Consider the following 144179-nt stretch of genomic DNA (forward strand, 5'->3'; position numbering starts at 1 on the left):
TCCCAGAGTTTACTCAAACTAGTGTCTATTGAGTTGGTGATGTCATCTAACCATTTCATCTTCTGTCGTCCCCTTCTTCTCCCACTTTCAATCTTTCTCGCATCAGGGTCTTTTTCAATGTGTCAGTTCATCGTATCCGGTGGCCAAAGTATTGGAATTTCAGCTTCAAGATCAGTCCTTTCAATTAATATTCAGGACTGATTTCCTTTATAATGGAATGGTTGGATCTCCTTGCAGTTCAAGGACTCTTAAGAGTCTCCTCCAACACCACAGTTCAAAAGCATCAGTTCTTTGGTGCTCAGCTTTCTTTATAGTCCAACTCTCACATCCATATAGGACTACTGGAAAAACCATAGCTTTGACTATATGAAACTTTGTTGGCAATGCAACCCCTCTGCTTTGAATATGCTATCTAGGTTGGTCATAACTTTTCTTCCAAGGAGCAAGTGTCTTTTAATTTCATGGCTGCAGTCACCATCTACAGTGACTTTGGAATCCCTCAAAATAAAGTCTGTCACTGTTTCCTCTGTTTCCCCATCAATTTGCCATGAAGTGATAGGACCAGATGCCATGATCTTAGTGTTCTCAATGTGAAGCTTTAAGCCAACTTTTTCACTCTCCTCTCTCACTTTCGTCAAGAGGCCCTGTAGTTCTTCACCTTCTGCCAAAAGGTTGGTGTTATCTACATATCTGAGGTTATTGATATTTTTCCCAGAAATCTTGATCCAGCTTGTGCTTCCTCCAGCCCAGCGTTTCTTTTGATGTACTCTGCATTTAAGTTAAAGAAGCAGAGTGATAATATACAAACGTGATGTACTCCTTTCACTATTTGGAGCCGGTCTGTTGTTCCATGTCCACTTCTAAGTGTTGCTTCCTGACCTGCTTACAGATTTCTCAAGAGGCAGGTCAGGTGGTCTGGCATTCCCATCACTTTAAGAATTTTCCACAGCTTCTTGTGATCCACACAGTTAAAGGCTTTGCATATTCAATAAAGCAGAAATAGATGTTTTTCTGGAACCTTCTTGGTTTTGCGATGATCCAATGGGTGTTGGCGATTTGATCTCCTTTGCCTTTTCTAAAACCAGCTTGAACATCTGGAAGTTCATGGTTCATGTACTGTTGATGCCTGGCTTGGAGAATTTTGAGCATTATTTTACTAGCATGTGAGATGAGTGCATTTGTGCAGTAGTTTGAGCATTCTTTGGCATTGCCTTTCTTTGGGATTGGAATGAAAATTGACCTTTTGCAGTTTTTCAGCCACTGCTGAGTTTTCCAAATTTACTGGCATATTGAGTGCAGCACTTTAACAGCATCATCTTTTAAGATTTGAAATAGCTCCACTGGAATTCCATCACCTCCACTAGCTTTGTTCATCGTGATGCTTTCTAAGGCCCACTTGACTTCACATTCCAGCATGTCTGGCTCTAGGTGAGTGAATATACCATCCTGGTTACCTGACCCACTCCCATAATATACATTCAAAGATATCAGAATTAGTCAGAAGGTTTCAAGAAGGAGAAACTGTCCTTAAGCAGGATACATTGTTGTTATATAATCCTTAGCACAGAATTTGGAGAAGGCAATGGCACCCCACTCCAGTACTCTTGCCTGGAACATCACATGGACAGAGGAGCCTGTTGGACTGCAATCCATGGGGTTGCTAAGAGTTGGACATGACTGAGCGACTGAACTGAACTGAACCCTTCCCAACATAAAGAAGCTTTTAAATTTAAATGCCCATAGCCTGGTGTCAACCATGTAGATCCACCCAATAATTGTGGAATTTTTCTGTTTAATAGATTTTTCCTTTTAATTTTTTTTTTTTAATTGAGATGTAGCTCATCACTCCAAGTGAATTTGAATGACCCTAAGATAAAACTTAAATCTCTGGCCAGCATCAGAGCAGGTATTATTAATTGGCCAGGTGAGAGGATCCCATCTAGTAATATCATGAAGATAGAACAGGAGTGAACACTCTTCTAAAATAAATTTCCTAGGGGGTATCCAATCAGAGCCCTAGAGAACAGAAATCCACCAAGGTAACCCAAAAGTTATAGACACAGGTAATTGGCCACAACTAAACAATTGGATTGAGTTTTAAACTAGCATAGAATTGTGTCCATGATAGAAAACATTTGATTGATAGGCATAGGTCCATGGAATCACGAACATAAATGATCATACAAGTCAAATAAGCATCTTGGGCAAGATGTCTTCTTCTTCTTTTTTTTTTTTAATTTAATTTTATTTTTTAAATTTACAATATTGTATTGGTTTTGCCATATATTTGTCATCTTCTTCTCATCCTGGTGTAGTTTCCTGTGTTTGAGCATTGTTTTCAGGTGAGTTTTAGGTCAGTAGGCCTCTCTATAAACCAGTCCAGCTTAGGGGCCTTTGGAAGTGTGAGTTAATCCAAGAGTCAATTTACCTTCAATTTCACTAGGCATGAGCTAGTTAAGAGTACCTGATAGAAAGGTCCTTCCACGCAGCTTGGAGACAGTTCATTAAATTATGTCTTCTTCCAGTTTTGGCTGTGTATGAGGCATCTGATCTTCAACCAAAGACAGATTACTGAGATAAGTTTCAGAAACAACCCTACAGTGTCCTTTAATAATTAAATTAAATTTTACCATAATATACCCTAACAGCACAGAGAAGTCAATGGCAACCCGGTCCAGTACTCTTGACTGGAAAATCCCGTGGATGGAGGAGTCTGGTAGGCTGAAATCCATGGGGTCGCTAAGAGTCAGTCATGACTGAGGGCCTTCACTTTCATGCATTGGAGAAGTAAATGTCAACCCACTCCAGTATTCTTGCCTGGAGAATACCAGGGATGGGGGAGCCTGGTGGGCTGCCATCTATGGGCTCACACAGAGTCAGACACAATGGAAGCGACTTAGCAGCAGCAGTAGCAATCCTAACAGCAAAGAACTATTCAGGAAATGAGTGTTAGTAGATACTGACCTCCTTTAACAAACAGGGATTTAACATTCATTGAAACATCTCTTTCTCCTTAAAATCACCGTCATTTTTACCAAATATAATCAAATTAAGATCTGCTTGTAATATACGTCTGGTTTCAATAAACTTGGCCTAATGATTTATATAACCATAATTGATCATAGACATTTTAGCTTTGCTGAGACTTTTATTGAGTCTTCAGACTGAACTTTTAAAATAAAAACTTTCAGGGCCAGGAAAGTCATGCCAAAGGCTTATCACAGATTTTACTAACATATCTAAAAAAAAATTCCTCCGTTCTCATTTCATTTCAGTTCATACACTCAGTCATGTCAAACTCTTTGTGACGCCATGAACTGCAGCACAACAGGCCTCCCTGTCTATCACCAACTCCCAGAGTTTACTCAAACTCATGTCTACTGAGTCAGTGATGCCATCCAACAATCTCATCCTCTGTCATCCCCTTCTCCTCCTGCCTTTAATCTTTCCCAGCATCAGAGTCTTTTCAAGTGAGTCAGTTCTTTGCATCAGGTGGCCAAAGTATTGGAGTTTCAGCTTCAGCATCAGTCCTTCCAATGAATATTCAAGACTGATTTCCTTTAGGATGGACTAGTTGGATCTCTTTGCAGTCGAAGGGACTCTCAAGAGTCTTCTCCAGCACCACAGTTCAAAAGTATCAATTCTTCAGTGCTCAGCTTATAGTCCAACTCTCACATCCATACATGACTACTGAAAAAACAATAGTTTGACTAGACAGACCTTTGTTGGCCAAATAATGTCTCTACTTTTTAATATGCTGTCTAGATTGATCGTAACTTTTCTTCCAAGGAGTAAGCATCTTAAATTTCATGGCTGCAGTCAGCATCTGCTGTTATTTTCGTGCCCCCTAAAGTAAAGTATGTCACTGTTTCCACTGTTTCCCCATCTATTTGCCATGAAGTGATGGGACCAGATGTCCATCAAGAAGCTTCCATAAGCCTCTTATCCTTCTCTACCAGAGGGCAGAAAGAATGAAAACCAGAATAACAGAAAACTAACCAATCTAATCACATGGAGCACAGCCTTGTTTAACTCAGTGAAAATATGAGCCATGTTGTGTAGGGCCACCCAAGACGAATGGATTGTTGTGGAGAGTTCTGACAAAATGTGGTCCACTGGAGAAGGGAATGGCAAACCACTTCAGTATTCTTGCCTTGAGAACCCCATGAACAGTATGAAAAGGCAAAAAGATAGGACACAGAAAGATGAACTCCCCAGGTCACTAGGTGCCCAATATGCTACTGGAGATTAGTGGAGATATAACTCCAGAAAGACTAAAGAGATAGAGCCAAAGCAAAAACAAAACCCAGTTATGGATATGACCGGTGATGGAAGTAAAGTCTGATGCTATAAAGAGCAATACTGTGTAGGAACCTGGAATGTTAGGTCCATCAATCATGGCAAATTGGAAGTGGTCAAACAGAAGATGCCAAGAGTGGATGGAGATCGACATTTTAGGAATCAGAATTAAAATGGACTGGAATGGATGAATTTAAACTCATATTATCATTATATCTACTACTGTGGGCAACAATCCCTTAGAAGAAATGGAGTAGCCATCATAGTCAACAAAAGAGTCCATGTAGTACTTGCATGGAATCTCAAAAACGACAGAATGGTCTCTGTTAGTTTCCAAGGCAAACCATTCAATATCACAGTAATCCAAGTCTATGCCCTGACCAGTAATGCAGAAGAAGCTGAAGTTGAACGGTTCTATGGAGACCTACAAGACCTTCTAGAACTAACACCCAAAAAGATGTCCTTTTCATTGTAGGGGTCTGGAATGCAAAAGTAGGAAGTCAAGAAACACCAGGAGTAACAGGCAAATTGGGCCTTGGAGTACAGAATAAAGCAGGACAAATGCTAATCGAGTTTTGCTAAGGGAACCCACTGGTCATAGCAAACACCTTCTTCCAACAACACAAGAGAAGACTCTACACATGGACATCACGAGATGGTCAATACCAATTTCACATTGATTATATTCTTTATAGCCAAAAATGGAGAAGCTCTGTACAGTCAGCAAAAACAAGACAGGGAGCTTACTGTGGCTCAGATCATGAACTCCTTATTGCCAAATTCAGACTTAAATTGAAGAAAGTATGGAAAACCACTAGACCATTCTGGTATGACCTAAATCAAATCCCTTAGGATTATACAGTGGAAGTAAAAAATAGATTCAAAGGATTAGATCTGAGAGACAGAGTGTCTGAAGAAATATGGACAGAGGTTTGCGACATTGTACAGGAGATAGGGATCAAGACCATCACCAAGAAAAAGAAATGCAAAAAAGCAACATGGCTGTATGAGGAGGCCTTATTAATAGCTGTGAAAAGAAGAGAAGCAAAAAGCAAAGGAGAAAATGAAAGATATTCCCATTTGAATGCAGAGTTCCAAGGAATAGCAAGGAGAGATAAGAAAGCCTTCCTCAATAATCAATGCAAAGAAATAGAGGAAAACAATAGAATGGGAAAGACTAGAGATCTCTTCAAGAAAATTAGAGATACTAAAGAGATGGGAATACCAGGCCACCTTACCTGCATCCTGAGAAATCTGTATGCAGATCAAGAAGCAACAGTCAGAACTGAACATGGAACAAGACTGGTTCCAAATCGGGAAAGGAGTACGTCAGGGCTGTATATTGTCATCCTATTTACTTAACATATGAAGAGTACATCATACAAAATGCCAGGCTGGATGAAGCACAAACTGGAATCAAGATTGCCTGGAGAAATATCAAAAACCTCAGAAATGGAGACGACACCACCCTTATGACAGAAAGCGAAGAACTAAAGAGCCTCTTGATGAAAGTGAAAGAGGAGAGTGAAAAAGTTAGCTTAAAACTCAACATTCAGAAAACTAAGATCATGGCATCTGGTCCCATCACTTCCTGGCAAATAGATGGGGAAACAATGGAAACAGAGACTTTATTTTCTTGGGCTCCAAAATCACTGCAGATGGTGACTGCAACCATGAAATTAAAAGACACTTGTTCCTTGGAAGAAAAGCTATGACTAACCTAGACAGCATACTAAAAAGCAGAGACATTCCTTTGCCAACAATGGTCCATCTAGTCAAGGCTATGGTTTTTCCAGTAGTCATGTATGGATGTGAGAGTTGGACTATAAAGAAGTCTGAGCACCAAAGAGCTGATGCTTTTGAACTATGGTGTTGGAGAAGACTCTTGAGAGTCCCTTGGACTGCAAGGAGATCCAACCAGTCCATCCTAAAGGAAATAAGTCCTGAATATTCACTGAAAGGTCTGATGCTGAAGCTGAAACTCCAATACTTTGGCCACCTGATATGACGAGCTGACTCATTTGAAAAGACCCTGATGTTGGGAAAGATTGAAGGCAGGAGGAGAAGGGGGCAACAGAGGATGAGATGGTTGGATGGCACCACCGACTCGATGGACATGAGTTTGAGAAAGCTCTGGGAGTTGGCAATAGTCAGGGAAGCCTGGCGTGCTGCAGTCCTTGGGGTTGCAAGGAGTTGGACACTACTGAGCAACTGAACTGAACTGTTGTCATTTCAGTGTTTATCCCATTAGCCTTTTTTGGTCTATGTACTATGTATCACTTTTGATGCTTTTGAACTGTGGTGTTGGAGAAGACTCTTGAGAGTCCCTTGGACTGCAAGGAGATGCAACCAGTCCATTTGAAGGCGATCAGCCCTGGGATTTCTTTGGAAGGAATGATGCTAAATCTGAAACTCCAGTACTTTGGCCACCTCATGCGAAGAGTTGACTCATTGGAAAAGACTCTAATGCTGGGAGGGATTGGGGGCAAGAGGAGAAGGAGACGACAGAGGATGAGATGGCTGGATGGCATCACTGACTCGATGGACATGAGTCTCAGTGAACTCCGGGAGTTGGTGATGGACAGGGAGGCCTGGCGTGCTGCGATTCATGGGGTCGCAAAGAGTCGGACACGACTGAGCGACTGATCTGATCTGATCTGCAAGTATGAGCTTCATACTTACTGTACACAAATCTGGCTAGAGTGTTAGTCAGAGGTTGGCTTTCTAACAACCCTTTGTTTCTGTTTTTGAGAGATTCTGTTTCCCATTTTAAGCTGAATTCGTCAGGGATAAAAATCACTAATGAACTTGTATAGTGGGCCCATGCACTGCTTGTGAGCTTAACTCTTCCAGGAGTCACCCCAGATTCATTTCAGCTCCTCTTACGTGTCTTGGGTTCTGCCTCTGGCAATCTAAGACCACCGTGGCTGCTCAGGTCGCTGAATGGCCAGTTCTTATGTGTGACCCCCAAACATGCAAGTATTTTAATTAATGAGTGGATTTCCCTACGGGACCACTGCACCGTATAAGGAACTAGACCTCCACCACTCCCATAAATTTCTCAGTCACCAGAAAAAATCAAAACCAGCCGAGAGGCGTCTTCTCCCTTTTCTTCAGAGCAAAGTTCTCATTTGTTTTCCTCACTTTTATCCTGACAAATTCTATAATGGCAATCAAATTGAGGAAAACTGTCAAATCAGCCTCTTACTTAACCACTCGGCCAAGACCACTCAGTCCCCTACAACGGAGCAACCTCAGCATTTTTCAGCTGAGCCCAGGGTTTTCCTTGATTTTTTTCCCAGTTGAGCCCTCCTACCCAGTACCTTTCCACTGGGTGGACAATTCTTCTGGCATCTTTCAGCCAGCCCCTCACCCTGTATCTTTTGACTGGGTGGGAATTTCTCCATATCTTTCAATCGAGCCCTACTCATTGTCTAGATCATGAGTGGGTATGCCCCGAATATTTAACCTGACCCCCCCCGCCCCCCACACACACACACAAGTATCCTGCCTACTGGGAGGGTGCAGGTAACCTGCTCCACCACCAAATAAAACTAAGAATCTCAACCAATATGGGAGATTTGAAAACCAGGAGAGACTTACCCAAATTCGTCTGCACTCCCCCAGAAGGAAGATGGGTGCAAGGAGCCACTGCTGGTACCAAAGCTCCAGTTCCTCATGGAGTCCAGTCAAAGGAAGGAAGTCTATTCCGGGTCCTTTTGTGGTCACCATAATTGTTGACTAAAAAAAGATGTACAACTTGAGAGTTGTGAGTTAAGTTTTATTTGAGGCAAAATGAGGACTGCAGCATGGGAGGCAGCATCTTGGGTAGCTCCAAGAGACTGCACTAAAGCAGCAGTGGGGGAAAAGTCAAATTATAAGGTTTTGGTGAAGGGGGAGTTCAGCGCCATAAAGCACTCATTTTACAAAAGCTTTTTGTTAGTCATGAGGATATGATATCACCATGAAGGGATTTAGTGCTTCTCTAGATATCAGGAAATGTAAGGATTGAGATCATAAAATCTGTTCCTAAAAACATCCAACTATCTAAAGACCTGTCCCACCAGATTCCCTGGAGCACAAAGTGCCTCACTCCACCCTGAACTCCCTCAGGGGTTGTTGAAGGTCAATAGCTATAGCAGCATGAGGTTCAATCTCTGTAGAGGCAGATGGTAAATGCTTTTGTTGTTCAATCATTGGCAATGCTCTTGGTAAGTGCCAATTTGTAGATGACACTTCAAAAGCACTAAGAGCAAAAAAGACATTGAGAAATTCTCTACAACCCTAATGTACACCTTATCTGGATGACTACAATAATTTTGACTGTGGTTAGGCTGAAGTCCATGGGGTTTTAAAGAGTTGGACATCACTGAGTGACTGACGGGAGGCAGTCACTGAGTTTCTGATGTTCATCATCACTGATGTTCAAGCTGGTTTTAGAAAAGGCAGAGGAACCAGAGATCAAATTGCCAACATCCACTGGATCATGGAAAAAGCAAGAGAGTTCTAGAAAAACATCTATTTCTGCTTTATTGACTATGCCAAAGCCTTTGACTGTGTGGATCACAATAAACTGTGGAAAATTCTGAAAGAGATGGGAATACCAGACCACCTGACCTGCCTCTTGAGAAATTTGTATGCAGGTCAGGAAGCAACAGTTAGAACTGGACACAGAACAACAGACTGGTTCCAAATAGGAAAAGGAGTTCATCAAGGCTGTATATTGTCACCCTGTTTATTTAACTTTTATACAGAGTACATCATGAAAAACGCTGGACGGGAAGAAACACAAGCTGGAATCAAGACTGCTGGGAGAAATATCAATAACCTCAAATATGCAGAGGACACCACCCTTATGGCAGAGAGTGAAGAGGAACTAAAAAGCCTCTTGATAAAGGTGAAACAGGAGAGTGAAAAAGTTGGCTTAAAGCTCAACATTCAGAAAACGAAGATCATGGCATCTGGTCACATCACTTCATAGGAAATAGATGGGGAAACAGTGGAAACAGTGTCAGACTTTATTTTTCTGGGCTCCAAAATCACTGCAGATGGTGACTGCAGCCATGAAATTAAAAGACGCTCACTCCTTGGAAGGAAAGTTATGACCAACCTATTTAGCATATTCAAAAGCAGAGACATTACTTTGTCAACAAAGGTCCATCTAGTCAAGGCTATGGTTTTTCCTGTGGTCATGTATGGATGTGAGAGTTGGACTGTGAAGAAGGCTGAACGCTGAAGAATTGATGCTTTTGAACTGTGGTGTTGGAGAAGACTCTTGAGAGTCCCTTGGACTGCAAGGAGATCCAACCAGTCCATTCTGAAGGAGATCAGCCCTGGGATTTCTTTGGAAGGAATGATGCTAAAGCTGAAACTCCAGTACTCTGGCCACCTCATGCGAAGAGTTGACTTATTGGAAAAGACTCTGATGCTGGGAGGGATTGGGGGCAGGAGGAGAAGGGGACGACAGAGGATGAGATGGCTGGATGGCATCACTGACTCGATGGATGTGAATCTGAGTGAACTCCAGGAGTTGGTGATGGACAGGGAGGCCTGGTGTGCTGCAATTCATGGGGTCGCAAAGAGTCAGACATGACTGAGCGACTGATCTGATCTGAGTGACCAGCACACACACTTAGGTTAAAGAGATATCCTTCCCAATAATATAAATTCTTTAGGATATTGGGATACAAATTTTTAAGAAGAATAGGTTTCCACTGATCACTGTTATGATTTTCCTTTGATGATGTTCTCCCTAAATAGATTATTATTCCAAAGAGAAGAAAGAAGCAAGTTTGAAAATTCAGGAAAGTTCTATAGAGCAGGTAGTTCTAATCAGGATGTTATTTGGGGAGAAAGGCTTATGATCATCCCAAATATCTACACATATGATAAATCATGTTGCATGTCTTTCTCTCTCCCTCCATTATTATCAAAGAGAGAACTAGTTTAAAACAAGAAAAAATAGTCTTAATTGAATTAACAAGGCCTTCAAAGGATACTCTGATAGACATACCCATTAAATTAAAGGGCAGCCCTGCCAACATTTTTTCGGAAATGGAAAAGGTGTAAAAAAAGATTTTAAGAAAGATTTTTTATATCCTTCTGGCATTGTCTTACCTAAGTAATTTTCTCCTCCAGTCCCTCAATTTCCTGAGCCACAAGTCCTGATGTAACAATCACAAGAACTGAACATTGTAAGGGCAAGAATTATGACAAAGGGTGTTGAATCAGAATAAGTCATACACTGAATAATAAATCAATTCTTGCATTTTCTTACTTTGTTATGTTAGCCAACTTTTCTACTGTTTTGGAAGAATTAAGAAGTAGAAAGTTGCTTTTCTGTGAAAATACAGAAAGATTTTATTCAATTCATTAAATACTTGTTGAATGTGCAAACCTAAAGAAACTGTAAAGAAAACTAATATAATATGGTTTGGGTATTATCAAAGACTAATCCTCAAAGACTAATCTCCTCCCAGGAATTCTAAGAATCAAAAAGTGATCTTCTCTCATTAAGAGATTTATGGTGGTCGTCTCTCCTAAATCCAATGTAGAGTTAGGATCTAATGGAAAAATGTCAAATAAATTCTAGATCTTTATTTTATATAAAGCTTCACTGAGAAAATCTATTGTTTGCAGATATAAACAATTTAAATGCACCTGTATCAGTTGGAAGGTGGTAAGAATTCATTATCATATACTCATACAGTCCAGTGCATTAATATGGAAATTCTTAAGGGGACCACAACTAAATAACTTAATATTTAAGTAGTTTGAAATCATAAAACCAAAAGGACAATACAACAAATCTATACAAGCCAAGGATTACTAAAAACTGTGTGAGCATAAATAAATATGGAAATTAATATAGAATTTTGGATGTTTTCAAAAGAAAACAGATGTTAAATGGTCTAAATTGAATTATTTAACTTTTAAATAATCTAATCTACATATTTGTCCACTTTGTTATTAATATATGAAATCATAAGTGCCCACTTACAACTGAAGGTGTGTGTGTTTGAGTGTATGGGGATATGAGTGGATAGACTAGGTAGATAGATAGATAGATAATCAACTTCTCTAGTAGTTAAAAGTATTTTTTAATAGAATATTTAAAAAGAGGTATGGAGAGAATAAGAAATTATTTTTAAAAACCCAATCAGAAATAATTTTCAAATCCAAAACACCATGCATCCCCAAAGACTAACCCTTCAGTTCCCTATAATCTCATCTTAAAAGCAGCATACCATCACTTCTGGCATGATCACACAGATCGACTTGATACACGGTAGGAGGGGATTATACAAGTTCATGGATAATGATCACTGGGAGCCATTTTAGGAGCCAGCTACCTCTGTCTGCTCTCTAGACAACAATTGTTCACGAATTGTATCACAAATTCCTAAAAACTCATCCCATTATAGCATCAGCTTTAAGTTCAGAATCTTGTGATTTAAATTAGGGGTAGCTACGTATGTGCTTTGAGCTGCATTCCTTAAACACAGCTACTTGAGTATAGTTTCCTCAATCTGAAAACTGGTGAAAGTAGATAAATGAGTTATCTGCCTCTCCCATATCCATAACAAATGATAAAATAGCATAGAATAATCTTCATAGGCACTCCTATTCAATAAGGGACAATGAGAGGCTAGTAGAAGTGAATATCTCATCAGAGTTCTGAAACCCAGTCAGGGGAATATTTCCTTGGATTAGGAATTTCCCTGATCAGGATTTAATCATATATGTCCTCAGAGATGGCATTCCACAGTTCTTGGTTCCACTCTCTGGACAATTCTTCTATTCTTTAAGTCATCCCTCTTTCTTTATAAAGGTTGTCACATGTTTGAGTCTGAGTTGTCTACTAAGCCTACTCCCTGTTTAAAGAATTTGGAGATCCATTTTGAACTGTCTCTGTCTCTTTCAGTCCAAATTGTCAGTATTTGTACATATGTGATTTTCTTTAAAACTTTATGAATTATTGTGAATCACTCTATTAAAGAAACACGAACCCTTTAACTGCTTCAAAATAAGCTCTACTTTACCTTGTGCATCTGTTGAGAAGGGACAGTATCCAGCACAGGCTCTATTGTTTGGTTGGCTGGATCAAGTATAGAATAACTATATATTTTAGAGGAACTTTTGTCTAACTGAATAGCACTTCAAAGCATTACCTTTGAACTTTCTGAAATCTAATCAAATAATTTTGTGGTTACATCTTTGGCTTCACCTTTGGGTCATAATTTCCTGGCAGTGCCTTGGACTTGACCAGTAGTCAAAAGCCATTTCTGAATTTTAGCATAATTTACCATCTATAGCGACAGAGGAGCTTTCCCAGCAGCTCAGATGGTAAAGAAACTGCCTGTAATGTAGGCGACCCAGTTTTGATCCCTGGGTTGGGAAGATCCTCTGGAGAAGGGCATAGCTACCCACTCCAGTATTCTTGCCTGGAGAATTCCATGAACAGAGGAGCCTGGAAAACTACAGTCTGTGGTGTCAAAAAGAGTCAGACACGACTGAGTGACTAACATGTTCACTTCACTTAAGGGCTTCCCTGGCTCAGATGGAAACAAATATGCCTGCAATGCAAGAGATTCAGAATTTTCAAAGTCATGGAGTCCATTATTCTTTCATGGAGTCCATTATTTTTTCATTTATTTTATTTTTATGTGTGTGTGAGCTGGCACATGGCAACCCACTCCAGTACTCTTGCCTGGAAAATCCTATGGATGGAGGAGCCTGGTAGGCTGCAGTCCATGGGGTCGCTAAGAGTCGGACACGACTGAGCGACTTCACTTTCACTTTTCACTTTCATGCATGGAGAAGAAAATGGCAACCCACTCCAGTGTTCTTGCCTGGAGAATCCCAGGGACGGGGGAGCCTGGTGGGCTGCCGTCTATGGGGTCGCACAGAGTCGGACACGACTGAAGTGACTTAGCAGCAGCGGCAGAGCTGGCACAACTGATAAACCTTTCGAGTCTACTGAATATCTTAGCCAAAACTTTTTCAAAGCTAATTCTTGAACACAGCTTTGTTAATACCATCTGCTGTCTGACGTGGAAAAAAAAAAAAAAAAAAGGCAAAATATCCACTCTCATAGTATTCACATTTTATTGGATATAGACAGATAATAAGCAAAGAAATACATGTCTTGAAAATTTTAGCAAGTACAAAAAAAGTATTGAATCAGAGAAATAAGATAGTAATAGGTAGTATTCATTATTTCAGCTAGGATAGTCAGGGAATGGATATTATGACTTAGAGTAATTAGGGAAGGCCTATTTTTGAAGAGGTATCTTTGAACTAAATGATAAAGAGAAGGCAGTCTTGTAATGGTTTATAATGTTTCAAATAAATAAAAGTATGTCCAAAAACACTGAAGTAGGAAGGAGACTGGCATATTTTTAAAAACAAAAAGGTTCATATATAGTTTTCCTGTATAGATGTGGCTTTGATGCAGGGTTTAAAAAGAAAAAAAAAAATAAGTCTTTCACCCAAGAGGACAAATTCAACTGATAATTTAATAAAATTTGCAATTTTAAGTTAATAGAAACTTTGATTTCCCTAGTATTCATCTCTGCTATAAAATCATTTAATTTTAGTTTATCTTAATATATTTTCCTTTGTTTCACTGAATCTCAAAGCATATGAGTTTGTTTATATATTGCCACAACTGGTATCACGAAGATTGCAGTCAACTGTCATTATATCATATTCTTTCCTAGTTTTTTCATTTTCCAGAATTTTATCTTCTAACAGCATAGAATCTGTATAGATTTGACAAGGCAAAGACTGAAAAACAGAAAGTAGAATTGTCATAATGATAATTTCTAGAGTGGCTGTTTTAACTTTTCTTTTGTGATAATTTGTAAACATATGTGCACTAGAAGTATCTTCCCCAGAGAAAAGACTGACCTTCTATGTTCAAACTTTAAAAGATATACATATATACATCTTTCATCATCTTAGATTTTATTACCCTCTTGCCTCCACTAGACAACATAATGATCATACTCACAAACAAAGACTCAAACCAACAATAATACTGTTTGTATTTGAAAGAGAGCACAGAGAACCACATAGTTGTGATGGGAAGATTTTCACAGGTGTCTAAAAGGAAATAATAGTATGGATTTACATTTTTCTCATTATTTCTTTCCAAATATTTGCTTCTGCTTGATCAATGTTAGCTTTCTCTTATTTCTGCACCAGACACATGCAAATACCTACACACATGAATATTAAAAAGCTCCTTAAATATGTGGGTTATTAAGGGTAAGCAGATGGTCTTTTTATAATGTTTAAATTCTATTTTGATTCATTAACATAACTATAAACTTCCCTATTAAAGCTAGATACTCCCCCCACCAAAGAAAATCCATTAGCTATACTTACTAAGTCCATAAAAATTAACACGCTAACGTTGAAAACATAATTGCTAAATTATTTATGGACCTCTCCTTAGCATAAATATTTTTAAGGTTGCCTATATATTTTCAGGTGAATTGGGCAGCAGATGAATCAATCCAATTAGAAAATATAAAAACCATTTACCAAGTCCCAGATCACTTATCAATAATATAGCAAGATGAGTGCAAAACAAGCTATTAATGTAGATTTGGACTTACTGGGAGTTGAAGCAGAAGACAAGCTTGTAGATATTGAAATTAAGAAAGAAGCAAAAGTTTAGAAATACTTGAATATAACCAAGGTTGAAGTTTATATAGTTACCACTTTCTGGAATAAAAACTTAAAATTCCAGATCAAGAAAAAAAAAGTAGCAGAAAATATTAGGCTTTTAAAAATGTTTTGATAATCTAGGGGGAAGATGTCATTCCTGGTACACTGCAAAAGTAAAATCAGACATTCAGGGAAGGATGGGAAACTTTGACTAGCTCAAAGTTCTTTTTGGGTACTGTTTACAAAGCTTGTAACTGGAGTCAGCATATAGAAACCTGAAAGTGTGAACCATAAAGTGAAAGCTATTTTTGCTGGTTGGGAGCCTGGAACACATTTTTTTTTTTTTTTTATAGTAGTAATATGACTAGAGAAAATTTTAGGAGAGAATAGGGTTGAATAATGGGTCTATGAACATCATTTTAGCAAAGAGCATCTGTGTCCAAAAGAGGAAAAATCCATATTATTTTCTATTTTGAGTTGACCAATGAAACAATCTCTAAAGTACAATTTAGTTATCCTTCATTCTATCTTTTGAAATTAAATAACACGAGATGCTGTTCAATTTATTATTTTCAAAGTATCCTTGATTTGGGAGCAATATTCAAAAAAGGCCAATTTTAGTTTCTATATTTGGGAGTACTTAAAGCCAGAGTATCAAATTTTAGGGCTAAAAAAAAATCATAGCTACTGGTGTAAAGTTATTAAGTTGTTTCTTAAATCATTATATATAATTAGAGTGGCAATATAAGTTATTGCCTAAATTGGGATTCTTTAAAAGCGAAAGGGTGAGTAATACATACTGAGCCAGAGTCAGGACACCTGGCATCCAGACAACACAGGTAAATAAAAACTGCCCACAGTAAATTACACATAAGGGTACCCTATACAGAATCAATTGCTTCCTCTTTGTGTATTTATTCTTCTGTCCTAATGCTTATGGCATGTCATTTTAAATGGCATCTCAATCTGAAATATATTTGTAACTCAGTAGCTTCTCTTATTGTCTGTGTTTTTCCCTTCAGGTAAGTGTATCAGTTCAGTTGCTCAGTTGTGTCCGACTCTTTGCGACCCCATGAACCACAGCATGCCAGGCTTCCCTGTCCATCACCAACTCCTGGAATCCACACAAACCTATATCCATTGAGTCGGTGATGCCATCCAACCATTTCATCCTCTGTCATCCCCTTCTCCTCCTGCCCTTAATCTTTCCCAGCATCAGGGTCTTTTCAAATGATTCAGCTCTTTGCATCAGGTGGCCAAAGTATTGGAGTTTCAGCTTCAACATCATTCCTACCAATGAACACCCAGGACTGATCTCCTTTAGGATGAACTGGTTGGATCTCCTTGCAAGTGCAAGGGACTCTCAAAAGTCTTATCCAATACCACAGTTCAAAAGCATCAATTCTTTGGTGCTCAGCTCTCTTTATAGTCCAACTCTCACATCCATACAGGACTATTAGAAGAAACAGCTTTTTCTAGACAGACCTTTGTTGGCAAAGCAACGTCTCAGTTTTTTAATATGCTGTCTAGGTTGGTCATAACTTTCCTTCCAATTAATTTCCTTTCCTTTAATTTCATGACTACAATCACCATCTGCAGTGATTTTGGAGCCCATAAAAATAAAGTCAGCCACTGTTTCCAGGTAAGCATATAATAGAACCATAATAACCATTCACAAGCACTTTCAACTTTCTCTCTGTCTTTGATTAGAAAACAGATGTATTTTCTATCAGACTAAGCTTGTTTGTTTTCACTTACTGGAAAAGAAAAGACACTGAGAAATACTTGGTTGCTTATTTCTTTCGTTTGCAAAGGGCTAGAAATAGAACCAGAGAAGGAAATGGCAACCCACTTCAGTGTCAACCCATTCTAGTGTTCTTGCCTGGAGAATCCCAGGGACAGAGGAGCCTAGTGGGCTGCCATCTATGGTGTTGGACAGGGTTGAACATGACTGAAGTGACTTAGCAGCAACAGCAGAAGAAACAGAACATTACTGGAGTCTCTATAAGAAGATAAAAGCAAATATTTCTATTTCTACATATCTGAAATTTTGTCACCATTCTCCTAGAAGCAATTCTCAAGAATGTATTTTTGCCCTTAAAAGTCAATAATATAAAAATGTAGTCTCAGCTTCGCCAGAGAGAGAAATAACTCATTCAAAAATTTACGTTGATCTCTCATTCAAATATACTCCCAATGATAAAATTGATTTCTCTTTCTTCTACAAAAATATTATTCAGTAAAAAGAAATTTCTTGACATGTTAATGGTGACTTCCTGCAGTCTGCTTGAATATGATTGTTAAAATAATAATTTGTTAATAACAAATATACTTATTTGTGTATTTCCTTTTGATGAGTACTCCACTATATCCCACTCCAGTACTCTGGCCTGGAAAATTCCATGGACGGAGGAGCCTGGTAGGCTGCAGTCCATGGGGTTGCTAAAAGTCGGACATGACTGAGCGACTTCACTTTCACTTTTCACTTTCCTGCATTGGAGAAGGAAATGGCAACCCACTCCAGTGTTCTTGCCTGGAGAAACCCAGGGACGGAGGAGCCTGGTGGGCTGCTGTCTATAGGGTCACACAGAGTTGGACACGACTGATGTGACTTGGCAGCCACTATGTTTGTTGTAGTTTTAAGAAGGAAATTTTAAAAGTTTTAACAATGAAAAAAAGAACTAAATAGCCTCTTGATGAAACTGATAGAGGAAAGTGAAAGACTTGGCTTAAAACAGCATTCAAAAAATGAAGATCATGGCATCTGGTCCCATCACTTCATGGCAAGTAGATGGAGAAACAATGGAAACAGTGACAGACTTTAGTTGTGTGGGCTCCAAAATCACCGCAGATGGTAACTGCAGCCATGAAATTAAAAGATGTTTGCTCTTTGGAAGAAAAATTATGACCAACCTAGACAGCATATTAAAAAGGAGAGACATTACTTTGCCAACAAAAGTCCATCTAGTCAAGCTATGGCTTTTCCAGTAGCCATGTATGGAGGTGAGAGTTGGACCATAAAGAAAGCTGAGCACCAAAGAACTGATGTATTTGAACTGTGGTGTTGGAGAACACTCTTGAGAGTCCCTTGTAAGTGAATATTACAATATTCTAACCCCTTTCCAAATTTAAGCAATGAAATATTTGGAAAAACTAGAGGCCAGTTAAACACATACATTTAATTTGTAGCTGTAAATAAATATATATAAAATAATTATATGAAATATGAATTTAAGTCAGAGTAATTACTTCCCAAAATATCTATCTCATTTTGAATTAGCAGTTAGTTCATTAGAAGAGATATGAATATAATAAAAATTCTTCATAGAAATCTGCATAGAAACTCTTTATAGAAATGAAATCAAATAGATGTATAGAACAAGGGAAGAGACACAATGGACAGTGAGAGAGGATTTGGACATGGATCCCTCTGAAAAAAGGAAGAAACGCCAGCTTTTACCCAAGTTGAAAAAAAAAAAAAAATCTCAGGGAGATATAGATTTAACACAAACTACTATTTTTTTGTACAGGTGTGTTATGGAAAGGAAATATGAAGAGTCTGAGTACTTTGTACATGGATGAGGAAATATAATTTCCATCTGGCATAGTCTCCAGAGACTATGCCAAATGTCCTTTGATTCAGAAAAACATTATTTAGAGGAATTACAAATCTAAACATTATTTTCTCTCTCCCCATTAATTCACTGTGTCACTCAGAATCAGGGTGATACTTGCTACTATTGAATCCAATCTATCTGATCATCATACCTAAGGATCTTCCTTACACCCTTCTCTGCAATTTTTAACCAAATCCCTTTTTCATATTACAGGTTAAAATTATTTCCTAAAATATATATCTGACCATGGCACTTCCTACTTAAAATCATTCAGTGGATCCTGATCATCTATGATTTTGAACTCATTATGATGAACTGCTGCATCTAAAAAACCTGCTAGGTCAAAATTCCTGCCATTCCCCTAATGTTCCGTTCCTTTTATATCCAATTTGTTAGTATTGGGTATATTCTAAGCACTAAGCATACTCTAGAAATCCACTTACATGTCATTTTGTTTATTCATTCATTCACTGAATATTTCTTAGTTACATTCAGTGTGTACAGAGAAATGGTGGGACAGGGTAAAAAAAAAAAAAAAAGAATAAGGTAGTCACAATCTTTGTCCTTAAGAAACTAGGTAATCAACCAGGTACTTTTCCCCACACTGGATTGATAATTCTCTTCTGGGTTCCCACAACATTCTTTTTTTGTTTGTTTGTTTGTTTCAATTTTTCCCACAACATTCTAAGTATGTCTCTACCTTGCTGCTGCTGCTGCTAAGTTACTTCAGTCGTGTCCGTCCGACTCTGTGCGACCCCATAGATGGCAGCCCGCCAGGCTCCGCCGTCCCTGGGATTCTCCAGGCAAGAACACTGGAGTGGGTCTCCATTTCCTTCTCCAATGCATGAAAGTGAAAAGGGAAAGTCGTGTCCGACTCTTTGCGACCCAATGGAGCCTACCAGGTTCCTCCATCCATAGGATTTTCCAGGCAAGAGTACTGGAGTGGGTTGCCATTGCCTTCTCCATTTCTCTACCTTAAGTCACATCAAAATACAGAGAAATAACCTATTTAATTTTGTATAATCCCAACAGACCATGAGTTCCTTGATGGAAGCATAAATGTTATTTGTATCTTCATCCCCAGCATATGACTTGGTTTTATAAAGTTTGTTAAATTTAGAAGTGCCTATATCATGGTTTGAAGGTATATACTATATTATGTATATGTATTACATGTAATATATAGTATAATAATTTCAGCCTGCATTAAAAATGTAGATTATAAAACAACAGATCATAGTTAGGATTTCACATTAAATACTAAAATTAAATATAAAATTCGAAAAATCTTAGAGAAGAATGAAAGCATAAATTATACTGGAGAAGAGAAAACTATACTAAGGATCTATACACACACACACAGAGAGTAAGATCAGAGAGAAATAACATGACACATAGATAACATTAAGGAACAGAGATAAAATAATTGGAATACAAACTACACTAAGAATCTAATTATCACATGGACCAACTTGAAGTATAGAATTGAAGTGTTATAGGATGGAAGAATGCTGATGAGAAAAAGTGTATCATCAGTCAGTTAGAGAAAAATAATGATAATTTAATATAGAAAATTAAGGCTAAGAAATGACTACATGAAAATATGGAGACTTGAATTTGCTTGAGGATACAGAAGACAAGGAGGATATTGAAAATAAAAATGGATTTTTGAATTAAATTAATAAATTATGGACAAAAGCTAATAAAAAAGATGTGTGATGACGAAACAGAATGGCTGGTAACTACACACCATTTGGATTCTGAAGGGATTGAAAGTTATTAAGAGTAAAGCTAGAGGGGAGCAGCATAAAGATCAGCATAAACAAGGAGTGGATTTTATGCAGGCAGAAGTGTTAGAGCATCTTGTGGATCAAAACTATTCAGGTAGTATGCAGAAGCAAGGATGTGTAGCATTCAGATGTCAGATACAAGGAGAGAGCCCTGAAGCCAGTGAGAGACAGAAGACAGAAGGCATTCACACAGGAGGCAGTCAGTCCAAGGTCAAGGAAAGACGCTGGGAAATGGCAGCTAATTCAGGTGACTTACAGAACTGAGGCAGGCTTCTAGGAGGATTCAATAGGGAGCATTTGGCTGCAGGGAGAATGAAAAATTGTATCATCTGCTCACCCTTGGTTGATGATTGGCTTTTGAGTTTTATAATTGCTACTGAGTATAAAAAAAAAAGAAAGAGCCTCTATGGGAATGGAAACATTTATTACTTTCAAGGCAGAATGCATCTGAGTAAGTAAGAAAGGGATTAAAAGAGTAACCAACAATATGGTTAGAAGAAACTCCCCATAAAATAACCACAGGCCTCCCAAATGGCAAGGTGGAACTTCTACTTGTGTCAAATGACTATACAGGGTTGGAACTAGTTTGAAGATGTAACTTTTCACTACCACCAGTAATTATGCAGAAGAAAGAATGGATAATAAATATTACTCAAAAAGTAATATATTGTCACCAACAGTACAAAATTATGCAAAGTGTTAAAAAACAAAATCTTTCACTCATATATGAGGATATCAATTAATTAATAAAACAACTGTTGAATATTACAAATTGGCTTTTGTCTATCTTCCTATTGTCATCAATTTGAAAATCTATAAGGAAAAGGTTAAGAAAAATACTGCATCTCAGCATGTAACCTCTAGTAGAGAGTTGGAGGGTACAGATAAAACTGTGAAAACAACAACTAGTAACATTTTAATGTGCAGATTAAATGATGCTGAATAGAAATAACAATGACAAGAAAACAGCCCTGAGCTCGTGTGACAATATATACAATAAAACTTTAAGAAAAAGTGACAACTGTGATAATAAATGTACTTCCCAAGAAGAATTAAACATATTTTCAAGTGACTAGACTTCAAAAAAATTAATCACTTCCTTAATATACTTACGTATTATTCTTAAAATATCTATGGGAACAACTATAATTGTTATGTATAGGCATTTAGAAAATACATGTTGTCATTTTTGTATGCAATTTGGGATCATTCTTCAATGAAAAACAATTTCTGACAATTAGCTTTTAGGCCTTTGTTCAGGGGAAGCCACATTATCACATTAAAATCCAAAGGTCAGACATCTGTGAAGTATTGTGTTCAAAGCCAAGAAGCTGAGGAAGAAAAATTCTCTCTGCTTCATCTCAATATAAATTGCAGATTAAACAGTGTTTTAGATTGACATTGGTCATCCAATTTGAAATGTATTGTATTATATTTAGCATCTAAAATATCATACTCAGCATTGCATATGGTTTTAATTTTCAACTGCCCACCCTTGTACTTGGTATTGTACTTTCCAAATGGACTTTTTGATCCTCAGATGATAGGATTTTATACCTAGAAAAAACAAGCAAAAGTTTTGCAAAATTCATTGCAGCCAGTGGTTACTTATTTGCTTATTCATTTATATTTTAAAATATAGCTCATTTTGTGAGTAAACAATAAGAAATGTAATTTTAACTAATTTATTTTTAGCAGATGGTAACTTACAAAGAAAAACACCTTTAGCATTTTGTGAGAACACTATTATTCAATGAGAACTATTTGAAAATGGAAACTTGAAAACCATTTCTTAGCAGAAGGGTCATATCAGAAAAGTTTCAGAGACCAATTTGAAGAGCCTTCCCTTGGATACAACTGAGACAATTAGACCATAATTAGCATGATAACTGCAATAACTGAAATTCATCAAATGTATTTAAATCTAGGTGTACATAATGATATCAAAACATAGCCAAAACCAACAAATTAAAGAAACAAACCAAAATGAAATGAAAGGTTCATTGGTCAGTATTAGAGAATGATAGTTAACTAACTTATTTTGTTTAAAACTGAGTAATAAAGGAAAAGAATTAAGAGTTTACCTTTCCTTAGTATAAAAACTATTCCTCACTGCAAACAAATAGTTGAAAGAAAAGTTATTTTTATAAATTTATGCCAATTACTTTTTAATTAAGAAATGATTGAAATTGAATATCATTATTATCCAACTTCTAGACTCCTAGAAACGTTCATCAATGACTGTCAATGCCATATAAACACAATCAGACACCATATACCTCCTGACAGACACATATGCCACCTAAGAAATATTCTTGCCAAAAAAAGTGGACCTGTTTACTTGAATTTTCTTCCTCAGAAATACAGGAGACAATGTAAAGCATTTTCAAGGACTATGATTTCTGTTTGCTCTGTCTTCCACTATGATTTATCAGAAGAACTTGGATTCATGGCATGTGGGATGAGTTTCTCCCTGTCATTTATTAAAAATAGAAAATTTTGAGCAGGTTGCAACTTCAATGAAGCACAATTTCCTTTAAGAAAGTAAATGAACACTTAGCCATTCCTTGTACTATGAAATGACAGGAAAATTAGAGGAGAAAAATATGAGTAGAGAGTGATCACACTTCCTCTGTGATTAATGCAAAGAAATAGAGGACAATAATATAATGGAAAAGACTAGAGATCTCTCTAAGAAAATTAGAGATTCCAAGGGAACACTTCATGCAAAGATGGGCTCAATAAAGGACAGAAATGGTATGGACCTAACAGAAATAGAAGATATTAAGAAGAGGTGGCAAGAATATACAGAAGAACTATACAAAAAAGATCTTCATGATCCAGATAACCACAATGAGTGATCACTCACCTAGAGCCAGACATCCTGGAATGTGAAGTTAAGTGGGCCTTAGGAAGCATCACTGCAAACAAAGCTAGTGGAAGTGATGGAATTCCAGTTAAGCTTTTTCAAATCCTAAAAGATGATGTTGTGAAAGTGCTGCACTCAATATGCCAGCAAATTTGGAAAATTCAAAAGTGGGCACAGGACTGAAAAGGTCAATTTTCATTCCAATCCCAAAGAAAGGCAATGCCAAAGAAGGCTCAAACTACTGCACAAATGCACTCGCCTCACACTCTAGCAAAGTAATGCTAAAAATTCACCAAGCCAGAGATCAACAATACATCAACAATGAACTTCCATATGTTCAAGCTGGACTTCAAAAAGGCAGAGGAACCAGAGATCAAATTGCCAACATCTGCTGGATCATTGAAAAAGCAAGAGTTCCAGAAAAACATCTGCTTCTGCTTTATTGACTATGCCAAGGCCTTTAACTGTGTGGATCACAACAAACTGGAAAATTCTTAAAAAGAAGGGAATACCAGATCACCTGACCTGCCTCTTGAGAAATCTGTATGCAGATCACGAAGCAACAGTTAGAATTGGACATGGAACAATAGACTGGTTCCAAATAGGGAAAGGAGTCCGTCAAGGCTGTATATTGTCACCCTGCTTATTTAATTTATATGCAGAGTATATCATGAGAAATGCTGGGCTGGATGAAGCAGAAGCTGGAATCCAGATTGCTGGGAGAAATATCAATAACCTCAAATATGCAGATGACACCACACTTATGTCAGAAAGCAAAGAACTAAAGAGCCTCTTGATGAAAGTGAAAGAAGAGAGTGAAAAAGTTGGCTTAAAACTCAACATTCAGAAAACTAAGATCATGGCATCTGATCCCATCACTTCAAGGCAAATAGATGGGGAAACAATGGAAACAGTGTCAGACTTTATTTTTCTGGGCTCCAAAATCACTGCAGATGGTGACTGCAGCCATGAAATTAAAAGACGCTTGCTCCTTGGAAGAACAGTTATGACCAACCTAGACAGCATATTAAAAAGCAGAGATATTTTGTCCAGAGATGGACAAAGGTCTGTCTTTGGTTTTTCCAGTAGTCATGTACGAATGTGAGAGTTGGACTATAAAGAAAGCTGGGCACTGAAGAATTGATGCTTTTGAACTGTGGTGTTGGAGAAGATGCTTAATAGTCCCTTCAACAAGGGTCCCTTCAACAGCGAGGAATTCCAACCAGTCCATCCTAAAGGAAATCAGTCCTGAATATTCACTAGAAGGACTGATGCTGAAGCTTAAACTCCAATACTCTGGCACCTGATGTGAAGAACTGACTCATCGGAAAAGACCCTGGTGCTGGGAAAGATTGAAGGCAGGAGAAGAAGGGGACGACAGAAGATGAAATGGTTGGATGGCATCACTGACTCTATGGACATGAGTTTGAGTAAGCTCTGGGAGTTGGTGAGACAGGGAAGCCTGGTGTGCTGTGGTCCAGGGAGTCTCTAAGAGTTGGACACGAGTGAATGACTGAATTGAACTTAACTTAAAGAGTGAAATTCTGTTAACTAAATTAGAGAAAATCAAAGATCAAAAATTGGAAGGAAAGTGATGTTTAGTTATTAAAACTGCACTGTTTAGAGTTTAGCTTTAATAACCTACTAGATGCAGCCAAATATTTCCATTGAGATTAGAAGTTTAAAGATACTTTCTCATACATTTCCCCAGCTGATCATCACAAACTCCATTAAATTTTAAAAAAAGTCATTTTTCCTTCTTCAAAAATAGATGAGGAAACTAAAACTCAAATGTTAAGTAATTAGTCCAATACTCACAAAACTACAGTTCACATTATTTCATTTAATTCATTTATGCATTCATTTAATTTGTGCAAATTTATTTAGTATTTTTCATATTCCAGGAAGTATACTAGATATTATATATAAGGTAGTGAGCAAAAAAAGTAATCTACTTTCATAGGATTTTATCTCACATTCTAGAGGGAGACATGGACAGGACACATGTAAACAGATAAATACACAAAAATTATTACTTGCAAATATAAATTCTTTTCAAATAAAAAATAAGTGCTATATGAATTAGCAAAGGAAATGCAACCCACTCCAGTATTCTTGCCTGAAGAATACCAATAGACAGAAGAGCCTGGTCGGCTACAATCCATGGAGTCGCAGGGAGTCAGACACGACAGAAACAACTTAGCACTCACTCATGCTATATGAATAGCTTATGAAAACTTTTATAAAGGTCTTCTTTCGAGACTGAAGAGATAAAGAAGAGCCAGAAGAAGAGTGCTCGAGGCAGGAAGAACATCATGTTTCAAAGCCTCTCACTTCCTAACCATGTCTGCCACATTTGGTGGGGTATTGCTCCAGTTACCTTGTTTCAGATGTGTTAAGATCCTCCTATCCATTAAACTATTGATGTCTCTGTTTCTGGGGAAAAAAAAGACTCTCATCTCCTATTTACTAGTCTAACCCAGCACTATTAGTGGCACTGTGTGTGTGTGTTTACAGGGGACAAGGTAAGTTGGGGAGTCATTCCTCTCTCTATCATAGGTGTCACTTTCTTGGACCATAACCTTTTAGTTAAGTTTACTGTGAAGTTTTGCATGAGACTATAACATGGGAAAGATTGAAAAGGAGAAAGGTGAAAATGGTCATGTCTAATACTTTTGGATACATGGTCAGGAAATCTAAGCTCCAGGAAACTTCCACTTGCACATGGATTTGCTGGACCAAACTGCCTAGACTGAAGGGACAGAGGCCACATCAATAACACTTTCCACATAAGGTGGCTCAATTCCATTTTGCAAAATGTGGCACTCAATAAGTTCTTTTAATTATGGCAACAAACCTCTGTGAGATTTCCTGATATATGGCATTACTGAAACCAGTTAGATGTTTCATAAAACTCACTGGAAACCTGTATAAGTTCTTTGAGATTTCTTTCTCTATATAACAGTTTCTTCCACCCCTGTCACAGGATAGATATTAAGGCATTTTGTATGAAAGTGGGAGAAATGGAAAAATGAGAGCAGCTGCTCAAAAAATGCTGCCTCCTTCTCATGGCACTCAAACAATATTTCCACAAGTGTTATATTTCAAAGGAATTTATATCTAAAGGAAATTTATTAAAATGTTTTATGTGTTTCCAGTAAGCCTCATCTTCATAAGCCTCCATAAGCCTCAACTGAAGCTAAATGTAGCTTGTCGGAATTATAAGCACAACAGTACTTTATATATTACTGAGACTGAGTTTGAAATTTGAAACTCCAGTGTGGCAAACCTTGGGGAAATGACTTAAGGCAATCATAGATGGGACAAGTATCTCTTATTTATTGCATATAAACAGTTTTGCATACAGACCCTCAAATCTAATGACTGAAAACAAATTTGGCTAATTCCAGAGTCTAGCCTCACAATGGTTATGTTGAACATTCCTAGAATAGAAAAATGTTAAATAGGAAAGTGTTATAGTCATGAACAAGCAGTTTGTGACACAAACCTAGAAGCTGGAAGGATCTGTGCTTTTGCCTCTGCCTACAAATTATTGCCTCTTGTCTAGGTATTCTCATGAGATGCCTTGTCTATGTAACAAATATTTACTCATCTTTCAAGAATCAGTTTTAGCATCACCCATATTTTGACACTAAAATATTTCTGCAATTATTTGAACAAAGGACTGGTGATGGTTAATTATGTGTTAAGTTGGAAAATGTTTTGGGATGGGAAAAATTTAAATCAGCTATATTTGAGTAATCAGATGACCCTCCATAATTTGGGTGGGCCTTATCTAGTCAGCAGAATGACTGAATAGAACAAAAAGACTAGCCTGCTAGATTGTTTGTGAATTGATCCTGAACTTGACTATTCTGGGTCTTCACCTGCTGGCCTTCAGATTAGAACTGCACCATCGACTCTCCTGAATCTGGAGCTTCTCAGCCCACCCTGCAGATTTTGTACTTCCTTGCCTCAATAATTTTGTAGCATGGAGACACACTAACAACAACAACAAAAAAATACTAATCATGCCCTTTGTAAACATGTGGAAAGTAAATGGGATGGACTGAGGAATCATCTCTCCTTCACTCTTACATTATTATCAGTAGCATTAGTATAGTACTGTATTGGAACTAACACTTTTATTATTATATTAAGGCAATTTTTATAATATTTTTAATATTTTTCTTCATATTTCTGTAACATTTTCAAATGACTATGTTTATGTTAATTTAAATTTGCAATTAAATAAAACTTGTAAAATGCTAACTCTAACATTTATTCCTATAGAAATTACTTCCCATATATGACAGGATATGATAGGCTATATATACACATATGCATATACACACACTACTTGGATACATTTATAACCCACAAAATAGGGGCCAACCATATGGTTTTATTAACATTCTTATTATGAACCTGACACTTTACAAGGTCCTACTGGTTAGGATTATGTTTGGTTGTGAGTAGCAAAGATTTGGAAAGTAGTGTTTTAGCCAAAATAGATATTCATTCTTTTATAAAAGAAAGGAACTAAGAATTTAGTTTAGAGTGAATATTGTCTGGTGGCTCAAACAGTAAAGAATTTGTCCGCAATGCAAGAGACATGGGTGTGATCCCTGGGTTGGGAAGTTCCTCTTGAGAAAGAAATGGCAACTCACTCCAGTATGTTTGACAGGAGAATTCCATAGACAGAGGAACCTGGCAGGCTCCAGTCTATGGAGTTGCAAGAGCCTGACACGACTGACACTTTCACTTTGTCAGGATAGCAGGCTTTTTTTCTCTTGTTCCCTGGAAAACTCTCCACATGATCAAAGATGGCTATTAGAGCTTTAGCCATCACATCAACATTCTAAGCAATAGGTAAAAGGGATGGTTCCTCTTCCCTTTTAAGGAAACTTTATGGAACTCTAAAAAATTTCTCTTTATACCTCAACAGCCAACCACTGAAAGAGATGCTATGAAATATATCCTTCTATTGTGGTGGCAGTGTCTCTAGTATTTGTTAAGTTAAAAAAGATAAAATACTTAGAAGAATTGAGTAGTTTCCGCCATACCATTGAAAGAATTCAAAGAAGTAAATTCCATACTATTATAGAGCAGTTAAAATCTGGTCAAGAACTCAAAACTATAATATATGACTCCACTTTAAAAGTTAAAGCATAAATCTTATAATATGCACTATGAAGGATGGATGACTTCAAGAAATAAAGAGCAAGCAGCCTGATATAAAACAGAAACTGCACAATTTAGGCCCTGAATAAACATTTGTTGAATAACTGAATTAGCAATCGAAGAGATAATTCTCAATATCCTGTTGAAAATAAGTGCAGCTCAATGTGATACAAATCTGCAAAAAAACAGAGATTGGCAATTCATCTTGATACACTGAATCACCTTTAGTATGAGAATCCTGGCTCTCAGAACTGTGAGAGGCCTCAAAAGAATATCTAGTATAACCTTTACCTTTAGTCTAATAAAGAATTACAATTCTCATTTTAGAGGTAAAACCCAAATATATTAAATGACTCAGATATGAGAATACAGTTAATAAATCATCACTTGAGATCTAGAATACTTGCTTGTTTTTTCCATTTTATTGTTTATTCAGTGAGCTATATTTTCTACTTTTTTATTCTGATGTGTTAATCCTATTTGGGAATTTTGGGGAACAATCATGTACTAAAAAGACACTTAGGAAAGTTGTATTAATCATCATTTTTGAAGTGTGTGTTCTATTCTTTCTAAACGATAATAATGGTAAGTTATTAATGAGTAAGAAATTTCCTAATGAACAAGATCCTTCCTTTTCCTATATACAACATTATTTCTATTTGACAAAGCTTATAGCATCTCCAGAGATAAGTCCAGCAACCCAACAAGTAGGAAAATAAATACACTTCATTAATCTTTATTACATATCTGTGAGGGAGGTTACTATTGGCATAAATTGCTTGTAGGGTAAAAACCAGAAAAAAAAAGATAAAGGTGAAATAATGACTAAAAAGCTTTTTTTTTTTTTTTTTTGGTCTCTGTTCTTCGTCTCAGGACTAGTAGGAGACAATGGAATGGAGAGCAAAAGAAAAGATAAACAAAATAACATGCACAGTGTTCATATTTTTGGAAATGTTCTAAGTTTACTTATGGTATCTTCAGCATAGTTAACTCATTATCCATGCTCTTTTGTGTTGATGGTTTTATTTTTTACAGATGACTAGTAATTACAGTGTTAGTTGAAGGACAAATCATTAGACTTCCCTGAGCTTTTCATTGATATAATGGGAATAATTTATTTTGAGCCCAAATAACAAAATTTCTTTAGCACAAAGGTGAAAATTAGAAGCACTATAAATTTTACTTGGCATTGTTTTTCTGGTAGACAAACTTTTCAGCAGACAATTCTGTATTGTCCTGTTCAAGTTCTATAGCAACTCCACTAAAGTTTCAGGATGTGTTTCTCATTGCACTCACTAGGTACCACTGTGAAATTTTAAAGAGGAAATACTAGCAGAAGATAAATGAAGAGTAATAACATTATCAGTTGTTAAGAGTCTAAAGTTATTTAAAGATCATAGAGCCTGTTTCCTTCCTTTCATACTTTAAGGCGTTTCAATCTGTGGAGGTGCAGTTCTTTCAAAATCATGAAGCTGAGTTAAAGTGGATCCAGGCCTAGATACTAGTCTCTTAATTAAGCATCCAGTTCTCCTTCTTGTTAAGGAAAAGATGTATATAATTTTAAAAATCACGAAGGTTATAAAAAATATCAGTAGAGGTATTATACTCTTGCTTTTCATTCCTTGCTACAAAGTGTTATTTGCCCCAAAGCAAAAGACCTTCTTCTCCTCTGTTATTTGAATTCTAACACATATTACCTGTGTTTTTTTTTTCTTTTTTCTTTACTCTGCTTATATTTTCATTGTGTTTCCATTAACCTCAGAACCTACAATTATGACACGTTAGAATGTAACCCACTCTCAAGAAAAAGAGATACAAGACAGCTATGGCAGGGATATAACTTCATTAGTGACAAGTAAAGAATTACATACTGAAGTTCTAGCTTGAAAGTACTAGCTTGAAAATTGTTCAAGTGAGAGAAATGCACACAAACACTCTTTGTCCTATTTCTTCATTAATTTGGGGATAATTACATTCATTTTTGCACACACATTTATTTTCATGAGAAACAGAATACTGTCTCATATGTATTAAATGTACCATTACATATTTTTTAAATTTAAATTAAAATATGTTCTGATATCTGCTTTTTCCATTTAAATAAATCCCTTACATGTAAAAACATACATCCAATTGTCCTTTCTTCTTCATTATTGAGGAACTGAATGTGTATGTATTTACTAAAAAGAAGTAGTGATTAAGTAGAGGAAAGTTTTAAATTCAAGTTAAATCCACAGTCTTAAAACACAAACTATTCTTTGTCTATATTACTGTTTACTTTTAATGTCCTTCCATAAACTATTTCTCTGTACAGGGCAGTAAGGTAAAAGCATTCCAATTATGCATACACACTGAGGAAACCAAAATTGAAAGAGACACGTGTACCCCAATGTTCATCGCAGCACTGTTTATAATAGCCAGGACATGGAAGCAACCTAGATGTCCATCATCAGATGAATGGATAAGAAAGCTGTGGTACAAATACACAATGGAGTATTACTCAGCCATTAAAAAGAATGCATTTCACTCAGTTCTAATGAGGTGGATGAAACTGGAGCCTATTATACAGAGTGAAGTAAGCCAGAAAGAAAAACACCAATACTGTATACTAACACATATATATGGAATTTAGAAAGATGGTAACAATAACCCTGTATACGAGACAGCAAAAGAGACACTGATGTATACAACAGTCTTTTGGACTCTGTGGGAGAGGGACAGGGTGGGATGGTTTGGGAGAATGTCATTGAAACATGTATAATATCATATATGAAACGAGTCGCCAGTCCAGGTTCGATGCACGATACTGGATGCTTGGGGCTGGTGCACTGGGACGACCCAGAGGGATGGTATGGGGAGGGAGGTGGGAGGAGGGTTCAGGATGGTTAACACATGTATACCTGTGGTGGATTCATTTTGATATATGGCAAAACCAATACAATATTGTAAAGTTAAAAAATTAAATTAAATTAAATTAAAAAAAAAGAAAATGCAATTTCATGCCCAAATAACAAATAAAGCATGATACTTAAAAGGCTATAGGAAGATTAAAACTGACCTACTACTACTACTACTAAGTCACTTCAGTTGTGTCCGACTCTGCGCGACCCCACAGATGGCAGCCCACTAGGCTCCCCCGTCCCCGGGACTGTCCAGGCAAGAACACTGGAGTGGGCTGCCATTTCCTTCTCCAATAAACTGACCTAATCAATTATTAAATAGTTAAAGAACTGTGGCCTTCAGAGCCATGGTTAGATAACTGTAGATGGTTAAAAGCCATGGAAACACATTCCATTTCAAATTGATAAAGTAATGTGTTGTTCGACTTGGGTTGCCATAATAAAGTACCACAGACTTGGGTGGCTTAAATAAAAGAAATTTATTCTCATAGTTCTGGAACCTGGAAATCTAAGATTAAGGTACCAGCAAGACCATTCTTTTGTGAGGCCTCTTTTCTGGGCTTGCAGAAAGTCACCTTCCTTCTGTATCCTCACATGTCCTTTTCTCTGTACGTGACACTCAAAGAAAAGGGTAAGGACAACAGTCCTATTAGATCAGGGCCTAACTTTATGATCTCATTTAAGCTTAATTGCCATATCTCCAAATAGTCACATTGACAGGTTAGGTCTTAACATACAAAATCTAGAGGAGACACAATGGAGTCCATAACAGAATAGACTTAAAAAACCATTATAAAATATAATAATGGATCCCATTAATCAGTAGCAGTGGTTACAATTTGCATTTGGAGCCAGTAATCTTGGACTATCCATATGTCATGTTATTGTCATTGTTCATCCTCCCACCTATTTTAATGGCTATATTTTTGTTCAGAATTGCCATGGCATCCTAGGTATACGAAGAGTATAATGTGAAGCAATCTGAACTGTTCTTATTGTACAATTGATATACAAATAATAATATTGGTATCTAAAATTAAGGATTAAGGGACTTCCCTGGTGGTCCAGTGGTTAAGAATCCACCTGCTAATGAAGGGGATGTGATATTGATCCCTGGTCACAGAATATCACATTTGCTACAAGTGGACCCACGTACCCATCCTAGATCCCACGCACTGCAACAAGAGAAGCCACTGCAATAAGAAGCCTGTGTACCACAGCTAGAGAAAGACTGGGCACAGCAGTAAAGATTAAGTGTAGCCATTAAATAATAAATACATAAATATGAAAAAAATTAAGAACTCAATATATATCAAATCAGATTAGATCAGTTGCTCAGTCATGTCCAACTCTTTGCGACCCCATGAATCCCAGCATGCCAGGCCTCCCTGTCTATCACCAACTCTCGGAGTTCACTGAGACTCATGTCCATCGAGTCAGTGATGCCATCCAGCCATCTCATCCTCTGTCGTCCCCTTCTCCTCCTGCCCCCAATCCCTCCCAGCATCAGAGTCTTTTCCAATGAGTCAACTCTTCGCATGAGGTGGTCAAAGTACTGGAGTTTCAGCTTTAGCATCATTCCTTCCAAAGAAATCCCAGGGCTGATCTCCTTCAGAATGGACTGGTTGGAGCCAGGCACTCCACTAATTTATTTTTCTTTATTATCTTATTTACTCTTCCTAACAAGTCTATTAACTCTAAGAAGTAGAATTATTTTCAGTAATTTACATAAGAAAACTTAATGCTTAGAGAAATTAGGTCCTTTGTCAAAAGTAGTACCTCTGCCTCCCTAAGGCCTAACTCTTCTTGTTACAGTTTGCCCAGACCCTAACACTTTGCTAAAGCCCTCAACCCCTATTTAACTGATGAAAACCCAAAATGTAAAGGTCAGTTTCTATAAAATTAGCTACTTATTTGTTGTTAAAGCCATCATAAGTTAAATCTAAGCTTTACAGTTTAAATTATCTTGGCCAGATTCAACCATTAAAAATCAAATACATATGGTGTGACATATTTCTCCACAAGCATTAATAGTGCCCTCCCCACTTACTAAAATTCAAAATCCAAGTCACAGACCCTGGACAAAAGGACTCCTCAATTCTATATGTGTTCTTCCCCAAATGTGAATATTTATCCCCTAAAACTATGAAAGTCGCTCAGTCGTATCCAAATCTTTGCAACCCCATGGACTATATAGTCCATGGGATTCTACAGGCCAGAATAGTGGAATGGGTAGCTATTTCCTTCTCCAGGGGATCTTTCCAACCCAGGGATCAAACTCATGTCTCCTGTATTGCAGGTGGATTCTTTACCAGCTGAGCCACCAGGACATCTCCCCTATTTTGTAGGGGTAGGGCCTTGGAATCATAAACCAAATGGCATGGAGGTCATTCCATGAGCAAGTTCATTCTTATTGTGAAGTGAGAGTGAGGGGCAGGGCCAAATCTTCTCTGTTCTTCCCTCCAAATTCACCAATCAGATATTACTCCTTTCTCCTCTAGAATGAAATATGTGAGAAACATAAAGAAAAACAGTAGTGTTCACATGAAAGGGAGCATCAGGGCATTTACTCTTCAAAATTCTGCCTCAGTAGTAAATATAATTTACAGAGACTTATTTACATAAATGCCAAAATTTTATTTAACCAGAATTATGAAGAAATTGCATTAGAGAAATGGGAAAGGGATATGTCCTGTCTGTGTGTGTTTTCAGATCAAGTCATACAAGAGAGTTGCATCCTCATCTGCCATAAATGGATAAAGGATGACATAGAAAAGAGAAAACTTAATTTTAAGCATATTTTATATATCTGAAGGGCTTCCTTTGTGGCTCAGATGGTAAAGAATCTGCCTGCAATGCAAGAGGCCCAGGTTCAGTCCTTGGGTTGGGAAGATTTCCTGGAGAAGGAAATGGAAACCCATTCCAGTATTCTTGCCTGCAGAATTCCACGGACAGAGGAGTCTGGTGGGCTACAGTCCATGGAATAACAGAGTCAGATATGACTAAGCAACTAACACTACTACCGTCATAAAGCTCTTTGAAAACCACTAGTTCCATGATTGTTTTATATATATGAAAGGAAATATCAGAAAAAATAGCTGAAGAGTTCAAAGTACTTTTTTCAAAGGAACTAAGTCAAGGATGGGGCAAAGTATTTACTAGGAAAATGTTTTTTTTTAAGTTTTGTAGTATTATTTGACCCAAGTATATATGTATATATATTTTTGGTTTGATATAAAATTAAATACCATGGAATAATAGCAATGGAAATATCAAAATTTGCCTGTTATTCTAATTATTGATTTAGCCAAGAAAAGGAAAGAATGAAGGAAACAAAAAGTAATTTAAAAATGACTGGTTCTGGTAGCAGATAGAAACTTATGTTCAAAATGAAGACAATGACATTGCATCTCTTTTTTATAAGGAACAAACAGGAAATTTTGCAGCATAAATATTTTCAAAATGCATTTTTAGAGACCCAGGCCAGCTCTTAAGTCCTCCAGAGCTGCACTGTCCAATACGGTAACCATTAGCTACACGTGGTTATTTAAAATAAGGTGTAAATAAGATTTTAAGTTCTATCCCTCACGTTAGCCACAGTTCATATGCTAAAAAGCCACATCTGGCTTATGGCAATCTTTTGGACAGCAGAAATAAACATTTTCATTACTGCATAAATTTCTATTGGAAAGCACTGCTCTAGGTCTTGCTGTTTACATGCTGAATTTGTACTAAGTCTTTCACGTTGTGGCTCAGATGGTGAAGAATCTTCTTGCAATGCAGGGGACCTGGGTTCAACCCCTGGGTCGCAAAGATCCCGTGGAGAAGCGAATGGCTATCCACTCCAGTATTCTTGCCTGGGGAATTCTATGGACAGAGAAGCCTGGCAAGCTACAGCCCATAGGGTCATAAAGAGTCAGACGTGACTAAGCAAGTGACCTTTCATACTCTGAAACCCATTGTCTTGAAGAGAAATGAACAAACCTGCCAAGATATCAATGCCTTTAGAAAACCAAATATTTTCATATCATTTAGAAACAAGTTTGATATTCTAGCCCTGAACTGGAACTACTTCATTCATATTCTACAGATATTTATTAATATCTGTATAATCGTGTGCCAGGCAGTTTGCTGGATATTGAGAAAACAATGTCACTCAAGATCCTCAATATCCATCAGCAAAATGATGGTACAGGAAGCCCCAGAACCTGGTGCACCACAGAAGCATCAACTTAACAACATACAGCCCCAGAAACTTCTATGAGAAATTCAGAAATCAGTTAGGAAGATGTAGCACTAAGGCAAGTTCAAATCCAAGAAGAGTTACAATGAAACAGATAAGAAAAGCTATTTAATTCCAGCCATGCTACTCAAAGCTAGCACAGTTTGTAATTGGGAAGAAAAGCCCAGCTGTGGCTTCTCCTTTGGGAAGGAAAGAGAATGGTAGAATGTGTATTTAAAGTTCCAGATTTTAGAGGGACTGCTTTCTGTTTAACCTGACTCAAGGCACTGACAGGTAACTGGCATACCTTGGATGCCAGAGGCTGCAGAGATTAAAAGAGAATTCAGCCGACTGTGGCAGCACTAGAGAGTTGTAAAACTGCAGACAGAAATAGCCTTACCATGATCAGGAGTAAGCATCCAGTTTGTGTCTTCTCCCTAGTGAGAGAAAGAAAAGAGTAGAGCATGGGTCCAACGTTCTCACTTTTGCAGGTATGTGCAGTCTGAGACTGGTTTCTGTTTCATCTGACATGAAGTGCTGACAGAATAGTTACACCTTGATACCTGGGGGATACAGAAAGCCTGGTGGCTTCAGGCAGAACCAGAGAAAAACAATAAACCTTTCAAACTGGAAAATGATATACACACGTCCAGAGAAGGTGCATCCTTAGAAAAAGCTGGAGAGACCCAAAAATCTGTAGCTGCATTGATTGGTGAAAGTCTTTCCCTGGATGAAGCCAGTAGATAAGATTGGAAGAGTTGTCTTTTTGTGTTCAAATGTGTGGATTCCAACACAGCATTATAAGGCACATGAAGAAACAGGAAAATATGACCCAATCAGAGGAATAAAAAACATCTCTGGAAACTGACCTTAAAGAAAGTAGCACAGTATTGTTAACTATATTCACCATTGTTGTAAAGCACATCTCTAGAACTTATTTATCTTCTTAAAATAAATCTTTATACCATTGATCATCTCCCAGTCTCCCCCTCTTCCCACTCCCTGGCAAACAACATTCTGCTTTTTGTTTCTAAGAGATTGGTTACTTCGTTGGTTTCATATAAGATATCTAAAGTTAGATTTCATATTATATGCTTTTTACCACAATAAAAAAGAGATGTAAAAAAAGATGATCAGAATCTATCCAGGCTTTGAACAATTAAATAAGACTATGCATTACTGTCCAAAACAATGTCATAAGAGCTATTACAGAACAGTATAGGGTGATAAGGGAGAAGAGAAGAGAGGCACTTAGCTAATGTCTAAGGCTAACAGGATCATCAAGAAAGGCCTTCCAGAAGAACTGGTATCAAAACTAAGGATGAGAAACTAGTGACACTTTCTACACAAACATGCAAGTTTAGAAGATGACCTAGTATTTATTTCAGTAAAAAGGAAGAGCATGAAAGAAAGGTTAAGAGCAACAGAAAGCATGCTTTAATTTGCAGTGGGGAGGTAAGGGGTGGGGGGAATGGTGAAGTGATAAGGAGAGAATAAAGAAAAAAAACAATAAGAAGTCATAATCAGGGACCGTATCATATAGGGACTAGTTAAATATTTAGAGTATGGTCTCCCAAGTGTTCATCCAATAGACTGTACTTTTCATATTTGTTTTATTCACACTTTGAACAATACTCTCCACATTATATACAGTGTGTTGAATGTATTAAATATTCATTCAGTATCCACCAAAAGACTTAATAATGTAAATATATGCTTGGATTTGCATTTTATGATGTTCTACTTACATTTCAGAAAAGTGATTATAAAAGGCTACTGTAATATTAATTATGAAGAGCATCTGTACTTGCATCTGAAAAGAACAATCATAATTCCGTATATATTATGAAACATATTATATACCCATTAAGACTAATTTATTTATATATAATTAGAGTTAAATGCCTGCATGTGTGTGTATAAATTTGTTTATGATGTGAGAATAATAATATTTTAATGATGCATTTATATATTTCTCCTTGGTTTACAGTTTTATTCTCACTTCCAAAATTTGTATAAGACCATTAGTGACTTGGGGTCAAGAGAGTAAACATATGCACCCTCAGCACATTCCTAGTTACTTCTTGCATTAAAAGTTTAGGTGCTAATTGTATATCAACAAGGCACAGTTATCAGTTAAATCAAATATCCACTAGATTGAGGACAGAAGTTCCAACAAAGGCACAGACTGCATTAACAGTTGGATGGGCATTATCCATGATATGTTTGTCCTTCATATTCAAAGATAATAGCCAATGGATGTTTTTCTCTCAATATGTGAACGTATTTGGAAAACCACAAGTATGTGACCACCTGCTCACAGGTGAAAGCACTATTGAGACCTTCAGTTTTGGCAGCTCAACTCCTTTGACTCATGTCCTACAAATGCCATTGATTGGGAAAATATACAGAATCTCCTATTGTTTTACATCAATTCAGTCAACTTGCTGCTGTTCCCCACTATTGCACAGCTGTATCAAAGGGTTTGCATGCTGCCTCAGGGGTTACAACTATAAGCTCTATAGCAGACAACTTTTAGGCTGTAATCAATTATGACTTTCAGAAAAAAAAAAAAATGTTTGAGAGTCACAGCATACATAACTGAAAGGGATGACAAATTTTAAGGAAAGCCTTTAATTTTATAAGTAAGAAAACATAATTTTATAGAATTTAAATTAATAGTCAATAATGCTACATTTTCTAGTTACACAGTTGAGGCTAGTGTTTTTTTCTAATATACAGTGCTGTTATTAAGGTAGTCCATTGAGAACAGCATTCTTCCTTTCCTTTTTTCTTCCTTTATTATTTTTTCTTTCTTTTCTTTTTCCTTCCCTTTCTCCTTTATCCCTCTCTCTTTCCTTCCTTCATTTTATTTAGGCAACCACTCACTTGGGCTTCCCAGGTGGCACTAGTGTTAAAGAACCTGCCTGCCAATGCAGGAGACACAAGAGATGCTGGTTCAACCCCTGGGTTGGGAAGATAGATCCCCTGGAGAAGGGCATGGCAATCCACTCCAATATTCTTGCCTGGAGAATCCCATGGACTGAGGAGCCTGCTGGGCTACAGTCCATAGGGTCACAGAGAGTCAGACACAACAAGCATCTTATGACTCATTTGCTAATTCACTTAATTACTTTTTTTTTTTTTTTGCCAAAAAAATAGTGTTTTTCAAGATCAATGCTAATTGCTAAGCATATAAAACTGTAAGTTAAAACCACAGCTAAAAATATTAGCTAAGACTTCAGGAATATGAGAAAGTATAGACTCACTTTTCCCTGTTTCTTCTAAGTATAATTATATAACTTTAAAAGTACTTTATAGACAACAGTAAGATAAATCTGAAAGCTGGAAAGAATGTGTACCAGCTAGAGGGTACAGGAGTTGAGAAATAACAACATGGTGAGTTACCTGTTGTTGTTGTTGTTTTTTTTTTTTTTTTCCTCTCCCATACACCTTGGACTGGCAATGGAGAGACCTGTCACAAGAAATGATTAGGCATAAAGAAAGAAAGAAAAAAAAAAAAAGAAAGAAAGAAAAAGAAAAAAGGGAGGAAGAAAGAAAGACCAATCTGTTCCTTCTCACCAAAGGACTGGGAAAGTAGAAACCCAACAGAGACCTAGTAGGGAACCTCAAGCAGATTTCCACCAACAGAGCCTCTGTTGATTATCCAACTTACCAACAGCAGTGGCAACAGCAAAGTCCCAGCCATCCCAGCCTCTGTTCCATACCTTATGGCAGGTGAGGGATGTGATCTCCCAGCAGGGAAGAAACAAACTCTTAACTTTCTTATTCCCCTGTCCAGAAGCAGGGCCCAGAGAGTGGTCCCACCAGCTCATTTCTACTGCAATAGTAAAGCTCTGTGACTCCCTGGCTTCCACCCAGTGGTATAAGGGAACTAGGGCCAGTGGTTTTTTGCCTCACACAGAATATTGCTCAGTACCCCACAGATGGCACCAATAGGGCTTACACAGGAGTCCTAGCAGCACCAGAAATCAAACAAGACAAAATATCACTGCAAGGGATCACAAACTAAACATTCAAGGGAATTAAAACTCAGAGAAGTAGACTATAACTTATATACTATATAACTTAAATAGAACAACTAACTGCCTGCTAAAATAGAATACTTGGATAGGAACAGGAATACACTAATAAAATAAATGTTCAGGATACAATAAAAAAAAATCATTATACCAAGAATTTGGAAAATCAGAATTTAATGACAAAAGATAACCAATATGGAGATTAAGCTGATATTGAAATTATCTGACAAGCATTTTAAAAGCAACTGCCATAAAAATTACAAATTGTCTCAAAACATATGACAACAGAAAATCTCAACACAGAAATAGAAATTATATAAAATAACTGAAAAGATTATAGAATCAAAAACTATAATTAAAAAAATTAACTGAAACTTAACTGAAATTAAAAAAAAAAAAACCTCAATTGTACACAACAGAGTGTAAATGGAAATGATAAAATCAACTGAAGATAAAGACAGATCAACAGAAGTTTCTGTAGAAAAATTTAAGAAGAGCAAAAATTTATTTTATCACAGTACAGAAGAGAAAGAGTGGGGTACTGGCAAAGTATTTGAGAAACAATGGCTGAAAACTTGCCAAAGTTGGCAAAAGACACAAATCTACAAATTTTAACATGCGAAAACCTCAAATAACTCCATAGAAATCCACACCAAGATATAACAACATTAAAATTTTAAGTGTGAAAAAAAAAAAGAAAAAATTTTAAAAATAAAATTTTTTCTTTTTTTTTTTCACACTTAAAATTTTAATGTTGTTATATCTTGGTGTAATAGCCAGAGGAAAAGAATACATTACCTATAAAAGAATAACAATTCATAGTGTAGTGGATTTACTATCTGAAATCACACAGGCCAGAAGGAAGAACAACTGTGTGTGTTTTTATTTTATTTTATTTTTTTTAAGGTGCTGAAAGAAAAGAGCTGTCAATTCTAAAAGGAACCAGAAATTCTATATCCATTGGTGAAACTATCCATCAGGAATAAAGAAGACATAAACATATTCTCAGTCAAAAGAATGTTAAAATAATTTGTGCTAGCAAATCTACACTTAAATAATTACTAACAAAAGCTCTCTAAACCTTCTAAAAAAGAAGGTGATAACAGAAGACAGTGATCTTAAGAAAGGAAAGAAAAACAATCAGATCAGATCAGAACAGTCACTCAGTCGTGTCCGGCTCCTTGAGACCCCATGAATCGCAGCACGCCAGGCCTCCCTGTCCATCACCAACTCCTGGAATTCACTCAGATTCACATCCATCGAGTCAGTGATGCCATCCAGCCATCTCATCGTCTGTCGTCCCCTTCTCCTCCTACCCCCAATCCCTCCCAGCATCAGAGTCTTTTTCAATGAGTCAACTCTTCGCATGAGGTGGCCAAAGTACTGGAGTTTCAGCTTTAGCATCATTCCTTCCAAAGAAATCCCAGGGCTGATCTCCTTCAGAATGGACTGGTTGGATCTCTTTGAACTCCAAAGGACTCTCAAGAGTCTTCACCAACATCACAGTTCAAAAGCATCATATCTTCGGCACTCAGCCTTCTTCACAGTCCAACTCTCACATCCATACATGACCACAGGAATAACCATAGCCTTGACTAGACGAAACTTTGTTGGCAAAGTACTGTCTCTGCTTTTGAATATGCTATCTAGGGTGGTCATAACTTTCCTTTCAAGGAGTAAGCATCTTTTATTTCATGGCTGCAGTCACCATCTGTAGTAATTTTGGAGCCCAGAAAAATAAAGTCTGACACTGTTTCCACTGTTTCCCCATCTATTTCGCATGAAGTGGTGGGACCGGATGCCATGATCTTTGTTTCTGAATGTTGAGCTTTAAGCCAACTTTTTCACTTTCCACTTTCATCAAGAGGCTTTTGAGTTCCTCTTCACTTTCTGCCATAAGGGTGGTGTCATCTGCATATCTGAGGTTATGATACTTCTCCCGGCAATCTTGATTCCAGCTTGTGTTTCTTCCAGTCCAGCATTTCTCATGATGTACTCTGCATATAAGTTAAATTAACAGGGTGACAATATACAGCCTTGACGAACTCCTTTTCCTATTTGGAACCAGTCTGTTGTTCCATGTCAAGTTCTAACTGTTGCTTCCTGATCTGCATACAAATTACTCAAGAGGCAGATCAGATGTTCTGGTATTCCAATCTCTTTCAGAATTTTCCACAGTTTATTGTGATCTACACAGTCAAAGGCTTTGGCATAGTCAATAAAGCAGAAATAGAGGTTTTTCTGGAACTCTCTGCTTTTTCCATGATCCAGCAGATGTTGGCAATTTGATCTCTGGTTCCTCTGCCTTTTCTAAAACCAGCTTGAAGATCAGGAAGTTCATGGTTCACATATTGCTGAAGCCTGGCTTGGAGAATTTTGAGCATTACTTTACTAGCGTGTGAGATGAGTGCAATTGTGCGATAGTTTGAGCATTCTTTGGCATTGCCTTTCTTTGGGATTGGAATGAAAACTGACCTTTTCCTGTCCTGTGGCCACTGCTGAGTTTTCCAAATTTGCTGGCATATTGAGTGCAGCACTTTCACGGCATCATCTTTCAGGATTTGAAATAGCTCCACTGGAATTCCATCACCTCCACTAGCTTTGTTCGTAGTGATGCTTTCTAAGGCCCACTTGACTTCACATTCCAGGATGTCTGGCTCTAGGTCAGTGATCACACCATCGTGATTATCTGGGTCATGAAGATCTTCTTTGTACAGTTCTTCTGTGTCTTCTTGCCATCTCTTCTTAGTATCTTCTGCTTCTGTTAGGTCCATACCATTTTTGTCCTTTATCAAGCTCATCTTTGCATGAAGTGTTCCCTTCGTATCTCTGATTTTCTTGAAGAGATCCCTAGTCTTTCCCATTCTGTTGTTTTCCTCTATTTCTTTGCATTGATCGCTGAAGAAGGCTTTCTTATCTCTTCAGGGGCGGTGGCCAGGAGGAGCAACGCCACGCCCAAGGCCAGGGGCTGTGACCGGGAGGACCAACCCCACGTCCAAGGAGCCGTGGCTGCGCGGGCGCAGGAGGGCCTAGAGGAGCTATCCCACTTTGAAGGTCAGGAAGGGCGGTGGTGAGGAGATACCCCTCGTCCAAGGTAAGGAGCAATGGCTGCACTTTGCTGGAGCAGCCGTGAAGAGATACCCCATGCCCAAGGTAAGAGAAACCCAAGTAAGACGGTAGGTGTTGCAAGAGGGCATCAGAGAGCAAATACACTGAAACCATACTAACAGAAAACTAGCCAATCTAATCACATTAGGACCACAGCCTTGTCTAACTCAATGAAAATAAGCCATGCCCATGGGGCGACCCAAGACAGGCGGGTCATGGTGGAGAGATTTGACAGAATGTGGTCCACTGGAGAAGGGAATGGCAAACCACTTCAGTATTCTTGCCTTGAGAACCCCATGAACAGTATGAAAAGGCAAAATGATAGGATACTGAAAGTGAAACTCGCCAGGTCAGTAGGTGCCCAATATGCTACTGGAGATCAGTGGAGAAATAACTCCAGAAAGAATGACAGGATGGAGCCAAAGCAAAAACAATACCCAGCTGTGGATGTGACTGGTGATAGAAGCAAGGTCCGATGCTGTAAAGAGCAATTGTGCACAGGAACCTGGAATGGCAGGTCCATGAATCAAGGCAAATTGGAAATGGTCAAACAAGAGATGGCAAGAGTGAATGTCGACATTCTAGGAATCAGCGAACTGAAATGGACTGGAATGGGTGAATTTAACTCAGATGACCATTATATCTACTACTGTGGGCAGGAATCCCTCAGAAGAAATGGAGTGGCCATCATGGTCAACAAAAGAGTCCGAAATGCAGTACTTGGATGCAATCTCAAAAACGATAGAATGATCTCTGTTCGTTTCCAAGGCAAACCATTCAATATCACAGTAATCCAAGTCTATGCCCCAACCAGTAACGTTGAAGAAGCTGAAGTTGAACGGTTCTATGAAGACCTCCAAGACCTTTTAGAACTAACACCCCAAAAAGATACCCTTTTCATTATAGGGGACTGGAATGCAAAAGTAGGAAGTCAAGAAACACCTGGAGTAATAGGCAAATTTGGCCTTGGAATACGGAATGAAGCAGGGCAAAGACTCATAGAGTTTTGCCAAGAAAATGAACTGATCATAACAAACACCCTCTTCCAACAACACAAGAGAAGACTATACACATGGACAACCAGATGGTCAACACCGAAATCAGACTGATTATATTCTTTGCAGCCAAAGATGGAGAAGCTCTATCCAGTCAGCAAAAACAAGACCAGGAGCTGACTGTGGCTCAGATCATGAACTCCTTATTGCCAAATTCAGACTTAAATTGAAGAAAGTAGGGAAAACCACTAGACCATTCAGGTATGACCTAAATCAAATCCCTTATGATTATACAGTGGAAGTGAGAAATAGATTTAAGGGCCTAGATCTGATAGATAGAGTGCCTGATGAACTATGGAATGAGGTTCATGACATTGTACAGGAGACAGGGATCAAGACCATTCCCATAGAAAAGAAAAGCGAAAAAGCAAAATGGCTGTCTGGGGAGGCCTTACAAATAGTTGTGAAAAGAAGAGAAGGGAAAAGCAAAGGAAAAAAGGAAAGATATAAACATCTGAATGCAGAGTTCCAAAGAAAAACAATAGACAATAGTAAATATAATAGGCTATTCTTCATCACATGAACTTCTTTTAGCAAATAGTTTGATTACAATACAAGTTATAACTGTGAAAATGTTAGTTTCTCAGTTGTGTCTAACTCTTTGTTACCCCATGGGCTATAGCCCGCCAGGCTCCTCTGTCCATGGAATTCTCCAGGTAAGAATAATGGAATGGGCAGCCATTCTCTTCTCCAGGGGATCCTCACACCCCAGAGATCAAACTTGGATTTCCTGCTTTTCAGACAGATTCTTTACCCTCTGAGCCACCAGGGAAGCCCAATAACTATCTGACATGATAAATGTATGTAGACAAGTATATTATTAAGATGGAGAGGGTAAAGGGACCTAAAGAGAAGCAAAAGTTCTATTTTTCACTCATAAAAATTTTTTCAAGCTGTTGTATTATTTTAATTATATATCCGAATGTATCTTATAAGATTAATCATCATAATTCTATTAATGATTTGTATACAGAGTATGGTTGAGACATGAGTTGAATCTATTCTGTTAATCTCTGTCTTTTAATTTGTGTATTTAGACATTTTAACATATAAAGTAACTATATGTATGTTGGGGTTTAATTTTGTCATTATTGTTTCTCTTTGTTTCTGTGTCTTTTGATGTAACTTCATTTGATATAAAATGTTAATACAGGCAATCAATATCTTTGTACATGTTAATTAAAATATTTATATTTGGATATTTAAGACTGTCATACTAACTGACAAAAATACTAGTAAATCATTACTTTTAAAATGGCATTGTACATTGTGACACCAAAATAATGAAAGCCTATATTATAGTCATACAATTAAAAAAAAAATTACTTGCTTGGACACTAAAGTAACTATGTAAATTATTGGTTTTGAACCTGTGTATCTATGTGATATAAAGGGACATGCTTACTAGGATTGAGTTGAGTGTTATTTTTTTTAATGCATTTCATTTAGTGGAAATATAAATTTACCTAAGGATTTATGACTTTTCCACTAATATTCAACAAAAGAGTCCAAAACTGCAGTACCTGGGTATAATCTCAAAAACAACAGAATGATCTTGGTTCATTTCCAAGGCAAACCATTCAATATCACCATAATCCAAGTCTGTGCCCCAACCACTAAATGCCAAAGAGGTTGAACGGTTCTATGAAGACCTGCAAGACTTTCTAGAACTAACACCAAAAACAGACGTCCTTTTCATCATAGAGGACTGGAATGCAAAAGTAGGTAGTCAAGAGATACCTGGAGTAACAGGCAAGTTTGGCCTTGGGGTACAAAATGAAGCAGGGGAAAGGCTAACAGTGTTGCCAAGAGAACGCACTGATCATAGCAAACACTCTCGTCCAACAACACAAGAGACAACTCTACACATGGACATCACAAGATGGTCAATACCAAAATCAGATTGATTATATTCTTTGCAGCCAAAGATGGAGAAGCTCTATAGTCAGCAAAAATAAGACCGGGAGTTGACTGCAGCTTATGTCATGAACTCTTTAGTGCTAAATTCAGACTTATATTGATGCTAAGTCACTTCAGTCGTGTCCGATTCTGTGTGACCCCATAGACAGCAGCTCACCAGGCTCCCCCGTCCCTGGGATTCTCGAGGCAAGAACACTGGAGTGGGTTGCCATTTCCTTCTCCAATGCATGAAAGTGAAAAGTGAAAGTGAAGTCGCTCAGTCGTGTCCGACCCTCAGCGACCACATGGACTGCAGCCCTCCAGGCTCCTCCATCCATGGGATTTTCCAGGCAAGAGTACTGGAGTGGGGTGCCATTGCCTTCTCCGAGACTTATATTGAAGAAAGTAGCAAAAACCATTTGACCATTCAGGTATGATCTAAATCAAATCCCTTGAAATTATACAGTGGAAGTGAAAAATAAATTCAAGGGATCAGATCTCATAGAATGCCTGAAGAACTATGGACAGAGGTTTGCAACATTGTACAGGAGGCTGTAATCTAAACCATCCCCAAGAAAAAGAAATGCAAAAAGGCAAAATGATTATCTACGGAGGTTTTCAAATAGCTGAGAAAAGAAGAGGAGCAGAAGAAGAGATACCAAGGGAACATTTCATGCAAAGATGGGCTCAATAAAAGACAGAAACTGTATGGAAATAACAGAAGCAGAAGATATTAAGAGGTAGCAAGAAAACACAGAAGAATTATACAAAAAGATCTTTATGACACAGGTAACCACGATGGGTGTAATCACTCACCTAGAGCCAGACATCCTGGAGTGTGAAGTCAAGTGGGCCTCATAATCATATTTAAACAGAATAAAAAATTTCAAAGGGATGAATAATTTCTTTAGCAATATTGTAGAATAGATGTATAAGGATAAAATGGCAGGGGGTGGGGAGTAAAATCCCTAGATTATGTCTTTGTTCCTCTTGCTTTTCCAAGACACTCACTTTGGTTTCCTTGGTGGCTCAGACCTTAAAGAATCTGCCTGCAATACAGGAGGATCTGAGTTGGACTCCTGGGTTGGGAAGATCCCCCAGAGAAGGGAATGGCTACCCACTCCAGGAGAATCCCATGGACAGAGGAGCCTGGCAGGGACTACAATTCAAGGGATCACAAAGAGTTGGGCATGACTGAGCCACTAACATTTTTCACTTCCACTGTGTGCACCTATGAAATACTAGCTATCCCTGGATGAATCTCCTTGGCTGTGGAGTGATTAAAAAACAAACAAACAAAATATATTTAGGACTTATCTTAATCTATGAAGAGAAACAGATAACGCTTTTTGAACTGAAAAGGAAAGATATATATAGATAAAATGAAATTATCTCCCTTCAAAATTAGAGGAAAGCAATGGGAATTATCAAAACATGATTATAAGTGCAACAGATACATAAAAATGAGTTTGAGAATTAAAAATAATCTCTTTAGCTTTCAGGCTTCCATCATGTTGTTTTGTTTCATTACTGTCAGAAAACAAAGAGTAAGAAGCTGGAGAGTTAGACAGTGATTAGAAAAGATTCAATACACTTTCATGGGCATTTACTCCTAGGGAGATATCTTTCCCAAGAGGGTGTTGCAATTTACTTCTGATGATCTGTATCCAAATTGCATGTTTGCTAAGCATCGTTAGAAGAATGAGGTTGAAATAGGGAATTGAACAGGGTGTAAGAAAGAATCTACCCATCTGTAACTAGCAAACCAAGGCAAGAATTATCTTATGATCTGAAATTCAGATGCCCAACATGGAGATTCTTCCTAAGAGAAGTAGTGTGTTTATCTGAAAATTCCAGCAAAGCACAGTTGTAGCTAACACTAAACTGTCACTGACTCAGAATTATAGTTCATGGAAAATAAGTAATAGCTTTATGAGCTCAATGTTAAGTTTTTGGAAGGGTATCTCTGAGTTGTTTTAGTGAAACTTCAAATTTGAGTTTTACATATAAAGACCAAGTTGATGTTGAAAAATGAACAATAGGAAATAGTGAAAGGTAAAAATTGTAAATTATGTTAAACACTCATGGAATTGGAGGAGACAGTTTATTGGAAAATAAGCATTTACTGAGTAGTTATATGACAGACTATTTCTAAATAATTTCTGCAGTTATGCATGCTTTGGCTTTATTTAAATATGACTCCTAAAATTTTAATTATGTCTACTATGTCTTGGACATAGATTAAGATGATTCCCCAAAATTCTTTTACTCGTTTTTTCATACACACACACAAAAATAACCCTGCTTATAATTATCCCTATTTAATAAATGAGAAGATAGAATTCAATATTTCATTTAAATTACCCAAGGTCACAAATGTAGTTGGTAGTTGGACTGAAATTGAACTTGAATCTCTTTATTACAAAGACCATATTCTTTGCCTTTTGACATGAATTGTGCTATAAGAAACCTGATTTTCAGCATCTTCAGGGGACAAATAATTTTCTCTGATGAAATATGACTCTAAACTAAGTTGAGGCTTTGATCATCTAAAATGCATGACCTAGTCCACCCATCTTTCCTGCAAAACATTTACAGAAAATACAGTTGAAAATGTACAATTTTGAAAATGCTGGTCATTGAAATGCTATAATTGAAGACAGTCTGTTTGGTAGGAAGTTAGTCATAAGCAAGGAAGGATGAAGGCAATGCCAAAGAATGCTCAAACTACCACACAATTGCACTCATCTCATATGCTAGTAAAGTAATGCTCAAAATTCTCCAAGCCAGGCTTCAACAGTAAGTGAACTGTGAACTTCCAGATGTTCAAGCTGGTTTTAGAAAAGGCAGAGGAACCAGAGATCAAATTGTTGACATCTGTAGATCATCAAAAAAGCAAGAGAGTTCCAGAAAAAACATCTATTTCTGCTTTTGTGACTATGCCAAAGCCTTTGACTGTGTGGATCACAAAAACTGGTGAAAATTCTGAAGGAGATGGAAATACCAGACCACCTGACCTGTTATGTATGAATGTGAGAGTTGGACTATAAAGAAAGCTGAGCACCAAAGAATCAATGCTTTTGAACTGTGGTGTTGGAGAAGACTCTTGAGAGTCCCTTGGACTGCAAGGAGATCCAACCATCCTAAAGGAGATCAGTTCTGGGTGTTCACTGGAAGGACTGATGTTGAAGCTGAAACTCCAATACTTTGGCCAACTGATGCGAAGATCTGACTCATTTGAAAAGACCCTGATGCTAGGAAAGATTGAGGGCAGGAGGAGAAGGGGATGTCAGAGGATGAGATGGTTGAATGGCATCACCGACTCAATGGACATGAGTCTGGGTAAACTCCGGGAGTTGGTGATGGGACAGGGAGGTCTGGCATGCTGCGGTTCATGGGGTTGCAAAGAGTCAGACAGAACGGAGCAACTGAACTGAACTGAACTGAAGGAAGGATGGCTTGGCTGAAAGATATGCAAGCTGTCTCTAAAACCCATCCCAGACACACAAAGGAGAGCTCACAGGTAAGTTAAAAAAATAATCACAAGTACTTTTCCAAATCCTGCAGGTGCAACCTAGGCACACAGTGGATACAAAGTAACCACAGGGGCTTCTCCAAGTAACCTTAGGCATCTAAGAGCCCATTTAGGGTGCATACATATTCTACACCTGATTATAAGAGACTGAATTATGGGAATACATAAACAACACAACCTACTTTTATATAACTTGCAATTGTCAATCCGCCTTTTGAATTCCCTGTCATTGACTGGTGGTAGGTAGAAGCCCTATTTTGCACAGGGCATAACCAAAGGAGACTGGAAGTATAAAAAGGGGAAAACCAAGAGAAAAAAAGACTGTTCCTTTAGGATTAGCCTGCTCCCAAACCTTGGGAGTGTGTGTCTAAAAAAGGATCTGTCTGCTTGAGCTGCACTGAGCTGTAATTTGTGTTTCAAAGTTCTTAGTCTGTGTTTCTAAATTTTTATTGCAATAAGGCAAGAAATAAGGGAGAAAACTAAACCAAACTGACAAACCTAAAAAACTATTTGTACTGAAATATGCCTTCTCTCAATTGAAATTTTTAATAAATAAGGTTTTTTTAAGTTTCAGAAATCATAAGCAAAGCATATAATTTGGAGGATAAAGCATTACTACCACATGTAAGTAGAACAGGACAAAAACAAAGTAACAAAGCAATTTAGAATCAATTTTAAAAACATTCACTGAGAATCAGGTAGAGAATAAATATAATTACCAGGTGGCACTAGTGGTAAAGAACTCACCTGCCAATACAGGAGATTTAAGAGACATGGATTTGACCCCTGGGTCAGGAAGATCCCTTGAAGGAGAGAGCATGGCAATCTACTCCTCTGTTCTTGCCTGGAGAATCATATGAACAGAGAAGCAGGGGGTGGGGAGGGACGGCTACAGTTTATAGGTTTGCAGACTCACACAAGTGAAGTGACTTGGCACACAGGTAGAGAATAAGAAGCTGATGACTTAAGGAAAACAAACCTTCAACAAAGGCTGAATTTTATTGGTGAAAATCTCTCAGGTCTAACTCCAATTAGTTCACTAGCTAACTTTAGTGTCAGATATATTTCAGATTTAGGTCTGCAACTTACTACAACAGTTGTGTGGCCATGGTAAATTTACTTCAATTAAGTTTCTTTTCTATTAATCTAGAGTAATAAAAGTTCAGAGTTTCTGTGTGGCAATTAAATGAGGTTTTTTTTTTTTTTTTTTTTTTTTTTTTTTTAAGTCCAGCTTAGTGTCTTGGGTTAATAAATGTGAATTTCACCCATTCATAACAAAATTCCCACAGATGCCAGGTTTAAGGAGGACTTAATCCATTTTTCTTTTCCAAATTTCAAAATTTACACATCAGTTTAGAAGTTGTGATTGCTTTTAAAACACAAAGATGATTAGCTCCTGCAGTATTAAGAATGAGTAGTTTTCTTACACTTTTATGAAGGAAAAATTACCTAATTGTGAAGGAGCAAATTATCTAGCTTTGTCAAGAAAATATTATTGTGTCCTGGTAATGAAGTATTTAAACTTCTTGCCTGTTTTCTTTTAAACAAGGTGAAGTTATGGTGTTAAATACTTTAATTTGAATGCTAAATTCTTTAAAAAGTCTAACTAATCCACTTCTGTGTTTGTGTTTAATTACCTAGAGAGAGAAGTGTTTACCTAAAGTTCAGTCTCACCAGTCCAGAGAATTACTGGAGACATTGTTGGTTCATGCTCTTATGCAATAACTATATTAAGTATTCTCTGAAAATTATTGGCAGCCAACCTTTGAAATAACACACAGTTCTAAAAATAAAAATAAATTAAGAAAAAAAAAGAGAAATCAAAACGACCATCCATAACTTCCAAACTAATACAATGTAAATCTTAGGAAATCCCAGTAGGCCTTTTCTTAGATTTTGATCAGCTATTCCTAAAATGTATATGGAAATGAAAAAGATCTAGAATAGTCAAGAGGAACTAAGATCCCACAAGACGCACAATGTGGCAAAAAAAGAAAAAAAAAAAAAAAAGACCAACAGAATAATCAAGTCATATTTGTAAAAGAAGAAATATTTGGAAGACATACACTTTTCAACTTCTAAAGGTATTATAAAAGGATGCAATAATCAAAACAATGCAGTTCTGCTATAAGAATAATATTGATCAATGAAATAGAATTGAGACTCCATGAAACACAAATACATTTTTAGCAAATTAATTTTTTGTGCCAAGAAGTGCCAAGACAATTAAATGAGGAAAGACTAATTTTTTGACAAGTAGTGCAGTAACAACTGAATTTCCATGTACAGAAAGATGAATCTAGACTCATATCTCACATTTGAGTTTAATGTCAGTGCTATTTTCAGAACCATTTCACATGCACTACACACAAAAACAAAACTTTAAGGCAAATGAGGAAATTTTTTATTACTAGGAACATATGCTTTAACATTTTTTTCCACTTGTTCAGTGACCAAATAGATGTTTCTATCTTAATAATGAAAATATAATGCCCCTATCAATTATATGCTTAAGGGAATTTGCTTTACATCCTTGCTGGTTGTGCTATTACTTTCTGCAATTGGGGAGATGGGTTGAGCAACATAAAATTTTTATATGTAATTTATGGAGGGCATTAGAGTTTGATAAACAGCAAATAACTCTTTAAATTCATAAACAGCTTATACACTTGCAACTTCTTTACTGCAAATGTGACTTTTTTAAGCCTTGGAAATTTTTTTATCCTGTTTGGTAAAATTAATGTCAATGTAAACTTTTGTACATAAATTACAAAATTGCAATTAATGTAAATGAAAAATTTTGGTACATAATTTACAGGATATATTTATCTATTGATGGAATTGTTCTAAAATTTCCATTATCCAGTATGGCAGTCATTAGGCATACACTGCTATTGAAAACTTATATGTGGCTAATGTGACTTAGAAAATAAACTTTAATTTTATTGAACTGTAAGTTAAATTTAAATAGGTACACATGGCTGTAGCTAGTGTATTAGACAACACAGAAAGAGAAGAAAACTTAGAATCATATGTTTTTTATTGACCTATAGTAATTTTCATTTGGAGAAGGAAATGGCAAATTAGGTCAGATCTCTACTTCCCTGTAGCTCAGATGGTAAAGACTCAGCCTGCAATGTAGGAGAGCTGGGTTTGATCCCTGGGTTGGGAAGATCCCCTGTAGAAGGAAATGGCAACCCACTCCAGTATTCTTGCCTGGAAAATCCCATGGACAGAGGAGCCTGGCAGGCTACATACAGTCCATGGGGTCGCAAAGAGTCAGATACCCCAGAGCAACCAACAGTTTTAACACTTTCTAGAAATCAGAGCCAAGTGGAGGTTTAAACAGAGCTGCAAATTTAGGTTTTGTTTGGTTGTTTGTTTGGGGCCACACCATGCTATTTACAGGATTTTAGTTCCAGATCAGAGGTAGAATCTGGGCTCTTGGCAGTACAAGCATAGAGTTCTAAACACAGGAAACCCAAGGAGTGCCCCAGAGCTGGGAAATCTGCATTATGTAGAGTCCAAAGTCAACTTGCACTCAAATTCAATTTCGTCTTCAGTTTACAGTATAATATTTAAATATAGATATGAAGTGAGGTCATTTCATATATTTGAAAAGGATTTTATTCAAAGGGCAGTATTTTCATGGGAATTTGTGATCACAGTTTAGGTAGGTAGTTAGGCATGAGTAACTGGGGTGGCCAAGCCAAAAAAGATTCAAGTAGGTCTCTAAACCCCACCCCAGAGAGGCCCCACTGCAGCCCAGGAGAGCTCACAGATACACTATTAATACGAAATAACAACACTTTTCCAACTCTAGTGCATTGGCCCTAGGCACATATTGGTTCTGGCACATGGGTCTGGATGCACAGGTGTGTCCTCAAGTGACCTTAGACAAGTGGGAGCCTGTTAGAGGTTCATAAATATTCTATGCATACATAGATTATATGTATATTACATATATAATCTTCTTAGACTGAATTATGGGAAAGACATGCTCAATAAAGCCTGCTGTTACATAACTTGTACCTGTCAATCAAAACCGTCATCTGCCTAGATGAATATGCAAAACTCTGTCTTGAAAAACTCTGTACCACATTATTCCTGCACCAGTGCCTCTCTTGGCTTGCTCCACCTCTCCCCTGAAGTGTTCTTTCTGTTCTTTCTTCAATAAACTTGTTTTTGTCATGGGTAAGACCTCAGATTCATCTTTGTGTTCTTACCAAAGCATAAGGTTGTTAGAAATTATACCACAGCTCAATGTCTAATCTATTAATTCCATTTAATTTCATCGGTCACATGGCAGTTTTCACTTCTACAAGTTTAAGTCTTACTATATGTTTCGTGTTTTTGATTAACTTTTTAAGAACTCTGAGACCCATTTAAAGTGTAATTTTTATATATCAAATTATGCAAACTTCCCTATAATCTAACTTTAGAACATTTTTATTTACTCACTAAAAGAAACCCCACATTCATCCCGCCAGCCCCCAGACAACCACTAATCTATTTTGTTTCTTTATATATGGTTAATCTAGACATTTCACATAAACAAAATCATACAATATGTGCCCTTTTTTTTCACTTGGCGCTTGGCTTTCAGGTACTTTCTAGCTTGTTTCAGGTGAATGCATGCATGCTAAGTCGCTTCGGTTGTTTCTGACTCTTTGGGACCCTATGGATTGTAGTCCACCAGGCTCTTCTGTTCATGGGATTCTTCAAGCAAGAATACTGGAGTAGGTTGCCATTCCCTTCTTCAGGGAATGTTCCTGACCCAGGGATCGAACCCCCGTCTCTTAGGTGTCCTGCATTGGCAAGCGGGTTCTTTACCTCTAGAGCCACCTGGGAAGCCCAAATACGTGCTCTTTTTTGACTAGCACTTGGTAAGTTTAACATTTTGAGGAACTTCTAAACTGTTTTCCAAAAGCAGATGCATCATTTTACATTTCTACTAGCAACATGAGCAGTCCACTTTTTTCACATCCTTCCCTCTTGCCATCTTTTTGAACATAACTTTTAATACCCTTGATTCTAAGAGCTAGTTCTATTCTGATCAGTGATTTCCTCCTAAATATGGGTTTTATTTTCCTGATTTTTTGCAAGCTTGGTAGTTTTTGATGCCAGACATTGTCAACTATACCTTATTGGCTGCTGGACATTTTTGTATTCCTATAAATATTATTGAACTTTGGTCTGTTATATACTTAAATGATTTGTTAACCATTTGATCCATGGGGACGTGCTTTTAAGATTTGTTAGGTGGCACTAGACAAGTGAAGGCTTCCCCAGTGGCTCAGTAGTAAAGAATCATCCTGCCAATACAGGAGACAAAAGAGAGGCCAGTTCGATCCCTGTGTAGGTAAGATCCCCTAGAGCAAACAGCAATCCATTCCAGTATTCTTACCTGAGAAATTGCGTGTACAGAGGAGCTTGGACGGCTACAGTCCATAGGATCCCAAAGAGCGGGAAACAACTGTGAATACATGCGCTAGAGGAGTGAGGTGTCTAGGGCGAATGCTCTACTTACTATTAAGGCAAAACCTGTCTGTGTACTCTAATAACCAATGCCCCATGGATTAGGAAGTTTTCCAGCGAGATCGGTGAAACGAATTACTATTTCTGTGCCTAAGTGAATCCTTAAATCCCCTTCCGGGTAGTTTCCTCAGCGAAAAGATGCTCAAAATTCAGTAGAATCCTGGAGAAAATTCTACAGAACTCCAAGTTCTCTGAACAACTCTCGCCTTTATGTTATACTCTGAAAAGAACATTACCTGTCCTGCTGCTGCTGTTGCTAATTGGCTTCAGTCGTGTCCGACTCTGTGCGACCCCATACACAGCAGCCAACTAGGCTCCCCCGTCCCTGGGATTCTCCAGGCAAGAACATTGGAGTGGGTTGCCATTTCCTTTTCCAATGCATGAAAGTGAAAAGTGAAAGTGAAGTCGCTCAGTCGTGTCCAACTCTTCGTTACCTGGTCTCCCCCAAACTTGCAGCTCCTTCCTGTCAAAGCAGGCAATTCGCTGGGCTCTGCTTAAGTGTTCTCTCCCTGCACTGCCGTCTGGAAAACGTTGTAAATACAGTAAGCTTTTTGAACTGATAGCATTTGTTTCCTCAGTCTTCAGGGTCACTGTTACTCGTTACTGACTCCATCTGTCTTGGAAACAGACCCAGCGTTCTCCTTCAACAGCAGTAGAATTTTTTTTTTTTTCTTTTTCAATAAAGGAACTGTTGAAAGGTACCCCTAAAAGCCATACAGAGAAATGCTTTCCTCTGCCTCTTAGTCTGAGAACTGGGCCGCGCGCCGCGGAACGAACTCAAGCCACACCTCCCCCACCTCAGCTCAGCCTACGGGCTACTGCGCAGGCGTAGAACTGCGCGCCTGCAGCGCTCAGCAACAACTGCGCCTGCGCCAAACAACAGGGCCCGCCAATGCGTCAATCTGAGCCTGCCAATGAAAGCGCTTAAAGGTCCTTGAGTCCCGCCCACTGACCGGACATCCAATCGTCTGTTCCGGCGCGCAGCCTGCGGTGGATCCAAAGTAGTCCCAGGGTAGAGTTGGAGCGCAGCCTGGAGCAAGATGGGGGCTGCGGAGTCTGAAGTGGAGACTGCAGCCCGAGAGTAAGTGTCTCCCGCCCAGGGGGTGGAGGGGGGGCAGCTGGGGGCGGGCTGGGACGGTCCTTGTGCACCCCCGAGTTAAGACAGTTAATGCCCCTCAACTCATTATAGCTGTTGGGATTCGGCTCTCCCGTGAAGTGATCGTGACCCCAGACTCCCTGTCTTAGGGTGGCTCTCTCCAGGAGTAAGGCATATGAGAGACTGTTCCCCACCACGAACGCACACTCCCCAGAGATGTGTACTTAAAGGGGACGGTTACATCCCTGTCAAGCCCCCACATCTCTTCGCAGGTTGACCATCCTAACAGGAGACTTTCCACCCCAGGAGATACCCTGGGAAATCCGTTTAATTTCTGCCACTCTTGTCCCAACGTACACTGTTGCTATGAGTTATTTTATTCTGGTTACCGCTTCCTAATGGACTGCTCCAGCCCCCAACAAGGAAGAACTCTGGAGAGCCTAGATCCAGGGATCCAGCTCCCCGTCCTTAGCTCCTGCTCCAGTATTCTGAGACCTTGCTCCAAGGCTGTGTCTCTGCGCGGGGCGCTGTCCCATCCCCTGTATATTTCTTTGATTTCAGAAACTCAAATGTCTTCTTTCTTTGCTCTGACTTTCTCTAGCTTCAGTGAGTGGGTTTACTATCTAGCTGCGGTGCCCGGCTTCTCATTGCAGTGGTTTCTCCTTGCAGAGCACTGGTTCTAGAGCGAGGGCTTCAGGAGCTGTGGTGCCCGGGCTTAGTTGCTCCGTGGCATGCGGAATCTAACAGGACCAGGGATGGACTCTGTAACATCTGCGTTGGCAGGCGGATTCTTTATCACTGAACCACTAGGGAAGTCCCCTCAAAAGGTTTCTATTCGGTGAAACAGACCCTATTTAAAATCACAGCTCTTTCCCCACGCTTATTATTCCCCTTGCTTTGCTTATTTTTCCACACTTATTATTTCACTTATTACTTCCATGTCTCTTCCATGCACACTCATTCCTGGTCTCAGGTGGCCCTTCAAGCCTGTGTGTAGCTGCTAGTCAGGACAAGACTCAGCATTGATACACATAATCACATATGTGCAATGTGCACACAAATTCACTAGAACTAGCACCTCAGGAGTCTGCAGTTTTTCCTGTTTTCTTGCCCCTTCAGGGTCCTGGCCAAGGTAGCAGACATCCTGGAGCGTGTAGGTCTTCAGGAGGAGGCTGAACTGCCTGCCCAGATCCTGGCTGAGTTTGTGATGGTATGTGCAAGATGGGAGCTAGCCTTTCACCAGCCAGGGGCTGCTCCTGAATCCTCTTGTTGAGATACTGGGCAGCATTAATGGTGAGCAGACTGGAAGGTAACCTTTTTGGCCTGTAGTACAAGGAGGTAAGAATGTTCCCTGCCGATACCCTCCTTCTGAACAGGACTCTCGGAAGAAAGACAAGCTCCTTTGCAGCCAGCTTCAAGTAGTAGACTTCCTGCAGAATTTCTTGGTTCAGGAAGGCACTGCCCAGGACCAGAACCCTTTGGCTTCTGAAGACATAAGCCGTGAGTGGGCTCAGGGTTCGGATAGAGGCTTCCCTGAGTGAAGAAGAAAGGGGGACATCAGTCAAGTCAGCTGTTTGCCTGATGTGATGACTGAAGCCCCAGTGCTGCAGGCAAGTGGGTCTACCTCACTTCTATACTAATTTTTGGTGGCTCTCCACAGGGCAGAAGGCACTTGAAGCCAAAGAGCAATGGAAAGAGCTGAAGGCCACATATCAAGAGCATGTGGAGGTTATCACAAATTCCCTGACCGAGGCACTGCCCAAGGTGGAGGAGGCCCAAATAAAGCAGGCACAGCTCCAGGAGGCCCTTAAACAGCTCCAGGCCAAGGTGAACCAATGATGAGAGGAGGGAAGGTCAAGCAGAGAGGAGGAGGAAAAGGGTGAATGTGCTAGGTTGGACCCACTGGTTATCTTTTAAATTTCAACCATATGACTGAGTGTACCACATCTTCTTTGTCCATTCGTCAGTACTATTCAGCCATTAAAATAATCTAATGCCATTTGCAGTAACATGGATAGACTTAGAGATGATCATACTTAAGTAAGTCAGACAAAGGAAAATATATGATGACATTTATATGTGGAATCTAAAAAAAAGATACAAATGAACTTACTGTAAAACAGAAATAGACTCACAGACTTAGAGAAAGAACTTATGGTTACCAGAGAGGAAGGAGGCTGGGGACAGATTGGGAATTTGACATGGACACACTGCTATATTTAAAATAGATAACCAACAAGGACCTACTATAAGAGAAAATTAATTTAAAAAAATGAAATGCAACAATAAAAATTCACTCTTCCTCTCATTCACTTCCTTCGCTTACCTGCAGAAGCAAATGGCCATGGAAAAACTCAGAATAGCTCAGAAGCAGTGGCAGCTGGAACAGGTAGGTCCATTTCCCTAGGAAAATATCTCTTCCCACCACCATGCTAGCGCATGGGCCAAGTCCTCTGCCTAGAAAATTTTCATCTCATTTCCTCCTGTGTGGCATTATATTATGGGACCCACATGGACTTTGATCCTAGCATCACCACTTACCACTGCATGATCTTGAACTGTCACCTTACTTTCTCTGCTTCTGTATCTTCATCTGTGAAATGAAGAAAATAATAGCATCTACCCTATAGAGTTGTTAGGATGACTAAGTAATTGGTACAGCAAGTGTTTAAAATAGTGCCTGGCACATAGCAAACTAAATAAGTCTTATCATTCTTTGTGCCACTTTCCTCCAGAATGCCTCACCTTGGAACAACTCACTTTGATCCTTTTTTTCTAAGCTCCTGGTCCTGCCTAAAATGAGTGGAGTCCCTCTATTCATCTATGTATCTGAAACCCCAGCTAGGTCTAAGCTGGAGGGTTGGGAAAATGGCTCCAAGACCTCAGGATCTGAGGAACCATATCTTCATTCTCACTCTTGGTAGGAGAAGCATTTGCAGAATCTGGCGGAGGCTTCGTCAGAAGTGAGGGAGCGTCAGACAGGAGCTCAACAGGAACTTCAACGACTATATCAGGAACTTGGAACCCTGAAGCAGCAGGCAGGGCAGGAGCAGGACAAGCTGCAGAGGTGAGGCTGGGAGCATGAGCTGCAGACCTAGGGTTGTCCAGCGGAAGTTCCCTCTCTTCATAACCACATCCTCCTTGTAGGCACCAAATCTTCCTCCAGCTGCTATACACACTGCAGGGTAAGCAGCTATTCAATGAGGCAGAGGCAGAGATACCACAGCAGCTGGATCTTCCTAAGGATAAGCCCCAGCAGGTGACCCAGCCCCAGGAACAGAACACTCAGGACACCATGGGAAGAGAGGTTGGTGTGTCCTCCAACGTGAGTGAGAGATGGAATAGTTGGGCAGGTAGACAGAGAAAAAAACGGATAGACCTTACTCACTGCCCATACCTTGTTTTCCCAAGGCTGACAACCCACAGCCTGTTGGAGATGTAGGCTTACCGTGGCTTCCTGGCAGACAGCAACATACGGAAGAATCCTAGAGCAGGTCAGACTCCAACTCAGGCCATGGTTTCCCTGGACTGCAGTATGGCAGGAGGGAGGGTCTGGTCTATCTATCTCTGTTTCCTAGCTCCACTGTTCATGGAAAGAATGGGATGTGGGAAGAAACAAGAAGTTTATTTTATGGTTGAAGTTTAGTACTTTATCCCCATGCCCAGCCTACCCTAGACTAGTCTGGCTCTTCCTCTTCTCCAGCCCTCTCACCTCACCCTCATTGCAGGATTGACTTAAATTCTTTGAGTGCAGTTTGATTTTTGACTACACACCTGCTCAGGGCAGGCCCTGGATTCTGTTTATTAAAAACCCTGGAGCTCTCTCAGCTGCCTGTTTGTCAGCTTATCTTCACATGTTGGTTGGAAGAGCCACACTCAAAGGCCAACAACATGATAGATGCTTGGACAGGTGTGAGTGGAGAGAATATAGATCGGGAAAGGGCCCTGGCCTGGGGCATCAGAGGTTGCTTACCCAAATGGATATGCCACAAATATGCTGAGCTTAATTCAGGGAGAAGGTGAATGCTTTATGCAGGTGATTAGATGTAGAAAGCTAACTTTAATTACTGATCGTAATGTTTACTGAGTCTCTGATTTGTGCCAGGCCCTGATTTGCTATGAACTGAAGTTGCAGAAGTGGACTTAACTGACCAGTCACTGGCCACTTGGAGCATAATGAGAATGAACAAGTCAGTAGGATGATTTCAGCATGTGTGACAACAGGGTAGCAAACTGAAACAGTAATAAAGAACAATAGTGAAAAAGTATAGAGACCACCCCCCCTCTATATTGGTCTATGATATGTGAGTTAGTATTTCTATTTGTGCTGGTATGTTTGTGTTTCTATATTTTTGTTTGTTGCTTTCATTCTCCATTCCTTTATGTGTATCACTGAATGTATGAACAGTGGGATCACTACTGTGTTTGAGGAAGTGATTGCATCCCTGATCTGTAGCCTATTCTAGGATGTCCTAATGTTATATTCCTGATACATTTTTTGTGTTCTACTGTTTTTTTTTCCTTGACTCATCCTTTCGGATTGTCATTCGTCTTCAAATATTTGAATGCTAAAAGACTGGCTTTTGTGATCTCTGTTGTATGTTTTGTTCTGGTTCATTGATTTGTAGTAGTATCTTGATCATTTTCTGGCTTCTGTTTTTAGGTCAAGAATATGTTTTTTTTTTTTGGTAAACTTTTTATCAGGTAATAAACTTGTGTATTTGGACCTTTATTTGTTTTCTCAAATAAACATTTAAAGTTATTTTCTTCTGGCTTCCTATTAGTATTTTCACAATTATTCAATTCATAGAATTTTCTATTAAAATTATTTCTTTGATTCATGAGTTTCTTAGAAAAATAATTTTCAAATTTTTTACTCTATGTGAGAGGATAATCTTTCTAGGTTTATTCTAATTTAGTCAGAAAATGTCAAATCTGTAATAAAAATTTTGAAATTTAGTGACAGAAGCAATTGTAGCCTTGAATGTGATTTCTTTAATTTTTCATGTTGATTTTTTAAAACAATGTCTTTTAGAACTGTCGTTTCAATATATGGCAGAACCAATACAATATTGTAAAGTTTAAAAATAAAATAAAATTAAAAAAAAAGAACTGTCATGTATAATGTTTTTTGTATGTTTATTAGATTATGCTTCTTAGGTTTTTCAATTTGTATCATCTATATACTTAATTTTTTATTTTCCAAATATCATCTTCTGAGAGAGGTGTGTTCAGATTTCCAAATGATAGTGGATTTGCTTATTTCTCTTATAAACATCTGGATAATTTCAACAAAGCTAATCCCTATCATTCTATCTTTATAATTTTAAATTCATAAAATTAAATTTGCTTCAAATATTCTACCCTATTTTGAAAAGAAAACTATCTTCCCATTTTAGAATCTTTCTGTCCTTAATAAGCCCCATCCTGTCTTATAAAATTATGCAACTTGTATTACAATTTTTATGTCTCCTCTTTGGGCCAAATACGTATAAGTTTTGAAATATAAACAATGTGAAATTAAGTCAACTAGTTTTATTATTGTTGTTAGCACGGTATTTAAATGAACTTTTTGGTACTTTTCGGAAAGACAGAAATTTAGTGAGTTTTGATACACTTTGCTTTTGAAAGCCCGAATAACCTAGGCATTAAGTCTAAAAGCTTAGAGTCTCAGGAATCAATATCTTGAGGGCTTTTTAAATTGTCTTTTTGTGGGGACGAGGGTGTAAATTCTTCTATTTATGTTGCTGAATTTGAGTAACTGTCGACATAGTTATAAAAAACTTGTTAATCTTCATGGAGCTCTCCAGTGTACAAAAATTAGATTTCAGATGCCGTATTCAAATGAATATCTAAAATTTAAATTGTCAAGTGAACTTTAGCAAACACACCTATACAAGGTATGCATAATTCATTTCATCATACATTTTATACTGATTATACCTACATGATAATTATTTAAATGAGTTGATTACTTTGTACCTAAAATTGTGTTCTGAGATAGAAAAAATAAGAAAATATAAAAATGTACTTTCAGAAGATAACAGAACTTTTGGAAATAAAAGATTATCACAAATAAACATAAAAGAAGCACTATATATATATATATATATGACCTAGTGTACAAATTTTGAATGTATTGTAAAAAGTCATAGGAAAAACACACAAGAGTTGGAATACTCAAAATAGGGTTTATTTTATGAAAGAATGAAAGTTTGTTTAAAATATCTTGTAGAATCTCCATGTTATGAAGTTATATTGTAAAAACTTTGAATCTAATCTTAATAACCAATCATAAACAGCAATCTTATTAATAAAAATACCAGTTTTAATAATAGATATATTAAATTTGCATCCTGTTTATAAAACTAAGTAGACAAGAAGTTATGCTTTACGTGAATATTTCAGGGAAAATACTTCTCTTTAGGGGCAGGGGCCTATCCACAGTCTCCATGTATATAAGGCTTGGATTAACCTGGCCACATATTCTAGAAATAAAAAAGGAGTTTGAAATAATTTATTTACTGAAGTTCAGCATTATCTGTGGTTGTTTCGTTTGGTTACTCCAATGATAATACAGTCTCGGGCAAGATATGCTGGTTTCTTGGTTGAACACTACTCTTGATGATGACTGAAATGCCTGTTTGAATGTGTCATTTTCAACATAAGAAAGATGGGGGAAAGGAAAGAAATAGTAAATTTGGTTGAGGATTTTAGGCATGAGATATATAACATTGGTGTGTGGGAGTGTGTGTGTACTTACATACACATATAAAGCTGGCAGAGTTAATGTAGATTAGCTGGAGGAAGTGAGTGACTGGATGATGGATATTTCACCTCTGTTTTCAGATCCTGTCATTAATCATTTGTTCTATGTAATTTCTCTCTACAGGAACATATATTCTTTGTATCCACAAATAAACATATATCAATAGCTTCACATTTTAAAAGTACTTAGTAAATGTTCATTTGATCATCTTCAGGGAAGATTTTCCGAAGAGCTGCCTTTGAGTTCAATTTCAAATAAATTATCCAGAGGTAGATTTTGTCATTTATTTAATGTCAGCTATGTGCTAAATGTAAGTTCTGAGAATTTAAAAAAAGGAAAATGATTAAGAATCTGAGTTTAAAGACAGGAAAGAAAAGACTAATTCTTACAAAAAAAAAATTATGTCTGTCATTGTTAAGGACTAAGAATTAAAATATTTTGACAGCACCAAGAATTGAAATATTTTGACAGCACTAAGCAGAAAGTGAAGTCGCTCAGTTGTATCCGAATCTTTGTGACACAGTGGACTGTAGCCTGCCAGGCTCCTCTGTCCATGGGATTTTTCAGGCAAGAATACTGGAGTGGGTAGCCATTCCCTTCTCCAGGGGATCTTCCTGACCCAAGGATTGAACCCAGGTCTCCTGCATTGCAGGCAGACTCTATCGTCTGAGCCACCAGGGAAGGCCTAACTAAGCAGAAGGAACATCATAAGTAAAGTACAGAAAGTGAGAAACTCAATTTCAAGAATACATATGGCCAAGCCAGTGCTTGGAACATAGAATATAAGGGGAGAAATGGGAGTAGTGAGTTAACTGAACCATATACCTTTACCCTTCTGGCTATAGGAAGTCAATACCTTCACCTGGAAGCCACAGAAACCTGTTGAAATGTTCTTACTTAGATAAAAATTTCTCATGTATTTTTATCTATTGCAATAGAACTCTCAGAAAGTAACACCGTTGGTGAGAACATTTATGAATTTAAAGCAGAATATACATTTAGAAAACAGTACCAATGTTTTCATCCTCTTGAGGTAAAGATGTCTGCTAAGTTGCTTCAGTAACTTCTGACTCTGTGACCACATGAACTGTAGCCCACCAGGCTCCTCTGTCCATGAGATTCTCCAGGCAAGAATACTGGAGTGGGTTGACATTTCCTTCTCCAGGGAATCTTCCCAACCCAGGGATTGAACCCGTGTCTCATGTCTCCTGCATTGGTAGGCAGGTTTTTTATGACTACTGCCACCTCAGTGCAGTTCAGTCACTCAGTCGTGTCCGACTCTTTGCAACCACATGAATTGCAGCAAGCAGGCCTCCCTGTCCATCACCAACTCCCGGAGTTCAGCCAGAATCATGTCCATTGAGTCAGTGATGCCATCCAGCCATCTCATACTCTGTCTTCCCCTTCTCCTGCCCCCAGTCCCTCACAGCATCAGAGTCTTTTCCAATGAGTCAAATCTTCACATGAGGTGGCCAAAATATTGGCGTTTCAGCTTTAGCATCATTTCTTCCAAAGAACACCCAGGACTGATCTCCTTTAGGATGGACTGGTTGGAACTCCTTGCAGTCCAAGAGACTGTCAAGAGTCTTCTCCAACACCACAGTTCAAAAGCAACAATTCTTTGGCAATTGGCTTTCTTGACAGTCCAACTCTCTCATCCATACATAACCACTGGAAAAACCATAGCCTTGACTAGGCGGACCTTTGTTGGCAAAGTAATGTCTCTGCTTTTGAATATGCTATCTAGGTTGGTCATAACTTTCCTTCCAAGGAGTAAGAGTCTTTTAATTTCATGGCTGTAATCACCATCTGCAGTGATTTTGGAGCCCAAAAAAATAAAGTTTGACAATGTTTCCACTGTTTCACCCATCTAATTCCCATAAAGTGATGGGACCAGATGCCATGGTCTTCGTTTTCTGAATGTTGAGCTTTAAGCCATCTTTTTCACTCTCCTCTTTCACTTTTATCAAGAGGCTTTTTAGTTCCTCTTCACTTTCTGCCATAAGGGTGGTGTCATCTGCATATCTGAGGTTATTGATACTTCTCCCGGCAATCTTGATTCCAGCTTGTGCTTCTTCCAGCCCAGCGTTTCTCATGATGTACTCTGCATAGAAGTTAAATAAGGAGGGTGACAATATTCAGCCTTATACTCCTTTTCCTATTTGGAACGTGTCTGTTCCATATCCACTTCTAACTGTTGCTTCCTGACTGGCATATAGACTTCTCAAGAGGCAAGTCAGGTGGTCTGGTACTCCCATCTCTTTCAGAATTCTCTACCTTTTATTGTGGCCCACACAGTCAAAGGCTTTGGCATAGTCAATAAAGCAGAAATAGATGTTTCTCTGGAACTCTTTTGCTTTTTCGATGATCCAGCAGATGTTGGCAATTTGAGCTCTGCCTTTTCTAAAACCAGTTTGAACATCTGGAAGTCCATGGTTCTCGTATTGCTGAAGCCTGGCTTGCAGAATTTTGAGCATTACTTTACTAGTGTGTAAGATTAGTGCAATTGTGCGGTAGTTTGAGCATTGTTTAGCATTGCCTTTCTTGGGGATTGGAAAGAAAACTGGCCTTTGCCAGTCCTGTGGCCACTGCTGAGTTTTCCAAATTTGCTGACATATTGAGTGCAGCACTTTCACAGCATCATCTTTTAGAATTTGAAATAGCTCAACTGGAATTCCATCACCTCCACTAGCTTTGTTCCTAATGATGCTTTCTAAGGCCCACTTGATGTCACATTCCAGGATTTCTGGCTCTAGGTGAGTGATCACACCATCGTGATTATCTTAGTCGTGAAGATATTGTTTTGTAGAGTTCTTCTGTGTAATCTTGCCACCTCTTCTTACTATCTTCTGCTCCTGTTAGGTCCAAACCATTTCTGTCCTTCATCGAACCCTTTGCAGGGATCAAATTGCCAACATCCACTGGATCATGGGAAAAGCAAGAGAGTTCCAGAAAAAACATATATTTCTGCTTTATTGACTATGCCAAAGCCTTTGACTGTGTGGATCACAATAAACTGGGGAAAATTCTGAAAGAGGTGGGAATACCAGACCACCTGACCTGCCTCTTGAGAAATCTGTATGCATGTCAGGAAGCAACAGTTAGAGCTGGACCTGGAACAACAGACTGGTTCCAAATAGGAAAAGGAGTACGTCAAGGCTATATATTGTCACCTTGCTTATTTAACTTCCATGCAGAGTACATCATGAGAAATGCTGGACTGGAAGAAACACCAGCTGGAATCAAGATTGCCAGGAGAAATATCAATAACCTCAGATATGCAGATGACACCACCCTTATGGCAGAAAGTGAAGAGGAACTAAAAAGCCTCTTGATGGAAACATCAAGAGTGGAAACAGTGTCAGACTTTATTTTGGGGGGCTCCAAAATCACTGCAGATGTTGAATGCAGCCATGAAATAAAAGACGCTTACTCCTTGGAAGGAAAGTTATGACCAACCTAGATAGCATATTCAAAAGCAGAGACGTGACTTTGCCAACAAAGGTCCGTCTAGTCAAAGCTATGGTTTTTCCAGTGGTCATGTATGGATGTGAGAGTTGGACTGTGAAGAAGGCTGAGCGCTGAAGAATTGATGCATTTGAACTGTGGTGTTGGAGAAGACTTTTGAGAGTCTCTTGGACTGCAAGGAGATCCAATCAGTCCATTCTAAAGGAGATCAGCCCTGGGTGTTCTTTGGAAGGAATGATGCTAAAGCTGAAACTCCAGTACTTTGGCCACCTCATGCAAAAAGTTGACTCATTGGAAAAGACTCTGATGCTGGGAGGGATTGGGGGCAGGAGGAGAAGGGGACGACAGAGGATGAGATGGCTGGATGACATCACTGACTCGATGCACATAATTTTGGGTGAACTCCGGGAGTTGGTGTTGGACAGGGAGGTGGCGTGCTGCGATTCATGGGGTCGCAAAGAGTCAGACACAACTGAGCGACTGAACTGAACTGAACTTGCATGAAATGTTCCCTTGGTATCTCTAATTTTCTTGAAGAGATCTCTAGTCTTTCCCATTCCATTGTTTTCCTCTATTTCTTTGCATTGATCACTGAGGAAGGCTTTCTTATCTCTCCTTGCTATTCTTTGCAACTTTGCATTCAGCTGTTTATATCTTTCCTTTTCCCCTTTGCATTTTGCTTTTCTTCTTTTCACAGCTATTTGTAAGCCCTCCTCAGACAGCCATTTTGCTTTTTTGCATTTCTTTTCCATAAGGATGGTCTTGATCCCTGTCTGCTGTACAATGCCACGAACCTCTGTCCACAGTTCATCAGACACTCTATCAGATCTAGTCCCTTAAATCTATTTCTCACTTCCACTGTATAATCATAAGGGATTTGATTTAGGTCATACCTGAATGGTCTAGTGGTTTTCCCTAGTTTCTTCATTTTAAGTCTGAATTGGGCAATAATGAGTTCATGATCTGAGCCACAGTCAGCTCCCGGTCTTGTTTTTGCTGGCTGTATAGAGCTTCTCCATCTTTGGCTGCAAAGAATATAATCAATCTGATTTCGGTGTTTACCATCTGGTGACTTCCATGTGTAGAGTCTTCTCTTGTGTTGTTGGAAGAGGATTTTGCTATGACCACTGTGTTCTCTTTGCAAAACTCTAGTAGCCTTTGCCCTGCTTCATTCTGTATTCCAAGGCCAAATTTGCCTGTTACCCCTGGGGTTTCTTGACTTCCTACTTTTGCTTTCCAGCCCCCTATAATGAAAAGGACATCTTTTTGGGGTGTTTGTTCTAAAAGGTCTTGTAGGTCTTCTTAGAACCATTCAACTTCAGCTTCTTCAGCATTACTGGTTGGGGCTTAGACTTGGATTACTCTGATATTGAATGGTTTGCCTTGGAAACGAACAGAGATCATTCTGTTGTTTTTGAGATTGCATCCAAGTACTGCATTTTGGACTCTTTTGTTGACTATGATGGCTACTCTATTTCTTCTAAGGGATTCCTGCCCAGAGTAGTAGATATAATGGTCATCTGAGTTAAGGTCACCTCTTCCAGTCCATTTTAGTTAGCTGATTCCTAGAATGTTGACGTTCACTCTTGCCATCTCCTGTTTCACCACTTCAAGTTTGCCTTGATTCATGGACCTAACATTCCAGATTCCTATGCAATATTGCTCTTTACAGCATCAGACCTTGCTTCTATCAGCTGTCACATCCACAACTGGGCATTGTTTTTTCTTTGGCTCCATCCCTTCATTCTTTCTGGAGTTATTTCTCCACTGATCTCCAATAGCATATTGGGCACCTACCGACCCAGGAAGTTCCTCTTTCAGTATCCTATCATTTTGCCTTTTCATGGGGTTCTCAAGGCAAGAATACCAAAGTGGTTTTCCATTCTCTTCTCCAGTGGACCACATTCTGTCAGACGTCTCCACCATGATCCACCCGTCTTGGGTGGCCCCCACAGCATGGCTTAGTTTCATTGAATTAGACAAGGCTGTGGTCCGTGTGATTAAATTGACTAGTTTTCTGTGATTATGGTTTGTGTGTCTGCCCTCTGATGCCTCTCAAAACACCTACTGTCTTACCTCAGTTTATCTTAACTTGGGCATGGGATATCTCTTCACAGCTGCTCCAGCAAAGCACAGCTGCTGCTCCTTACCTTGGATGAGGGGTATCTCCTCACAGCTGCCCCTCCTGACCTTGAATGTGGAGTAGCTCCTCTCGGCCCTCCTGCCCTTGCACATCCACCACTCCTTGGACTTGGGATTGCTCCTCCCAGCTGCGGCCCCTGACCTCAGGCGTGTGGTAGGTCCTCCAGGCCGCCGGCACTGACCTCGGGCATGGGGTAGCTCCTCTCGCCACCAGCCCTGACCTCAGACATGGGGTAGCTCCCGTCGGCTGCCGCCCCTGACCTCGGGCGACGGGTAGCTCCTCTCGGCTATGCTTCTGTGCGGTCCGTCGCAGCCAGCGCACTTCTGCCGCACGGTCTGGAGGCCGTAAACATGTCTGACCATTGCTAATTATTGGGACTTGCTATAATGACAGCAACTAAAGTGCTAAAATACACTTAACCAATTAGATGATTAAAGCAACATTGGAGTGGCAGCAGAATGGAACCTCTATTTTAGAATGTTGCTACTTAAATATAATAACAATTATCGTAATTATTAGTTATTGTGTATTATACCCACTGAAATAATCACTAAAGGAGTTCAGTGATACTGGCATTCCTGGATGATGACAGCAATCCAAACAAATACATGCCAACTAGAAACTAATAAACCACCTATCCCAGAGCTCAGTGTTTTTTGGTATATTAGTCACTGAAGGTTGACTATTTCAGAGCATCAGAAAACATTTTCAGCAATGAAACATCACTTCCTGTGCCTGAGTCTTATTCTACTTGCCAAGATTTTAGGTATAACAATTGAAAATAGGTGGTGAAAAAAACCTACTATAAAATATTTGTATTAAAGAACAATGACCTACTTTGTATCAATTAAAAAATGAATATGGTTTTTAAACAGTACCATATGACTGCTTAGTAATGTTAGTTTCAACAATTATGTTGAACAATATTTAGATGTTCCTGGAATATAAAGAAAAGAGAAGCTTTCCATTAGGTGCCTAGATCACTCTTGGCACTCAAAACAGACTGTTAATCTTTTAGAAAAGAGTAAGACAAATCTTATTTGGTTGAAAAAAAGTTTAGTATCATTAGAGATTTTATTTATTTCCACCCTGTCTCTTCTCTACACTTATATCAGAAATTTTCAGGAACTAATTCAGTAACTAACTCTTAGTGTATGATGGTGCTGGTGATCTCAGGAAGTTGAAGTAGTTATTGAAAAAAATTTTATTCTTACAACAGTGGAAAGGAAGGGCTAGCACATTCTCAGTTAATTCTAAATAATTGTATATATTTTGTGTAGGAGAGAAACTAAAACTGGGATTTCATGTCCCTCAAGGCAAAACTTTGTTTCATATCTAAGATGATTTTTGTGTGTGTGTGGGGGGGGGGAAGGTATTAACACAATGTTTATTGGTATGTCATGGTAGATTGTAATTTAGCGATCACATTGTCCAGCTCAAGTAGGTGGCCCAGACTGGCAGATGGTGATGGGGATTAATTTATAAGGCTCACACTTTCTTGAAAATGTCTTGCCTGTTCTTTTTATAAAATTTTGTTTATGTGTTTGTATGCATATACCTAATCATATTCATATAATGTGTGCTATTTTATATTTTGACCCAAGTGGTTGATTATATATAGATTCCAGCTTGTACTAACTCATAATTTTTTCTGTTCCCTGTCCAGTCAAAAAACATTTTTGAGTACCTATGTGCCAGGTACTGTTCTGTTTCTATTATTAAAATATATTTCCATAAAACATTGCATAAATTTAAGATGCAAGACTTGTTAATTGGATAGGTTTACAGAGAAGGCAATGGCACCCCACTCCAGTACTCTTGCCTGGAAAATCCCATGGATGGAGGAGCCTGGTAGGCTGCAGTCCATGGGGCCGCTGAGAGTCAGGCACGACTGAGTGACTTCACTTTGACTTTTCACTTTCATGCATTGGAGAAAGAAATGGCAACCCACTCCAGTGTTCTTGCCTGGAGAGTCCCAGGGATGGGGGAGCCTGGTGGGCTGCCGTCTATGGGGTCGCAGAGAGTCAGACACGGCTGAAGCGACTTAGCAGCAGCAGCAGCATACAGTGTAATGTGATTGTCATTTTAGTGATTTGTACTTCTATCATGTTACATAATCATTTATTTTTAGTGGTTAGAATGAGTTGTAGTCTCTTAGCAAATGTGATGATTGTAATATTAATAAAATGTTGTCTATATTCTTATATTACTTAGCTCTCTAAGACTTGTTTACTACTTGTTAAAAGTCTCTACACTTTAAACCAGGTACAAGCTACTTCTCTACCCACCACATCACCTGGAAACCACCATTCTTCTCTTTTTACCAGTTCAGCTTTTTAGATTCCACATGTAAGTGATATTGTGTAATATTTGGTTTTCTCAGTCTGAATTATATTGCTTTGACATAAGGCCCTCAGGATTCACTCATGTTGTTGCAAATGACAGGGTGTCCCTCTTTTTCACTGTTGAATAATTCTCCATTGTGTGTGTGTGTGTCTGTGTGTATATCACATCTTCTTTATCCATTCATCCACTGATGGGCACTAAGATTGTTTCCATATTTTGGCTATTTTGAATGATACTGCAAAAGATGTGGGAGTGCATATATTTATTTAATATCCTTTAATATTAAACAAATGAATTTAATATTCATTTCCTGGGGGTATATGCCCAGAATTGATATTGCTGAATCACATGGTAGATCTATTTTTAATTTTGTGAGGGACCTCCATGTTGTTTCATGTATTGGCTGAACCAATTTATATTTCACCAACAGTGTATAAATATTCTTTTCTCCACATCCTCATCAACTCTTGTCTTTTGTGATTACAGCCATTCTAATAATTGTGAGTTGATATCTCATTATGATTTTAATTCGCATATTCCTGATGATTGGTGATGTTGAGCATCTTTCATGTACCTATTGGCCATATTTGGAGAAACGTCTATTTAACTTCTCTGACCATTTTTAAACACATTGAGTTTTTCTTTGTTTTTAATTGAATTTTTAAAATTTATTTCTGATATTAACTCATTATCAGATATGTGGTTTGCTGCAATTTTCTCCCATCCTGTAGGTTGCCTTTTTAATTTTGTTATTGTTATTTTTTCCCCAATATGGAAGATTTTAAGTTTGATATAGTCCCATTTGTTGATTTTTGCTTTTGTTGTTTGTGTATTTGATGCCACATGTGTGTATATATATATATATGCTCAGTCACTCAGTCATGTCCAACTCTGCAACCCCATGGGCTGTGGTCCACCAGGCCCCTCTGAGGGATTTTCCAGGCAAGAATACTTGAGTGGGTCGCCATTTCCTTCTCCAGGGGATCTTCCCAAACCAGGGATTGAACCTGTGGCTCCTGCATTGCAGGCAGATTCTTTTGGTGCAATAGCCAAAAAATCATTGCCAAGCTCAGTATTAAGCTTCTTCCATACATTTTCACTGCAGATGGTGGTTGCAGCCATAAAATTAAAAGATGCTTACTCCTTGGAAGGAAAGTTCTGAGCAACCTAGATAGCATATTCAAAAGCAGAGACATGACTTTGCCAACAAGGTCCATCTAGTCAAGGCTATGGTTTTTCCAGTAGTCATGTATGGATGTGAGAGTTGGACTGTGAAGAAAGCTGAGCACCAAAGAATTGATGCTTTTGAACTGTGGTGTTGGAGAAGACTTTTGAGATTCCCTTGGACTGCAAGGAAATCCAACCAGTCCATTCTAAAGCAAATTGGTCCTGGGTGTTCTTTGGAAGGACTGATGCTAAATCTGAAACTCCAGTACTTTGGCCACCTCATGGGAAGTGTTGACTCATTGGAAAAGACTCTGATGCTGGGAGGGATTGGGAGCAGGAGGAGAAGGGGACGACAAAGGATGAGATGGCTGGATGGCATCACCGACTCGATGGATGTGAGTCTGAGTGAACTCTGGGAGTTGGTGATGAACAGGGAGGCCTGGCGTGCTGCGGTTCATGGGATCGCAAAGAGTCGGACACAACTGAGCAACTGAACTGAACTGAACTGATACATTTTCTTCTAGTTTTTGAATTATTTTTTTGTAAGTATTATAATGTAGGGGTCCAGTTTCATTGTTTTGCATGTGTTTATCCAGTTTCCCCAACACCATTTTTTGTTGTTGTTGAAGAGATTATCTTTTCCCCATTAGATGTTTTGGCTCTCCTGTCAAGTATTAGGTAACCTTTTATGTTGGTGCTTAATTCTGGGCTTTTTATTCTGTTCAGTTGGTCTGTGTGTGTCTGTTTTTATACCAGTGGCTGATAGTTTGAAATGAAGAAAGGTGGTACCTCCAGCTTTTTTCTTCTTCCTCAGGATTATTTTGGTTATTTAGAGTCCTTTATTGTTCTGTACAAATTTTAGAATTGTTTTCTTATATCCCAGTGAAGTACACCATTAGAATTTCTTTCTTTTTAACTTTGATTTTATATAACAATTTACATACATAATGAAATCTGAGAAAATATTTCTCTTCATTTGATCACATGATTTCACTTTGGAATTTTGATGGGAGTATTGGGTTGAATTTATAGACGGATATTTTAACAGTATTAATTCCTCTGATTCCATAAACAGTGTCTTTCCTTTGGGTTTTCTTCAGACAATCCATTTTATATTAAAAGCAACTTATCTTCACTTCCCTATAAAGACTCCACCCTTTTACTCCTCACCTTTTAGGTTTTGGGTTTGTTTGAGGTATAACTGGCATATAGTCCCAGGTGTACAGCATAAAGATTGCAAATTGATTACTACAATAAATCTAGTTAACCTCTGTCACCATACATAGTTATAAAAAATTTTTCTTCTCTTTTGCTATAAGGACTTTTAAGTAAGACCTATTTTCTTAGCAACTTTAAAATATGTAGTGTATTATTAACTATATTTTGTGTTTCTGTTATTAATGTTCCAGTTTGTGTCTTCTTTCTTTTTTTGGCCACTTCCTTTTGAGTGGCTTTCAGGATTTTAGTTCCCTGACCAGGGATTGAACCTCTGCCACTTCAGTGAAAGGGCTTAGTGCTAACCACTGAACAGCAAGGGAATTCTCTCAGTTTACCTCTTTCTATGCTTGAATTGACATTGTGACATTGTACAGGAGACAGGGAGCAAGACCATCCCCAAGAAAAAGAAATGCAAAAAAGCAACATGGCTGTCTGAGAAGGCCGTACAAATAGGTGTGAAAAGAGAAGCGAAAAGCAAAGGAGAAAAAGAAAGATATACGCATTTGAATGAAGAGTTCTGAAGGATAGCAAGGAAAGATAAGAAAGCCTTCCTCAATGATCAGTGCAAAGAAATAAACAATAGAATGGGAAAGACTAGAGATTTTTTCAAGAAAATTAGAGATACCAAGGGAAAATTTCATGCAAAGATGGGCTCAATAAAGGACAGAAATGGTATGGACCTAACAGAAGCAGAAGACATTAAGAAAAGGTGGCAGGAATATACAGAACTGTACAAAAAAGGTCTTCACAACGCAGATAATCATGATGGTGTGATCACTCGCCTAGAGCCAGACATCCTGGAATGTGAAGTCAAGTGGGCCTTAGGAAGGATCACCATGAACAAAGCTAATGGAGGTGATGGAATTCCAGTGGAGCTATTTTGAATCCTAAAAGATGATGCTGTGAAAGTGCTGCACTCAATATGCCAGCACATTTGGAAAACTCAGCAGTGGCCACAGGATGGGAAAATGTCAGTTTTCATTCCAATCCCAAAGAAAGGCAATGGCAAAGAATGCTCAAACTACCAAACAATTGCACTCATGTCACAAGCTAGTAAAGTAATGCTCAAAATTCTCCAAGCCAGGCTTCAACAATACTTGAACTGTGAACTTCCAGATGTTCAAGCTGGTTTTAGAAAAGGCAGAGGAACCGGAGATCAAATTGTCGACATCCGCTGGATCATTGAAAAAGCAAAAAAACTTCCAGAAAAATATCTGCTTCTGCTTTATTGATTTTGCCAAAGCCTTTGACTGTGTGGATCACAATAAACTGGGGAAAATCCTTAGTGATGCAATACCAGACCACCTGACCTGCCTCTTGAGAAATCTCTATGCAGGTCAGGAAGCAACAGTTAGAACTGGACATAGAACAACAGACTGGTTCCAAATAGTCAAAGGAGTACATCAAGGCTGTATACTGTCACCCTGCTTATTTAACTTATATGCAGAGTGCATCATGAGAAACTCTGGGCTGGAGGAAGCACAAGGTGGAATCAAGATTGCCAGGAGAAATATCAATAACCTCAGATATGCAGATGACACCACCCTTATGGCCGAAAGTGAAGAAGAACTAAAGAGCCTCTTGATAAAAGTGAAAGAGGAAAGTGAAAAAGTTGGCTTAAAGCTCAACATTCAGGAAACTAAGATCACGGCTTCTGGTTCCATCACTTCATGGCATATAGATGGAGAACAGTGGAAACAGTGAGAGTTTTTATTTTGGGGGGCTCCAAAATCACTGCAGATGATGATTGCAGCCATGAAATTAAAAAATGCTTACTCCTTGGAAGGAAAGTTATGACCACCCTAGACAGCATATTAAAAAGCAGAGACATTACTTTGCCAACAAATGTCTGTCTAGTCAAACCTATGGTTTTTCCAGTAGTCCTGTATGGATGTGAGAATTGGACTATAAAGAGAGCTGAGCACCAAAGAATTGATGCTTTCGAACTGTGGTGTTGGAGAAGACTCTTGAGAGTCCCTTGGACTGCAAGGAGATCCAACCAGTCCATTCTAAAAGAGATCAGTCCTGAATATTCATTGGAAGGACTGATGTTGAAGCTGAAACTCCAATACTTTTGCCACCTGATGCGAAGAGTTGACTCATTTGAAAAGACTGATGCTAAGGAAAGATTGAAGGCAAGAGGAGAAGGGGACAACAGAAGGTGCTAAGGAAAGATTGAAGGCAAGAGGAGAAGGGGACAACAGAAGATGAGGTTTGGTGGCATCCCCAATTCGATGGACATGAGTTTGAGTAGATTCCAGGAGTTGTTGATGGACATGGAGACCTGGCGTGCTGCAGTCCATGGAGTCGCAAATACTTGGACACGACTGAGCAACTAAACTGAACAGAACTGATGCCTGAATTGGTCAATGAATTATAGCAGTTATAGTTATTTTAAATATTCATTTCCTTTAAACTTATAATGTAGTTAACTGGTAAAAACAACGTTCTAATTTAAAGTTATTCTGTTTTTTCCCCGACTGATACCAGTGTGTTACATACTTTCACATATTTTCCTGTTCCTGATTAACTTCTTTTCATTCCAGCTTGAAGAACATCTTTTCAGTATGTCTTGCAAGTTAGGTTTAATGGTGCTAACTTCCTTCAGCTTCTGTTTGTCTTTGAAAGCTGTTGTTTCTCCCTCATCTCTGAAAAATAACTTTGTCAGATAAAACATTCTTGGCTGACAGTTTTTATCTTTCAACAACAATGTATTTCACTTCACTCTCTTCTGGCCCACCTAGAGTTTCTACTGAGAAATCTGTTGATAGCTTACTGGGAGTTTCCTAGTATGTTGCCTTGGTCACTTTGTTTTTTACCCTGCCTGCCTTTAAGATTCTTTCTTTGTCATTTATTTTTGACAGTTTCATTATGTGTCTAGGAGAAGAAGGTCTTTTTGCATTGAAATAATAAGGTGATTCTGTTATGTTCCTGGATTTGTATGTCCAGTTCTTTCCCCAACTTGGGGAAGCTTGAGAATTTCAATCTCTTTGGTAGACAACTGCTTACATTCATTATTTTTACTCTAAATTCATAGAATTGCCTTTTAGGTTCTCTTGTAGCTCATTGAATTTCTTCATGACAGCTATTTAGAATTCTTTATTAGTTTGCAGTAGTTTGTGCCTTTGAATTTAGTTGCTGGAGAATTACCATTTTCTGTTGGTTTTACCATCTTTGATATTTCACAGTGTTTAGAGGTATGCATTTTTCCTTTAGCATTTGAAGTAGCAGACATCTTCGTAAATTAAGACTTTCTATTGTCTTTCAATCTTATGGACCAACAAGCTGGCTATTATAAACCATGTTTTATCCCAGAAGGTGGCACTATAACATGTTTGTGGTTTCTTTTATAGCCACTGGATCGTAAGGGTGCACCAGGGAGTGGGGACAAGGACTCCACAGCAGAGATGAGGTGTGGACTTAGTATCTGGGGTTTTGGGGATTCCACAGGGCCAGTGAGGGAAGTGGGGAATGTCCAGAGGTTCATGGGAGTTCTCCTTTGAAATCTAGAAGCAGACAGCAAGAAACATGACACTTTGATATTCTTGTCATCTCCCTTTCCTTTTCTCCCCCGTATGTTGAGCTTAAAATAGTTTTTTTTTTTTTTAAATATATGTACATTACATATAGTCTAAAATGTAAAGTTAGGCATCATTTTCTCTTTATAAATTTAATTTAGTTTGTGTTGTTTTTTAAAGAGTCATTTATTCAATCATGAAGACACCTGGAAGCTACAGGAAACCCAGCTCATTTTGTTGTAGTACTGATTACTATCAACAGTTTGCTATTTTTCACCTGAGTATCCTGTTTATTTGTAAAGAAGCTAAATGACAGCCTGGTTAAGTTTTGAATTTTGTATTAGGAGCAGATTTTTCACTTAGTGCTGTCTTAAAATTCACAAGATGCTTGCTTCCAGGATGCGTATCACTTTGACAAAAAAAGTTTTGTGATGAACAGTGTACTTGTTTTGCTCAATTTGGATTGAAGTTTATCTAATATTTTCCATATTAGTAATTATGTGAATTATGCATAATCTAAAATATAGAAAAATAGAACATGTAAAATCTAGTTATCATTGTTTTCTTTGAGGTGTGTGTGTTTGGCAGAAATCTAAATAAATAATTTCCATCCTTGTAACAAATCCTCCAGAGATTTCCATAAAGTTTTGTACTTTAGCTCTCAGTCCCTTGATTATAATTTCTCTAATCCCTTGAGACCTTTTTTTAAAATTAATTAATTTATTTTAATTGGAGGCTAATTACTTTACAATATTGTAGTGGTTTTTGCCATACATTGACATGAATCAGCCATGGATGTACATGTGTCCCCCATCCTGAACCCCCCTCCCACCTCCCTCCCCATCCCATCCCTCAGGGTCGTCCCAGTGCACCAGCCCTGAGTGCCCTGTCTCATACATCAAACCTGGACTAGCAATCTTTTTCACATATGGTAATATATATGTTTCAATGCTATCTCTCCAATCATCCCACCCTCATCTTCTCCCACAGAGCCAAAAGTCTGTTCTTTACATCTGTGCCTTGAGACATTTTATATTAATATACAATGTCCCTTTTGCATGACTATCTCTGATGTTACTCTTGTGCTGTTGAATAAGAAACACCAAACTCCTTTTGTTGCTCCTATTTTGTCGATCAGTGGTTGCTTGCTTCTTTGTAGATGGTTTTTGCTGAACAGCCCATACCTAGGAATACAAAGAGAATATAGGTTACTAGGAATACAGATTACTTATATAACTTGTGCTATCCTAAATATGTCTAATATGAGAATAGGCTTGTGAAGGCAACCAGAGTCTGTTTGAACATTACTTTGCCCTTCATGAAATGATCTTTCAAAAATCCACTTGAATTACCTGGATTAAAAGACTGAATACCTCAGAGAAGTGAGTTCAGTACTTAGGTTGTAATCATAACACAAAAATTCAAGTATCCTTTCATCACAAACATCTTTGAATATCTGGCAAAAGTTTTATAACTTGAGTTTAAATGAAAATTTGCTGCCATAATATGGTGTGCCAGATTCTAATTGGCTTTGATGTCTATAGGTGTAAATTATTCTATATAAACATTTAATACTAATGGTCACTCTCAGCACCCACTGATATAACAGACATCAGTAGTCAATTCTGGCTCTTGTGTAATGCCCATAAAGTGACAGATCATTTTATCCCCCTCCACTCCCATATTACCCCATTCAGTTCCTACTAATTGTTAGACATCTGGCATATATGATAAATATTTTTGCTCTGCCTATTAAAATCTGTGAAAATCAATATACCATAAATGCACTGGGCTTTCCTCGTGGCTCAGATGGTAAAGAATCCGCCTGCAACAATGGGAGACCTGGGTTCAATCCCTGGGTTGAGAAGACAACAGTGACCGACTCCAGTATTCTGATCTGAAGAATTCCATGGACAGAGCCTAGCAGGCTACAGTCCACAGGGTTGCAAATAGTCAGACACGACTGAGCGACTTTCACTCACTCATCAGTACACTACAGAAATACATGAAGTGGGGAGCCAACTCCATGAGGTGAAATAGATCCAGGAGATGTCCTGGAAATAGTGGAATATGAAACAGACCTTTATAAGAGGTATATTTTGCCAAGAAATTTTAGAGTGAATTATATTCTAGGTAAATAAGCTGGGGGGGATATATATATTTCATATATATATATATATATATATATATATATATAATAATTTCTTCAGGAACAGAAAAGTGGTAATGTGGCTTAAGGGAAAATGTATCTGGATTTGTGGCTGGGACAGAATTGTGGTTAGACTGCAGAGACAGCTGAACAAGTTACAGTAAGTAATGTCTAAGAAGTTTAAATATTAGAAACAAAAGCAAATAGCTGTTGAAACATTAAATTTTTATCTGTTCACCTTAGCATTGATTTTGTCATCTACCTGATTATCTTTTCAGTGAAAGAAAGCAGATTTTTGTCAGCTTACAATTTTGACAGATTAGCAGTCAATTCTTGGATATTGAACACCTGCATGCTATCAGGTATTAACTAATTCATTATTATGATACCACTTATAGACCAAACAACTAAGGATCAGGTGCTTTGCCCAAAGACAAAATACCAGCAGTAGCTTTGTTATTCAAATTCTCAGCCCTTATGCTCAAAATTGGCTTTCCTCATGGGTCAGATGATAAGGAAACTTCCGGCAATGCAGGAGACCTGTGTTTAATCCCTGGGTCAGGAAGATCCCCTGGAGAAGGAAATGACAGCCCACTCCAGGACTCTTGCCTGAAAAATTCCAAGGACAAAAAAGCCTGGTACACTACAGTCCATGGGATCACAAAGAGTCAGACACAACTAAGTGACTAACACTCACTTTCATACTTAACATTTCCTTCCACATGTTATAGTTGCCACACACACACACATTACTTTTTTAAAGTTACTATAAGAATCCAAATATGTAAGAAAACTACTAAGCCTGTAGTTCTTAAAATGTATGTGCAGTAGAATAACATGGAGGGGTTTTGTTTTTTTTTTAATGTTGACTTAAGCCATCTCTGGAAGATTTTAATCCCCAATTTCTGGTTTAACTTGCATGTTTAACAAGTACCTCAGATTATGATGCGGTGAATTTAAGAACTATTTTGTGAGAAACACCACGCAGTTTTTCATTAAGACTAGCTTACATTCTGGTATGGCTATTAGTGCTTAAAATTGTGAAGCAACAAACATACCCACTTTGAAAAGGATTCGAGATCCAGAAAAGAATATAAACTACCTGTACACTAGGAAGAATTGAATATTTTTAATAATGATGGGAACACTAGGTTCGGTCAGAAGTCTGAAGTCAAATATGAGGTATAACCTGAAACAGAAAGACATGCTAAAAGGAGAGTAAGAAGAGAGTGTGGGCAAACTGCTTTAGTGGGTTTTGACAGAATAATTATTGAAACTCATATCTACAGACACACACACACATACCTGATAAATAGATAACCCTGGCTCATGACACCATCCTACATACCACCATACCTCCCATTCTTTTCCTTCATCTGCTGGCTGAAAGGAGAGGACAGTGAGAATTGGGACAAAGACAGAGACAAAATGGAGGGAATTTTGATCCTCGTGACTTGAAAGAAAGCAAACTGACAAAGGACAACTGTTGGGTCAATGAGGTTAAAAAAAACCAAAACAACTTTACTATATGAAACCTCGGAAACACTAAAGTACTTATATCAGAGAGCTTAAAGCTGGATCTAAATCTGGTTTCTTTAGGCAGATATTTCAGTAAGATTTCCCTTAACCGTTGGTAATGATAGTAAAATATATACTTGCCTACAAGCCGATTTTTTAAAGATCTTAATCGCAATTAAATAATATAAATGTATAATATAGTATGTACTATATTATATATATAATATATATAATATATATTTGAAAGATCTTTTTGAAAGATCTTCATCTCAATTAAATAATGAAAATAATAAATTATAAGAACATATAATATATAGTAATATATTATATACCAAATTATTAATAATTATAAATAAATATATATTAATATATAATTATATATAAAATATATTATAAATATAATATATAAATATTATAAAGTGTAAATATATAATATATATTCAGGAAGTATAAATATATAATTACATATTAATATATGTAATTATATATTAATATGCATAATATTTATGGTATATTATATATAGAATATGTTATATATAATATATAACATACATTATATATAATATTATATTATATATGTAATATGTGATATTATAATATAAAATTATAATATGTATAATATATAATGTACAATATACACATTACTATATATACTAATGTATATAGAAATTATAAATATATAATATATAATACATATATAATCTTATATATTATATATAATACATATTATCTATGTATTATATATAGTATATAATATGAAATATGTTAATTACATATTTAATATTATTAATATATTATATATTAATGTGCATATAATATACATATTATATATTATAATTATACTATATATAATTAATTATATACCATTATATATAATATATACAATTTATATATACAATTTATATATTATATATATATAATTCATATATTATATATGTAATTTATATATATATTAGTATATGTACTAATGTATATTATGTGATATTATATAATATAAAATATATATTAATATATAATATATACAATATACAATATATAGTATATAATATAATAATATATAATTATATAATATAATATATATATAATTATATATTATAATTATATGATATATAATATATATTATGTATAATAATATATAATTATATATAATTTTGTACATATTAATTAACATATATATCGTATTATATATTTAATATGTTATATATATTTACTATTTTATTATATATAACATATATATAATATATTTAATCAGATCAGATCAAATCAGTCACTCAGTCCTGTCCGACTCTTTGCGACCGGATGAATCGCACTATGCCAGGACTCCCTGTCCATCACCAACTCCCAGGTTCACTGAGACTCACGTCCATCGAGTCAGTGATGCCATCCAGCCATCTCATCCTCTGTTGTCCCCTTCTCCTCCTGCCCCCCAATCCCACCCAACATCAGAGTCTTTGTCAATGAGTCAACTCTTCGCATGAGGTGGCCAAAGTACTGGAGTTTCAGCTTTAGCATCATTCCTTCCAAAGAAATCCCAGGGCTGATCTCCTTCAGAATGGACTGGTTGGATCTCCTTGCAGTCCAAGAGACTCTCAAGAGTCTTCTCCAACACCACAGGCCAAAAGCATCAATTCTTCGGCGCTCAGCCTTCTTCACAGTCCAACTCTCACATCCATACATGACCACAGGAAAAACCATAGCCTTGACTAGATGGACCTTTGTTGGCAATGTAATGTCTCTGCTTTTGAATATGCTATCTAGGTTGGTCATAACTTTCCTTCCAAGGAGTAAGCATCTTTTAATTTCATGCCTGCAGTCACCGTCTGTAGTGATTTTGGAGCCCAGAAAAATAAAGTTTGACACTGTTTCCACTGTTTCCCCATCTATTTCCCATGAAGTGGTGAGACAGGATGCCATGATCTTCGTTTTCTGAATGTTGAGCTTTAAGCCAATTTTTTCACTCTCCGCTTTTCACTTTCATCAAGAGGCTTTTTAGTTCCTCTTCACTTTCTACCATAAGGGTGGTGTCATCTGCATATCTGAAGTTTATATTTCTCCTGGCAATCTTGATTCCAGTTTGTGTTTCTTCCAGCCCAGCGTTTCTCATGATGTACTCTGCATATAAGTTAAATAAACAGCGTGACAATATACAGCTTTGACAAACTCCTTTTCCTATTTGGAACCAGTCTGTTGTTCCATGTCTAGTTCTAACTGTTGCTTCCTGACCTGCATGCAAATTTCTCAAGAGGCAGATCAGGTGTTCTGGTATTCCCATCTCTTGAAGAATTTTCCACAGTTTATTGTGATTCACACAGTCAAAGCCTTTGGCATTGTCAATAAAGCAGAAATAGATGTTTTTCTGGAACTCTATTGCTTTTTCCATGATCCAGCAGATGTTGGCAATTTGGTCTCTGGTTCCTCTGCCTTTTCTAAAACCAGCTTGAACATCAGGAAGTTCACGGTTCACATATTGCTGAATTCTGGCTTGGAGAATTTGAGCATTACTTCCTAGCGTGTGAGATGAGTGCAATTGTGCGGTAGTTTGAGCATTCTTTGGCATTGCCTTTCTTTGGGGTTGGAATGAAAACTGACCTTTTCCAGTCCTGTAGCCACTGCTGAGTTTTCCAACTTTGCTGGCATATTGAGTGCAGCACTTTCACAGCATCATCTTTCAGGATATGGAATAGCTCAACTGAAATTCCATCACCTCCACTAGCTTTGTTTGTAGTGATGCTTTCTAAGGCACACTTGACTTCACATTCCAGGATATCTGACTCTTGGTCAGTGATCACACCATCGTGATTATCTGAGATGTGAAGATCTTTTTTGTACAGTTCTTCTGTGTATTCTTGCCACTTCTTCTTAATATCTTCTGCTTCTGTTAGGTCCATAACATTTCTGTCCTTTATCGAGCTCATCTTTGCATGAAATGTTCCTTTGGTATCTCTGATTTTCTTGAAGAGATCCCTAGTCTTTCCCATTCTGTTGTTTTCCTCTATTTCTTTGCATTGATCGCTAAAGAAGGCTTTCTTATCTCTTCTGGCTATTCTTTGGAACTCTGCATTCAGATGTTTATATCTTTCCTTTTCTCCTTTGCTTTACGCTTCTCTTCTTTTCACAGCTATTTGTAAGGCCTCCGCAGACAGCCATTTTGCTTTTTTGCTTTTCTTTTCTATGGGAATGGTCTTGATCCCTGTCTCCTATACAATGTCACGAACCTCATTCCATAGTTCATCAGGCACTCTATCTATCAGATCTAGGCCCTTAAATCTATTTCTCACTTCCACTGTATAATCATAAGGGATATGATTTAGGTCATACCTGAATGGCCTAGTGGTTTTACCTATTTTCTTGAATTTAAGTCTGAATTTGGCAATAAGGAGTTCATGGTCTGAGCCATAGTCAGCTCCTGGTCTTGTTTTTGCTGACTGGATAGAGCTTCTCCATCTTTGGCTGCAAAGAATATAATGAATCTGATTTCGGTATTGACCATCTGGTGATGTCCATGTATAGAGTCTTCTCTTGTGTTCTTGGAAGAGGGTATTTGTTATGACCAGTGCATTTTCTTGGCAAACTCTATTAGTCTTTGCCCTGCTTCATTCCATATTCCAAGGACAAATTTGCCTGTTACTCCAGGTGTTTCTTGACTTCCTACTTTTGCATTCCAGTGCCCTATAATGATAAGGACATCTTTTTTGGGTGTTAGTTCTAAAAGGTCTTGTAGGTCTTCATAGAACTGTTCAACTTCAGCTTCCTCAGCGTTACTGGTTGGGGCATAGCCTTGGATTACTGTGGTATTGAATGGTTTGCCTTGGAAATGAACAGAGATCATTCTGTAGTTTATGAGATTGCATCCAAGTACTGCATTGTGAATTCTTTTGTTGACCATGATGGCCACTCCATTTCTTCTGAGGGATTCCTGCCTGCAGTAGTAGATATAATGGTCATCTGAGTTAAATTAACCCATTCCAGTCCATTTTAGTTTGCTGATTCCTAGAATGTCGACATTCACTCTTTCCATCTCTTGTTTGACCATTTCCAATTTGCCTTGATTCATGGACCTGACATTCCAGGTTCCTGTGCACAATTGCTCTTTACAGCATTGGACCTTGCTTCTATCACCAGTCACATCCACAGCTGGGTATTGTTTTTGCTTTGGCTCCATCCCTTCATTCTTTCTGGAGTTATTTCTCCACTGATCCAGTAGCATATTGGGCACCTACTGACCTGGGGAGTTTCTCTTTCAGTATCCTATCATTTTGCCTTTTCATACTGTTCATGGGATTCTCAAGGCAAGAATACTGAAATGGTTTGCCATTCCCTTCTCCAGTGGGCCACATTCTGTCAAATCTTTCCACCATGACCCGCCCGTCTTGGGTTGCCCCACGGGCATGGCTTAGTTTCATTGAGTTAGACAAGGCTGTGGTCCTAATGTGATTAGATTGGCTAGTTTTCTGTGAGTATGGTTTCAGTGTGTTTGCCCTCTGATGCCCTCTTGCAACACCTACCATCTTACTTGGGTTTCTCTTACCTTGGGCGTGGGGTATCTCTTCACGGCTGCTCCAGCAAAGTGCAGCCATTGCGCCTTACCTTGGATGAGGGGTATCTCCTCACCGCCACCCTTCCTGACCTTCAGTGTGGGATAACTCCTCTAGGCCCTCTTGCGCCGGTGCAGCCACGGCTTCTTGGACGTGGGGTTGGTCCTCCCGGCCACCGTCCCTGGCCTCAGTCGTGAGGTTGCTCCTTCCCGCCGCTGCCCTTGGCCTCTGGCTTAGGGGCGTGGGGTATCTCCTCTGGCCCGCCACCCCTGACCTCAGACACGGGGTAACTCCTCTCGTCGCCACCCCTGACCTCGGATGCTGGGTATCTCCTCCCGGCCGCCGCTCCTGGCCTCGGGCGTGGGGGCGTTGGGTAACTCCTCCCGGCCGCCACCCCTGACCTCGGATGCGGGGTAGCTCCTCTCAGCTGTTCCTGTGCCATTGCAGTCTGGTACTCTCGGCCGCTGCCCCTGACCTCGTATGTGGGGTAACTCCTCTTGGCCACCGCCCTTTGGGCATGGGGTCCTCCCAGCTTCTGCCCCTATATGATAATATATATAATAATATAATATATAATATATATTATATATAATATAATAATAATATATAATTCTATATTAATTAATATATACAATACTGTATATTATAATAATATTGTATTGTATGCATATACAATATGTTAAAATATAATATATATTATAATATTATTATAATTTATTATAATATATTAATATAATATATATTATACTATATAATATATAACATAATATATATTATAGTATATATTATATATAATATATGCTAATTATTATAATATATAATTATATATATTATATTATATTATATATATCATATTTCATATATATTATATAATAGATAATATATAATATTTATATTATATATTTTTAGAATATTATATTATTATATATACTATATAATACATATATAATAGAGTGCCTAATGAACTGTGGACTGAGGTTCATGACATTGTACAGGAGACAGTATCAAGACCACCCCCATGGAAAAAAAATGCAAAAAAGCAAAATGGCTGTCTGAGGAAGCCTTACAAATAGCTGTGAAAAGAAGAGAAGTGAAAAGCAAAGGTTAAAAGGAAAGATATAAGCATCTGAATGCAGAGTTCCAAAGAATAGCAAGAAGAGATAAGAAAGCCTTCTTCAGCAACCAATGCAAATAAATAGAGGAAATCAACAGAATGGGAAAGACTAGAGAGCTCTTCAAGAATTTAGAGACACCAAAGGAGCATTTCATGCAAGAAGGGCTCAATAAAGGACAGAAATGTTATGGACCTAACAGAAGCAGAAGATAGTAAGAAGAGGTGGCAAGAATACACAGAAGAACTGTACAAAAAGAACTTCATGACCAAGATAATCACAATGGTGTGATCACTCACCTAGAGCCAGACACCCTGGAACATGAAGTCAAGTGGGCCTTAGAAACCATCACTATGAACAAAGCTAGTGGAGGTGATGGAATTCCAGTGGAGCTATTTCAAATCCTGAAAGATGATGCTGTGAAAGTGCTGCACTCACATGCCAGCACATTTGGAAAACTCAGCATGGGCCACAGGACTGGAAAAGGTCAGTTTTCATTCCAATCCCAAAGAAAGGCAATGCCAAAGAATGCTCAAACTACCGCACAATTGCACTCATCTCACACGATAGTAAAGTAATGCTCAAAATTCTCCAAGCCAGGCTTCAGCAATATGTAAACCGTGAACTTCCAGGTGTTCAAGCTGGTTTTAGAAAAGGCAGAGGAACCAGAGATCAAATTGCCAACATCCGCTGGATCATGGAAAAAGCAAGAGAGTTCCAGGAAAACATCTATTTCTGCTTTATTGACTATGCCAAAGCCTTTGTGTGGATCACAATAAATGTGGAAAATTCTGAAAGAGATGGGAATACCAGACCACTTGACTTGCCTCTTGAGAAACCTATATGCAGGTCAGGAAGCTACAGTTAGAACTGGACATGGAACAGACTGCTTCCAGATACGAAAAGGAGTATGTCAAGGCTGTATATTGTCACCCTGCTTATTTAACTTCTATGCAGAGTAAGTACATCATGAGAAACGCTAAGCTGGAAGAAGCACAAGCTGGAATCAAGATTGCTGGGAGAAATATCAATAACCTCAGATATGCAGATGACACCACCCTAATGGCAGAAAGTGAAGAGGAACTAAAAAGCCTCTTGATGAAAGTGAAAGAGGAGATTGAAAAAGTTGGCTTAAAGCTCAACATTCAGAAAACTAAGATCATGGGATCTGGCCCCATTACTTCATGGGAAATCGATGGGGAAACAGTGGAAACAGTGTCAGACTTCATTTTTTGGGGCTCCAAAATCACTGCAAATGGTGATTGCAGCCATGAAATTAAAAGACGTTTACTCCTTGGAAGGAAACTTATGACCAACCTAGGTAGCATATTGAAAAGCAGAGACATTACTTTGCCAACAAAGGTCCGTCTAGTCAAGGCTATAGTTTTTCCAGTAGTTATGTATGGATGTGAGAGTTGGACTGTGAAGAAAGCTGAGCACTGGAGAATTGATGCTTTTGAACTGTGGTGTTGGAGAAGACTCTTGAGAGTCCCTTAGACTGCAAAGGGATCCAACCAGTCTATTCTAAAGGAGATCAGTCCTGGGATTTCTTTGGAAGGAATGATGCTAAAGCTGAAACTCCAGTACTTTGGCCACCTCATGCGAAGTGTTGACTCATTGGAAAGGACTCTGATTCATTATGATATTTGGCAAAACTAATACAATTATGTAAAGTTTAAAAATAAAATAAAATTAAAAAAAAAAAAAAGGAAAAGACTCTGATGCTGGGAGGGATTGGGGGCAGGAGGAAAAAGGGATGACAGAGGATGAGATGGCTGGATGGCATCATGGACTCTATATACATGAGTTTGAGTGAACTCTGGGCGATGGTGATGGACAGGGAGGCCTGGCATGCTGCGATTCACGGTGTCACAAAGAGTCAGACACGACTGAACGACTGAATTCAACTGAGCTGATAAACATCAGGCTCATCTACAGCATATAAAGCAGAGAAAATGCTAAGTGTTACTTCTGAGATTAAAATGCTATATCCTTATAGTTCCTTTGGGAAATTTCTTCTGTTTACTCAGTTGCCCCATATTATCTACTATGAGTCTATTAATTATGTGCATTCATACTAATATTTGTACTCCTTCTTTTTACTTGTCACTTAACTTGCAATATGTTATCTCCTAATTACTTGTCAGTTTCTTCACTGTAGCTTGAAGAATCTATGAGAAGGTGAGTTAATCATCATCATAAATGGTTCTCAAAATTTGTTTTTAAGAAGCACTTGCAGTATCATTCAGTTCAATTCTGTTCAGTTCTCAGTCATGTCCAATTCCTTGTGACCCCATGGGCTGCAGCACGCCAGGCTTCCCTGTCCATCACCAACTCCTGGAGTTTACCCAAACTCATTTCCATTGAGTCGGTGATGCCATCCAACCATCTCATCCTCTGTCGTCCCCTTCTCCCACCTTCAATCTTTCCCAGCATCAGGGTCTTTTCCAATGAGTCAACTCTTCGCATCAGGTGGCCAAAGTCTTGGAGTTTCAGCTTCAACATTAGTCCTTCCAGTGAACACTCAGGGCTGATCTCCTTTGGGATGGACTGGTTGGATCTCCTTTTAGTCCAAGGGACTCTCAAAGAGTCTTCTCCAACACCAGAGTTCAAAAACATCAATACCTTGGCACTCAGCTTTCTTCATAGTCCAACTCACATCCATACAAGGAAAACCTGGAAAAACCATAGCCTTGACTAGAAAGACTTTGATTGGCAAAGTAGTGTCTCTGCTTTTTAATATGCTGTCTAGGTTGGTCATAGCTTTTCTTGCAAGGAGCAAGCGTCATTTAATTTCATGGCTGCAATCACCATTTGCAGTGTTTTTGGAGCCCCCCAAAATAGAGACTCTCACTGTTTTCCCATCTATTTGCCATGAAATGATGGGACCAGATGCCATGATCTTAGTTTTCTGAATGTTGAGCTTTAAGCCAACTTTTTCACTCTCCTCTCACTTTCATCAGAAGGCTCTTTAGTTCTTCTTCACTTTCTGCCATAAGGGTGTCATCTGCATATCTGAGGTTATTGATATTGAGACTCTTGAGAGTCTCTCAAGGAGACCCTTGAGAGTCCCTTAGACTGCATGCAGTATCATAATTTAGTCTTATTGTTTTGGATCCAAGTACACTTAAAGATCTCATGCTTCAGTGGCAAGATTTTTTTATCTTATTTTTTTTAGAAGGCTTTAATCGTTTCCTTTAATCTGCTTTCTAATTTTCAGAAGTCACATCTTATTTTTTTGCATTTTAGTATTTTCTTTATAATTACTTTCCCTAACCCCTTTCTCTGCCTCTATACCTTCCCCACCCTACCACCAGATATGCACACATGAGGATAAGAACTGTTTAAGATGATGAGGTTTGGGGATGGTGGATTTTCCTAACTGTTTCCCCTGAATTCATTGGTGGTGGTTTAGTTGCTAAGCTGTATCCAACTCTTGTGACCCGTTGGACTGTTAGCCCACGAGCTTCCTCTGTCCATGGGATTTTCCAGGCAGGAATACTGGAGTGGGTTGTCATTGCCTTCTCCATGGGATCTTCCCAAACCAGGGATCGAACCTGGGACTCCTGCATTGCAGGTAGATTCTTTACCAACCGAACTTGAATAATGTTTACATATAAACATCATCTGATATTATCTTTTTTAAAAACTTGATAGAGTAGTAAGTTGCAAACGATTGTCATCTTTATGTTAAAAGCGTAATAGTGAACATGTTGATTTTCAACATTATGCTGTTTTCATTTAACTTTTGAATATCTCAGGATAACTGAGTTGCCATAGCAATACCTGTTAGATGTGCAAATGCAAGAAGAACTTTAAATATTTTGATTCTGTCTGTTCTTAATTTGTACTTTCTTATTTCCATTAGTTATTTTCATTAACAATTTAATGGGATAGATATTTACTAGCAGTTAGAAGTTATTTCATAGACAGTAAAACTATTACAACCTTATAATTTTTATCTTAAATGTATGAACTATATTTGAAATACTTTGACCTTAAAAGCATTGTATTTATCACAACAATCTTTGGCATATCTCAGAGCAAAAAGCTGATATTTGCTCCTCTGTGTTTCTTCTACACCCTGAGCATACATTCTACTCAGTGCTCACCATATTTTATGTAAGTACTATTAACTTGTCTAATTTTGTACACTACTTTGTACAAAAAGTACATATTATTTAAATTATGTACATATATTATTGATATATAAATGAAAATTACATATATTATTTATATTATGACTATAAATTACAGTGCACATTGCATGATAAGTATACAAAAGTTGTTTCTTAGCTTGTTTTCCTTTTAACTATTGAACATTATATCCCAGTGGCTTGGACTGAATTCATCAGATGATTTGTCAACATACACTCAAACTTGCAAATAGGGAAAATAGTATTTGTTTGTACCTGTCTGGCTTATTTCACTTAGCATATTGCCTCCAGGCCCATCCATGTTGCTGCAAATGGCAAAATTTCATTCTTTTCTATAACTGAGAGTAATTCCGTAGTATACACATACCACATCTCTTCATCCACTCACCTGTTGATGGACACTTAAGTCACTTCTGTATCTTGCAATTGTAAATAATGCTACTATGAACATTGGGGAGCATACATCTTCTAGAATTAGTGTGTTGTTTTTTGGAGTGTATACAAAGGAGTGAAATTGCTGGCTCATATGGTAATTCTACCTTTAGTTTTTAGAAAAATTTCCAGTGTTTTCCAGTGGCATCACCAATTTACATTTCAACAGTATACAAGGATTCTCTTTGCACCACATCCCCACCAACATTTGTTACTATGTTCCTTTTGATGATAACCATTCTAACAGGTATATGGTGATATTTCATTGTGATTTTGATTTGCATTTCCCTGATGGTTAGTGATGTTGAGCATATTTTAATTTGCTTCTTGGCAATTTGCATTTCCTCTTTGGAAAAATGTTTATTCAGTTCTCCTGCCCATTTTTTATTGTTTTTTGTTTTTGTTGTTGTTGTTTGTTTGTTTGTTTTGATGTTGAGTTATATGAGCTATGTATGTATTTTGGCTATTAATTCATTAGTCATATCATCTGCAGATACTTCCTCCCATTCAGTAAGTTGTCTTTTTGTTTTTCTAATGGCTTCCTTTGCTGTGCAAAAACTGTTCATTTATGGTCAATTAATCTACAACAAAGGAGGCAAGAATATACAATGGCAAAAAGTCTCTTCCATAAGTGGTGCTGGGAAAACTGGACAGCTACATGTAAAAGAATGAAGTTAAAATGTTCTCTAACATCATATACAAAAATAAACTCAAATGTATTAAAGGAAGTAATATAAATGTCAAACCAGACCATAAAACTCCTAGAGGAAAACACAGGCAGAACACTCTTTGATGTAAATCATAGCAGTATTTTTTTGGATATGTCTCCTAAACCAAAAGAAATAAAAGCAAAAATAAACTTAAACAAGTGTTTCAAATCTGAGGACAAGATATTTCCCTGTATAATGGAATGAACACCAAAGGCATTTTGTACATTTTCTTTTATGAATTAGGCAAACCATGGCCTATTCAAAGCCATTTGTACTTTTTTTGTATATAACTTCAAAAATAATATTTAAATGTTAAACATTGAGCATGCTGTTGGGTTATGTTCTGTCAGTATGTGAGTTTGTTAACCACTACATTTTTCTTTTCTCAAAATCTAAAGTTTGCATATTTTTCCTACAACCAAGGACTCCTAATGGTGCAAAGGAAATTTCAAATATGCAGGCCTTAAGAACTATCCTATAAATCACTGGCACTTGTACATAATAGTTCATGCAATAAGAACTTACTTTTCTTGTTTTCCACCAACTGACCTCTCTCATTTTGATGCCATTGTGTATGTATAATTACACCACGTAAAATCAGTGATTAATATACAAATCCCTTATATTTTAATGATAAAGTCTATATTTTACACTGAAAGCAACATGTGTTAGTGCAGGGAATGGTGACCTGGCTTTCAAGAAACATGAGTTCATGTTCCAAGCTTGATAATAACCAACACTATTATTTTGAGGACTCAAATGGCTTATCTGTAAAATGATAATGTTGGAATAAATGTTTTTAAAGGCCCTTATATGTCTAACTCTTTATGTTTCTATAGTGCACACTATAATTTAAAATTTGAATTGGCTTCAGTCGCTCAGTCATGTCCGACTCTTTGTGACCCCATGAATCACAGCACGCCAGGCCTCCCTGTCCATCACCAACTCCCGGAGTTCACTCAAACACATGTCCATCGAATCAGTGATGCCATCCAGCCATCTCATCCTCTGTCATCCCCTTCTCCTCCTGCCCCCACTCCCTCCCAGCATCAGGGTCTTTTCTAATGAGTCAACTCTTCGCATGAGGTGGCCAAAGTATTGGAGTTTCAGCTTCAGCATCAGTCCTTCCAATGAACACCCAGGACTAATCTCCTTTAGGATGGACTGGTTGGATCTCCTTGCAGTCCAAAGGGCTCTCAAAAGTCTTCTCCAACACCACAGTTCAAAAGCATCAATTCTTCGTTGCTCAGCTGTCTTCACAGTCCAACTCTCACATCCATACATGACCACTGGAAAAACCATAGCCTTGACTAGATGGAGCTTTGTTGGCAAAGTAGTATCTCGGCTTTTCAATATGCTATCTAGGTTGGTCATAACTTTCTTTTTCACCGTAATATAAATAAGAACAAGAACATTTTCATATATACCTACCTCGGGAACATATCTACCTGAACTAGATCACCAGGAATCTCCTGCAGAAATAAGAAAGAAGACACTGAGATAAATTATTAGAACCTAAGACAACCAAATCACATTCTTAGATAAAACAGGGTTGTTTCAGGTTATCTGTGAACTGTACCTTGGAGGTAAAGTGTCCATCAAAAAAAAAAAGAGAAAAAAAATCACAAAGCATACAAAAGATGGGAAAGTGTAGTCCATTCAAAAGGGGAAAACAACAACAACAACAAAGATTGTACCTGAAAATGATCATATGGTGGCCTACTAAATGACTTTAAAACAACTGGCTTAAAGATAATTAAAGAACTAGAGAAAGTTGTGGAAAATTAAAGTGTGGAATATTAAAGTGATACATTGAACGTGAAAATCACTCAGTCGTATCCAACTATTTGGACCATTCAGTCCATGGAATTCTCTAGGCCAAAATACTGAAGTGGGTAGCCTTTCCCTTCTCCAGGGGATCTTCCCAACCCAGGGATCAAACCCAGGTCTCCTGCATTGCAGGAAGATTCTTTACCAACTGAACCACAAGGAAAGCCCAAGAATACTGGACTGGATAGCCTACCCCTTCTCCAGTGGATCTTGCCCTACTCAGGAATCAAACCAGGGTCTCCTGCATCACAGACAAATTCTTTATCAACTAAGCTACCAGGGAAGCCCAAGAAGTGTTACATTAACAACATGGACAATTCAATAAAGATATAAAAATTTAAAAAAAATCTAGAACTGAAAAAAATGCAAAAACTGAAATGAAAAATATGTTAGAGGCATTCAAAGACAGATCTGAGAAAGCAGAAGAAAGAATAAGTGAAATTGAAGATGACTGAATTAAGGTGTACAGAGCCTGGGACTTGTAGGATATTGTGGGATCCTCAGAAGAAGAAAGAAAGAAATGTGCACAAAGATTATTTGAAGAAATAAGGACTAAAATCTTCTCAATTTTATCAAAAGACACAAATATTATTAATAACAGATATCTAAGAAGCTCAGTGAGTCCAAGTATGATGAATTCAGGCAGACCCACATTGAGACATACTAAAATCAAGCTGTTGGAAAACAAAAAATTTGAACAAAGCAAGGGAGAAGTAACTCATAACATATCTTATAAGAAATTTCTCATCAAAATTTTGAAGGCCGTAAAGCAGTGGGCTTACATATTTAAGTGCTAAGTTAAATGCTATTTAAGTTTCATATTTAAAATTCTGAAAAAAAACTGTCAAGGTCCTATATCTGGAAAAATATATTTAAAAATGAGGGAAAAATCACTGTATTTTCAAATAAACAAAAACTGAGAAGGTCGTTGCCATGAGATCACTGCTACAAGAAATTTGAAAAGAGACCTATGTGTGAAATAAAAGGACAGTAGATAGTAACCAAAAGTTACATGATTAAATAAAGATCCCAATAAAAGTAAATTCATTGGAAGTTATAAAGCTAATATTATTATAACAATGGTTTATAACTCCACTTTTTGTTCTCTGGATGACTTAAGAGGCTAATGCCCTAAAAAAAAAAAAAAAAAAAAAGACATTTATCAGTCTAAAAGCTAGTATTATAACTTTGTTTTGTAATAACATTTCCTCATACACAATTTAAGATACACATTCAGCATCAGTCCATCCAATGAATATTCAGGCTTGATCTCCTTTAGGATCGACTGGTTTGAGCTCCTTGTTTCTCCAACACCAGTTTGAAAGCATTAATTCTTCAATGTTCAGCCTTCTTTATTGTCCAACTCTCACATCCATACATAACTACTGGAAAAACTATAGCTTAGACTATACACACCTTTGTGGGCAAAGTGACGTCTTGCTTTTTGATAAACTGTCTGTCATACCTTTTCTTCAAAGGAGCAAGTGTCTTTTTAATTTCATGGCTGCAGTCACCATCCACAGTGATTTTGGAGCCCAAGAAAATAGTCTGTCACTGTTCCATTGTTTCCCCATCTATTGACATGAAATGATGGCACTGGATGCCATGATCTTAATTCTTTGAGTGTTGAATTTTAAGACAGCTTTTTCACTCTCCTCTTTCACTTTCATCAAGAGGCTCTTCATCAAAAAAAAAAAAAAAAAAAAAAGTTCCTCTTTGCTTTCTGCCATTAGGGTGGTGTCATCTGCATATCTGAGATTATTCTGATACTTCTCCCAGCAAGCTTGATTCCAGCTTGAGCTTCATCCAGCCCTACATTTCACATGATTTACTCTGCATGTAACTTAAATAAATTTTCCAGTTTTTTGTGATCCATAAAGTTAAAGGCTTTAGTATAGGCAATGAAGCAGAAATCAATGTTTTCCTGGAATTTCCTTGCTTTTTCTATGATCCAACAGATGTTGGCAAGTTGATCCCTGGTCCCTCTGCCTTGCCTAAACCCAACTTGTATATCTGGAAATTCTCCATTCATGTACTGTTGAAGCCTAACTTGAAGGATTTTGAGCATTTCCTTTCTAACATGTGAAATGAGTACAATTGTGTGGTAGTTTGAATATTCCTTGGCATTGCCCTTCTTTGAGATTGGAATGAAAACTGACCTCTTCCAGACCTGTGGCCACTGCCAAGTTTTCCAAGTTTGCTGACATGTTGAGTGCAGCACTTTACCAGGATTTGAAATAGCTCAACTGGAATTCCATCACCTCCAATAGCTTTGTAATGCTTCCTATAGCCCTCTTGAGTTCACGCTCTAGAATGTCAGGCTCTAGGTGTAGTCACACCATCATGATTGTCTAGGTTCATTAAGACCTTTTCTATATAGTTCTTCTGTGTATTCTTGCCACTTCTTAATATCTTCTGCTTCTGTTAGGTCCATACCATTTCTGTCCTTTATTGTGCCCATCTTTGCATGAAATGTTCAAGGAAAGCCAAGAAAAATGTTTGTCTGAGGAGGCCTTATAAATAGCTGAGAAAAGGAGAGAAGTGAAATTCTTAATATGCTTGATAGCAACATATGCTTAACTCATCACCGACTCAATGGACATGTGTTTGATCAAAGTCCAGGAGATAATGAAAGACAGGGAAGCCTGGCGTGCTGCAGTTCATGGGGCCACTTAGTGACGTAACAACAATAATTTGGGAGGTGGTCCTAGGAAACTTTGTATTTGTGTGTGAAATAAGAGAGGGAAAGGATGCAAGTCAGTATGTACTATTTAATGAGCATTAAATGTGTTGTAGGTTAACCACCTACTGTGATTTCTGGCTGATGGTATAAAACATGATTCAGAGTTGTCCTAAATGGCAGGAAAACTGAGATAAATACTTAGTATTTTTCAGTTGTCATACTTTGAGTTTATTTTCAGAGGTAGGAACTTCTTAGTATTAATAAATACTTACCCTCATCCCTGTGCATGAGTAGAATATGTTCTTACAGCCAGAGAAAGCTATTAGAGTTAGGCACAGGAAAAATTAATGCTAAGATTTTTTTTTTCTTTTTTTCTGGAGCTAATTAAACTTTATTATTTTTTTTTAATTTTATTTTATTTTTAAACTTTACATAACTATATTAGTTTTGCCAAATATCAAAGTGAATCTGCCACAGGTATACATGTGTTCCCCATCCTGAACCCTCCTCCCTCCTCCCTCCCCATTCCATCCCTCTGGGTCGTCCCAGTGCACCAGCCCCTAGCATCCAGTATCGTGCATCGAACCTGGACTGGCACTCGTTTCATACATGATATTTTACGTTTCAATGCCATTCTCCCAAATCTTCCCACCCTCTCCCTCTCCCACAGAGTCCATAAGACTGTTCTATACATCAGTGTCTCTTTTGCTGTCTCGTACACAGGGTTATTGTTACCATCTTTCTAAATTCCATATATATGCGTTAGTATACTGTATTGGTGTTTTTCTTTCTGGCTTACTTCACTCTGTATAATAGGCTCCAGTTTCATCCACCTCATTAGAACTGATTCAAATGTATTCTTTTTAATGGCTGAATAATACTCCATTGTGTATATGTACCACCGCTTTCTTATCCATTCATCTGCTGATGGACATCTAGGTTGCTTCCATGTCCTGGCTATTATAAACAGTGCTGCGATGAACATTGGGGTACACGTGTCTCTTTCCCTTCTGGTTTCCTCAGTGTGTATGCCCAGCAGTGGGATTGCTGGATCATAAGGCAGTTCTATTTCCAGTTTTTTAAGGAATCTCCACACTGTTCTCCATAGTGGCTGTACTAGTTTGCATTCCCACCAACAGTGTAAGAGGGTTCCCTTTTCTCCACACCTTCTCCAGCATTTATTACTTGTAGACTTTTGGATCGCAGCCATTCTGACTGGTGTGAAATGGTACCTCAGAGTGGTTTTGATTTGCATTTCTCTGATAATGAGTGATGTTGAGCATCTTTTCATGTGTTTGTTAGCCATCTGTATGTCTTCTTTGGAGAAATGTCTATTTAGTTCTTTGGCCCATTTTTTGATTGGGTCATTTATTTTTCTGGAGTTGAGCTGTAGGAGTTGCTTGTATATTCTCGAGATTAGTTGTTTGTCAGTTGCTTCATTTGCTATTATCTTCTCCCATTCTGAAGGCTGTCTTTTCACCTTGCTAATAGTTTCCTTTGATGTGCAGAAGCTTTTAAGGTTAATTAGGTCCCATTTGTTTATTTTTGCTTTTATTTACAATATTCTGGGAGGTGGGTCATAGAGGATCCTGCTGTGATGTATGTCAGAGAGTGTTTTGCCTATGTTCTCCTCTAGGAGTTTTATAGTTTCTGGTCTTACATTGAGATCTTTAATCCATTTTGAGTTTATTTTTGTGTATGGTGTTAGAAAGTGTTCTAGTTTCATTCTTTTACAAGTGGTTGACCAGAGTTCCCAGCACCACTTGTTAAAGAGATTGTCTTTAATCCATTGTATATTTTTGCCTCCTTTGTCAAAGATAAGGTGTCCATATGTGCGTGGATTTATCTCTGGGCTTTCTATTTTGTTCCATTGATCTATATTTCTGTCTTTGTGCCAGTACCATACTGTCTTGAGAACTGTGGCTTTGTAGTAGAGCCTGAAGTCAGGTAGGTTGATTCCTCCAGTTCCATTCTTCTTTCTCAAGATCGCTTTGGCTATTCGAGGTTTTTTGTTTTTCCATACAAATTGTGAAATTATTTGTTCTAGCTCTGTGAAGAATGCTGTTGGTAGCTTGATAGGGATTGCATTGAATCTATAGATTGCTTTGGGTAGTATACTCATTTTCACTATATTGATTCTGCTAAGATTTTTATGAGTAGAATGCCAGCTGTTTCTTCTACATTCTACCACTTGTACTCCTCACATCTATCTGTGCCTCATATTATATTCCTCACATGTTATAATTGCTTTTGTAAAATCATGGCCAGTCAAAATTTTGCATACATATTCATAAGAGAGTTTCTAAGATAAGATATAGTGAACCCTGAAAATTTTCTCTGATTACTTAAGAAAATAAACTCTTTATTTTGAAACAATAATTGTAAAATCATATGCAGTTTTAACAAATAATATAGACATTCCATATTTCACCCAGTTTCTCCCAACTGCAATTAGCTTAGAATTTATAATTAATAATTTTTCTCTTTTATACTAAATTTCAGAGTTTCCTCAACCTGCTCAGTTAATGCATCTCATGACTTCAGCTGCTTGCTCAACAAAATAATTTAGATATTTAACCCTGAAGTATGTGAACATCTGGTTTTTATGCTCTTTTCAGTCCATCATTCCTACAATTGTCCACTTAAAATCATCACTCAGTGTGGGATCACAAAGAGGTACCTCAATGAATATCCTGAGCTCATATATGCACTTCTTTGCCCTTGCTACATTGCAATCCCATTTCCTGATCCTGAAGATTAGTTACTTCCAGCAGTATGTCCACCTACATATCTACTGGCAAGAGAAACCTAAAAGGTTTAAGTGATTGTCAGGCTTTATATTTAGCAATATTTATCTTCTAGGAGGAAAAACGCCTCTCCAGCATCCCTCCAAAACAGAACCTCAATTCCATAGATGCTAATTTTGTAGGGAATAGAAGTATAAATTATCCATTGGGTCACTAAGAATGACAATGAAATAGGTTACTTCTTCCTTCACGCTTTGCTCCCTTGACCTATATACTTGAACATCAGCAATATAAAACTACTGATGCATAGAACTGCAACACCATAGGTTGCAGTTCTATGCATAGGTTGCAAACTATCAACTTAGCTTCATTTTAAAGAAGCCTTGCCAGTATTCTACTGGGAAAGAAATTTCTAGGTAACAAAGTATACAGGCTAGAATGAGTAGATCCTATTGTTATGGACATCTGAGGTTCTCAAAGAAAGTGAAGTTATTAAATTCTACCAAGGAGATCTTCTGTCTTATACAATATGCACTAAGTTAAAAGGCTAGCCCAATTTTTCACAGAACTAGAACAAAAAATTTCACAATTTGTATGGAAACACAAAAACTATAAATAACCAAAGCAATCTTGAGAAAGAAAAACAGAGCTGGAGGAATCAACTTCCCTGACTTCAAATTATACTACAAAGCGAGTAATCAAGGCAGTATGATACTGGCACAAAAACAGAAATATGGACGAATGGAACAAGATAGAAAGCCCAGGGATAAGCCCATGCACCTTTGGGCACCTTATCTTAAACAAAGGAGGCAAGAGTATACAATGGAGAAAAGATAGCCTCTTCAATAAGTGATGGATGCTGGGAAAACTGGACAGTTACATATAAAAGAATGAAATTAGAACACTTCCTATCACCATACACAAAAATAAACTCAAAATGGATTAAAGACTTAAATGTAAGGCCAGAAACAATAAAGATCTTAGAGGAAAACATAGGCAGTAAGCTCCTTGACATATATCACAGCAAGATTCTCTCTGACCCACCTCCTAGATTAATGGAAATAAAACAAAAAATAAATAATAAATAAAATTTAAAAGCTTTTGCACAGCAAAGAAAACTATAGACAAGCTGAAAAGACAACCCTCAAAATGGGATAAAATAATTGCAAACAAAGGAACTGACAAAGAGCTGATCTCCAAAATGTATAAGCAACTCATATAGGTCAATATCAGAAAAATATATAACCCAATCAAAAAATGGGCCGAAGACCTAAACAGATATTTTTCCAAAGAAGACAGACAGATGGCCAATAAACACAAGAAAATTTGCTCAACATTGCTTATTTTTAGAGAAATACAAATCAAAACTACAATGAGGTATCACCTCACACCAGTTAGAATGGTCATAATCAAAAAATTTACAAACAATAAGTGCTGAAGAGAATGTGGAGAAAAGGGAAGCCTCTTGCACTGTTGGTAGGAATGTGAATTGATACAGCCATTATGGAAAACAGTATGGAGATCCCTTAAATAATGGACTAAATTTACCATATTACCCAGAGTTCCAACTACTGGGCATATAACCTGAAAAATCCACAATTCTAAAAGACAAGTCTACCCTAATGTTCATTGCATCAGTATTTACAATAGCCAGAACATGGCAGAAACTTACATGTCCATCGACAGATGAAAGGATAAAGAAGTTGTGGTACATTTATACTACGGAATATTAGTCATAAAAAGGAACAAATCCGAGTCAGTTCTAGTGAAGTGGATGAACGTATACCCTCTTATACAGAGTGAAGTAAGTCAGGGAAAAAAATCAAGTATATATTAATGCACATATATGGAATCTAGAAAAATAGTACTGATAAACCTAGTTGAGAACGGACTTGTGGACATAACAGGGGAAGGTGAGGGTGGGATGAATTGAGAAAGTAGCACTGATGTATATAGACTATCATGTGTAAGACAGATAGTGGGAAGTTGCTAAATAATGCAGGGGGCCTAGGCTGGTGCTCTGTGCTGACTTAGCTGAATGGGATTTGGGAAGGGGAGGGAGGCTCAGGAAGGAAAGGATGTACATATAATTATGACTGATTCTCATTATTGTATGGCAGAAACCAACATAAAATTTTAAAGCAATTTTCCACCAATAAATAAATATATCCCAGGGTGGGGAGGGGAGAAGGTAAGTCCGAAGCTGTTACTTGCTTTTAATTAATTAAATTCAATTTCTAGCAATTGGGGCTTCCCTAATGGTTCATCAGTAAAGAATCCACTTGCCAATGCAGGAACTGCAGGAGACACAGTTTCGATCTTGGGTCAGGAAGATCTCCTGGAGGAGGAAATGGCAACCCATTCCAGTATTCTTGCCTGAAAAATCCCATGGAGAGGGGAATCTGGTGGGCTACAGTCTGTGGGGTCACAAAGAGTCGGACACGACTGAGCAACTGAATATACAAGAAATCTCTGGCAATTACTTTTGACTTGAAATCTTATAAGCGCCAAAGATATTAGAAAAGCTGATGTAGTCCCTTCTATCATACTTCACCCAGTTCATGAGAAAGGAGTCTTAGAACTTTTTTGCTGCAATATACAATGGACTAACACCATGCTGCTTACCATTAGCAGTGGTCACCCTTAGTATTTTGTTGAAAGATACCACAAACCCATTCTAAAAAAAAAAAAAATCTGATTTCTAAAACCACAGGTGGCACCAACTGTCTTTGCACCAACTATCATTGAGTTGGTGGTACCAACTCACTTAAAAAGGCTCTGATACATAAATTTGATGCATGTAATTTGTTTTGGAGATGATCCCAAGAAACATTGTGAGGAATTAGGTAGTTTGGATATGGAAAGGAAGGAATCAAGTACAAGTATGCTAGTGAACATGCTACCTCCATAGGTAACTGATTCTCAAACTTCTCTTGGAGTTCTAGGGAGATGGTGTATATAGTTTTCTCATCTGAATAATGAGAAAGCTGCATCATTGGTTTAAAACTGCTTTCTTAAATGCCATCATCTTGCAATTTGGGACTACCTCACATTCTTTGCCAAGATAACACTGGGCAAAGAGTCATCATTCTTCATAGACAGTATGATAGATTCTTTTGGTAAGAAATTTGTTAACATGTATAGAAAAGGTATGAGTACATATGGGTATCATATCATTAATATCACATCACTCTGAACAAATTAACAAAAACTCTTCTGGACAGAAAGTTATTTATTTAATATAACAAAGAAATTGGAGTTATGCTTTATTTTATGCTCTGTATGCATTCAACTATATTAACCATCACAGTACTTTTGAGGTAGGCTAAAATTTCTAACATCACAAATGAAAACAATAATCCTAGGATAACTGACAGCAAGTAACTAAATATAGATTTTTCTGAATTCAATGGCCAAACTCAGGTGGTGACCAGGTCAGACTATTTTTATTATATGATATTAAATTATATGATTAATTATCAGTGTCTTTTTAAATATATAATTGAGCACCATGAATAACTATGGAAAACAATAGTTTTCTGTTCAGTTTAATAAATAGGAAATCTGAATTTCAGATATTTAGTCTCAGCTGGTGACTGGTAATACAAGAAAACCGATCCTGGTAGAAAAGATTCGGTCTCTACAACTGAGAACTTTGTCCATTTATCCACTGAAGTCACAGATTTACCAAGGTGAAAAAAGACCTCAGAAAATGTAAAATGAAAGTGGCTGTGAAAGGATGTATTTATTTATAGCAAGCTTTCTGAGAGAGAATGAACAATATACCAATTATTTTAGTCAAGCTGTATGTGCTTTCTAATTTTAGGAGTAAATGTTCTCCAGAGATTTTGTCTTTATAATCAACATTGTTTTCAATCCTCCTCATTGTCATCATCACCATACTGTCAGAAGAATGTTTCAGTTCAGTTCAGTCGCTCAGTCTTGTCCGACTCTTTGCGACCCCCTGAATCGCAGCACGCCAGGCCTCCCTGTCCATCACCAACTCCGGCGTTCACTCAAACTCACGGCCATTGAGTCAGTGATGCCATCCAGCCATCTCATCCTCTGTCGTCCCCTTCTCCTCCTGCCTCCAATCCCTCCCAGCATCAGAGTCTTTTCCAATGAGTCAACTCTTCACATGAGGTGGCCAAAGTACTGGAGTTTCAGCTTTAGCATCATTTCTTACAAAGAAGACCCAGGACTAATCTCCTTCAGAATGGACTGGTTGGATCTCCTTGCAGTCCAAGAGACTCGCAAGAGTCTTCTCCAACATCACAGTTCAAAAGCATCAATTCTTCAGCACTCAGCTTACTTCAGAGTCCAACTTTCACATCCATACATGACTACTGGAAAAACCATAGCCTTGACTAGACGGACATTTGTTGGCAAAGTAATGTCTCTGCTTTTGAATATGCTATCCAGGTTGGTTATAACTTTCCTTCCAAGGAGTAAGTGTCTTTTAATTTCATGGCTTCAGTTACCATCTGCAGTGGTTTTGGAGCCCCCAAAAATAAAGTCTGACACTGTTTCCACTGTTTCCCCATCTATTTCCCATGAAGTGATGGGACCAGATGCCATGGTCTTCGTTTTCTGAATGTTGAGCTTTAAGCCAACTTTTTCACTCTCCTCTTTCACTTTCATCAAGAGGCTCTTTAGTTCCTCTTCACTTTCTGCCATAAGTGTGGTGTCATCTGCATATCCGAGGTTATTGTTATTTCTCCCGGCAATCTTGATTCCAGCTTGTGCTTCTTCCAGCCCAGCGTTTCTCATGATGTACTCTGCATACGAGTTAAATAAGCAGGGTGACGAGTGATGACAAAACATAGTAAAGAAAGACATCTGCACCTATGCAATTGAATCTGAAATTTAGCAACGAGCCTTTGCACTCTACCTAAATTTTTAGTGCCTTTATTGCACATTTTCAAACTTGTGTTTCTATTGACTCCAGCTCTGCTGGAGAAATATATGTATTTATAATTTGGACCAATAATTCATTTTACTAATTCTCTTTTATTTTGATACTTAATAAATATTAATAATTTAATAAATGTTCAATTAAATATTTAAATATTAGCAATAAAGGTATTCACTCTTAAAGTAAATTCAGTGCTCAGGAACTGTGATGCTGTGTTCTTAATGCTTGGGATATAGTGATGAAAGCAAAGAAATTTTTTGACTCAGTGTACTATAATTTTAGTGGAGGAGACTAAACAGATAGCTAGGAACTATGAATTGGAATGTCATATCATGCCATAAAGGGAAAAATAAAGGAAAAATTAAAGGGTTATAATTAAAGACTTTTTTAGTACATAGATGGTAAATATGGATAAGGTGATATTTGAGCAAAGACAAGAAAAAATGGCACATAAATTTAGTATGACTGAAGGAGTTAGTGTCCTGAAAGGAGAAAGTAATAAAGCAAAGATATTTCGTGTCTTTGTGGAATAGTTTAAAGACTATGATGATTAGAGTATAGAGAGATGGAGAGAAATATAGAATAGCTGAAGACAAGCTCAGGACTAGCTCATAGAGAGCTTTGTAGTCCATGAGGAGTTCTTAATTTCATTTTTAATGAGTTAAGAAGTTGGTAAGAATTTTGAACAAAGGAATGATATGATCTGATTAATACTTTAAAAAGAGAAGATACAGAATAAAATGTAGGAAGACAAGGGATAATGGTGTTTGGATTGGTTAGTACCATTGAAAGTAGTGATAAATTGTCAGATTAGTTATATTTTGAGATTATAACTGACAGGATGTGTTTGTCCTTGATTCCTGACATGTACATAGCTATGTTAATGTTTTATAGTAAACCGAGGACTTCCTGTGGCCCCACTTATTTTGTTAGAATTTATCTAGCCAAACTCTTGGCATCCCTTCAACATTTCTCATTTCACTGGGTGGCTTATCCAAAGTAATAAATATGACAAGATAAAACAGTTAACAGAAAGAAACGGATCAGAGTCTATCTCAAAACTGAGAACCTTGCGACTGAAGAGAGAAAGATGAAGTTGCTCTGGTCTAGAACAACTTCAGATTGTGACTGTTAAGCCTATCTCTCATCACTTAACTAGCAATTCCCTTGTCTTGGTTAATGGCAGTGAAATTTGCTGGGTATCAAGTGTAGCCTTGATTGACCTTGATATTCAAGGCTTGATAAGGAAGTCAAGATGAAATGCAACCAGACAGGCATTTAGATAGGGCTCTGTTAGGGAAAGCCTGATGAACTTCAGATGTAAATCAGCTTCCAACTGTCCTCATCAGCATTGTGGCAGCTGCCTCAAGGTATATCTGCTCTTGATACTGAGCTGTTCCAGTTTTCAAGATCAGAGAGTCCTGGAATTTGAATGCTAGTAATATCGTAGAGGCCATTTTATCTGATACAGAAGAAAATAAAGATGTAAACATCAAAGACAATCCTCTATCACCACCAGCTGAATAAATGTAGAGCTGGAACTAGTTTATACCTTCAGTGCCATAGGTGGACTTTCCCTTAAGAACACATCTGACTTTGTAAATATTTAATAAAACAGAGGTTTTAAATAAAGAGAAAATGGAACTGGATTCCATCTATAATACCAGGACAGGTAATCATTCATGTGAGTTTGTTATTCTTAGCTTTGATAAGAACAATTTCATCCATCTATTTTGAGAATTTTAGAGAAAAATAGTTTAAGTGATGATGGAGTATAGGCCAAGCTGATGACAGAAGGCTTTTGAATTTCCTCTAATGGACCCACTGAATATATAACTGCAACAGAGCAATATCACTCTAGTATCTGGAGAAATCCAGATACTAGATGAATGACAAAGGAGCATTTAAATATATAAAGTAAATATCAATGAATCTGAAGTGAAAAATAAATAGTAATAAATACAATTTCAATATTCCACATTAAAAAATGGATAGATCATTAAGACAGAAAATCAATGAGAAACTATACTTTAACTACATATTAGATCAAACATATACATAACATTCTAACAGCAGCAGAATACACATTCTTTCTGAGGCACACATGGAACATTCTTCAGGCTAGATCATATATTAGGTTCAAAAAACAAGTGTTAATAACTTAAGAAAATTAAAATTATATTAAATATCTTTTTTCTGGCCACAATGGTTTGAACCTCTAAATCAATTACAGGAGAAAAACTTTAAAAAATCCACTAATACGTGATGATTAAACAGTATGCTAGTCAACAACCAATAAGTCATTGAAGAAATCAAAAGGGAAATAAAAAAATATATTTTTAGACAAAGGAAAATGGAAACACAAATTATCATAACTTATGAAATACAGCAAGAAGAAAAATTCCAAGAAAGAACTTTATAGCAATAAATGTCGACAGTAAGAAAAAAATTAAGATCTCCAATAGCATAACATTACATCTCAAGGAACTACAAAAGAAGGATAAATTAAGTCCGATATTTGTAGCAGGAAGTATAAAACAAAGATCAGTGCAGAACTAAATGAAATAGAGACTAGAAAGATAATAGAAAATATCAACGAAACCAAGAAATTGTTTTTTAGGAATATAAAATTAACAAATCTTTATTTGAACTAAGAAAAAAGAGACAACACTCAAGTAAAATCAGAAATAAAAGAGAAGATGTTACAACTGATACCTCAGAAATACTAAGGAGCATAAAAGACTACTGTGAGCAATTATAAGCCAATTAGTTAGGTAATCTGAAAGAAATAGACAAATACAGAGAAACATGCAGCCTAGTAAGAATGATTGTGACTGCTGTGACTGTAGGGCTTCCATGGGCTTAGATGGCAAAGGAACTGCCCGCAGTGTAGGAGAACCAGGTCAGATCCCTGAGCCGGGAAGAATCCTTGGAGAAAAGAATGGCAACTCACTCCGTTATTCTTGGAGTGAGGAACCTGGAGGGCTGCAGTCCATAAGGTCACAAAGAGTTGGACAAAACTGAAGCAACTTAGCACACAAACACAAAATATGGAAACAACATAATCATCTGTTGAAAGATAAATGGATAAAGAATATGTATATACATATATGCACACAATATAATATTATTCAGCCTTATAAAAGAAGGAAAGTCTGCCATTTACAACAACATAGATGGAACTGGAGGATATTATACTAAGTCAACTAAGCCAGACAAAGACAAACAGTGCATGGTATCACTATGTAAAACTGTAAAAAACCTGAACTGATAGAAACAGATTTGAATGGGTCTTGCCATGGCTGAGTGGATGATGGCAGATAGTAGAGAGGGAAATAGGAAAAGTCTGGTAAAAGGGTACAGACTTTCAGTTATAAAATAAAGTCTGATGACCTAAATATAATGTAATGACTCTAGTTGATAATATTGTATAATTGAAATTTACTAATAGAACTTGGTTGTTCTCTCCCTACCTGCACCCCAGGTTGTTCTCTCCCTACCTGCCCCCCACCCAAGGTAACTATGTGAGGTAATGAACATGTTAAGTAACTCAATGGTGGGAATCTTTTCACAATGTTTGCATTTATTAAATCATCACACAGAACCCTTTAAATATATTACAATTTTATTTGTCAATTATACCTCAGTAATGGAAAAAAGAGGAACAAAAAAGTCACAGTGTTCAAAACTTCCACTCTCCTAGAAACTATATAAAATCCCCAGAAAATTCATATTAAACTTTTAAAAATCATTCTAGTTTTTTTTTTTTTTTTTTTAATAATTGAAATGTGAAGTGAGTTTGTATACAGTAGGGATCATTGGGTACAAAATTTTTGCTAGCCCAATTTTTTGCCTCAACTGTGATAAATGAAAAAAATAATTATATCAGTATAATTTTCCCAAACTCTCCATGAGAACACTTTACTTCCAGGCCAGGATTTCTATCTACCAATACCAATTACCTAGAAGATATTTTTTCAAGTATGTTATGTAGAAAAACATGAAAGAGTTTCTTTATCTTTTGAATATTCATGTTCACTCTGGTTTGTCAGAACTATTCTGTGCCTTCATGATGTAACATGCCACATGCAAGTCAAATGGGGCTTTCAGTTATGAGTTTTTTAATTTGTTTCTTTAAGTCATATTTTTAACCACCAATAATGGTATCTTATTTTGCTTTTGTGTGTTTGTCCATGATTTGTATTTCAAATTGTAGTGGTAGGTAAATCAGTTGCAAAAAATCACATTCTTACAAAAGAGATGAGTAGCCAGCATTCATCAAAGAAACCTGAGAGTGGAGATAACAGAAAGGAAAGCTGAAGTACATCAGCAATCAAGGACATGATGACATTCTATAAATAAGTACTCAAAAATGTGTGTTTCCTGTGTGATCTCCCAGCATATTCCTTCCTATTTTATTATGTCTTCTTTACCTTTAAGTAATGATCTATTAAAGTAATATCCAAAGGCAACCACTCATTATGCTTTTCTTAATCAACAACATTAAGAATTACAAATGGACTGCAAGGAGATCAAACCAGTCCATCCTGAAGGAAATCAGTCCTGAATATTCATGGAAGGACGGATGTTGAAGCTGAAACTTCAATATTTTGGCCACCTGATGTAAAGAGCTGACTCATTTGAAAAGACCTCGATGCTGGGAAATATTGAAGGTGGGAGAAGAAGGGGATGACAGAGGATGAGACGGTTGGATGACATCACCGACTCAATGGACATGAGTTTGAGTAAATTCCGGGAGTTGATGATGCACAGGGAGGCCTGGTGTGCTGCAGTCCATGGGGTTGCAAAGAGTCCGGCACAACTGAGCAACTGAACTGAACTGAATGAAGTGTAACTGACCAATAAAAAACCGTGCATAATTTAAAAAATTACAAATGAAGGTCATAACTAATATTAATTAATTTATGCTAATAGCTATTTCTTAGACACCTACTTCAATGAACCAAACTTTGAACTAAATACATTACATTCATTTTGCTGTTAATAGGTTCAAAATGTGTCTATATATTAAAGAGAGGGACACTGAGGCTCAGAGAAAATAAGTAGCCTCTTTAAAATAACTTTTTTTTTTTTGATGAAGCAGGGATTCAAACTCAAGACTCTGACTCCAGTACCTAGTTTGGTTTTCTCTAGATGATGTGGGCCCAAATTAAGTCTAAATACAAAAGAAGTAATTCCTTAAAAAGATGAGTGCTGATGCTGCTAAGTCACTTCAGTCGGGTCCGACTCTGTGCAACCCTATAGATGGCAGCCCACCACACTCCCCCATCCCTGGGATTCTCCAGGCAAGAACACTGGAGTGGGTTGCTATTTCCTTCTCCAATGCATGAAAGTGAAAAGTGAAAGTGAAGTCGCTCAGTCGTGTCCGACCCTCAGTGACCCCATGGACTACAGGCTTCCAGGCTCCTCCATCCATGGGAGTTTCCAGGCAAGAGTACTGGAGTCCGGTGCCATTGCCTTCTCCGTAAAAAGATGAGTATTCAGTAGTAATAATTTAATAGAACTGCTAATAGTAAAGCTATTATTTTCTAAGCACCTTCTGGAAACTTATTTTTGTGAGGAAAAATATATCTAATACCACTTTTTAATTCTAGGAGCTCATTAAACTAAACTTCCTAAGTGGTAATTCTACTTTCAGAATTCCTTACCTCTTTCTCTTTCAGTATTCTTCTGCTTACATTCTAGCGCAGAGATTAAAACAAACTAATAAAATATGGTGGCAAAGTGCTATTATTAAAAACACATGAAAGAGGGTGATGAGGGAGTGCTAGCTATGGAGGGGTGTTTTCAAAGGATGATGTGTTGATTTGAAAAAGTTTTAAATAGGGACTACAAAAGTTTGTTATCCTGAGGAACTGAAAAAAGAGTTATCTCATACTGACATAGAGCAAAATGGTGTGAAGTGGAGATTTGGGCTACATACCTAGGAATTCAAAAGCAAAAAGAAGTGATTATTTAACAAATCAAATATAAAGGATATATCCATTAAATGACTGTGTAATTACTCAAATGGAATACATCTGTTAAAATACATAACCTTTATCAGAACCTTGAGGTCTCATTGTAGAATCACCAAATAAGAAAAAAATTATTTGGACTGTAATTTTAATATGTTCATTTAATTCTAAAGGAGATCAGCCCTGGGTGTTCTTTGGAAGGAATTATGCTAAAGCTGAAACTCCAGTACTTTGGCCACCTCATGCGAAGAGTTGACTCATTGGGAAAGACTCTGATGCTGGGAGGGATTGGGGGCAGGAGGAGAAGGGGACGACAGAGGATGAGATGGCTGGATGGCATCACCAACTCGATGGGCGTGAGCTTGAGTGAACTCCGGGAGTTGGTGATGGACAGGGAGGACTGGCCTACTGCAATTCATGGGGTCACAAAGAGTTGGACACGACTGAGTGACTGAACTGAACTGAACTGAATTTACAAAGTTTGACTAATGTTGCTTGAAGGAATTTTTTTTTTTTTTTAATTCACAGCTTTAATATTTGTCTTTGTTATGTCAATTTCTTCTGTTACTTGGAAAGAAAAAATGCAACCTCTGTGCTTCTGCTCAATTTGCTATGAAGTTAAAACCACTCTAAAAAATGCTGCCTGTCTAAATTCATTTACCTGAATTTTATATATATTACATTTTGTATTTAAAAAAACTGGGAGTCATATATTTGACTAAGTAAAATTTTGTCCCTATTACATAATGATCACCAGTTCAGTTCAGTTGCTCAGTCGTGTCCGACTCTTTGCGACCCCAAGGACTATAGCATGCCAGGCTTCCCTGTCCATCACCAACTCCCAGAGCTTGCTCAAACTCATGTCCACTGACTCGGTGATGCCATCCAACCATCTCATCCTCTGTCATCCCCTGCTCTTACTGCCTAAAACTTTTCCAGCATCGGGGTCTTTTCCAATGAGTCAGTTCTTCACAGCAGGTGGCCAGAGTATTGGAGCTTCAGCTTCAGCATCAGTCCTTCCAATGAGTATTCAGGATTGATTTCCTTTAGGATGAACTGGTTTGATCTCCTTACAGTCCAAGGAACTCTCAAGAGTCTTTTCCAACACCACAGTTCAAAAGCATCAATTCTTCGGTGCTCAGATTTCCTTATGGGCCAACTCTCACATCCATACATGACTACTGGAAAAACCATAGGTTTGACTGGATGGACGTTTGTCAGCAAACTTAATATTTTAATATGCTATCTAGGTTGGTCATAACTTTTCTTCCAAGGAGTAAGCATCTTTTAATTTCATGGCTGCAGTCACCATCTGCAGTGATTTTGGAGCCCAAAAAAATAGTCTGTCACTGTTTCCACTGTTTCCCCATCTATTTGCCATGAAGTGATGAGACCGGATGCCATGATCTTCATTTTTTGAATGTTGAGTTTTAGCCAGCTTTTTCACTCTCCTCTTTCACTTTCATCAGAAGCTTTTTAGTTCTTCTTCACTTTCTGCCATAGGGTGGTGTCATCTGCATATCTGAGCTTACTGATATTTCTCCTGGCAATCTTGATTCCAGCTTTTGCTTCATCCAGCCCAGCATTTCTCATGATGTACTCTGTACATAAGTTAAATAAGCAGGGTGAAAATATGCAGCCTTGACATACTCCTTTTCCAGTTTGGAACCAGTCCTTTGTTTCATGTCAGGTTCTATCTGTTGCTTCTTGACCTGTCTGTATACAAAGATTCTTTCATGTAACCTCACAGGACAAAAAATTCTTACTACCTGCTTTAAATTTTCAAAATTGCTTTCAGTACTTTTCTTAGAAAATTCCACAATTATTTCTATGTAGATTATATTTTTTTCTAAAATCACCATAACAATCCCATTGAAAGATTTTTGGCATGAAAAATATGTATTTTTGTACTTGATTAAAAAATATGTATATATATAAAATCTAAACTGAGATAACTGAAAAGTGAAATATCATTGTGTAATTTTAGTTTTCAACTTCATAACATAAACCGTTCTTGCTATTTACATTGGCTACTTCCTAGTTAATTTTTGTTACTTGTGTGAATATTTTATAACTTAACTGAAATATATTCAGCTACACATATTAGCAGAGAAGGAAATGGCACCCCACTCCAGTACTCTTGCCTGGAAAATCCCATGGGCAGAGGAACCTGGTAGGCTACAGTCCATGGGGTCGCTAAGAGTCGGACACATCTGAGCGACTTCACTTTCACTTTTCACTTCCATGCATTGGAGAAGGAAATGGCAACCCACTACAGTGTTCTTGCCTGGAGAATCCCAGGGACGGGGGAGCCTGGTGGGCTGCCATCTATTGGGTTGCACAGAGTCAGGCACGACAGAAGTGACTTAGCAGTAGCAGTAGCACACATATTAGTGTACAGTTGGATTAGTTTTCACATATGTATGCACTCATGAAATCATCCCAATCAAGATAAATGTATTAATCATCATGAAACAATTGTAATCCCTCTCTCCGCCTGTTAAGTATTAGTTGCTCAGTCATGTCTGACTTTTTGCGACCCCATGGACTGTAGCCCTCCAGGCTCCTCTGTCCATGGGATTCTCTAGGCAAACATACTGGAGTGGGTTGCCATTTCCTCCTCCAGGGGACCTTCCCAACTGTACATAAAGGAGACTTCATTAATGTGCATTAGAGGATACCCTAAGTTAACTGTCATAGAAAACTGTCTCTTGAGCCTTTACATTCTATACCAATTCTACACCTCTGGTTGGCCAACTGTTTGTTTCTTTATTTAGGTTTTAAGGTGAATGACCTGGGGCTATTTTTTTTCCATCAATCTGACTGCAAATCTAAAGGTGCAGTTGAAATGTCTATTTTTCTTGCCATCCTCAGAAGAGAGTGCTGCAGATCTACTCTATGATTCTCATTCTTTTCAGCTTACAATACAAATAGCTTATTATTTTTTGAAACCTATGTCTTATAATAAAGCAGTGCTGAAAAATTAAATAGAAGAATGTTCAGTTGCCATATAGGCTACGAAAATGATTTGCTGGTGGTGATTTTTAAGCTTGATTCTAAATAGATTTATGAAGAATGGCACTTGGAAGACGTGGTTCAAATTTTGCTATTTAAGGTATCTTAAAATTATAGGCTCACTCTCCCTAAAATTTCAAAAAGTGTAGAGCTGAGGCTCTTAAGGGTATAGCAGTGATAAAAGCTTTCATAGTCATTTCTAAAAAGCAACACTTCATAGTTTTCGTCTCCAGTGGTTCTCTAATATACTTGTAGAAGGAAGGCAACAGAAAACCAAGAATAAAAATAGCTGAGCTCTCCACAATTGGGCTTCCTGCTTACTTTCCCTGTTCAAAAAAAGAGGAGACACCATCTTGCAATAGAGGCTTCCTAGGCAACTGGGCTTCTCCAGTGACAGTTGGCATTTGATGCCCCCTATCTCTTGGTTCTTCTTGTTGCCAATGGTTGGCCTGACCATGGTGGTGAAATGGGAGCAATTAATCTGTAGATGAGGGAGGGCTTCCTTTAACAGTTGAAGGGTACCATCTGGTACGATTCCAAAGACTTGTAGTGTTTTTAATGTGGGAATTTCTCCAAGTTCAAGTAAAGTTTCAGGTATTATGTCATAGCACCAACTGAGTGATAGGTGTTGGAGGTAGTTGAGTTGGTAAAATTCTGGAAAGCAGTCATTTTTCAGCATGACACTATCACTTAAGTCTAGGTGGACAAGGTTGGGACATCTTCCAACTAAGGTAGAGACATCTGATCTCTGCAGATTCTTTAGGTACCAGCTGAGATTCAGCTGGGTGATAGTCTCTGACACATGTGCAACAGCCACCTGTACATTCTTTTCAATGAAATCATAGCACCAAGAGAGGTTCAGTTCATCCAATCTGGAACAGTTGCTCAGCAAAGTCTTCAGGACAGATTCAGAGAATCCAGAACACCCAGAAAGGTTTAGTCGCAGTAAATTTGTGTTCTGAGCAAGATTATCAACAACGGGATCTGAAAGTCAGAGGCCTTCCAGGCTGAGATTCTGCAACTTGGAGGAGTGAGACAGAAGGCCGTGCAGGGTAGACGCATAGATCACAGAGTTCGACAGGTCCAGGTGCTATAGTCGGAAAGGGCTGAAATGTTCAACTGACGGTTGGTGCATAAATGATCGTGGACAGTGGAAGGCAACCACCCCTCGGGACAAAAGCCGACCAACCACATCTGGGTAGAGGTTTCTGCCCGCGAGGTCTACAGTCTGCCAGAGAGACTCGTCAAACGCTAGATGATACCATCTCTTACAAACACTGGAGACTTTCAGGAGTTCAGGGAGGCACAGACAGGAAAAGATTCCTAAGAGCAGCTCATTTGGAAGGCAGTCCCAAGAAACACCTGGAAAGTTCTCTCAGTTTAGCTTAAGTCTGAGGACAATCACAAAGTCCTTGTCATTCCCTTTGCTTTTCAGCCGTTTTCGTGGGGGGCTTTGTGGGTGGCCCAGGTTTGAAAGCAGTTCCTGGGGGATGTTCTCACTGTTCACCTCCTCCTTCTCCAGGGTGGAGACCCCCATGCCTGAAAGCAGTTCAGAAGTCTTGCTAGACTCCCATCCCCACATGAAACTGGTGGTAACGTTGCTACTCTGGTTGGGTATCTCCTGGAGGTGTTTCCTGTGCATGGCGTCTGTAGGTTCAGGAGTTTTAAATGCATGCCTTAATTGCAGAGGTGCCCGCCTCCCGGATTCCCATTTTGCCTGCGTACTTTATGTCAACATAGGTTTGTTTGTATTTTCTGTTATATTATTTATTTGAATTACATAATATATACTTTTTTTCTTTTTGGTTTGACTTCTTTGACTCAACTTAATCTCAAAATTTGAGATATAACATATTGTTGTGCTTATTCTTTTCTATTCCACTTAATTGTATTTCAGTTTTAATTCGTTACATAGACATATCTTAATTCTTTCATTAAGTCATTTGTTAACTGACACTTGCACTGTTTCTGGTTTTTAGCTGTTATGAATAAATATGTTGTGTTTTTTTTTTTTTTGTAAAATCTTTGTATGTGCATGTGTCTTCATTTTTTTAATATAAATTTATTTATTTTAATTAGAGGCTAATTACAAAATTGTATTGGTTTTGGCATACATCAACATGAATCCACGATGGGTGTACACCTGTTCCCCATCCTGAACCTCCTCCCACCTCCCTCCCCCTACCATCCCTCTGGGTCATGCCAGTGCACCAGGCCCGAGCATCCTGTATCATGCATCGAATCTGGACTGGCGATTTGTTTTACATATGATATTATACATGTTTCAATGCCATTCTCCCAAATCATCCCACCCTCGCCCTCTCCCACAGAGTCCAAAAGACTGTTCTGTACATCTGTGTCTCTTTCCCTGTTTCACATACAGGGTTATCGTTACCATCTTTCTAAATTCCATATATATGCATTAGTATACTGTATTGGTGTTTTTCTTTCTGGCTTACTTCACTCTGTATAATAGGCTCCAGTTTCATCCACCTCATTAGAACTGATTCAATTGCATTGATTCAAATGCATTCAACTGATTCAAATGCATTCTTTTTAATGGCTGAGTAATACTCCATTGTGTATATGTACCACAGCTTTCTTATCCATTCATCTGCTGATGGACATCTAGGTTGCTCCCATGTCCTGGCTATTATAAACAGTGCTGCGATGAACATTGGGGTACACGTTTCTCTTTCAATTCTGGTTTCCTCAGTGTGTATGCCCAACAGTGGGATTGCTGGGTCATAAGGCAGTTCTATTTTCTATTTTAAGGAATGTCCACACTGTTCTCCATAGTGGCTGTACTAGTTTGCATTCCCACCAACAGTCTAAGAGGGTTCCCATTTCTCCACACCCTCTCCAGCATTTATTGCTTGTAGATTTTTGGATAGCAGCCATTCTGACTGGTGTGAAATGGTACCTCATTGTGGTTTTGATTTGCATTTCTCTGATAATGAGCGATGTTGACCATCTTTTCATGTGTTTGTTAGCCATCTGTATGTCTTCTCTGGAGAAATATCTGTTTTGTTCTTTGGCCCATTTTTTGATTGGGCCATTTATTTTACTGGAATTGAGCTGCAGGAGTTGCTTATATATTTTTGAGATTAATTTTTTGTCAGTTGCTTTGTTTGCTATTATTTTCTCCCATTCTGAAGGCTGTCTTTTCACCTTGCCTATAGTTTCCTTTGTTGTGCAGGAGTTTTTAAATTTAATTAGGTCCCATTTGTTTATTTTTGTTTTCATTTCCAATATTCTGGGAGGTGGGTCATAGAGGATCGTGCTGTGATTTATGTCGGAGAGTGTTTTGCCTATGTTCTCCTCTAGGAGTTTTATAGTTTCTGCTCTTACGTTTAGATCTTTAATCCATTTTGAGTTTATTTCTATGTATGGTGTTAGATTGTTCTGCTGCTGAGTCACTTCAGTCATGTCCGACCCTGTGCGACCCCATAGACAGCAGCCCACCAGGATGCCCTGTCCCTGGGATTCTCTAGGCAAGAACACTGTAGTGGGTTGCCATTTCCTTCTCCAATGCATGAAAGTGAAAAGTGAAAGTGAAGTTGCTCAGTTGTGTCCGACTCTTAGCGACACCATGGATTGTAGCCTACCAGGCTCCTCTGCCCATGGGATTTTCCAGGCAATAGTACTGGAGTGGGGTGCCATTGCCTTCTCCGAGAAAGTGTTCTAGTTTCATTCTTTTACAAGTGGTTGACCAGTTTTCCCAGCACCACTTTTTAAAGAGATTGTCTTTAATCCATTGTATATTTTTGCCTCCTTTGTCAAAGATAAAGTGTCTATAGGTGCATGAATTTATCTCTGGGTTTTCTATTTTGTTCCATTGATCTATATTTCTGTCTTTGTGCCACTACCATACTGTCTTGATGACTGTAGCTTTGTAGTAGAGCCTGAAGTCAGGCAGGTTGATTACTCTAGATCCATTCTTCTTTCTCAAGATTGCTTTGGCTATTCATGGTTTTTTGTATTTCTATACAAATTGTGGAATTATTTGTTCTAGCTCTGTGAAAAATACCGTTGGTAACTTGATAGGAATTGCATTGTATCTATAGATTGCTTTGGGTAGTATACTCATTTTCACTATGTTGAGTCTTCCAATCCATGAACACGGTATATTTCTCCATCTATTAGTGTGCTCTTTGATTTCTTTCACCAGTGTTTTATAGTTTTCTATATATAGGTCTTTAGTTTCTTTAGGTAGATATATTCCGAAGTATTTTATTCTTTCCATTGCAATGGTGAATGGAATTGTTTCCTTAATTTCTCTTTCTATTTTCTCATTATTAGTGTATAGGAATGCAAGGGATTCCTGTGTGTTGATTTTATATCCTGAAAATTTACTATATTCATTGATTGCTGCTGCTGCTGCTAAGTCGCTTCAGTCGTGTCCGACTTTGTGTGATCCCATAGACAACAGCTCACCAGGCTACCCTGTCCCTGGGATTCTCCAGGCAAGAACACTGGAGTGGGCTGCCATTTCCTTCTCCAATGCATGAAAGTGAAAAGTGAAAGTTAAGTCGTTCAGTCGTGTCCGACTCTTTGCGACCCCAAGGACTGCAGCCTACCAGGCTCCTCCACCCATGGGATTTTCCAGGCAAGAATACTGGAGTGGGGTGCCATTGCCTTCTCTGATATTCAGTGATTAGCTCTAGTAATTTTCTGGTGGTGTCCTTAGTGTTTTCTATGTAGAGGATCATGTCATCTGAAAACAGTGAGAGTTTTTCTTCTTCTTTTCCAATTTGGATTCCTTTTATTTCTTTTTCTGCTCTGATTGCTGTGGCCAAAACTTCCAAAACTATATTGAATAGCAGTGGTGAAAGTGGGCACCCTTTCTTGTTCCTGACTTTAGGGGAAATGCTTTTATTTTTTCATCATTGAGGATAATGTTTGCTGTGGGTTTGTCATATATAGCTTTTATTATGTTGAGGTATGTTCCTTCTGTTCCTGCTTTCTGGAGAATTTTTATCATAAATGGATGTTGAATTTTTTCAAAGGTTTTCTCTGCATCTATTGAGATAATCATATGGCTTTTATTTTTCAATTTGTTAATGTGGTGTATTACATTGATTTATTTGTGGATATTGAAGAATCCTTGCATCCCTGGGATAAAGCCCACTTGGTAATGATGTATGATCTTTTTAATGTGTTGTTGGATTCTGATTGCTAGAATTTTGTTAAAGAGTTTTGCATCCATGTTCATCCGTGATATTGGCCTGTAGTTTTGTTTCTGTGGAATCTTTGTCAGGTTTTGGAATTAGGGTGATGGTGGCCTCATAGAATGAGTTTGGAAGTTTACCTTCCTCTGCAATTTTCAGGAAGAATTTGAGTAGGGTTAGCTCTTCTCTAAATTGTTGGTAGAATTCAGCTGTGAAGCGGTCTGGACCTGGGCTTTTGTTTGCTAGAAGATTTCTGATTACAGTTTTAATTTCCGTTCTTGTGATGGGTCTGTGAAGATTTTGTATTTCTTCCTGGTTCAGTTTTGGAAAGTTGTAGTTTTCTAAGAATTTGTCCATTTCTCCCAAGGTGTCCATTTTATTGGCATATAATTGCTGATAAGATCAGATCAGATCAGTCGCTCAGTCGTGTCTGACTATTTGCAACCCCATGAATTGCAGCATGCCAGGCCTCCCTGTCCATCACCAACTCCTGGAGTTCACTGAGACTCACGTCCATTGAGTCAGTGATGCCATCCAGCATTCTCATCCTCTGTCATCCCCTTATCCTACTGCCCCCAATCCCTCCCAGCATCAGAGTCTTTTCCAATGAGTCAACTCTTCACATGAGGTGGCCAAAATACTGGAGTTTCACCTTTAGCATCATTCCTTCCAAAGAAATCCCAGGGCTGAACTCCTTCAAAATGGACTGGTTGGATCTCCTTGCAGTCCAAGGGACTCTCAAGAGTCTTTCCAACCCCACAGTTCAAAAGCATCAATTCTTCGGTGCTCAGCCTTCTTCACAGTCCAGCTCTCACATCCATACATGACCACAGGAAAAACCATAGCCTTGACTAGACGAACCTTTGTTGGCAAAGTAATGTCTCTGCTTTTGAATATGCTATCTAGGTTGGTCATCACTTTTCTTCCAAGGAGTAAGTGTCTTTTAATTTCATGGCTGCAGCCACCATCTGCAGTGATTTTGGAGCCCAGAAAAATAAAGTCTGACACTGTTTCCACTGTTTCCCCATCTATTTCCCATGAAGTGGTGGGACCAGATGCCATGATCTTCGTTTTCTGAATGTTGAGCTTTAAGCCAACTTTTTCACTCTCCACTTTCACTTTCATCAAGAGGCTTTTGTGTTCCTCTTCACTTTCTGCCATAAGTGTGGTGTCATCTGCATATCTGAGGATATTGATATTTCTCCTAGTAATCTTGATTTCAGTTTGTGTTTCTTCCAGTCCAGTGTTTCTCATGATGTACTCTGCATATAAGTTAAATAAACCGGGTGACAATATACAGCCTTGACGAACTCCTTTTCCTATTTGGAACCAGTCTGTTGTTCCATGTCAAGTTCTAACTGTTGCTTCCTGACCTGCATACAAATTTCTCAAGAGGCAGATTAGGTGGTCTGGTATTACCATCTCATTCAGAATTTTCCACAGTGTCAACATTCTAGGAATCAGTGAACTGAAATGGACTGGAATGGGTGAATTTAACTCAGATGACCATTATATCTACTACTGCAGGCAGGAATCCCTCAGAATAAATGGAGTGGCCATCATGGTCTACAAAAGAGTTCAAAATGCAGTACTTGGATGCAATCTCAAAAACAACAGAATGATCTCTGTTCGTTTCCAAGGCAAACCATTCAATATCATGGTAATCCAAGTCTATGCCCCAACCAGTAATGCTGAAGAAGCTAAAGCTGAACGGTTCTATGAAGACCTATAAGACCTTTTAGAACTAACACCCAAAAATGATGTCCTTTTCATTATAGGGGACTGGAATGTAAAAGTAGGAAGTCAAGAAACACCTGGAGTAACAGGCAAATTTTGCCTTGGAATACAGAATGAAGCAGGGAAAAGACTACTAGAGTTTTGCCAAGAAAATGCACTGCTCATAGTAAATACCCTCTTCCAACAACACAAGAGAAGACTCTATACATGGACATCACCAGATGGTCAACACCAAAATCAGATTGATTATATTCTTTGCAGCCAAAGACGGAGAAGCTCTATACAGTCAGCAAAAACAAGACCAGGAGCTGACTGTGGCTCAGACCATGAACTCCTTATTGCCAAATTCAGACTGAAATTGAAGAAAGTAGGGAAAACCACTAGACCATTCAGGTATGACCTAAATCAAATCCCTTATGATTATACAGTGGAAGTGAGAAATAGATTTAAGGGCCTAGATCTGATAGATAGAATGCCTGATAAACTATGGAATGAGGTTCGTGACATTGTACAGGAGACAGGGATCAAGACCATCCCCATGGAAAAGAAATGCAAAAAAGCAAAATGGCTGTCTGGGGAGGCCTTACAAATAGTTGTGAAAAGAAGAGGAGCAAAAAGCAAAGGGGAAAAGGAAAGATAAAAACATCTGAATGCAGAGTTCCAAAGAATAATTGCTGATAGTAATCTCTTATGATCCTTTGTATTTCTGTGTTGTCTATTGTGATCTCTCCATTTTCATTTCTAATTTTATTGATTTGATTTTTCTCCCTTTGTGTCTTGATAAGTCTGGCTAATGGTTTGTCAATTTTATTTATCTTCTCAAAGAACTAGCTTTTAGTTTTTTGATTTTTGCTATGGTCTCTTTTGTTTCTTTTGCATTTATTTCTGCCCTAATTTTTAAGATTTCTTTCCTTCTACTGACCCTGGGGTTCTTCATTTCTTCCTTTTCTAGTTGCTTTAGGTGTAGAGTTAGGTTATTTATTTGACTTTTTTCTTGTTTCTTGAGGTATGCCTGTATTGCTATGAACCTTCCCTTAGCATTGCTTTTACAGTGTCCCACAGGTTTTGGGTTGTTGTGTTTTCATTTTCATTCATTTCTATGCATATTTTGATTTCTTTTTTGATTTCTTCTGTGATTTGTTGGTTATTTAGCAGCATGTTGTTCAGCCTCCATATGTTGGAATTTTTAATAGTTTTTCTCCTGTAATTGAGATCTAATCTTACTGCATTGTGGTCAGAAAAGATGTTTGGAATGATTTCAATTTTTTTGAATTCACCAAGGCTAAATTTATGGCCCAGGATGTGATCTATCCTGGAAAAGGTTCCGTGTACACTTGAGAAAAAGGTGAAATTCATTGTTTTGGCGTGAAATGTCCTATAGATATCAATTAGGTCTAACTGGTCTATTGTATCACTTAAAGTTTGTGTTTCCTTGTTAATTTTCTGCTTAGTGCTCTACTCATAGGTGTGAGTGGGATATTAAAGTCTCCCACTATTATTGTGTTATTGCTAATTTCCTCTTTCATACTTGTTAGAATTTGTCTTACATATTGTGATGCTCCTATGTTGGGTGCATATATATTTATAATTGTTATATCTTCTAGGACTGATCCTTTGATCATTATGTACTGTCCTTCTTTGTCTCTTTTCACAGCCTTTGTTTTAAAGTCTATTTTATCTGATATGAGTATTGCTACTCCTGCTTTCTTTTGGTCTCTATTTGCGTGGAATCTCTTTTTACAGCCCTTCAATTTCAGTCTGTATGTGTCCCTTGTTTTGAGGTGGATTTCTTGTGGAAACATACTGGGGGTCTTGTTTTGTATCCATTCAGCCAGTCTTTGTCTTTTGTTTGGGGCATTCAACCCATTTACGTTTAAGGAAATTATTGATAAGTATGATCTCGGTTGCTATTTACTTTATTGTTTTGCATTCAAGTTTATACATCCTTTCTGTGTTTCCTGTCTAGAGAAGATCCTTTAACATTTGTTGCAGAGCTGGTTTGGTGGTGCTGAATTCTCTCAGCTTTTGCTTGTCTATAAAGCTTTTGATTTCTCCTTCATATTTGAATGACATCCTTGCTGGGTACAATAATCTGGGCTGTAGGTTATTTTCTTTCATCATTTTAAGTATGTCCTGCCATTCCCTCCTGGCCTGAAGAGTTTCTTTTGAGAGATCAGCTGTTATCCTTATGGGAATCCCCTTGTGTATTATTTGTTGTTTTTCCCTTGCTGCTTTTAATATTTGTTCTTTGTGTTTGATCTTTATTAATTTGATTAATATGTGTCTTGGGGTGTTTTGCCTTGGGTTTATCCTGTTTGGGACTCTCTGGGTTTCTTGGACTTGGATGATTATTTCCTTCCCCATTTTAGGGAAGTTTTCAACTATTATCTCCTCAAGTGTTTTCTCATGGTCTTTTTTTTTTTTTTTTTTCCGTCTTCTTCTTCTGGGACTCCTATGATTAAAATGTTGGGGAGTTTAACATTGTCTCAGAGGTCTCTGACATTGTCCTCATTTCTTTTAATTTGTTTTTCTTTTTTCCTCTCTGATTCATTTATTTCTACCATTCTATCTTCTACCTCACTAACCCTATCTTCTGCCTCCTTTATTCTACTATTTTTTCCCCCAGAGTGTTTTTTATATCATCTATTGCATTATTCATTATATATTGACTCTTTTTTATTTCTTCTAGGTCCTTTTTAAACCTTTCTAGCATCTTCTCATTCCTTGTCTCCAGGCTATTTATCTGTGATTCCATTTTGTTTTCAAGATTTTGGATCATTTTCACTATCATTATTCAGAATTCTTTATCAGGTAGATTTTCTATCTCTTCCTCTGCTGTTTGGTTTGGTGGGCATTTATCCTGTTCCTTTACCTGCTGGATATTCCTCTGTCTCTTCATCTTGTTTATATTGCTGTGTTTTGGGTGGCCTTTCTGTATTCTGGCAGTTTGTGGAGTTCTCTTTATTGTGGAGTTTCCTTGCTGTGGGTGGGGTTTTACGGGTGGCTTGTCAAGGTTTCCTGCTTAGGGTGGCTTGTCAAGGTTTCCTGTGTAGGGAAACTTGTGTCGGTGTTCTGGTGGGTGGAGCTGGATTTCTTCTCTGTGGAGTGCAATGAAGTGTCCAGTAATGAGTTATGAGATGTCAATGAATTTGGTGTGACTTTGGGCAGCCTGTATATTGACACTCAGGGCTATGTTCCTCTGTTGCAGGAGAATTTGTGTGATATATCTTTCTCTGCAACTTGTTGGCCCTTGAGTGGTGCTTGGTTTCAGTGTAGGTATGGAGGCATTTCATGAGCTCCTGTCAATTAATGTTCCCTGGAGTCAGGAGTTCTCTGGTGTTTTCAGGATTTGGACTTAAGCCTCCTGCTTCTGGTTTTCAGTCTTACGTTTACAGTAGCCTCAAGACTTCTTTATCTATATAGCACTGTTGATAAAACGTCTAGGTTAAAGGCGAAAAGTTTCTCCACAGTGAGGGACACCCAGAGAGGTTCACAGACTTACATGGAGAAGAGAAGAGGGAGGAGGGAGATAGAGGTGACCAGGATGAGATGAGGCAGAATCAAAAGAGGAGAGAGCAAGCTAGCCAGTAATCACTTCCTTATGTGTTCTCCACAGTCTGGACCACTCAGAGATGTTCACGGAGTTACACAGAGAAGAGCAGAGGGAGGAAGGAGACAGAGGTGGCCAGGTGAAGAAAAGAAGGAATCCAAAGGAGAAAGACAGATCCAGCCAGTAAACAGTTTCCTAAGTGTTCTCCACAGCCCAGAACACACAAAGAGATTCACAGAGTTGAGTAGAGAAGAGAAGGGGGAAGGAGGAGATAGAGGCCACCTGGAGGACAAAAAGAAGAGTCCAAAGGGGGAGAGAGCAGTCGAGCGAGTAATCTCTCTCCCTAGTAAAAATTGGTCCTGAAGATTGGGTTCTTAAAGGTACAAAATTGATAACAAATACCAAAAAGCAAATATTAAAAATCTAGGGTAGAGGTTGGGTTCTCAAAAATACAATATTAAAGGAAAGAAAAAAAAAGTCACAAAATTTATAAAATATATTCATATGAAATACATTTTCGGATAGTTCCTTGATCTGGCTTATATTTCTCAAGATCTACAGGCCCCTTCCTATGTAGTCGGTACTAACTACAGGGTTTTAATCTAGTGCACCTTTCACTTCCAAGGAGGTTCCCTCTGTTGTAGCTTCTTCTGTTTGCTGGTCTCTTCATTGTCTAATTTCCGCCCTGACACGAGGGGGTGGTGGTGGACACTTTTTTAGGCTCGCTTGTTCAGGTGCTGTGGGAAAGGAGGGACTGCTACTGCTGCTAAGTCACTTCAGTCGTGTCCGACTCTGTGTGACCCCATAGATGGCAGCCCACCAGGCTCTGCCGTCCCTGGGATTCTCCAGGCAAGAATACTGGAGTGGGTTGCCATTTCCTTCTCCAGTGCATGAAAGTGAAAAATAAAAGTGAAGTCTCTCAGTCATGTCTGACTCTTCGTGACCCCATGGACTGCAGCCTACCAGGCTCCTCCATCCATGGGATTTTCCAGGCAAGAGTACTGGAGTGGGTGCCATTGCCTTCTCCAAGGGAGGGACACTGCAAACAAAAAACACTGGCGTGTGCTTACAGTGTCTTGGCCACACTGGGTTTGCCCCCGCTCACGGCATCTGTGCTTTCCCTGTCTACACTGCTTAGGCTCTAGGTTGCTCTGCCAGGAACCGGCTGAGACCAGCCCTGGGTTTTATGCACTTTCCAGGTGTAAGCTGCTCAGGTTCAGGTACTTGGGTAGTCCTCAGAGGTGCAGACTCGGTTGGGCCTACATTTTGTGCCCTTCCCAGGTCTGAGCAGCTCAGATGACCAGGAGTTTGGCGAGCATGGTCGCTGTGACTTGTGTCCTCCCCTGTCCCTGCTGTTCGGTTTTCTGGGTGTACAACTGGCGCACCTTCTCAGGTGGATGTCGACAGTCTAGAATCCCAAGAAGTCTTGGTTAGCAATGAAGCCTGCTTGCAGTTTTGTAGATAATGCCTCTCTAGGGCTGTGATTGCCCACTTCTGGCTCTGGCTGCCCTCGCCTGCCTGTCTCAGGAGGGGGATGGCCGGTCTGCAGCTGGCTAGCTCTGCTCAGTCCTTTGTTCTGTGAGCGGGCCTGGCAGTATCTTAGATTAGGGCTTTTTGCGTGGTAGCTCTCCCACAGTCTGGTTTGCTATCCCAAGTTAGTTCCCTCAGATTGCCCTTGGGGCATTCAGGCCGGTCCTTACTCGAAGCAATGCAGCCGGTGCCTCCCTGTCCAGCCCCTGCTTGCTAGTGGCAGATGCAGGCATCCGCGCTGTTTCTCCGCTGGAGGAGTTACCATTGGGCACGTAATCTGTGGGTTTTAACTATTTATTTATTTTCCCTTCTGGTTATGTTGCCCTCTGTGGTTCCAAGGCTCGCCACAGACTCAGCAGTGAGTTTTTCCTGGTGTTTGGAAACCTCTCTTTTTTAAGACTCCCTTCCCAGGATGGAGCTCCGTCTCTACCTCTTCTGTCTCTCTTTTTTATCTTTTGTATTTTTTCCTACCTCCTTTTGAAGACAATAGGCTGCTTTTCTGGGTGCCTGATGTCCTCTGCTGGCATTCAGAAGTTGTTTTGTGGAATTTACTCAGCGTTCAAATGTTCTTTTCATGAATTTGTGGGGGGAAAAGTGGTCTCCCTGTCCTATTTCTCCGCCATCTTAGGACCACCCCCGTATCTTCATTTCTTAAGGGTAAATTCTTGTAAATGTGCAGGTTGGATCATATGGAAGTGTCTGGAACTTTTGAAGAAATCAACACATTGTTTTTCAGTGTTTCTGTTGCTTTACAATCCCACAGTAATGTAAAAGAACTGCAATTATTCCTTGTCCTCAATGCTTGGTATGATCAGTCTTATTAATTTTAGGTATTTTTATAGGATGTCTTGGTGATTTTAATTAATGATTAATTTGCAAATAATAATGTTGAGCATTTTTTCATGTGCATATGTTCCATCCATATATTTTATCTGGTAAAGTAACAACTCAAATAATTTGCCCTTAAAATAATTTACTGTTTGTTTTCCTCATTTTGTGAGTCTTTATATATGTGAATACAAGCATTTATTAGATATAATATCTTCAGATAATTTATTCCAATCTGCAATTAATATCGTTATTACTATTATATTATCTTAGCTGTCTTTTGAAGAGCAGATATTCTTGATTTTGATATATCCTAATTGATCAATAGTTTATTTTTATGACCTGAGCATTTGATATAAATAAGAAAAATTTGCCTAATCCAAAGTTAAAAATATTTTATCTAGTTTAGGTGGTGGAAGAGACCTATCTTATCCTTGTATGACTTTGTTGATATTCCCTCTGCTCTTTTTGAGTGCCTTTTCTCTAGAGTCCAGCAGTGTCTTCACATATATTGTTGTACTAATTGAAAGACATGAGAAGGACTCTTGTTCACGTCTCTACTGCTAGTATCTCTCTATACAGTTCCCTCCTCTCCTGTATTCTGCCCTACATCCTCTCCCTCCCCTTGGCCTCCCTAGATTTCTAGCCCCATCTCCTCATTTCAAGTGGACTTCCAGGATGGGTTTTGTATGTCTCTGAGACACAGCCTGGAAACTACCTTGAGACTGTAAGTTAAGGCAATCATAAGGATAACTTCATTATTTATCCCATCTCGTGGATCTTTGCCCTATATTGTCTGTTGAACAATGTCTTAATAAAAACTGTTTCATGTGCATATCTAGTTTTTTCATTTATTTTAAGTGAAAGGGTAATTCCTATCCCCATAACTATACCTTGACCAAAAGTGAAGGACCCAATAATATCAATCTAATGTTTATTTAACTTGCTCTTTTATCATCTGTTGTCTTTTATGTAGTCTTTTGGCTTTTCCATTCTTAATCCTGTAATATTTCTTCATTGACATTATTAATATTAATTTGAGAATAGTTAATGGTTGTTGATATTGCTAAATCTCCATAAAACAACTAAATAGTTTACTTCACCATTTTTTGGAGGCTTTGGGTGGAGAATATTCTCCATGGGTTTCTTGTATTTCTGCATGTTTTGTGGGGAAAGAAATTAACTGAGTTTTTATTGACTGTCTTTTCAATGATATTTGCACAGAGAATATGTTTGGAAAGGAGAGATGATGTCCCTTAGAGCAAAGAGCATGTTTACCTTTAGTCTTGGAAGATAGAGATAAAATCTAGAGCAAAGGGTAGCCATGTTTACTGCCCACTATAAGACATTCAGATTTTCTAACTTCAGTGTTCCTCTATTGTAATGATATCCCTTGCCAATGTACCTGTCAACTGCTTCTTTCCATGTAGCCCTCTGGGAATTAGGGCCTATGGGGCCAGTAAAAGAAAATGTTAGTACTCTGACTATTGCTGTTTCTCGGAGTAACAGAGTTCTTTGTCTCTGATGAAGGAGTCTTAAGTCTTCTGCCAACATTTATGACACCATGGTAGGTGAAATTCTTCTTTGAAAATAGATAAAATCTCAGATTTTTTTTACAGTTTTGTGAAACTTTTGTGATAATTTACAAGTCTAAGTTGAATGGAATTATTAATTGAAGTTAGTTTCTGGTTGTTTTGTCATTATTAATGTGTGACAACTATGTAGAACAGGCATTTTAGACCACACTGGTGTATTATGACAATTATTCTAACATCTCTTGAAAATGAGTAAATGGAATACATAAAATATTTGGTCACACTCTCCTGAATTGATAGTCCAATTGAACATCAAAGCATAGAAAGAAATGTGCATACCTGCTAAGTAAGTCCTGAGGAAGTTTTTACTGCTTGTCTTAACATTATCTCTAGAATAAACTGAAACATAGGGGCAGAAAGAAACAGCCTCTTGGATAGAGAAAAGTGACTGATCCTTTTCTTGTTCAGTTCCTTCCATTAGCCCCCTTTTTCTGAGGAAATGGAAAGTGTGAACCTGGCTCCCAGGTAAATCACATCTATTCTTGAGTGGTTTGTAACAGATCAAGCAAGGTGAAATCAGCATCAACATGAAAGATGGACAAAGGTAACTTACCTAAGGAAGTATTTTATCTTTGGGGCCATTATTTCAACTATTGTGTGCTTCTGCATTGTTATCTATAAAAGTAAAAATACATCTGTGAAAGACAAAATATAATACAGTTGGCCCTTAAATAACATGAATTAGAGTTTTGGGGGTCCACTTCTGCATAGAGTTTTTTTCATTGGTAAATATTATAGTACTACATGATCTGTGGTTGGTTGAATCTTTGGAAATGAAATGAAAGGTATATTATTTTCATATGGCTGTAGTACAGTAACAAAATACCAGAAACTTGGTGGCTTTGAACAACAGGAATTTATTGTCTCATAATTCTGGAGGTAAATTATGAAATCAAGGTATTGGTAAGACTACACTCCCTCTGAAAACTGTAAGAAAAATTCCTCCTTCCATCTTTAAGCTTCTGACAGCCCCAGATGTTACTTGATAGGTGGCTTCCTAATTCCAACCTCTGCCTCTATCTTCAAGTGGTATTTCCCTATGTCCCTTCATCATCGTTCTTCTGTGTGTCTGTGCCTATATCCATATTTTTAAATAATGACACCATTGTATTGGATTAGGGTTCACCCAAATGATTAATTTTATTACCTCTATTTTAAAGATCATATTTCCAAATGAAGTCATATTCTGAGGTACTGGAAGGTAGGGGTGTTTAGGACTTTAGATATCTTTTTTTTTTTTAACTCGATACAATTCAATTTATTACAAAAGTAATTATGCTACATATGCAATAAACAGTATGGATGTTTTATTGAAAGTATGTATCTAAGAAAAGGAAACATGGTCCTGAAAACTTAACATTACCTAAAATTAGAATATTGTAGGATGGTCTTGACAATGCACAGAGGATATGTTGCTTTTTAAAGTGATACCAGCCTGTAACAACAGTTTAGTTTAATTCATCTGGATACATCCTCTTGAAATTATATGACTGATGATTACAAGAGAGAGGCAAAGATGAAGAGAAATAACAGTTTCTGTATTCATTAAATTTTTCTTAATATATAAGATCATATTATGCTAAAATTAACTTAACCTGATTGACATAAAATAGAACTTCACAGGGCAACTGGATCATGTTGAGTGTATTTATGCAAACTGGGTTTTTTGTAGGTGATACCCATTGAATTTAAAGATTTTGAAGTCCTTGTAATTTGAAATTTAATCCCACTAAATAGTGGGACTTTACATAATTAATATGATCTTGAAGAATTACTAATATATATGGATAATTGCTTGAAGAGATCTCTAGTCTTTCCCATGCTATTGTTTTCCTCTATTTCTTTGCATTGATCACTGAGGAAATCTTTCTTATCTCTCCTTGCTATTCTTTGGAACTCTTCATTTAAATGGGTATATATTTGCTTTTCTCCTTTGCCTTTCTCTTCTCTTCTTTTCACAGCTATTTGTGAGGCCTCCTCAGACCACCATTTTGCCTTTTTGCATTTCTTTTTCTTGGGGATGGTCTGATCCCTGCCTCCTGTACAATGCCATGAACATCCATCCATAATTTGTGACAATAACCTCATCGTTCATATCAATAACCTCACATATGCAGATGACACCACCATTATGGCAGCAAGTGAAGATAAACTGAAGAGCCTCTTGATGAAAGTGAAAGAGGAGAATGAAAACGTTGGCTTAAAGCTCAACATTCAGGAAACTAAGACCATGGCATCTGGTCCCATCACTTCATGGCAAATAGATGGGGAAACAGTGGAAACAGTGGCAGACTATTTTTTGGGCTGCAAAATCACTGCAGATGGTGACTGCAGCCATGAAACTAAAAGACACTTGCTCCTTGGAAGGAAAGTTATGACCAACCTAGATAGCATATTAAAAAAGGTCTGTCTAGTTAAACCTATGGTTTTTCCAGTATTCATGTATGGATGTGAGAGTTGGACTATAAAGAAAGCTGAGCACCAAATAATTGATGCTTTTGAACTGTGGTGTTGGAGAAGACTCTTGAGAGTCCCTTGGACTGCAAGGAGATCAAACCAGTCCATTGTAAAGGAAATCAGTCCTGAATATTCACTGGAAGGACTGATGTTGAAGCTGAAGCTCCAATAGTTTGGCCACCTGATGTGAAAAACTGACTCATTAGAAAAGACCCTGATACTGGGAAAGATTGAAGGCAGGAGAAGGGGATGACAGAGGATGAGAAGGTTGAATGGCCTCACCAACTCAGTGGACATGAGTTTGAGTAAATCCTGGGAGTTGGTGATGGACAGGAAGGCCTGGTGTGCTGCATTCCATGGGGTTGCAAAGAGTTGGGCACAACTAAGCAACTGAACTGAACGGATGAATAACTGCTTAGGTGTGCAAATCACATTAATATGGTACAGTAGAGCTCAGTTGTGAAAAGAAGACCTAAAGATATACATTAAACTGTTACTTGTCACTTTAAATACATTTCAATTTAAACTTTATTATTTTTTTATTTTCTACTTGCAATCATAGGCTGATAACTAGTGTGCCAAAATTATAGCCATAAAAATATGACTTCAGGAAGGAATGGAAGAATTCTTGCCTGGCATTTCATTCTAAATTCTTCTTTGTCAGTACAGCATGAATGGGGGAAAATACCTGGCACCAGATTATCAATGCTCTTGATCAAGGATTCTGGCAAACAGACACTTAAAAAGGATGAGAATATATGTCTTTGCTTCAAATCTAGGCCTCCGTGGAGTAAATACTAAAGTAATTCAGATGTTTTACCCTAAGCCAGACAAAGAACCACATATAGAGGTAAGTTTTGCTCCTTTTCCACATTTTCTTGGAATAAGAAACTTCTCTCAAACTCCAGGCATTGAAGTCAGTCATCTACAAAGATAGAAAATTTAAGAATATATGAAGACAAATATATTAGAATTTCATGGGTAGAATATTCTGAATTATATATATATATATATATATATATATATATATAATTTAAACTTAAAAAAGGGAAGTTTGTATTGGAAGCTCTAAGGTATGATTTATGGTTAAATCATTTTTAATGAATTCAGATCTACCCAGGATGGCACAGTCATGCTGGAACACCAGACTATGTCTCTTTTGTACCATTAGAATTATAGTGCAATCCCAAATATACATGCTGAATTGTTTATTCAGGAAATATATAGTATAAGATGTTCTAGGAGTTTTACAAATATGTATGAGTAAGAAGGATGAAGAAGCAAAACCAAGTGGAATAAGGATCTAAAAAATATTACTAAAGTGTGGAATTTGACTCTATCATGGTAACTAAATTATCTGAGGAAACAAGGGATGTGTACAGTCTGAACTTGGTTTAGGAATATTACAATATTCATTAATACATAATAATAATTACACCTATATCCCAAGACCAATGAAAAATTATATATTATGGGCTGGAGAAGGTGTGTCATCTAAAAATAAAATCATAGGCACACACATGTGCATGCACATATACAGAGACACACAAACATATATATAAGCATATGCATTAATGAAATACAGAATAAATATTCTGAAACAATTTTACAGCTAAAACAGAACTAATTCTTCTTCTTTATAAAAGTATGTGATATATGTCTGTAAAAGCTATAAGAAACCTGGTGTCCAGATGCATGTTTCCTACTGTTAGATGTAAAACCTCCCCTTGACAGATGGTGACTGCAAATGAGTTTAGGAAGCAGATGATAGCAATAAGTTAACTCAGTATGAAAATCCTCATAACAGCCAGCTACTCTAAGAGTTCCTCTCAGAATTCATCACCCACTGGGCTTCCAAAAATGACAAAAGATAAAGCTTCTTTCAAGAAGTTTCATTTTTCACTGAATTCAAGCTAAATGCCATGTAAACACTCAGTACTTCTCATAGGGATCTCATTATAGTTGCCAGATGACTCTGTTAGAATTTAGGCCTGAAAGAAAACCTCCAGTCTTCCTCAAAATTTCTAGGCTATTCTTTGATAGTAGGATTTACTTATACCATACATAGTATACTAAGATTTGATTTTCCATAACCTGTTTCATTTTTAAGTAAGTAAAGAATTGAGTGTGTTTGTGTGTGTGTTTTAATTTATACTGCAAATGGCCCAGTTTGGGCACTGTGGGGCTGGCTGCCAGAAGTACAATGAATATTCCTTCTACTGATTTCAGACTTAGAAGGAAGTATGATATGGGAAGTTGGTCACAGACCTATATTTTAGGCTGGAAGGTTAATGTCTAGCAGACTGCCCTGATCTATTAATTTCACTCCCATTTTTCTGACACCATTCCTGTCTGTAACTGAGAGTGTTTTATCATCTATAAAATAAGGCTATTGGACCTGATGGCACCTAATTCAAATAGTAATGAGTCACCTCAAATTAAGTGTTCCATTCAACAAATTCAAACAAGTGACAAGCACTGAGTCAAATTAACTGTGGGCACCTCAAGGACATGGACAACTTCATGTACTTTCCATAGAGAACCCTGAAGTGAAGTGAAGTGAAAGTGAGTCGCTCAGTCATGTCTGACCCTTTGTGACCCCCATGGACTATACAGTCCATAGGGATTTTTCATGCCAGAATACTGGAGTGGGTAGCCTTTCCCTTCTCCAGAGGATCTTCCCAACCCAGGGATCGAACCCAGGTCTCCCACATTGCGGATGGATTATTTACCAGTTGAGCCACCAGGGAAGCTCTAAAGCACCCCAGCACTGGGTAAATGCTTTCTGTATCCTCTCAGGAGGTTTATTCACACTTGTGAACCTGTTAATATAGTGTTGGGCCACAGTAGATGAATAGGGAAACAAAATCTGTGCCTTTCACTTTCTTGGCTATGTCATATCTTCAACAAATACATTGAACACTCTCAGATACCCAAGCTTTCAACACAAGAAAATGTGAACATACATAAAAAGATTTAGAAATGTAACCATGATTATTTGAAAATAATGTTAAACTACAACAAAAGAAAGTATATCTATCTACATATTTGAAAACCTGTCTACTCTAGTTACCCAGAAAAGTACTTTGTATACTAAAAGATGCTTAATAAAGTTTTTTTGGTTTGCTTTATTTATTTAATTAGTTGATAATGACAATTATGTAATAAGGCAAGTTAATGAAGCAACACATTTCCGAGAAGACTTTGTAATTTACATGTGGGAAACTATTTTAATGCTTCATAATTAGGCTTCATCTGAATGTGTCAAGTAATCATATTTGATCTTAGCTTTTGTAAACTCCTTGTCCCTTGGTCTTACATTATCCTGTGTATAATACAGCCAAGAGGACAAGAAGATTTGAAAATGCAATAAGAATTATGTTAACTTAAAATAGTTACCAATTTCCCTAAAAAGTTTGATGTACAGGGTTATCATAGTTCCAGTCTACTAACAGAAACAATGCACGGAAATGGAACAAATACCAAAAATACCTTTAGGGATAACAGAATACAGTGATATAGAAACTATTTTCTAACAGCATGTAATCTGGTACTTTCAGTTAAAAACACTTGGAATGGTCTAGTACAATCATAAACATGCAAAGAATCCTAAATGAATTAAAAATATAGCATAGTAAGGTAAATCTAAAACGGGGTGTTTTAGATTTACCTGACTAGGTCTGACTCTAGTTGTGCCCTGTGCAAAGATTTCTTGCTGAGCTCTGAATGTACTAACAATTGAAAACAAAACACTCAGGTATGAGTTTTAGAAAATTCTAAGTAGTAAGAATTGTTCTTTATATTTATTACCCCGATGGCTGCAAAAAATTCAAAAACTCAAAACAATGTCTTGAGAATTGTTTTTAATAAGTAAATTAGATTCAGCTTCATTTCTGAGTAAAGCATATTTTTTTCAATACCAATATTTTGATGATTATCAAGCCATAAAGTTTAATGCTGCAAACATTTATTATTGAACACCTTATCTGAACAAGACAATATGCTATGTAATTTGGGGAATAAAAATAGATAAAATAATTTCCCCCACTACTTATAACTTACTAGTGTGGCTAAATAAAGACATAACTATTTTATATATTTGCATGATAGTGATATTTTGAAATATTTTTACTTTTAAATAAAATTAGAAGGTTGGATGTTGATAAATCTCATTTTTTATTCATGAGAGAAAACTTTACATGATCTACTTAAACAGATTTAATTAGGTCCAAAGAAATATAAAGAAATCTTCACTGACACCCTGTTGCTTTCAAAGTTAATTCTAGACTTCCCACTTTTTTTCAAAAGTGTTTTATATCATGACCCAAACTTTCTACCATTACCTCCCTAGACTGCCTATGTAAAAGCCCAATAAAACAGAATTTAGATTTCTGTTCCCTGGTATCATTTTAGTTGGATTTGTTTGAGACATTTTACAGAAGAATCCTTTCTCCTCAATCAAGGAAATTACTGAATTAGCAACTTGATCTCACTCAAAATTGCAAAGTTGAAGGTGTATTTAGAAAGTCATGTTTTTAAATACAATTATTGTTTGCAAAGCTAGCCACCCGGTTACGAAGAACCTATCAAAGTAAATAATGAGAGTGCAAAATATCCTGAGAGTAATTAAAGATGACAAAGGCCACATATTGTGAAAGAACAAATTTTGCAAAGATACTTGTTTTCCAAAAATTGAATAAATTCAACTTCATCACAAAGGACATCATGATTTTTATGGTAGAAATATACAAACTGATTCTATAATCCCAGTGGAAATTCAAAAGACCTAGATGAGCAAAACTAACATAAAGAAAAGGAAAATCAGAGTTTGGCAACACCTGACCTTAAGATTACAATAATCAATACATTGTGCAAGTAATATAAAGTAATATAAAGATAGACAAACAGATGAATGGAACAGAACAAAGTGTTCAGAAACAGAATCACATATATATGGACAACTGATATTAGACAAAGGAAACTCACTCAGATTAGAAAGAATTAATCTCAAAAAATTGTGTTGGAAAAATTTGGTATGGAAAATAGTCATGGAAAAATTGATAAACCACAATAAATTATCATTAATGCATCTCACATTTTAAATAAAAGTGACTCAAACTATATTACACTCATTAATGTAAAATTTAAAGAAATATATTTTAAAAAGAAGGCCAAGAAGTCTTTTCTGACCTTGAAAAAGACAAACATTTCTTAGAATCAATAATAAAGATGTGACTCATAGAAGAAGAAATTGATACATTGTACTTAGTCAAAATTATAAACTCCTTTATAGAAGATGTTATTAAGCAATGTAACTATAAGCCACAGACTATACAAGCCTAGAAAAATAGTTTGAAAATCATATATATGATATAGAACTTACATCTATATTATCAAAATTAAGCAATAAACAGAATAAAAATAAGCAAAATAGTTAATATTTCACTGAGTATATATGGCACATATGAATGGCAACTCAGCATATAAAAGATGCTTAACGTATTTCTTACTAAGAAAATATGAACTAAAATCATAGTAAAATGCACTTACATATCTATTGGAATCACTAAAATTAAGAAATGTATCACACCCAGTTTTAATGAGCAAGAAGATGAACTGGAAGACTAATGCAATGCTGATGGGAATATATCATATTTTAATAATTTTGGAGAACAGTTTGGCAGCACCTTAAAATGTAAACATTTAATTCCTGAATATTTACCTGAGAAAAATGAAAATATAACTACATATAAACACTCAATTCAAAGGAAGCATAGAATTCATTTACAACAAACTGTTTCCATAACAAGTAAGAAATATTAATAACGGACTTGGAGAGGGGAAATGACTTTAATGAAAATATGAAACTCTGCTTCTCTACATTAACATAAAAAGTAATAGTTTCCCTTTAACAGTTTTAATTGTTTCAGTTGCAGTTCTAAAGCATTTTTCTTCTTGAATTGTCAGAACCATTTTCTCTTTAAAAATATATACTTTTCACCCCCATTCATATTATTTGGTAAATGTACCTCTGTCAAAGTCCTATTCATACACAGCTTTTAAAGAAAAATGAGAATGAAAAACAACTACGTATGACAAGGACTTTGACACTGACTCTTTTCGACATTTGTTTCTCTTGAAAAGGAAACAATTTGACAATCCATTTGAGAAGTAACTTTTTATTAAGGTAGTGATTATCAGTATAGTTCTATTCTGGGTCTGTTAATATAATTTTTCAAAGAGATGTGTCTTCTGGTCCCTCCCCTCAGAAATGTGCTGTGTGAGTCACTCTGTTGTGTGCAACTCTTTGGGACCTCATGGTCTGTAGGTCACCAGGCTCCTCTGTCCATGGAATTCTCTAGGTGAGAATATTGGAGTGGGTAGCCATTCCCTTCTCCAGGGGATCTCCCCAACCCAAGGATTGAACTCAAATCTCCTGTATTAAAGGCATAATCTTTACTGTCTGTGCCACCAGAGAATCCCAAATAGACTGTGGGATTTTTCACCCTTCCCTGTTACCAATACTAGTAGGGAATTTGGTAATATAAAAGCCTCTCCTTTGCCCTTTAAGCCAGGATTTTTCCAACTTTTTCTGAATGCACCAGAAAGTAAATATTTTGGATTCCAAAGACTATATGTGCTCCTACACAACAACTCAGACTTGCCATGATAGTGCCAGTGCAGCCAGAAAATATGCAAAGAAATGAGTATGGTGGTGTTCCAATAAAACTCTATTTCTAAAACAGAAAGAAGGTGGGATTCTGCCTGGGTGCTACAGTTTTCTGATCCTTGTTCTAAATTATGAAGAACTAAAGAAAAATTAATCTTCGAAGTTGTAAACTCATAGAATATCTGCTTACTGACAATAAGGATGATACATCATTGGCCATATTAACATGAACTACATTGTCTTGAGTTCTACAATAAGGGATTTAAATATGTTGTTCCATATATTCATAAATATGACTTTATAAACTCAATCTACTACTAATTTTCATTAACAGTAACACAATAATAGTGCAAAACTTTAATACCCCACTCACACCTATGGATAGATCAACTAAACAGAAAATTAGCGAGGAAACACAAACTTAAAATGATACAATGGACCAGTTAGACCTAACTGATATTTTTAGGATGGTGCCCAATATGCTACTGGAGATCAGTGGAGAAATAACTCCAGAAAGAATGAAGGGATGGAGCCAAAGCAAAAAGAATACCCAGCTGTGGATGTGACTGGTGATAGAAGCAAGGTCTGATGCTGTAAAGAGCAATATTGCATAGGAACCTGGAATGTCAGGTCCATGAATCAAGGCACATTGGAAGTGGTCAAACAAGAGATGGCAAGAGTGAATGTTGACATTCTAGGGATCAGCGAACTCAAATGGATTGGAATGGATGAATTTAACTCAGATAACCATTATATCTACTACTGTGGGCAGGAATCCCTGAGAAGAAATGAAGTAGCCATCATGGTCAACAAAAGAGTCTAAAATGCAGAACTTGGATACAATCTCAAAAATGACAGAATGATCTCTGTTTCCAAGGCAAACCATTCAAATATCACAGTAATCCAAGTCTATGCCCCAACCAGTAATGCTGAAGAAGCTGAAGTTGAACGGTTCTATGAAGACCTACAAGACCTTTTAGAACTAACACCCAAAAAAGATGTCCTTATCATTATAGGGCACTGGAATGCAAAAGTAGGAAGTCAAGAAACACCTGGAGTAACAGGCAAATTTGACCTTGGAATACGGAATGAAGCAGGGCAAAGACTAATAGAGTTTGCCAAGAAAATACACTGGTCATAGCAAACACCCTCTTCCAACAACACAAGAGAAGACTCTACACATGGACATCACCAGATGGTCAACACCGAAATCAGATTCATTATATTCTTTGCAGCCAAAGATGGAGAAGCTCTACACAGTCAGCAAAACCAAGACTGGGAGCTGACTGTGGCTCAGACCATGAACTGCTTATTGCCAAATTCAGACTGAAATTGAAGAAAGTAGGTAAAACCACTAGATCGTTCAGGTATAATCTAAATCAAATCCCTTATGATTATACAGTGGAAGTGAGAAATAGATTTAAGGGCCTAGATCTGATAGATAGAGGGCCTGATGAACTATGGAATGAAGTTCATGACATTGTACAGGGGACAGGGATCAGAACCATCCCCATGGAAAAGAAATGCAGAAAAGCAAATGGCTGTCTGGGGAGGCCTTACAAATAGCTGTGAAAAGAAGAGAAGCGAAACACAAAGGAGAAAAGGAAAGATATAAACATCTGAATGCAGAGTTCCAAAGAATAGCAAGAAGAGATAAGAAAGACTTCTTCAGCGATCAATGCAAAGAAATAGAGGAAAACAACAGAATGGAAAAGACTAGAGCTCTCTTCAAGAAAATCAGAGATATCTAAGGAACATTTCATGCAAAGATGGGCTCGATAAAGGACAGAAATGGTATGGACCTAACAGAAGCAGAAGATATTAAGAAGAGGTGGCAAGAATACACAGAAGAACTGTGCAAAAATGATCTTCACGTCCCAGATAATCACGATGGTGTGATCACTGACCTAGAGCCAGACATCCTGGAATGTGAAGTCAAGTGGGCCTTAGAAAGCATCACTACGAACAAAGCTAGTGGAGGTGATAGACTTCCAGTGGAGCTATTCCAAACCCTGAAAGATGATGCTGTGAAAGTGCTGCACTCAATATGCCAGTGAATCTGGAAAACTCAGCAGTGGCCACAGGACTGGAAAAGATCAGTTTTCATTCCAATCCTAAAGAAAGGCAATGTCAAAGAATGCTCAAACTATCACACAATTGCACTCATCTAACACACTAGTAAAGTAATGCTCAAAATTCTCCAAGCCAGGCTTCAGCAATATATGAACCATGAACTTCCTGATGTTCAAGCTGGTTTTAGAAAAGGCAGAGGAACCAGAGATCAAATTGCCAACATCTGCTGGATGATGGAAAAAGCAAGAGAGTTCCAGAAAAAACATCTATTTCTGCTTTATTGACTATGCCAAAGCCTTTGACTGTGCATCACCATAAACTGTGGAAAATTCTGAAAGAGATGGGAATACCAGACCACCTGACCTGCTTCTTAAGAAATCTGTATGTAGGTCAGGAAGAAATAGTTAGAACCAGACATGGAACAACAGACTGGTTCCAAATAGGAAAAGGAGTTCATCAAGGCTGTATATTGTCACCCTGTTTATTTAACTTATATGCAGAGAACATCATGAGAAATGCTGGACTGGAAGAAACACAAGCTGGAATCAAGGTTGCTGGGAGAAATATCAATAACCTCAGAGATGCAGATGACACCACCCTTATGGCAGAAAGTGAAGAAGAACTCAAAAGCCTCTTGATGAAAGTGAAAGTGGAGAGTGAAAAAGTTGCCTTAAAGCTCAACATTCAGAAAACGAAGATCATGGCATCCGTTCCCATCACATCATGGGAAATAGATGGGGAAACAGTAGAAATAGTGTCAGACTTTATTTTTCTGGGCTCCAAAATCACTGTGGATGGTGACTGCAGCCATGAAATTAAAAGATGCTTACTCCTTGGAAGGAAAGTTATGACCAATCTAGATAGCATATTCAAAAGCAGAAACATTACTTTGCCAACAAAGGTTCATCTAGTCAAGGCTATGGTTTTTTCTGTGGTCATGTATAGATGTGAGAGTTGGACTGTGAAGAAGGCTGAGCACTGAAGAATTGATGCTTTTGAACTGTGGTGTTGGAGAAGACTCTTGAGAGTCACTTGGCCTGCAAGGAGATCCAACCAGTCCGTTCTGAAGGAGATCAGCCCTGGGATTTCTTTGGAAGGAATGATGCTAAAGCTGAAACTCCAGTACTTTGGCCACCTCATGCGAAGTGTTGACTCATTGGAAAAGACTCTGATGCTGGGAGAGACTGGGGGCAGGAGGAGAAGGGGACGACAGAGGATGAGATGGCTGGATGGCATCACTGACTCAATGGACGTGAGTCTGAGTGAACTCTGGGAGTTGGTGCTGGACAGGGAGGCCTGGCGTACTGGATTCATGGGGTCGCAAAGAGTCGGACATGACTGAGAGACTGATCTGATCTGAGGACATTTCCACACAAAACAATGAATTTCTCCTTTTTTCTCAAGGGCACAGGGAACCTTCTCTAGAATAGGTCACATTCTGGGCCATAAATCTAGCCTTGGTAAATTAAAAAACAAACAAACAAAAAATACAACGGAAATCATTCCAAGCATCTTTTTTTATCACAATGTGGTAAGATTAGATGTCAGCTACAGGGAAAAAAAAAAAAAAAAAAAAACCTATTAAAAATACATACATGGAGGCTAAACCACACACTTCTGAATAACCAACAAGTCACAGAAGAAATAAAAAAAAATCAAAATATACATAAAAGCGAATGAAAATGGAAACAAAACAATTCAAAACAATGGGATTTTCAGTAAAAGCAATGCTAGGAGAAGGTCATAACTTTTCTTCCAAGGAGTTAGCATCTTTTAATTTCATGGTTGCAGTCATCATCTGCAGTGATTTTGGAGCCCAGAAAAATAAAGTCTGACACTGTTTCCACTGTTTCTCCATCTATTTCCCATGAAGTGATGGGACCAGATGCCATGATCTTCGTTTTCTGAATGTTGAGCTTTAAGCCAACTGTTTCACTCTCCTCTTTCACCTTCATCAAGAGGCTTTTTAGTTCCTTTTCACTTTCTGACATAAGGGTGGTGTCATCTGCATAGCTGAGGTTATTGATATTTCTCCCGGCAATCTTGATTCCAGCTTGTGCTTCTTCCAACCCAGTGTTTCTCATAGTGTACTCTGCGTAGAAGTTAAATAAGCAGGGTGACAATATACAGCCTTGACAAACTCCTTTTCCTATAACATACTGAAAAGCAGAGACATTACATTGCCAACAAAGGTCCGTCTAATCAAAGCTATAGTTTTTCCAGTGGTCATGTATGGATGTGAGAGTTGGACTGTGAAGAAAGCTGAGCGCCGAAGAACTGATGCTTTTGAACTGTGGTGTTGGAGAAGACTCTTGAGAGTCCCTTGGACTGCAAGGAGATCCAATCAGTCCATTCTGAAGGAGATCAGCCCTCGGATTTCTTTGGAAGGAATGATGCTAAAGCTGAAACTCCAGTACTTTGGCCACCTCATGTGAAGAGTTGACTCATTGGAAAAGACTCTGATGCTGGGAGGGACTGGGGGCAGGAGGAGAAGGGGACGACAGAGGATGAGATGGCTGGATGGCATCACTGACTCGAAGGATGTGAGTCTGTGAACTCCGGGAGTTGGTGGTGGACAGGGAGGCCTGGTGTGCTGTGATTCATAGGGTCGCAAAGAGTCGGACACGACTGAGCGACTGAACTGAACTGAACTGATTCATTTCCTATTGCTGCTCTAACACATTAACCACAAACTAGTAGCTTTACTGAATACATATTTATTCTATTTGTGGATATTGGAATTTTAGAATCAAGGTATTGGTATGACTGCATTCCTTCTGCAGGCTATGCTTTTCAGCAATTAGAGACCTTCTGCATTCTTTTGGCTATGACCTATTCTTCTATCACTTCAATAGTTTTCTTTCTTTGTCATACGTTCTACCCATTTTTGACGTCTGCATCTTTCTCAGAAGTACCCTTTTGATTACACTGAACCCACTGAGATGATTTGGGACATAGACATTTTTGAGGGTCACTGCTTAGTATACAAATGGGCTACATAATATACGGCAGTATTTCTCCTCAAGGGGAAGGAAGCATGTGAGAGTCTCCACAGAAGAGACCACCTCTGAATCAGGTCTTTAAGGGAATGATGAATCATTGGTATGACTCTAATACATGGAAAGCAGTAATATAAACATCTGTAATATGATTCACAAAATCACTTCGAAAACTGTTTAATTTAGATGGCTTCTCTATCTTGACTTTTATTATACCACTTTTATTATACCATATTGTAAAGAGAATCGGAATAGTCTAACAGAGTCTGAATTATCATCAGGATTTACCTCCTGAGTTCCCTGGTGAAGAAAAAAAAGAGAACTAGGTCTCAGTAAATAAAACAAGGTGAGGAAATCACTTAAATAGCAACCACAATTCTATCCCAATCACTTTTTAAAAAATTAAACATAGACTCTAAACATCTCAATTTAGCTGTTTGCTGCAACATCCTTACATTTTACAATCAATACTTATAAAAATTATATTATACTTATTATCTTTATTCTTCTCATTCAATCTTTTTTCTTCCCTTGTGGTCTCTTATTGTCTTAAAGCAACCACTGTAATTTTTGTTCACTGTGTATGAGATGGAGAAGTGGCTGTTTCTTTACACATCACATTAATCCTATTTATTTCCATGGAGTCTTGATTTACTTGATCTAACTCCAATGGAAGAGGGATGGACAGGCCACTCCAAAGCACTACCCATAGGAATCAGGTGTTACCTATCCTGTGGTTCATCATCTTCTGTTTCTTGAAATATGATGCTTAAGTTATTAAATAACCTTAAGTTTTAAATTTTAGAAGAGTCAGACATGACTGAGCATGCACGAACACACACAAGAAACCATTTGGGATGGAAAATGAATTCTATAATGCTGGATAGTGAAGCTTACAAAGTACAAGGTTAAATAATATATTATTGTTAAAAATCACTTGGTAAGACATGAAACACATAGACTGGAAATTATTTTTGCCATAGTGCTCACATGTACAGCCACAATGTAAATCCCAGTCTTGTGAAAGTTTACAGATATTTTCTGGTTACATTTTATATCAGGATGATTAGCTGCAGAAAACTAAATACCAACAGTTTGTACAATCCCTTTGTACTACTACAATTTCTGTAACCTTTTCATTTGGAAGGAAAGTTTTTAAAGTAAGTTTTTAAGTAAGTTTATTGAACTATGTGAAATTATAGAGGAATAAAATAATTGATTTGTTTTCCTTCAGTATAAAGAAAAGGTGCAACAAGTGTAATCTATAGTGATTTTTTTTTTGGTAGTAAATTCCAATAAATCTGGAATTAATTGAACAAAATTTTCTGTATTTCTCATTTGTCTTATAAAGTTTGGGTTTGCTTTTGTTATGTGTAATTTATAAACTTCATATCTAATAGCTACTTTCTGAATGGTAAAAGGAGAAAAGTGCATGCTCAGTCATGTCTGACTCTTTGTGACCCCATGGATTGTAGCTCACCAGGCTCCTCTGTCCATGGAATTTTCCAGGCAAGAATACTGGCGGTTGCCATTTACTACTCCAGGGGATCTCCCCTGACTCAGGCATCAAACCTGCATCTCTTGCATTGGCAATAGTGTATTAGTTCAATATATTAGTACAAGAACAAAGATAACACTAAAAGTAAATTCAAAACATTATAGCTAGAAAGTTTTCAGCCATTTTGCTATAAGCTGTCAGTGAAAGCAGGTTCAGTATCTAAAAATACCAGATCAGCCAACAAAATGTCTCAATTCATCAGTTTTGCATTACTGTGAATTTTTAAAAGCAGATTGGATAAGAGCACCAGAAATTGTGAAATAATATGTATCGTTAAAATTTTTCTATTTAAAATGTGGGGAATGTCAAGGAAATAATAAAGCTAACCAATGTTAAACATGGGGTATGATATTTACAGGACAGTTTCTCTATTGGCAAAATGATTTATTCAATAAATCCAGTTTAGAAATTCAATTTGAATTTAGAAACAGATGTTTTAATCAATTAATGATAGATAACAAGCTTAGGATATGATTTATTGCTTTATACATTTTTATTGATGTGAAGAAATTAATAGTTTGTAGATCTTTTGTTATTAAGGAGCTTGTGAAAATTGTATCAGTTTAGCCATCTACTAATATGAAAATTTAAATCTAGCTATTTCTTCTCCAAAACATTGCTCATGTGAAAACATATGTGTATTTTTATATTTTCCTGAAATTCCCACTTAGTGACACACATGTAAATTTTTAGACAAAATGTTATTTTCTTTTGTGCCAGAAGTTATTTCAACTTGTCTAGGAATGGACAAAGCCATTGTTGATTTTTTCAGATGGGTATAATGGCAATGCCATGTTACATTTATTGTTATTTTATGACTCTTTGTCAAAGAAATATATACTTTTGTAATATTCTGCTATAACAGTAATAAAAATAAGTGACACTTTAGAGAATAATGTGAGTAATGTGGATTCACATTATAGTCGTAGGGATTGTTGGGTCAAAGTTATGTAGAATTTTAGTCTATTCTCTTAATTTAAAATATCACTTTTTAATTCTTCAATTCCCCTGCCATTTTAGTGAGCTATCTTGTTTTATTTGGAAGGTCTGGAAAACCAAATATCCAAGTTTATTAGCACTGTATATAAAGTGAAAGTAAACCAGTATCCTACAGGCTCTCTGCTTTATTTGTGAAAAAAAAAAAAAAAATGCAAGTTTATATTGGATGTTATCAAATCTGTCTTATTGGGTTAAAAATCTTTTCAGCGAAGTAATTTCTAAGGTTTTAGAAAAGTAACAATCATACACTATGTGCTTACAGATAGGCATGTCACTATTATCAATTTATGGGATCATATATTTATTATTAGCTTATCCTGTAACACCCTTAGAGAAGTAAATGAAACCCACTTCAATATTCTTGCCTGGAAAATCCTACGGATAGAGGAGCCTGGTGGCCTACAGTTCATGGGGTCACAAAGATTCAGACACAACTTAGTGACTAAACAACATCCTATAACACATATTGCTCAGTCACATATGTATGACATATCTAAGGCCTATTATATTCATTGCCAGTATTATGTTTATATGCTAACATGGCAGGAGATTCATTGAATTTATCTCCTAGAGATAAGGGGTGCTACTAGCATTTTGCTACTGGTGAATATGAACATTTCTAATTAGCTTAGTCAATTTTATTATGTTAAATATACTTGGATAAAGAATTTTATTGATAAGAAATTGTTTAGTGTAGTATGTCAGCATACGGCAACACCACCTTCTCTCATTAATATTTTTACTAAGTAGTTATAAAATAGTTTTTCACT

At 37.7% G+C, this 144179-nt stretch overlaps 1 protein-coding gene, 1 long non-coding RNA gene and 1 pseudogene across 5 annotated transcripts; 1 reads left to right on the forward strand and 2 right to left on the reverse strand.

Moving 5' to 3' along the window:
- Positions 1-1835: 1835 nt before the first annotated feature.
- On the reverse strand, positions 1836-55627 carry LOC129637114 (uncharacterized). The gene is made up of 4 exons (XR_008707340.1): positions 55171-55627; positions 35959-35995; positions 7903-8040; positions 1836-2551 (listed from the first exon to the last, which is right to left on the reverse strand). It is a non-coding gene; the product is annotated as an uncharacterized LOC129637114 (long non-coding RNA).
- A 45-nt stretch (positions 55628-55672) lies between these two features.
- Positions 55673-60594, forward strand: ZWINT (ZW10 interacting kinetochore protein). Of its 4 annotated transcripts, none has more exons than XM_055561087.1 (9): positions 55673-55817; positions 56952-57042; positions 57209-57332; positions 57493-57659; positions 58165-58221; positions 58757-58899; positions 58980-59157; positions 59244-59326; positions 59938-60594. In XM_055561087.1, the coding sequence occupies exons 1-8, from the start codon at positions 55777-55779 to the stop codon at positions 59319-59321; spliced, it is 879 nt and encodes a 292-aa protein (XP_055417062.1). In that variant the 5' UTR covers positions 55673-55776; the 3' UTR covers positions 59322-59326; positions 59938-60594. The 4 variants fall into 4 exon arrangements, with proteins under 4 accessions (XP_055417062.1, XP_055417064.1, XP_055417063.1 ...); XM_055561088.1 differs by having other exon boundaries at positions 55674-55817; positions 58980-59139; XM_055561089.1 differs by lacking the exon at positions 59244-59326 and having other exon boundaries at positions 58980-59139.
- A 51233-nt stretch (positions 60595-111827) lies between these two features.
- On the reverse strand, positions 111828-114209 carry LOC129636565 (S-phase kinase-associated protein 2-like; annotated as a pseudogene).
- Between the last annotated feature and the right edge of the window lie 29970 nt (positions 114210-144179).

This window comes from Bubalus kerabau, chromosome 22 (assembly GCF_029407905.1).
Source record: "Bubalus kerabau isolate K-KA32 ecotype Philippines breed swamp buffalo chromosome 22, PCC_UOA_SB_1v2, whole genome shotgun sequence".
Lineage (NCBI taxonomy): Eukaryota > Metazoa > Chordata > Mammalia > Artiodactyla > Bovidae > Bubalus > Bubalus kerabau.

What these genes read in the sequence shown, in the direction of transcription:
- ZWINT (XM_055561087.1), top strand. Translation starts at nt 55,777, where the DNA reads ATGGGGGCTGCGGAGTCTGAAGTGGAGACTGCAGCCCGAGA. An exon ending in TCCTGGCTGAGTTTGTGATG is followed by an intron (nt 57,043 to 57,208) that starts GTATGTGCAAGA and finishes CCTTCTGAACAG; the next exon opens with GACTCTCGGAAGAAAGACAA. An exon ending in GAGCAGGACAAGCTGCAGAG is followed by an intron (nt 58,900 to 58,979) that starts GTGAGGCTGGGA and finishes TCCTCCTTGTAG; the next exon opens with GCACCAAATCTTCCTCCAGC.